Source organism: Carettochelys insculpta, chromosome 2 (genome assembly GCF_033958435.1).
Source record: "Carettochelys insculpta isolate YL-2023 chromosome 2, ASM3395843v1, whole genome shotgun sequence".
Taxonomy (NCBI): Eukaryota; Metazoa; Chordata; order Testudines; family Carettochelyidae; genus Carettochelys; species Carettochelys insculpta.
The window spans coordinates 220,334,344-220,478,522 of NC_134138.1; the positions used below are offsets into that span (position 1 = coordinate 220,334,344).

General features: G+C 45.9%; 2 protein-coding genes across 2 annotated transcripts; one reads left to right on the plus strand and one right to left on the minus strand.

Annotated features, from left to right (window-relative positions):
* The first annotated feature begins 28,764 nt into the window (after positions 1 to 28,764).
* Positions 28,765 to 30,974, plus strand: SP8 (Sp8 transcription factor). Its single transcript, XM_074986186.1, has 2 exons — positions 28,765 to 28,785; positions 29,535 to 30,974. Exons 1-2 carry the CDS (start codon positions 28,765 to 28,767, stop codon positions 30,972 to 30,974), a joined length of 1,461 nt encoding a protein of 486 aa, XP_074842287.1.
* A 21,986-nt stretch (positions 30,975 to 52,960) lies between these two features.
* Positions 52,961 to 120,190, minus strand: ABCB5 (ATP binding cassette subfamily B member 5). Its single transcript, XM_074986187.1, has 27 exons — positions 120,120 to 120,190; positions 114,016 to 114,076; positions 113,416 to 113,566; positions 105,760 to 105,814; positions 103,265 to 103,456; positions 99,876 to 100,047; positions 97,235 to 97,359; positions 96,967 to 97,144; positions 95,091 to 95,204; positions 94,569 to 94,679; positions 93,852 to 93,977; positions 90,752 to 90,955; positions 89,456 to 89,626; positions 86,849 to 87,010; positions 84,651 to 84,803; positions 82,137 to 82,280; positions 80,297 to 80,404; positions 79,850 to 79,927; positions 72,110 to 72,193; positions 71,412 to 71,615; positions 70,692 to 70,792; positions 69,328 to 69,468; positions 60,877 to 61,033; positions 59,225 to 59,422; positions 57,027 to 57,233; positions 56,484 to 56,630; positions 52,961 to 53,158 (listed from the first exon to the last, which is right to left on the minus strand). The coding sequence occupies exons 1-27, from the start codon at positions 120,188 to 120,190 to the stop codon at positions 52,961 to 52,963; spliced, it is 3,813 nt and encodes a 1,270-aa protein (XP_074842288.1).
* Positions 120,191 to 144,179: the final 23,989 nt, after the last annotated feature.

The window sequence follows — 144,179 nt, forward strand, 5'->3', positions numbered from 1 at the left end:
CTGTCTTCCCCCAGCAGTCCCTTGGGGCCAGAGCTAGATTCCACTAGCTGCCCCTGAGGCTGGGGCCGAAGCCAGAACTGCAGAAGGCTGGAGCTGCATTTCCAGGGCAGGCCAGAGCCAGTTTTCCTTGGAAGTCCGGGGAGAGTGGGGGGCATGGCAGCACAGGCAGTAGCCTGGAATCAAAGGCAGGCTGGGGCCCCAGGCAACAGTAGCAGGTCAGTGAGCAGCCCAGTGGGTTGTAGATGGTGGCTTGGGGGCTGGTGACAGAGGACCTGCCTTGGTCTGGCAAATTATCTTGTTTGGGACCAGTCAGGTCCCAACCATGCCAGGCCAGGGAGGTGCAACCATGCTGCGGGTTTGAGAACTCACTTTGGGTGGAGTCTATAGCACTATATGAATATTACACACAAATAAACTGTCTTTAAACAAATATGGCTAAGATTATGGCATTGACCACTCAAAATATAGGACATGTCATAAATCAGCCCTGTTGGGGATAGTCATTATGATGCATTTTTAATTAAACGATCACATCCCATTTCAAATGTAGCTTACGTATGTAATCAACCTGTGTGTGCGTATGTGTGTGTGTGTTTTAAAGCAAGTTGTAAAATCCAGACTTTCCATTATTTGGCATCATACTGACACCCATATAGTTCTTCAGCAGGACTGGAAGTTTTAGAGTCACCACCACTTGAGCTGACAGAATAACTAATGGAAGCAGCAGAGCATCACCCTTTTTGTGAACCAGAATGAGAAGGGGATGGGATACACATTGCCAGTGGGTTGCCCTGGTATTTGTTGATGATAGAAGAGCCGAAACTCAGGAATCTTGGGCTCCATTACAGGCTCTGGAGCAGAATGTTTTTCACTTCTAGTATTTTTTCGTTCTAGAATCACCTGCCTGTTCCCTCCAAGTACACCCCCTTCTATCCTGTCCATTCCAACCTGTTGCTGACCCAGTCCTATCTTTTGACCACCTCTGGTTCCTTGTTCCAGTCGCAGTTGCCAGTCCTGAGGCATCTCATCCCAGGCTCCTTAGCCAGTCAGTCTTAGTGTCCCTCTCCAGGCTGGTTGTCTGATGTAAATCTACCTCCCCCACCCCTCAACTTCCATTACCCAAATCCCCACTTGGTCCCAGTTTCCACTATTCTACTCTGTCTGCCTCCACCCCCTGGTTCCCTGTTGAAGTCTTCCTGATTAATCAGTCCACAACCTTGTCCAGAAGCCCATGTCCTTGCCCAGTTTGTTCTCCTCACATCCAGTCCCAGGCTCATCAAGCACCTGCTCCAAATAAACTTCTTTGTTTTTCCACCATGAGTCTGGCTATTGTCCCCTCTGTTTTTGAATGTACACTGCCTGGGTACCAGCAAGTTGGTCTTCTCTCCATGCTCATGTCTGGCTGCACCCTGGCCTTCAGCATTCAGTCCTGGAAAGCTTTGAGTTCAACCCTTGTAGCTCTGGGCTGGAGGAAGTATGATCAGGTACCCTGTGGGGATGCTACATGTCCAGACTGGTTAAGACTAGGAGCTATGAGAGACCTGAGTGTGTGCAGGCTGGTGTGTTTGAGGCAAAAATCTCTTGAGGGGTATTCACTGTTTGGGTCCCCTCTTAGAATCCCAAGCAGCTGCTGATAGAAGTAGCATGTTTTTAGAGATGACACAGAAAATCCATTTGCTTCCTTTGTTTTCTAGTACACCTGCCTGAGCGGCTTTATTTTCATGTGACCCTGCTGAGCATCCCTGACATATCTGTTTTCCACCATGCCCTGTGAGATCTTAGCATAGATGTCTGCATTCCTCTTGCTGCTTTGCAGTTCTGCCAGAACAGCTTCACACCCCACAACTCCTCATGCACACACAGCAATAAGAACCACGGTCTCCTGCACACTCCACGCTGGTGCTCATCTGCTACCCTCAGCATTCATTGCCAGGTGTGCTGCTGAGGTGTGCTACCTGCTCTGTTTGCCACACTGGCCGAACAGTGAATGAAATTCAAACTTTCCTAGGCCATTTGCCTGCACACCTAGGCTGTCTCTCCACTAGCAAATTCTTTCAAAAGATTTTTCAGAAGAAGGTGGCTCTTTCGAAAGAGCCCATGGACCATCTACACACAAAAAGTGGTCTTTTGAAAGTAAGTTGAAAGAATGTGGTGTTTCTCATTTCAGGAAGATCACCCCCTTCCAAAAGCTTCTTTAGAAAAAGCAAATGTGTAGACGCTCCACAGGACGCTTCTTTCGAAAGAACAGTCTTCATTTTTGATCCCTGGCTCGATCTTTTGAAAGAACAGGGGCTGTGTGGATGCTCTCTTTCAAAAGACCAGATCTCTCTTTTGACCCCCTTTTTTGTGTGGACACACTCTTGTGAAAGAAGTTCTTTCAGAAAATCTCTGTCGTGTAGACATAGCTCGGTAGAGCAGCAGAGCTGAAAATGCTGTCCAGATGGTCACACTGGGGCACTGTGGGATGCCTCCAGGAACACTCTGTCTGCACTACCCTAAAGTTGACTATGCAAGGTCAATTTTTGTCTTACCCCTTGTGAAAAGCAGTAGTAGAAAAATCGACCTTAGGAGCCCTTAAAGTTGGCAGAAGAAAATCTTGTAGTGTGGACTGATTGCTTAGAAAAATCAATCCCAGTCATTTAAGTTTGACCTAATCACCTACTATAGACCAGGTTGTAGTCTGCAACATGTTTTGCATGGCTGTGGATTTGGAAGGGACCTTTTGATGACAAGCTTGTCTGGATTCTTTGATCTTTGCTCTGCACTGCAGCTTGTCCCTCTCATATCCCTTTTCACACAAGGCTCAAGAAATGTGTCACAGCTCCTATGGGTCATTTGCAGCTAGGACTGGACAGACTCCTCTCCAATGCACTAAACATATTCAGTAGCTCTGTGGCAGTCCAAGCAGCAGGGAGTTTGGTGCAATGGCTAAATAGGGGCACCTGAGAAGACTGTCAGGAGACCACTGCACACTGACCCACCATGGGTGGGGTGTTTTCAGGAGCTGACGCAGCAGGAAAGGGGATTTAAACTTTGTGGGGCTTGCAAAAGGACAGGGTAGGTAGCTGGTTACCTGGATGCAGGGCAATAGAGTACAAATTGCTGACTAGAGCAACTGATTGGGAATTGTGGAACACTTCCTGAAGACCACACTCAGTGAAAGAATTCCTTGAGGTGTCCATACTGCCTGTTTGTTGACAACACAGGAAGGGAAAAATATAGAAGTCACTCATGGAAGTGGAAGCTTTTTCAACAAAAATGGCCATTTTTGTGACAAAAAACGTATGTCACAGTGTGAATGCTCACACACTTGTGTCAACAAAAGGCACTTTTCCTCAGCAAAACTTACCAGTGTAGACAAGCCCTCAGAGTTGCTGTTTCTAAACTGAAACTATGTTCTGGACAGCTCTCTAGCCTACCAGCAAGCCAGCAGCCTCACACAGAAAATGGACACATGGTTCCAAGAAGATAGGAAAACTCGTCCAGTCCCTGAGGGGTACTTTAACAATTTTGCAGTCTGACCTCTAAAGTTTTACCAGTGGTGGTACTGGTACTATTTTTAGGATGGATGTGCTCAGCTGTGCCACCCTCAACCTGTTTGCAGCCCTCATCCCTCAGCCTGGGGTTATACCTAGGGTTGCCAACTCTCCCAGACCAGATGAACCAGACACCATTGCACAAACGGGGTCCAGTATGTCCAGTTTGGCTTAGTAGGCCTCCAGCTGTGGTTAGGTTGCATCTGTGGAGCCCCAGGCTGGTGACAGGACACAGTGGCAGTGTAGCCTCCAGGGCCGGTGGCCAGGATCCCAGGGATGGTAGGCTGCAAAGCTTCCAGGGACAGCGGGTAGCAGATGACTAGGGGCTGTGCCAAAGCTGGTGGGGCCTGTGTGACCCTGAAGAGGCCACCCAGAGGCTGGGGCTCCATGCACGAGAAAGCCATTTGGAAAACCTGGTGTGTGTGGGGGTGCTGCATCACTCCCTGCACCCCTATTTCCCACATAGGTGTTTCTCTGTGATATTGAAGAGGTACATGGATGCAAACTCCCCAGTGAACTCCACATGGTCTATCCTATCCTAGCCTCTTTCATAATCCTCTCTAATGCCTAGAGGTACTACCTCCTAATCCGAGTTAGGCAAGTGACAAACTATGACTGTCCTTCTCTTCCCTTCCTTTTTCTTCTCTTACTTTCAGTAGTCATTCTGGCACTCCCTGAACCCTACCTCTAAACCCAAATTAAAAATTAAACCAATGTGTGTTACTAAGAGAACTGTGCCAATTCATTGCCATGTTCATTTGCTTGTACGTTATATCTCCATACCGTCCTTCTGTTTATCTTTAGGCAACAGCAAGTTAGGAATATGCTCAACTTGAAGCAAAAGTTTTGTGTTAAGTTAAGCATGGCAAAGTTTTGTAAGACTGGGACCCTAAATCCCAGTCCTGACAACACTGCAGTCAGATACACTTCTGTACCCACATATCATCTCAGCGCACCACAGTCTACTTTCATGCAACAAACTGCAGAACTGGGCCCTTATACTATAAGCATCCTGGAGCAGTGAATGTCGCTTGATCTGTGTTTCTACAACAGCCAACATAGTGGAGCTTCTCTCCTGTCTGAAGCCTTTAGGTGATACCATTATCTCAGGTATTTATCAGGAACAATAAATAAATTTGACTGTGCAGGTTGAATGTCTCTAATCCAGAACCCTCAGGGCCGAACCACCAGAAGTCAATATTGTCTAGCACCATTGCCAACACTTCCACCATATACTAAGCTTTTAAAAGCCATTTAGGGGTAAATTAGAGCTAAATAACAGCACAGAACACTGAGGCTGTGCCTACACTAGAAGCATCTGTCTACAGAAGTTAGTGTTGGAAGAGACGTCCGTACAAAACTCCATTGGCAGATTGTGTCTACACATAAAAGCAGATCAGGCTTTTGATCTGCTCTGTTGACGAAAGGGCCCCCAGAGCATCTACACAGCTTTTTTGCTGACATTTCCGTTGACAAAATGAATTTTGTGTGTAGACCCGCCACAAGTTTTGTCTACAGAATCCCAGTTTTGTCTGCAAAATTCTCTATTGTATATGTAGCCTGAGAGCCAGGACTAGTGGCCGTAAAGCAACTTTTTGAGACATGTAAAACTTGGTGACACCTATGATAAGTGGACAGCCAGCTAACTAAAATCATGTCAGATTACAGATGTTTCCAGAGAAGAGAGTGCTGGACTAGAGAGGTTCAACCTGTTTTGCCCAGGGTTACATAAATAAGGTCTTTCATTCTGCTGGGCAAACAAGGAAATTTGTGCATGAGAGAGGGCACACATTTCCTAGTTTGTTAAAAAATAAAATCCCTGTGTCACTGTGACTTTGGTTCACCATTAACAGAGATTGCTGATTGGCTGATTGCTGAGTGAAGGCAGGGCTAAGGAGCTGTGTTCCTCTGGGAAAATGGATCCTAAATGTGTGTGTGGAAGGGTGGGTAAAGGCATCATTACCTGTGGCACGGAAAAAAAAATAGTGAGAAAAAGTTATTGCTGCAGTCAGTTATGTTGGCTTCCACTGGTGTTTGCCCAGACACAAGGCTTCCTGCTGTTAATTCCTTCAGAAAGGGAATTTGCAGTGCCAGTGAGTGGTCACTATGGCTTCTCTTCCATGTTGGGGAAAAGCCTGGAGACAACTTTTGCAGCCATAAAATTGCTGGCTGAAGAGAGGCATGACCACGTGCATATGCTTGTGCCGACTCAGTGAGAGGGGAGTCAGAGACCTGGCTACCCCAGAGAGCTGTGTATCTCCAAGAGCTTGTGTGTGTGCATTTATCCACAAGGGCACACTTAGCCCTTGTGAAAGTTAGTTTCTCACCACTGACTTCCACATGATTTTACTCACTTACTGAAAGGCTGAATTTGACCCTTAATGTTGGTAATTACTAAGAAGGTGGCCAGGCTATTTGCTTTGTCATATTAATGAGAGTGTTAGATTTGCTCACATACATACACCAAAGATATGAAGTGTTCTGTTAGTAGTAGATAAAAAGATGTTTGGAAAAAGAAAACATTAACTTTTACAACAGAGCTGAGAACCGCATTTACGCTGAATGTATTAGTGTTACTAGAAACCTTTGGAAGCATCAGCAGTATAAGTGTTAACTAGATGGTTATATAAAATTCTAATTCAGAAGAGAGGGGAGAAAGAGATGATTACCTTAAAAATGTGAAACAAGAAGTTATCTATTTAGGTATGCTAGCACTGCATATCCTATTACCAGTCAAATGTCATTGACTAACTGGACTATTAAGGCAAACTATTCCCCCAAAATGTAAACAGAATCAGCAATCCAGTCAACAGATGCAAATTACTATGTCATTTATGCAAACAGATGTGTGGAATAGCTTTTTACAGGAGACATTTAAAGAGAGAAATGTCTTAAACTGAAATTACTTAAATCAATCTGGTTCCTGTGTCTTGAAGATTAGGTGTTTTGATGACTAAAACATTGATAATATTACACATGTATATATTACAGGTCCCCAGAAAAACTAAACCTCAAGGTGATTTCAAGATTGTGAAATCAAGATGCTCCTGCTCAAATTAAGGTATATGCACATAGATAGCTGGATGCTGATGGGAGCTTCACTATTGATTCCAGCTGGAACAAGATCAAGCCCTCAATATTTCATACAAATCTACCACTACTGAGTATCGGGCAAGCAGGGAGGGATTATAATAGTCTAAACTGAAGTTCAGCCTGAACTTCTATTCCCACAAGTGATGCTACTCTTCAGAAATGGCAATGTTTAATGTTTGGGGACGGTAAAACGCAAAAGATGTAAGACTCTAAATAACCTGAAATTAACACATGAAGCCTAAAGATTCCTTTTCAAATACAGCTGAATACCACTAAAAACTGTGCAGTATTCAAGACCCCAGACAACCTACCTAACCCTTTAATTAGTTCCTAATAGCCACCAGGAAAGTCACATGCCAATGACAGAGATGAGAAAGGAATCTTGCTTTCCAGCCTTCTTCTCTAAGCCTCAGAACACAATAGATGTTAAACTAAGAGACTCACTTCTGTCAGGAGTTTGTTGTGAGCCTAGATTAGCATATGTGACAACTTAGCGTATTAGATGATGTAGTATTTTGGTACGGTTTTTACAGTTGTACACATTTTAAATGTTTGATGTCCCATTTCTTTAATGGTGCATCTGTCTGAAAGAGTATTGGGAGAGTTTTTGAAAGACAAGATAATATTGTAGAAGGTTTATATTTCAGATGCTAATCTTACAAACAAAATATGAATGTACATGAGTGATTACACAAAACCCTTATGTTAAAAAGACATTCATGTTGCAAAGTCATCATTTTCTCTGCCTAAAATCAACAATTATTCAAATTCTACTGTGGAGACCCCAATGTGAATTCAGTGAAATCCAAGAATTAACTTCAACCTAATGGGAATCCAGTGAAATCAATGCAGTTGCTTCAACATAATGTAAATCCAGTGAAATCAATACAGTTGTTCAACATAACTGAGTACAATGATACTGAAAACATTATAATGCCTTTGGACCTCAGCTGCTTCTAAAATATACAAATATCCAAGCTATTCCACATCTTTAACTGGATAAAAATAACTATTTTTACCTAATTGAAAAAATAGTTATAATGACCAAATTAATAAGATCCAGTTTATTTTGCATATTTTAGTTTCTGATATCTAGTAAATATTCTGAATTGAACCCAAAATATACTTTGTTCCAATCACACTCAAATCAAGTTACTTATTATTCCCATGAAAATAATGAAATACAGTCAGCAAAGATTTATTGTATCTCTTTAAAGGATAAATAATTCATTGAATGCATTAGATGGAATATTATAGACTTTTTTAAAAAAAATCAAGAGGATAGCTATTTCTTCCAGATGATGTAGTTTGGAATACTTTTAATCTTGTAGTAGATAGATAATAAGTTACGTCTCGGGGGTGGGGGAGGGAGAGAGAAACAAAAAGGAAGATTATGTAAAAAACAGTAAGATCTCTCTTCAGGAAAGTATCCATATTCAGAAAGTATGTAAGTTCATGCATAAAATTAAATACATACTTAAATCAACAGGATTTAATGTTCAAATTATGTTCTGATTAAGGATGCTCTTACACATGCTTTCCCTGAATTGGGGCCTAAGCAGATGCCTATAGCATATAAACAAAATCATATCAGAGACAGGACTATCTTGAATATCAAATCAACTCTGTTAATAATTCCATTTAATTTATTCTATAATTGGGATAAGGAGAATTTGCAGAATGGGAAAAGTAAATATTTTAACTGTATTATTTTCAGTCAAAACTTAGTTTAAAAATGCATTTTCCTCTTTTCTGGAACTTAAAGCATTCTACCAGATGGAGACACATTGCTCCTTCCCAGTTGAAATGACAATGTTGTGATTAATGAAAGACCGCAATGGTCATTGACTGCTGTAGGTCACTATAAAAATCCAAAGTATTGATCTTATGATCTAAAGATAGATGACATACTAAAAATAGAGCTACTTTCCCTGTATGACACAGGACAGGCAGCAATTTTATTCTCTCATGTAAAAGTCCGATAAATTATTTGTCTGGGATTGAGCAGTCATATCTAGAATCTGGCAGAAGTTCAAAATAGGTTTAGTAGGAATTATCCATTTGGATCAGGTAGAATCTGAATGATTATTTTTGGATCCAAAGATATGCTCAGTCAGTTTAATCTAACATCTGTGTCTTAGAACTTGATTGTTGTGGATGGTGCCATTTCATTAAAAATGAGAAAGGTATTCAGTCATGCTGAATGGGGATATTTATATGTAAATCCAGGAATATTTGCTTTGGTAATACTTTCATTTCTGGGACTGTAGTTTCTCTGATTCTCCAAATGCTATACTAACCAACAAAAAACACATAGAAAATAAAGTCAAGTCAAAAGACAGGTCTGTTATTCCCTAGATCATGTTTTTGGTCCACTCCTACACTGCAGGTACTAAAAATACATAATGAGGCTAAAATGGTCTGAACCAAATTCATCCATAGCATAACTCCTTTGAAATCAATGGAGTTGTAGCAACGGTGAACCTGTGAATGGTCCCTGGGTCTAAGGGCACACTCCACCACTTCTCTTACTCACAAAGTGTCAATGAACATTAGTGATTACACAAAACCCTTATATTAAAAAGGCATTCATGTTGCAAAGTTAGGCATTCTATGGCCATGTTATTTCAAAATATCTTATTTCGGAATAGCGCTGCTGTGGAGACATAGCCATAGTGAGCCCCTCTCACAGTTTAACACCTGGTTTGGGACCTCAGATTTATAGCCCAGATCATTAACACTTTAGATAACAGTGACAGTAGCAGTTAATAGGCTGTTAACCTTTATGTGTACCAGCCACTGAAGGTGGAGGAGGCACCCATTTTGCTGGTGAGTTTCACAGCAGCTTATTAGACAGCAGAAGAATGTTGAGACTCAGGAATGTTGAGTTCTGTTCCAGTTCTGGAGGGGAGTGTGCTCTAGTGTAGGGGTGGGCAAACTTTTCATGTAGGGGCCCCACTTTTTGTCCCTGCAATTAGCAGGGACCTCCATCTGCACGGTATAATCCAAACCAATGGAAATTTCACTTATGTTCATATGAAAAAAACAAAACAAAACACTTTTTTGGCATGTGTAAGAAAATAAATCTGTAGAAGATAAAAACTTTATTAATCAGTATATAAATGTGAATACAGATATATAAAACAGTGACATATTTCAACATTTTAAAGAGATGGATGAGCCTGAGACCCGGCAGCCAATTATGCTGCGCCCCACCACTTTGGAAATTCACCCCCCCCAGGGAGCCTGCCCCCCATTTTGTGCATCCCTCCTCTAATGTTCTATCTATTCTACCATCTCACCTCCTCCGCCATGCACAAGCCTGCTCTTATCTGCACTGCTTTTCTGGCATGTCTCCCATCCAGGTTTTGCCTCAGATCTTGTTGCCCAGCCCACTCCCCATTCTTGTCCACTCTTTGCTCCCACTGCCTTCTTTAGCCTGCCTTCTTCTCCCCTCTGCTCCTCATTCCTTTTTATTTGAGTCAGACAGCTTCCACCTTCTCGTGCACATTATCCAAGGACCAGCAGAAGGAGCAAGGGGAGAGCAGGACAGACAGCTGCCCTGCTCTCAGTACAAGAGCCAATTTTAGAAATACTTCCTCTCAACACAGGTTGAATCTACCAGCCTCTCACAAGCTGCTGATGAGCATGCATAAGCAGCTTTTTTCAAATGCCTATAGCTTAGAAAATGCGGATGGGTTTCATGGGAAGAGCAAAAGGCACTTCTCTGACCCCTCCCACTCAACCCCCTGGGAAATACCCCTGCAAAATGTTGAGTCCCCTTTTCCAAAACTAGATGGTTCAAAAAAAAAGGTACAGTTTTTGTAAGCTTGGCTGAACAAGGTGTTGGTCCCTAATGTCACTGTCAGAATTGGCCTAATCATTTTTGCTGAAACTACAAGCATGATCTGCCTTTGGCCAAGATACAGCATGAAAAATGTGCCTGAACAAAAGAAGTTTGACATTATTTATAAACATCTGAAAACATGATCTTATAATGGAACATGTTAGACAACCTTCATTGTAGGCAGCGGAACCAGCTCTTATCTGACTATTCTGATTACCCATCCACATGTTATAACTGCTACCCTTCTATTATTTTTATTTTCGCTGCTACCATTATCTGCTTGATTGCCAAGAACTGATCTTTTTGGGTAAGATGATTTATTTAATGGCTATTAGCTCTACTTTGGGGCAGATTTTTCACACAGTCTGTGTCTGACCATATATTATATTTGAACAGTGGGCAATTTTTAGTCCATTTTAGTTTTTGTATTCGAATACTTTGTTGGGGTTTTTTTGTGTGTGCTTTATGGCACTTTCAGGTCTTACAATAAACACCTTATACTAGACTTGTAGCACTTTAAAGACTAACAAAATGATTTATTCGGTGATGAGCTTTCGTGAGACAGACCCACTTCTTCAGGTCTATCCCACGAAAGCTCATCACCGAGTAAATCATTCCGTTAGTCTTTAAAGTGCTACATTTCTGCTGCTTTGTTTTGCTGGCATACAGACTAACACGGCTACCTCTGTTACCTTATACTAGGATTAAATAAAATTATTTATTTCTTCAGAGATCCCATCTTTGGTCAGGCAGATATTTGCCAGCTGCACTGCCTATACATTGCTCCTTAGCAGCCTGTTGAAACTCTAATGACTGATCTAATAAACCAGAAGTATTAGAAGGTCAGAGCGAACAACTTTGCTCAGTTTGACCTTCCATTATTTATGCTTTGTTGGATCAGCCATCAAAGCTTCAAGCCAGTAGCTGATAAGAAGCAGAATCAGCAGCACAATCATGATACTGCAAATTTCTCACATAGCATGAATGGTGCCCCCTGTTTTTTGGTGACCTGTGCAGCCACCCATGTCACATGCTCCTAAAGCTGGCCCCTGCCCATTCACCATTTCATATTTAAATGGCTTTTGTAAGAATCAGAATTAAAAATACAGTTGCAAAATTGGTTCTTATTCAGCTAACAACTCCTCTTCCTTAAAGGGATAAAGTCCACAAAAGTTCTTCATACTGTCTTGTAAAAGAAATGAACTTATTTTACACTTGCAAAGGTGCAATTGAACTGATGTGGTGGAGCTGGTCTTGAGTGCATGATCTTGCAGCATGAAGCTGAAGCCTTCCTGTGAGCAGAGGTGTAGAGCACAATGCGCAAAGTGTGGGCCAAAATGGGCCAGACAGACAAGGAGAATTCACGGAGTGAATTTCCCAGTTCCCAAGTTCTCCTGCCACAGGGTTACATTAAGCTTATGAATGGCTGATTCAGCCACTGAAATAGTCTCTGGGGAATGGCTCTGCAGCTGTTTTGTGACATGGGAGTAAGGGTATCTTCCGACAAAACTTCTGTTGACAGATTGCAGCCAAACTGCCAAGCAAATTGCAAGAGCAATCCACTCTGCCAACAGAGCGCGGCCGGACTGCCTGGCTGCGCTATTGGCAAGCCAACTGGAAGCACAGCAGACAGGGCTGCCCAGTGTCCTGGAAGCACTGTCTGTTGACAGAGGACTCCCTGGAACATCCAGACCAGCTTTCTGTCAACAGAGGCATTCTTCCTCATGGGGAGCGGGGTACAGCCGTCTACAAAAGTGCTTACTGTTGACATGACACCTTGGAAATCTGGATGCTCTGGTGGGTCAAAACCCTCAGTGTAGACATAGCCTATGTCTCAGTGACTGTGGAGTTATCACTCCAAGTCTCATATAACTTAGATTCATTACAGTAAAGCTTTGACACAACCCGCCCATCAGAAATTATATGGAACCTAACTGTGATCATTTTGTAAGACAAACAACTACTCCGATAAACTGGAGCCCTTATACTTAGGTTGAAGAAAAACCCTAACTCCACCTAGACTCATTTTCCCCAGCCACATCTAGCACATCTTCCAGGTCTTCCTCTGAAGACAGCCCCAGAAGCAGCCCCTATCTTATCCAGACAATTTTCAGAAGGATAAGCAGGCCCTGCCTTTTATTCCTGCTTTGGGCTCAAGCTGATGAATCACACGGTTAAATTATGACATCCCCGCCCACTTTAAGCATGTCATTTCCTCCCACCTCTGCCTCTAGACCACATCCCCTACGACTCCTGACTTTAAAGCAATGAGACCGCATCCTATGGCTTGTTAGGTTAGAGTGGTTCATGTAGTGGCCACCATTGGAAGAACTCAATGCTTGGAGTGTCTAATATGCGTGTTTAACTGTAAACTGTGATGCTTTTTTTGTTTCATTTCCCATCTCCCTCAAGGAAAGAAGGGAGAAAATTGCAGCATGTGAAGGACTTCATACTAATAATCCTTTCATAGGCACTTAGCATGAATTTCACACCTGGGAAGAGAGCCCACACAAACACACTAATTGCGGTCCACTTAACCTTATTTCAGAAGGCCTTCTACCCAGGGGGGAATTTCACTTCAGGTATTGCAATGATTAAATTAGTATAGATTAGATCAAGTGTAGCCTGATCCTCTTCTGATAGGTGTTAATGATGAGTTAAACCACATTGAAGTCAAAGGTCTCTGGACCTCAAGACAGATTTTTAAAGATATTTAGAGGCCTCCGACTGCAGATAGGTACCTAGTGGAATATTCAAAAGTACCTGGGAACTTAGCTCCCCTTGAGTTCAAGTAAGTGAGAGGAGCTGTTCCCAACATTAGTCACCTTGCTGGGGATATTCAATGTAAAAAGTAGTTCCTATATTTAAAAACAAATAATTTTCAACCTGATTTTAAAAATATCATTACAATTGAAAAAAGGTTCATTTAAAAATGCAAGATGTTTACAGTGATTGTTAAATAAGATTTATGCAAAAGTTTATTGTTTCAGGTCTGGGAAAATGGTATAACTCGGTCAGGCAGTCCCTTTTTTAAGCTTTATACCGGCCATCCCTACTTTTTTGGCAAAAGTCGGCATTTGTCTGGTTTGCTCTTGGCAAGAACAAACAGGACAAAAGCCCATGTTTGCCAAAAAGTTGCATGTGGACAGGCCCACTGATGGCAGGAGCAAAGGGACAAGTGCCCCAGAGCTGGTGATTCAAAGGGACCTGGGGCTCCGGTTGCTGCTGCTGAAGCAGTGTCGGCACCCTGAACACCAAGCCCTTTCAATTGCCATCAGAGCACCATGCAACACACTCAGAGGGCTCTTAGGGATGCCATGTGGCATTTTCCAGACATTACTCAGCAGAGTGGGGGCATGGCAGTCTGCGTACCACTGAAGGCTGGCTGCCCTCCACCCGATCCCCTTCTGTTTGAGGCCACGCTCTTTCTGGGAGCACACAGATGGGCCCTCCTCACCCAGGGGCCCAGAATGACAGTCTACTCCCCGGCAGGTGGAGGAATGCCAGGTGGGAGAAGTGGCAATGCCAGCCCTGCACAAGGGGGCAGGCAGGATTGGGGTGGGGGTCAGGGAGAGCTTGAATGAGCAGCAATGCTAGCTCCAGCTTAGTCTGGGGGCCAGCTCCGCACAGTGGGGAAAGGCGTGTCTTAGAAAGATGGCTGCGTTCTGTCCCACGTGGAATAAGGCCCTCAAGTTAGCCCCACACTGTCTTGTTTTCCCTTTGGGAAATATGGTCACCTTAGATATAATTTGTATTGGAAGGTCCGATCAGACACACACTCATGCATCATTATACTGTGGTAAGCACTGCTAAACTTGCAGTGCTCCCCTGAGAAAGGAGGCGGGCACCACTTAGCCCCAGTGGCCAGCAGTCAGTGGAGGGGCAATTCCTGATTATTTGGGTACTTGCAAATACCTCCACCACCCTGGGCTTTTTAGGCTATGACCATAATAAACACAATTAGTAATAAAGACAATAGTTGCTATCATGTGATAGGACAAGATATGCTACAGATACTCTCAACTGTCATAACAGTTACAGCCCAGAACTTACACCATCCAGCATGGGCTGTTTGACTGCTATGCGTTGATAACATCAGAGCTAACTGTAAGCAGCAGCTTCATTTTCCATACTCTTGAATTCTGAGAAGGATGTCTTCATTTATAAAATTACAGATTCCTTTGAAGTTTCAGATATCTTTTAAGTGGCAACTGATGTTGTGTGGGGCTAGGGGGAAGATAGACGGAGGGGATTAAAAGTTAAGTTTTGGTTTCTATTTGCCTTGAATGAGCTAACATTAAAAGTCACATATTTCTCCTCTTTAATCCAAGCCTGTAAGAATAAATAACATTTTCTGTTTTATATGCACGGTATAAGTCTATCATTTATATGCACATGTATACCTGCGTATATGTAAATTATTGCTAACAATTTCACAGCCACTAAAATGTGTTTTATTAACAAATGCAAGTTCAGGCTAAACCAGTTAGAAACACACAGTAGAATCAACATTCCAAAGACCTTTTAAACTGCACATTCTCCTATTCAAGTAGTGAGCAAACAATACAATTACATGGAAGGACTTGTAGTGGCTTGCTTAATGCATGATGAACATGCTGACCAAATACTCAATCCTCCTACCTCTCTATCCCAGAAGTATCTGAAAGGAAGAGGACAGCTGTAGCGTCCCTGATTCTGGGCCACACTAGTGAATGGGATGACAGATGTAGAGCTACTCTTTCAAAGAAGGAAGAAACTCCTCTCTGTCAAACAAAGAAGATTGACACTCACAGAGCCCAATTTATGTGGTTAAAAAGCCAGCTGCTTCTTTAACAGTTGTAGGCAGTGTTCCTAGTGTAGCAGAAAGTAGATGAATAAATTAATAACTACTGACATTATATCCACTGAATGACTTTAAGCAGAGTACACCCACAAGAAACTATACAAAACGTAATGGCTGTTCCCCCATAGAATAAAAAAGGTGCCCATTTGAACTACTAACCAAATTCGGTTCCTAAACCGGGATTTAAAGCTGTCTACAATTTATGAATTATACCTAACTAGCAATCATCACCAGTACAGCTCTCTTCTGATTAGAGGCTGCATCCTGCATGAAAATTTATTTGAAACACATGACCAAAAGGACAAGGTTTTATGTGGAAACATGCTTTTAATTTACCAAATTTTCAACAAATAAATTTGGACCATTTTAATTAACATTTTGTATATCTATTTTATTGACTTTAAATGTATACGAAAATATATATTTAAAGAGTACTTCTTTCTCAGTATCTTTAAAATTTTCATCATGCACAGATTCTGGGGAAAATAAACTAATATTTTGCTGTTGATTATTTAACTAGCGAGATACTCTTGCAAATTTTTATTTCATGTTGAAAAATAAGATTTAGAAAATTTGGGGTTTGAAATTAAGTATAAAGTTATGCTTTAAAACTTTGCTAGTTGTTAAGTTAAATTTAATTAAGACACCAGGAAGTAGCTGATTTACTAAATTTATTTTTTCCACAAGTCCACACTTAAGTCAATAGGAGATTTTTAATTGAGCCCACAAAACCAAAAGGTAAAAACTAGCAAATTATAAATAGTCCTCTAGATTTACAATTGTGTTTATCTCTAAGCATTTTTGACAATTAGAAGTTGCAGTACTGTACATAAGAAACAATCATTTATTGGAGGATGATGAATTTTAAGGGCAAGACACTAGAATTCTCTCCTTTAAATATGTACCACTCTATTTAACTAAACGAAATGTGTAATTCTATAGTGTACAAAAGAAAGTGGAATGCATCAGGGCTAGATTAAATTGTAATAGAGCAAGGCATCAGACCAAGATTAAGGCTCCTAAACTCACAGAATTACTATCGTAGAACTATGATAAAGGGGACATATGTAGTTGTAGTTAAGACTATTAAAATAGCAATTAAATCCCCACACTTGGGGTTGTTGGGTTTTTCTTGGCTCATGAAGTCCCCCAAAGATGCGAGTGACAGCTGCCACTCACTGGAGTGCAAGCTGGGATATTCTTCCACTGAGCAGTCTTTTATTCCACACAGTGCTTAGTATTTCAAGGGAACAAAAACCAAGCAGCCCTGTAGCACCTTAAAGACTACGGATGTTATATATTAGGTAATGAATGTTTGTGGGTAGGACCCTGTTCCTCAGATTCACTGATCTGTTTGAGTGGGACCACTCCCAGGGTAAAGCGCTACTCAGCCTGAGTCAGGGAGTCAGCTTGGCCCTTAGGAGGAGTTTGAGGTTATGCCACCATGTGCTGGAGTGCTTGGGTGACATTTAACCCCCGCAGCGGCATTCCAGAGCTAGCAATGGCTTCAGTCGGGGCTCTGGGGCGGAGGCAGGAGGAGCAGAAGGGCCGGTCCTCTCCACCCCGCGCTTTTCATTGTTATTTCCCCAGTGCCCGGCCGCTGGGCTCTGATTAGGCAGACACACGCAATCCCCTGGAAACCAAAGGGTGCAGCCAGCCGGGCTATTGTAAAGGTGGGAAGTCACTGCCCCTCCTCCCTGCTAATCAGAGACAAAGCCCCTCCAGTGCTCGCCGCCGACCACCCCTGGCCGGGGCTCGGCCGGTCAGTGGCCGCGATCGCCGTCGCCAGACACCCCGGGGCTTGCTGCCTGCGCCCCGAGGAAGAGATAAGTGCGTGGGAGGGGTAGTTACCACCCCTCCATCCGCGCCCCTCTCACGAGCGGGCAGAGCCCCTCGCGGCTCGCACCTGCCGGCCGAACAAGCGGCGACCACATGTGCGCCGCGTTCCAATCTCTCCCTCGCCCCAGCGTGGAAACGAGCCGCAAAGGGGCGTGGAGAGGCGAGCCGGAGCGAGCGAGCAGCGCCGCGCCGCGCCGCGCCACCCGGCCCCTCTTCGCGCTCGCCGCCAAGGACGCGGCTCAGACCGAGAGGGCGGAGCGGGGGAAGGGGTGGGATCCGAGGGGCGGAGGGCGGCTGGGGAGGGTGGGATCCGTCGCGCGGAGCTGGGATTTGCCTTTTGTCCTGTACCCTCCCCGCCTGTCAGGGCTGAGGCAGGCTGATTGAGAGGGAGTGTGTTAGCCCGTGTGGGGCTGTGTGTGGCACATTCGGTGTGGGGGGGGGGAGGGTGCAGGGGGACGACTCAGATCGCTGCTGCCCTCACACAACAAGGGTACCAAAGCGGCCCGAGAACAGAAATGCAGCGCGCAGAAGCCGCTCCTCGGTCGTCAGCTTACCTAGTTGTTAGCGTCCTACACAGGGCAGCGCAGGGCCGGGCCCGGCTGCGCGGCAATACACAGGTGCTGTCTCGTCAGGGCCCCGCTCGGCCCCTTCTGCGAGTGTCTGTGAAACGCGAGCCCTCCGTGCGATCAGACTGTGGTTGCACCCGCCCGGGGAAACACTGTCCTTGCTGCGCGAGCGGGAGTGCTGGCCCTGCCTGCCCTTTCTGCGCGCTCGCCCGTCCGCCCGCCCGCCCGGCGCTCCCCGGCCTTTGATCTTGCAACACTCCAATGAGAGCCGCGTTAGGTAATTAGCTAAGCCGCTGGGCCGCGGCTTCTCCTGGTGCGGGCCTCAAAGCTGAGAATCGCCCTCATGTAAAGGGCCAGGCAGCGGCTGTCTGATATTCTGGCACTGGAGTCAAGCACGCAAAGCCCCTCTGCCGCGGCCGTCCTGCCAATACGAATCATAAAAGAGCGGGGGGTGAAGTGCCCCTGTTGCACGGCACACACCGTTGCCTGTTTCAAGCGCTTGGTTTTTGTGAGTCATTTCCTTTCACTTTCATCGCGGCAGAAAAACTCATCCAGGGCCTGATCCAAAAGTACCTGGGACTCTCCCCACTGTTTCCAGCAGGCTTTCGCTCAGGCCCTGTCCATGCGCCTTTAAGAGCGCCCATTAGACACACCCTGGGCAGTCCCACCCAGTTGAATGGGGCAGTCTGAGGAGAATGCGGAGGAAGGCGGGACTGGAGTCCCACAATGTTTTACTGGAAACACGCAGTCGAATGGAAACAATCAGGGAACGCGCAATAGCTAGCCGCGGAGGAGGTGGGGGAGCAGGCCTGCCTTGTGTTTGATGTGGGGCCGTCCGCTTTGCACATCAAAGTGTGTAACAAAGAGAGTGCCTCGGGGAAAGCCCCGCTCCCCGGTAAGATCTCTGCCCACCTCAGCTCAGCAGGACCGATCCACAGATTTTGCATTGTATCCCATTGGTTAGCAGAGCTCCATCGCCAGCGCGTTTGGCTCCTGCTACGCTGCCCTCTCCAAATCAGTTCCTTCCCTACTTGCCTGCTCGTTTAAACGGTCTTTCACTTTATAGCCTGTGGGGGTTTTAATCAGGCTTGGCAAGATTAGTGCTCTGCTCGGGGCTCCCGCGTGTCAGGCACCGTGGTCTGCTTCTGGTCAGAAAGGGGCAAATCAGTAGAGGTGTCTACACGAGAGAGCTTTGTAGACAAAACTCCGGGTGGCTCTACACACAAAATGCGTTTTGTCTACAGAAACTGTCAACAAAAATACTGGGTAGATGCGCGGGGAGGGCAGGGTAGCAGGAGCCCAACACGCTGGGGGTGGAGCTCTACTTACCAATGGGATACAATGTCAATATTGTACATTTTGTCAACAGAGCAGATTAAAAGCTGGATCCACTTTTATGTGTAGACAGAATCGGTTGACAGAAGTTTTGTGGGAACATCTGACAAGCATCAGAGAGGTAGCAAGTTAGTCTGTATCTTCAAAAACAACAAGAAGTCCTGTGGCACTGATAGATTAACAGATATTTTGGAGCATAAATTTTCCTGGACAAAGACCCACTGCCTCAAAGGCATCTGACAAAGCGGGTCTTTGCCCACGAAAGCTGATGCTCCAAAATAGGTTAGTCTATAAGGTGCCACAGGACTTCTTGTTCTGTTCTGACAGTAACTTCTTCAGCCAGATGCTTCTAGTATAAACATAGCCTAAGGGATTAGGCATCAACAATTCACCAATACCTGTTGCTGCATCTCAGGCCACGGGGCAGGCTATTGGGTAGGTATCGCCCCGAGAGACGCAGGCAGAAAACTACAAAAATAAATGTAACTCTTTCTCAGCAGCACCACTAATACTGCAGACAGGAGTCAAATCCCGGAGCCCAGCTCTCTGGTTCCCCGCCCCATTGCAAAAGGAAGGAAGGGACCTGTTGATTAAAAAGCTGCCTCTTTCCGACATTCCTCTTCTTGTTTTCCCTCCCTCCAGGTCAGCTCATCCGCACTGGGCCAGTGTTACAGAAGCAGGCAGAATATTAACCAACCCAGATCCCCTCCGCAGAGGCGCGGAAGCGGCAGGGATTCCCAGGCCACACTCTATGCTAGCCAGATACATTTGGCCCCGAGCTGCCTTGCCTAAATTCAGCTCGCCCGGCTTCTCTGGGTAGGCGGGATGTGACAGGGCTGGGGTGGAGTGTGGCCATGCCAATGGATTGGCGAATGGCACAGTCCTGTAACGGGAGCCCTAGCGAGTTTCTGAAGGTTGAAGGATCCGGCGCAATTTCAACCCAGCGAGCGAGGGGGCCTCGGGTGGGGGAGGGGAGTTGCAGCTCCCGGAATCTCCTGCCGCGTTTGATGCAGAACTCGTGGGGGGATGGGGGGGCGGTATTTCCAGCTGGCGTCTGCAGGAAAGCTCCAGAAGCCTTTACTGATCTCGCCCATTAGTTCCGTTGGCCATTTGCCTTTAAAGTCAATGTATAACTTGACTCTTTAGACTCCCCTTCGAGCAGATTTCCCCAAACGGGCGTTCATGGAGCCGCCTTCTATTGTCGCCTAACACAGTACGTGGGGGCGACGAGGGGGTTAATTATCGCGGCTGATAGACAACGGAAACGCAAACGTCTGACCTCCGATTTGTACAATTAATTATACCAGCAGAACCCCCCACCCCCAACTGAGCGATATGCGCAGCTTCCTGGAGGATCAGCTCAGCATCGCCCTAAAAGTCCTTTGGCCAAAGCTCTGGCGTGTCCGGAGAAGAAGGGGCGATCGGTGTTGTATTATTGTTTTGCAAGGGCAGAAGAACAATGGGCGTTTGCATAGAAGTGCCTGAAGCAACTCAGCCGCGTTCTCCTCGTCTAAGACAAACCCTCAGCCATCATGTCCCGTTTTCAATGCTGCTCTGTACGTGTAGCTGGGCAGTCCCATTTCAGTAACAACCATTGGCTACATTCTAGTGGCTTCAAACTGGTGCCTTGAATCTTTGGCGGTCAAATCCCATTAACAAGAGTAGGTGGCCATGGTTTCAAACGGGTTTCCCAAGTGTGATATCAGGAGCCAAGGGACGTACTGTGCATGGAATTGAGGGTCCCGTGCAATGGTCTCGGTATCCCACCACGAATTTGGAAACTAAGGCGAGGGCGGAGAAGGGGGAGTGGAAGCTTCCCAGTATGACAGCAAGGGTGCCATCGTTCTGTCTACACGGGGCGACACGAACCAGGCTGACACCACACCTGGTCTCTGCCTTGGCTTGGGCTTTACGTGGGAGCCCAGGAGGGGCCAAATTCTGCTCTCCCGAACAACGCCACATGCCCACCGAAATCTAACGGGGGTTGAAGTCGGTGGGAGTTTTTCCTCCATGGAAAAGCGTCGCTTTGTACAGCTCATGGTCATTAGAAACACAGTATTTAGAGACGCATACTGCCCCTCCCCCTTCCAGCTGAGCGAAGCCTGCGGGCGCTAGAGCAGGGCAGGCAGGAGTCGGCGCTTTAAGTGTAAACCCGCGGAAGAGAATTTCAGGGCCAAGTGCTTCTCTGAGTTACTCCCTTTGTGAATCCGGAGCAGCCCCACAGAAGTCAATCGCGTTATAACGGAAAGCAGAATCTGGCCCTATTTTTTCACATCTTATTAATATCGGTGTGTGAGCTCTCAGTCACCGCGGGACACATTCTGTGGTCCTTAATGGAGCAAAATGACCATTGACTTCTAGCCCATTGACTTCGTTGGGAGTTTCGCTCCATTAAGGACTATAGAATTTATCCTAAAGTGACCACAATAATTTTGTTGGCGGTAATGGAGCTTCAAAGGCGTCTCTAAATAGCAGCCAAGTAAGAATCCTGGGACATTTGTTCGTTCTGTACAAATTCAGTGCATGCTAATGGAGACGGTGAACCAGTCTAAGGCTCCCCATTCAGATAGCAGGCATGATAGTAATCAGAGAGACTTTTAATAAGTGATTTCAGATTTGGTAACTGAGCTGATAGGATCACAGCAGGGGAACACAAATTACTGGAAAGTTATGGGAAGTATTACCAGCAACGGAGGTTTTGTTTTTGTTTTTGTTTTTTTAATCAGAGAGAACTTTCAAAAAATAATGACTTTTAGGTATTTCTATCTTTTAGAGACACGCCTCATCTATTGTGTTTGCAGATGACTCCAAATAAAGTGTGTTCATTCAGGAATCAGGCCGTCCAGTGAGTAGTCAGCAGACTGAGCTTTGATCACTTTCACTTTGTATTGCCACTTTGCTTGTAGTTTTCTGACTAGGGGCTTTCTGATGACGAGGGGAGGGGGGAACATGTCGGAAAGGAAAATGCAGAACTCGGTCAACTTTAGCAAAAAAAAGTCACTAACGAAATTAAACTGTCGATGAACTCACCATTGCATTATGTAACATATTCACGAAGTTAGAAGGAAAACGTCCTTACTGTATTCCAGATCTGAAGTTCCAATGGTATAGACCAAGTAGCAGTATATTTTAAATTGTGCCATTGCTTAGACTCCTAAATTAATAATCCCCCCCCTCCGAAGAGTGCGGTTTAATTTCTGCCAAATCAGCTTCCAGAATCAAGTTTCACTTGGGGATAGAACACTGATTCTGGTAGTCTGTATCTTCCTAGGCAATATTACTAGGATAAGTGAATGTAAAGACTGAGTGACATAAACTTTTAAAGAGACAATAGTATGGCAAAACTATACACAACCTGCTTAGAAAAGAGCCTGTGTTAGACTAAGAAGCAGAAATGGCCCCCAAAGTGAGGGCATTCCCACCCTTCCCAATTTCTCTGCTCCTGCATTTTGGTCACCATTCTAGGGAAAATACGCTCAACAGATGATAGTAGAGATGCAGCCAGAAAACAACTCCAGCTATTTAAACTGCCAAATGAGACATAAAGCCGCATTGTAAAAATCATCTGGAAAACAGGTTTTCCTATTGAAGTCTCTACGTGTTAATTACTGTGATCTGGAAGAGCTCTCTCTCGAACCGCCTGGAAGCCGACTTTCACCCCGCATATGTAAATGAAGCAAGCTCTGAATCCAAGCCAGAGGGTTCATGTTCGGATTCATTTCCCTGCATGCCTAGACATTAATATGTGCTCACGTAGGGTTCGTACAGGACGAGGTGTTATTTCCTTATAAAGAAACACCAGGTCTCGCTTTCCATTCTCCTTACCAAATTATTCGCATTATTTATGCTACATTGAGCGATCTAATTTCTTCGTGATAGTCAGCTAATTGCTCTGGCAGGTAATTAGAAGCGGTTTACACCGCGGAGGGCTTCTGCAGTGCCCCTCGGATTATTAAATTGCTCTGTAAATTATACCATATTTGCGGGGGGGGGGAGGGACATAACCCTCTTTGGAGCAAGTTCTCCTGCGAGCAGAGCTCTCCAAATGTTTTTTGCGGGTTTGCACCTCCCACCCCCACCCCGGGCCCGGCTTTTCCCCGGACTCGAGTGATAGCAACGCACGCGATCTGGAGCCGGTTTTGTTCATGCTCACTGGTCCAGAATAACGTGGCCATTCTGCCCGGGAACGGGACAGGTTTGAAGCGCGCGTCCTGGGCGATGGCTGTATCCCTCAGCAGGCGTGTGGGAAAAGAATGGCTCCAATGGGGACATCTGTTCAGGGTTGCTCATCTTACTCGCCCAGCCAGGTCAGGAACCTGTTCGCTAACCCGCTGCCCCCCCGCCCCCGGTTAAGACGACTTGCGTGGGGGAGGGGGCGCTAGTTGCTCTGTTGTGCAAAGGGGGGCAGCGAGGCTGGAAGCGGGACAGGCGCTGGCTCTGCACCGGGCTCTGGCAAGGGGACGCGCGGGAGGCTGGCTCGCCAAGGGGAGCCACAGACGTGCCCCAGCGCGCTGCGCGGGAACCCGGGCGGCCCCTTCGCAGCTGCAGCCGAGAGGTGTTTTGCGGGTCCTGCGATGGGCAGAATGTGGGACCCCCGGGGAGATGTTTCGTTTGTCTGCCCGTGTGTGCTCCAGAGCCCCGGCTCCTCTCGCCTGCTGGCCGGTGTCTGCGAGCATGGGAGCTGGGGGGGGACGGGGGGGAATCTGGGGAACACGCATTGTCTCGGGGCAGAACCTGGCGGTAGACAGTCACTGTCGGAGGGACCGTCCGATCTTCCGCCGCGCCACCTCCCACGTTCACCGATCCGTGTCGCCCGGTTGCAAAGGCTCTACGACGCGATCCGACCCCGCGGGGTTACCCCCGCGCCCCCGGCGCAGCGCCCAGGTTATTTGCAATTAAACAGAACTCCCCCGGTCACACTTGGCTTTCCGCAGCGGCGGTTGCAAGCGCCAGCCGCCTGCAGGAGACGCTGGGAGCGGGGAAGCGCTACCTCCTCTGCTAAGGGCGCAGGGGGAAAAAAACGCTAGTGGCCAGGGTGCGAATTTAGTCCTTTTTATCTGCACGTGGGAGCGGGGCGGGAGGGAGATGGAACAGAGAAGCGGAAAGCAGCTCCGGCAAATCTAGTCTAGGAAAAAGCAAAGCGACCTACTGTGCTGCAGGGAGCGGGTCTAGCTCGCGCACTCTGGCTGTCCCTTTCTCTCTGCACAGCGGACAGACGCGCAGGCAGGAATAGGAAACGCCCGCGCGCAGATTAGAAGCTCGCCTCCTCTCCCCAGCGTGTCTCCCGTGCGTACACGGTCACCTGGGGGCGCCGCTGGTGAACAGTTACACCACAGTGGTGAAAACGTTGCTCAGCTGTATTTGCCCGGGTCTCCCCATCTGTAAATATGGTACTGTGCGTGCGCAGCCCCCCCCCCACATAAGCACCATATAACGCGTGCCTACTTCTATTCATAGGCTACGGTAATCTAATTGCACAGGACTAGGTATCTCTGAGACGCGTAACTTCCTCGCGACAAAGCAAACCCCATTTTCTCCCCAAGCAGCTGCAAACAGAGGATCAAGGAAGTGAACCAGGCTCCGAAGCGGCGGGGTGGTGAGAGGAGGCAGCCGCAGCGTTCAGGCTTGGAAAAGTTATAAAAGTCGTTTTGAGTGGCTGGGGAGGGGGGGGAAGCAACCCGGGTCGCGCACAGGAAGAGGAGGAATATTGTGCTTGCAGGTATAACAGTAGCCCCCGGTTAGGTTCCTTGTGTTGGGAAAGAAATACCGCCAGAAAAAGGGTTCCCGGCTTCCCTCTGTCTGCCTCTCATCAGCCCGAGATACCCCGCTGCACAGCTGCAATCAACGAATTCGCCCAATTATGTCAGGAGAGAAACGTCCAAAATCAGCCGTAGCGATGCACAGGTGTGGCTGCTAATCAAATACAAACATTAATCATTAGTATTGGTACATGATAATCGGTAATGACAGGACGGTCCTTTCGGGGAGGGGTCTGTGGGTTTTTTCCTTCTACTTTTTTTTCCCAACCCGAGCTCTGGCAGCCTGGAGAGTTTGTTACCCCCGCTCAATAAACCATTAGACCACCTGCAAGTGAAGGTGGCTTTAGAACAGGACTGTAAAAGGGGGTGCCTGTGTGAATCCACAGGTACCTGCTACAGGCTGCCCGGGTTTTTTCTGCTGCAGGAATGCAAGGACTGAAGAGACTTTGGCCAGAAACCCGAGCGATTCAAAACGGTGCAAATACAGAATCCTGCGGGACCTCCTTCTCCCCCCACCACCTCCGGGACGGTCATCCGCACCCCAGTCCAAAACAGGAGTTTCCAATGCAAGGACCCCCAGTCAACGGCAGCCTTCCTAAGGCACAGGTCAAACGCTGGTTTTAAACCAGTTACAGTTAAGCAGGCAGGGTTAGCACTAATATCTATGCCCCAGCAATTAGGTTAGCCTATGAATAAAAGTATGCACACACTATAGTGTTGAGAGGGAGAGAGAGATGCATTCATATCACCATAGCTGCAGATGGGGGGGTGTATAAAATATAATTGTGCAGTTTACGCTAATGGAGACGCCAATGTACATGAGTAAAGACTAAGCCATTTAACTGTAATTATATAACATGCAAGATATACCCTGATAAACATATAAATATATCACAGCCACCACGGGCATGCTGTGCCCAAAGCACGCACGCACAGAGTACAAACCCTTGCAATATCACCCTATAACCCTTGGTTATATCACCCAATATAACCCTTGCAATATCATTTTGTATATTTACCGTCAAGGTGTGATTTATTTACTGTTTAGATTAAATCCTTTCCGGCTATGTCCTTTTGAAACAGCCGGAGAGGAGCTGTATTTCCATCGTATCAAACGAAAGGAGCCCCCTTCTCGGGCGCAGTGTGTACAGGGAAGGAGCCCTTAGGGGCACGGATTTCTTTGATTCTTTGGGTTCTGGGTGTCACCCGGGGCCAAGGAAGGGGTGACCGCCTGCTATCCTTCCGGGTAAACTTCGGTGGTTGCTCCTGTATACCGCAGCCGCAAGGAGTTCGGTCCACCTGAGCAAGTTGTTCCCAGGATGTAAATTAGGTCCCCAAAGCTGTTGTCCAAATCGAAGAAACAGAGAAATTAATCTGGGAGACCATCCATCATCGCCTGTAATAAAGGGAGCGACACGGATGAGACAGATGATATGATTAAGGAGCTGTGGTCGTTTTAATTAACTTTTTGCTGTCCTGTAATGATCAAACTGGTCAACAGACCCGGTCAATAAGCATGTTAATATCAAACAAATAAAACCAGGGATGATTAAAAACCTCCTGGTTTATTAAATTTGAAATTCAAATGAAATTTATGCCGCAGATGCATACAGCATGCTAATAGATTTTCGCTTTATTGAGAGTGGATCCCACAGGTTTTCAAGAAAGAGCACGAACATTTATCTACCCCGTACATTAAACTTCCAATGGGGGGGGGGAAGTTTTAATTAATTTCGGGAAAGCCTTTACTCGCTAGCTTTTTTCTCCCCTCCTCCCCGGAAACCTGAATAGGAGCGTGATGCAAGACACCCTTAAGTGCAGTGGTCAATAACGCAAATGCAAACACAATTGTCAGTTTCCCGAAAGGCTCTGCCCAGCAGGCAATGTATACAAAAGGGGCAGGTTACAGATGCTCCTGCGGCGGATTCGGAAATGATCAGGCCCCCTTCTCTCAAAGTTCACAGCTGCTGTTATCCCAGTTTCTGTGAACGAGCAGACCGGCGGACCATTTGGTGGTTTGTGCTTAGTTCTGGTTTAGGTCTTTGCCATCGTTTACTTGTCAAGCTCCCGTACAGCGCCTCTAGGCTTTTTTGCAAGAGGTTCATGATTCCCAGCGCCAAAGCCGGCTTTATACCGACAGAGGAATACTTAAACTGAAACATAAAAACGGCCCGAACGCATTTGTACAACAGAAAACGCAGTGAAAGTGGAGCCCCGAACTTCCCCGAGAAGGCTCCTTTCACGCGAAGTGCAGCCAGATGCGGAATCGATCTAATTACCAGATTTAACTACAAGTTATTTGAAAAAAAAAAAAAGAAATCTTACTGAAGCCTTCTCCTTTGCTCGTGTATCGTAACATACATAGAGCAACTTTATCGGGCAGACGACAAGGTCTTCATGCAGCCTGTACACCACAAAATGCCAGCTTCTCTTCCTCTTCAAAAGCATATTACTAACAATGCGTGTTTTGCTCTTAAGCTTTCCGAGCTTCGTCTTAAGAGTTACAGCCCGGCTCCAGCAGATAAAGGCAGTAGAGATAAAAGTTAATAAGCATTTATACCAGGGAGTTTCTCACCAAAACGCGCCCCCCCCCCCGCTTTTGCGGATGATGGTATTGATTAGAATTAAACCAGAAATTTAAACAAGCGCGCATTAGGTCTGTAAAATGAATATCATTACAGAAGGAGACCAAAGCAATGAAGTTAATTCTTTTTTATTTGTTAAACGGAGTTCCCTCCTTCCTCCACCCCTTCCTCCTCCTGGGCTGGCCTGTCACGCCTTCTCAACAGGCGAAAATCATTCAGAGCCGCTCGCAGAGAGAAACACGACATTTATGGTAACCGTCAGCCTTCAGAGAAAGAAAGCAGTTCATTAATTTACTTCGCTCTTACTTCAAAGTATGAGCGCGCACGTTACCCCCGGAATCAATAGATATGATGTACGGTCAATATCCCCGCACCAGTAAAACAAATCAACCCCCCAACCAAACGGCAGATTTTGCTGCGGGAAGGTCCGACACCGACACCACCTCCCCCGAGACAGCTGCGTGTGCTGGGGATTTCGGAGGCGCTGGGGGTCGGTGAGGAAACGGAGGACCCCGAGCGCAGCCCGAAGGCGCTAGGCCCGCGCTCTTGCGGGCGCACGGCGGTCCTAACTTCCCCTCCAACTTTCCGCTTGTGGACCGCGCAGGTCCCGCCGCGATCTCTCAACACCCAAAGAAGTGCCCTGGGGAGCGGCCGTGCTCCGGGCCCGCTGGGAACCCGGAGCACAGGTGACCCCCGGGGCCGATAACCTGGGGCGCGGGGACTGTCCCCACGTGGCGGGGGCAGGGCTCACACGGGCTCGCGCGAAGCCGCGGCGCCGGAGGAGCAAGGCGGGCTGCACGCCAGCCACCCGTGCGGAGGCAGCGGCTGGGCGTGGAGACGGGGAGCCCCAAAGCACATGCAGCTGCCCCGCGACGCGCCCGAGCTGCGTGGGAGCCGCGCCCCGTTAGGAGCCAACCGGCCGCACAAGTCCCGCCGCAGGCAGGGGCCGCGCCCGCTAGCCCCAAGCACCCGCCCGCGTGGGCTCCGCTCAGGGGCCAGGCGGGGCGGCCACGCGCTCCCCCCAGGAGCGAACGTGGCGGGGGAGCAGCGCCGCGCGCGGGGCCGCGCGTGACTTGGGGCCGCCGCGCCCCCGCCCCGGCGTTCGGGAGCGCTCGGCGCGTCTTCCGTGCGGGAGCGCGTTCGGGGGCTGCTGATGACCTCACGCAGCGACGTCTCCGCCAGGCCCGGCGAGGCTGGAGATTGGCTGGCGGGGACTCAGCGGCACTTCAAAGCCGGCGAGGGAGCTACAATTGGGGTGGAAGGGGCGGAACTGATCATTGTATTGCACACCTCGAAAAAAACCCCGGCCCCGGCTTTATCGATATAAAACCGATCCTCGGCGAGGAGGGCGCTGGCGTGGGATGGCAACTTCACTTCTGGGGGTGAGTCTGAGCCGCCTCTCCCCGGCTGCTCCCCTCCCGTGCTGCCCCCCGGCCCTCGCAGGCGGGGAGAGGCGCCCCTGGCTGGAGCGGGGCGACCCGTCTCCTCCGGGCAGGTTTTCTTCTGAAGTCCAAGTGAGTCCGAGGCGGCGGCGGGGAGGGGTGGGGGGGGGTGGGAAGGGGCCGGAGCCGCGCGGCGGGAGAAGGTTTAAGGGCAGTGGGAGCTGCGTCCCCGCAGCAGCGGCGGCTTTGCCTTTCCATGTGACCGCCGGGCCCGGGGGGCGGGGAGGCGCGCGGGAGGGGGGGGAGCGGCGTTTTCGCCTTCCGCGCGCGCCTGCTGAGCCGCAGCGGCCCGGGGTTGTCCTGGCCCCGCCGGGAGGCTGCACGGGTGGTTTCCCGCCCGGCGCCGGGCGCTGCAGCCGCTCGTTGCAACCTGGGTTTCGGTGTCCTGGGGCCCCGGGGGAAGCCAGCCTGGTAGGTCCCGGGGCAAAGGAGGACGCGCTGCGCCGGAGCTGCCCGCGGGCCGGGGTCGCGTTTGAGCCGGGCGGGGATCACTGCCCGCCCCGCTGCCCGTGCCCGGCCGGCCCGAGGCGGTGTAACCCGGGCCGCCCGGCGGGGCGAGCGACGCTTCCCCCCCCGCCTCCGCCCGCCGCCCGCGAGGGAGCGGAGCCGCAGCCCGGCTGGCGGCGGGCGCCCGGGGGAGCTAGTCAGTGGCTGTGCGGCTGATGCCCGTCTCGTCCCCTTCTCCGCAGGAAGAACCGAGGTTAGGCTCCACTCCCTTGGCCATGCTCGCCGCCACCTGCAATAAGATCGGCAGCCCCAGCCCGTCGCCCTCGGCCCTGTCGGACAGCGCGTCCTCCTTCGGCAAAGGCTTCCACCCCTGGAAACGCTCCTCCTCCTCCTCCTCCTCCTCGGGCAGCTGCAACGTGGTGGGCTCCGGCCTGCCGGGCTTCGGGGTGGCGGGCGCGGCTCGGAACGGCTCCTCTGCGGCGGCGGCGGCGGCCGCGCTGGTCTCGGACTCCTTCAGCTGCGGCGGCTCGCCGGGCTCCAGCGCCTTCTCGCTGACCTCCAGCGGGGCGGCCGCCGCCGGCGCGCCCTTCGCCAACGACTACTCCGTCTTCCAGGCGGCCGGCGGCGGCGGCGGCGGGGGCGGGGGCGGCGGCGGCGGCGGGGGCTCGGCGCAGGAGGCGGCCGCGCACCAGCCCGTCTTCCTCTCCAAGGTGCACGCCTCGGTGGACGGGCTGCAGGGCATCTACCCGCGCGTGGGCATGGCGCACCCCTACGAGTCCTGGTTCAAGCCCTCGCACCCGGGCCTGGCCGCCGGCGACGTGGGCTCGGCCGGCGCCTCCAGCTGGTGGGACGTGGGCGCCGGCTGGCTGGACGTGCAGAGCCCCAACGGGGCGGCCGCGCTGCAGGGCTCCCTGCACCCGGCCGCCGCCGGGGGGCTGCACTCGCCGCTGGGCGGCTACAACTCGGATTACTCCGGCCTGGGCCACTCGGCCTTCGGCAGCGGCGCCTCCTCGCACCTGCTCAGCCCCGCCGGGCAGCACCTCATGGACGGATTTAAGCCGGTGCTGCCCGGCTCCTACCCGGACTCGGCCCCCTCGCCGCTGGCCGGCGCCGGGGGCTCCATGCTGAGCGGGGGCCCGGCCGCGCCGCTCGGGGGCTCGCCCCGCTCCTCCGCCCGCCGCTACTCCGGCCGGGCCACCTGCGATTGCCCCAACTGCCAGGAGGCGGAGCGGCTGGGGCCGGCCGGGGCCAGCCTGCGGCGCAAGGGGCTGCACAGCTGCCACATCCCGGGCTGCGGCAAGGTCTACGGCAAGACCTCGCACCTGAAGGCGCACCTGCGCTGGCACACGGGCGAGCGGCCCTTCGTCTGCAACTGGCTCTTCTGCGGCAAGCGCTTCACGCGCTCGGACGAGCTGCAGCGGCACCTGCGGACCCACACGGGCGAGAAGCGCTTCGCCTGCCCCGTCTGCAACAAGCGCTTCATGCGCAGCGACCACCTCAGCAAGCACGTCAAGACCCACAGCGGCGGGGGCGGCGGGGGCGGAGGCGGCGGCGGCGGCGGCGGCGGGGGCAAGAAGGGCAGCGACACAGACAGCGAGCCCAGCGCGGCGGGCAGCCCGCCCTGCCACTCGCCGGAGCTGCTGCAGCCGGCGGAGCCCGGCCACCGGAACGGGCTGGAGTGACGGCTCGCCCTGCGCGGGGGGGCGGGGGAGACGCCGGGGCCGGGCGCCCGCTCCCGCCGGGGAGTGAGTGCGCGGAGGGCGCCCGGCCGGGGCAGCGACGCGCGCTGGTTTCACCGGCGCGCTCCCCGCAGCCGCAGGGCCAGGCCCCCAGCGGCCTCCCCCCGGCGCTCGGGGCAGGCCCAGGACAGCCGCGGGGGAGGAGAGCTGCCCGGCGGCGGGGAGATCGGGACGCCAGAGCTCCGGCGAGTCCGAGCGGGGGGAGCCAAAGGAGCGTCTCCCTGAGAGAGTCGGGGCCGTGGCCGGCGGCGGATCTGCCCGGAGACTTTTCGTGCGGAAAAATCCCCTTCGGTGGTGGGGGGAAACCCACGTGCTCGGCAGCAGGGAAAAGCCGGCCGCAGCCGCCTGGCCGCAGGCCGAGAGCTTTGCACACTTCCCAGCAGCATGAACCCCCCAGCAGCAAGCGGCCGGGGGCCCCAGGAGATGCACCCCTGGGTAGCTTCTGTTCTGCACAGGCAGGAACGTTGCTGCAGCGTGGTGACAACGCCAGAGTTTTTCTAACCACCTCCTGCGGTAGCGGCTTTGGGAACACAACGCCAGTGTTGAATTTAAAAGGATCCCCGTCCAATAGATATGTATTTAAAACCCCGCTTTCCAGTGAGGCCGCGGTGGCTGTGGCTTGGTCCTTTTCAAAGGTAGGTTCCCACCCCGCTTTCCAAACAGGATGTCCTTTGGTGCAGTTCCCGGTTTCTGTACCTTCACACGGTACGCCGAAAATCATTCGCAGCCCATTTAGTTTTGGTCCTTTACATTCAAATCAGAGGAAGGAGCACCGGGGGTTTCAAGAGACGCTGTAATTCCGATGCCAAAAAGAGGGCGGTGGGGAGAAATAGAAAAATAAAATATCTGCGAATTACATCTGAATCTAATGATTTGTACCACTGGGGAATCGTTCTAGATTAGCTAACAATTAAATATAACTCCACCAATGTATGGGTGTGAGGTGCAGTTGTCCAGGAGACGATTTTGTATAGTATTTTTCTTGTACATTACTTCTAGTAAATATTTGAAAATATATTGAAGTACACTTGAGCTTTTTTTTTCCTTTTGTCACGATAAAATATTAAGCTTTATTGTTGCAGTCCTAGTTTTTTTTTTCCTGGACTTGTTCTCGAAGCGAACCTTCAGCTGGCACTTCAGGATATAGTTTTTGCTTGAATATTAATTTAGATAGGCATAAAGCTGTAAGCAAACAATATTTGATAAATGTTGAATGACATTTAATTTAATGGAGCATGTACTTATTTGCATTTGCTGGCAGTTCAGGTATAGTAAAGTGAGAGTTCTCCTATATTTCATAAAAGTGGGTTTGCAAAAACCCATGTATTAAATAAACTGTCCAAGTGAAACTGAACTAATGTTGGCCTATGTGTATTTCCTGAAAATAATATTGATAAATGTTAATAAACACTCCTGACACCACATTAGGGGTTTGCAAATACTGCAAACTATTTGTCTCATTGTAATGTTGAAATAATTTGGATATTTCACATTGAAATGGAAAGCCTTTCGCTGGAACATTTTAGATTTGCATTTTAAATGCATGGAAAATGTAATTGATTTTTATCTGTAATATTTTAAATGGTATTAATAAACTCCAGATAAAAACATTTCATTAGGTCAGTTAATCGTTTTTGGTTTTTTTAATGCACTGTAGGAGGTTCTTTATTTACTTGCAATTCCTACAGCTTGAATAATTCTCTAGATTTTAATGCCAACAAGGGAATACAAGGAATCCAGTCAATTTTTCATCCCTAGTATCTCATTCAAACTGCACTTGAGACATTAAAAATAATAAGTCAGTCAGTGTGGAAATTACAGAAATAACTGAAATTAAAGGACATGCCTTAGCCCCTACTGCACCATTGACTGATGTGTTAATCTTATGAAAATCCTGTGTATGAATTAACTTGGCTGCATGTAATTCTTTACTTTCCCCCCTAATTTTTAGATTGTATACAGTCAATTTATATTAAAAGGACAATCATTTCTTTAAAATCTGAAGTAAAGAAATTTTCTGGGGATGTTTTTTCAGATAGCATAAACCCACCACCTCTACTTACAAAACATTTAAATTAATTTGGGGTACTCCAACTTTGTACAGGCGTTATAGGAGCGGTGGGTAAATCTTACCTAACAGTTGTGAATGGAGAATTATCTGTCTTGATCCAAAGGCCTTCTCCTATTGGGCCCAGAATCTGTTAATTTCAAGGACTGTCCTTTATTAACAAGAGCTCATAAATCTCAGGGGGACTAAAACTGTTGATATATCAATTGGCTATTATCCGTAGGTGTCAGTAAACATCACTTTAAAAATACTGCTCAGGGTGCGGGTTTTGTAGAAGGGAGTGTCTCAGTGGTAGAAAAGGAAAAGGAAGAGTTACAGGAATGCATACAATTTTTAAACTTTGGTGAAAAGTCCTAGCTCACTCTTCTTGCTTTAGAACTTGTTTCTTTTTAACTGCCAAACCTATTCTATAAAATATAGGCCTCACATTCTTCCAGGTTGTTGAACCCCTGCAAAAATTTAGTGAGTAAAATACATACACAGGAGGGAGAGTCCCACAGTTGCGGCACCCTGTGCATGTACCTGAAATTTGTAACTATCTATAGTATCTCCTAGCAATTGGAAAGGAGTGATAAACTGAAGAACTTGATCCTATAAATTTACAGGCATTGTAATGGGCATTTAAAATAAACTGGAAACAGGAATTATTCTAAAGAAGCTAAAATTCTAAGCAGCCTTTTTACAAATGTGACTGTTAGAGGCCCGTTTTCCATTGAAACACAACAACAGTTTGTGGCGCTTCTATTTTATGATGTTTAAACAGGATCAACTTATTTAAATGTAGCTCTATGTAGATGTAAACTTAAGTAGTTTGTATTTAAATAAAAGTTTGGGTCCCCAGGGAATATAAGAATCCTCCAAAAGGAAAGTTAAATGTTAAAGGCAAGCGGAATGTTTCTTCTGGTAACTCATAATAATGCTGCTGCAGTCTGTCACTTAAAAGGAAAGGAGGCTAACCTGACAATAAATAGTAGAGGGCTGCTGAATTTATGGAGCCAGCTTTGGGGAGTTGGGGCAGTTTTACAACAGGATCTGTAAATGACAAATCCCTCCCCACCTCCCCCAAAGGTGTGTGAGCTTTTCCCCTTGCTTAAGAGTAGACATCCCCCCTCCTTACTTTAGGTCTTTGAGAACAAAATTCCACTCTCTTTTCTTTCTCTAGCTTGATTTCCTTTTACTAAACCCATCTAGCTAAGGGCATTGAGTTGTTAGGTACAAACTGCAAATTATCCTGCGTTTAAACCGAGCGCTGAGTAGATCAAGGTAGAATTAAACTGGTTACTGACCTTCGGGTCAAACCGATGTCCATCAACTCACCTTCCAAGAGCCTTGGAATTATCACGACCGTTCTCCTTTGCTCTTTGACCTTTGAAGTCTTTTTTTTCCAGCGGCTTGTAACGACGCCTGTCAGTTCGGCCCCGCTTTCTCCTTATTCCTCCAGCTTTTCATTTTTCAGAGGAACTTTTCCGAAGGGGCGAGAGGGGAAAGCGCATGCAGCTGAGTTGGTTGGACAATGCTAGTGATTTCTGACTCTGCTTAAATGTGCTTTTTCTCTCTCCTCCCGCCAACCCCCAGGAGCCTAATACCTGAAGATAATAAATAAAGGCTTTCTGGCGCGTCTGAAGCCCGGCCTTTTTCCCCCAGTGAATGGAAAAGGGAAAATGAATGCTGGACGTTTCCTGCCATGCCTTCAAGAAGCCAGCGCTGTGAGGATGGGGATGGTGGATCTACTCAGAAATCATTCGCTAGATTTGCATGTCTATAAAACCCCTGTGTAGCTAGGTAGGTGCCCGCTGGCCTACAACTGGTGTGATCAGTTGTGTTGGGTGAGGAGGCCTTTAATGGGGCGTTGGGAAGAAATAGAGAGGACAACGTTTAGACGTGGTAACAGTGTGATGGCAGAAGATGTACTGCCGCCAGCTGAATCAGAGCCGATGAAATGCGGAAACATTTTCACTCTAACTGAAGTGGTTTGGTGTTTCCTAACACGCCTAAGAGAGCTGCATAATCAGCTGCTGTTATTGTACTCTGCCCTGTTAAAGGGACTCTTTAGGAATCAGGCCTTGTGAAATACCTACTTTGTATCTGATTGTTTTTAACTTTCTTTCTCTCTTTCTTGTTTCTTGTTTCAGGAAAGGGGTCTGTTAGCGATCCGGAAAAAATGTATTTTTAGGGAGAAACTGGTGACATTTTAGTTCTGTGACTTTTAAATGCTGTTAGGAACTATTCACTTTGCTACTTTTAAAAATTCCTTTGGATGCAGGATTGTATTTTAATAGCACATTATGTCTCGCGTCCCCCTCGGCTCAGCTGAAAAAAGAGCCCGGGAGCTCAACTGAGTGTTTTAAATGGAGTTAGGGAGTGTTTACAGCTGGGTTATGGGAACCAGAGTCTGACCCATGTAGGGAGCTCCCCAAGAGGCATAGTTGTGTTACAGGCGGGTGTTCGAAAGGTTCCTTCATGGAACCAGCCCTGGAGCAACAACTTTGTTTCTCGCCTTTATGGATGTTTAGTTCTCAGTACAGAGCAGGACGTGTCTGGCCGGAGAATCTCGGACGTGAGTGTGTGTCCGCACGTGTGTTCCTCATCCCCGCCAGAGGGCAGCCACCCGGCCTCTTCCCACTCGCCGCTGGAGCTGCCTGGGGGCGGGGGGAGACAGGCAGGGAGCAGAGAAATGTTCCAGCTCATGGCTCGGCCCCGCTCAGCATTTCAGTCAAGAGCTTTTCCCATGGAGTCTTCCCCCCTGCTCAGGACACGTGCTCGAAGCCAGCTCCCGAGGATTTCCAGCCGCTCCTACTCGACTTAAACCCTGCTACTGGGAGTGGAGCCTGGGTCGTGTGGGAGTCTCCTCTTCGCTCTGTCAGGGGTGACCCCGGGAGTACCCCAGTCCTTGTCCTTCAGTCGCAGTCGATCTTCCCCACGTTGGTCTTCCTCAGTTGCCTCTTCCTTGCAGTTCCCTTGGCGAGCTGGACGGCCGATGCTGGAGCGTGGCCTAGACCTTAAACGGGAATTCAATCCTGGTGGCTCTTTCGTGCCCCGCGTCCCCACTGGACCGCTCTGAGGCCGGCACAGGGCAAGGAGCGGACACACAGCAGCCCCTCAGTCTGGACTACCAGCCCCGGGATTTCAGACCCTTTAAGCGTCACCGGCCCCAGCTCAGCCCGGGCGCCTTAGTCTAGCCTGGCGTGGAGGAGGCGGAGGGATTCCCGGAGCGGCGGGGCTGGTCTCACCTGTCCCGCTGTGTCGCACGGCAGCGGCGCAGGGCTCGGTGGCATGTCCTCCCCCCCCAGCGCTGAGCCTTAGCCTTAGCCTCGCGCGCGGCACAAGCACTTCGCGCCCCAGGCTGGTGGAGACCGCCCGCCTTCCCCTGAGCGGGCTCCGAGCGCCCCCCTGCGCTCTCCCCTGCGCCTTGGCCGGCCCCGCTGTGCGCAGGAAGCGGCCGGGGATCTGAGGACTCTAAGCCCCGGAGTTTATTTTCCCAGCGCCTGCAGGCAGAGGAGGGTCAGGCCCGGCTCAGGCTGCGGGGGTTTCGCCCCAGCGGGGCGGCCGGAGGCAGGGCCCGCTGCTGTGCGCACCCAGGGCGCTGCGTGCACGCTGGGGGTGGGGTGGCGGGTTAGGCCCAGCGGAGAGAGTCGGTCGGCCAGGACCGGCCAGGCAGGGGCGGGCTGTGTCCTCGCGCTGGCCGCCTTCGCCCTTGACACGGCAGTAGCGGCTCGCGGACTGCCCCGCCTGAGCCTCCCTGGCCGGCCCCCTGCGCCCGGCGGGCCCACGGTGGCCTCTGCTCCTGGCTGCCCCTCGCCGCCTAGGTGAGTCGTGGGCAGCCAGCTCGCTGCCCCTGCGGAGCGGCTCCGAAGTCACCTCGCCTTTGCCAGCCCCGATCGCCCCTGGCTGGGGCAGGGGGCTGCGGGGCATCGCCCCTCCTGGCTGGCCTGCCTTCGCCGGGCCTCAGCGCCTCTGCAGCAACCGGGCGAGCGCAGCAAACAACCGCAGAGTGGTGGCCTGGAACAGCCGGGAGCCCGGGTCTCGGGTCCAGGGTCACGTCGGCTCCCAACCCTCTCCAGCGCCGGACGGGCCCGCCGGGGTGGGCAAGGGACGGCTCCCTCCAGCTGTTTCTCAGCCCGGCGTCCCCGCCCTCTGGGCGCTGGTTTGTGCGTGCGCGCGGGGCAGGCCGGGGACCAGCGCGTGTCAGCGGCGACCACGGGGCGAGCTGCTCCGATGCAGGGCGCTTTGCGGGTGGCAGTGTTGCTGGGGCAAGGTGGGGCCCAGGGGGCTGGAGGCAGGCCAGGCGGGCGAGGGATTGGTAGGGGCAGAGACGGGCTTTGGCGTCCCACGCAGATCTGGGCTGCGGGACCCCCTGGGATGACACACTTCCTGGTGGACTGTAATATTGGATCGTCCCCAGATTCAAGCCCCGTACCCAGCGTGTGTTGGGGGGTCGCGCACGCTGCAGCCTCTCTGTATGCGAGCAAAGAAGTTATCAGCAGCCCCCCAACACCCCTCCTCCACCGCCTCCGGGTTCAAGTCCCGGCAAGAATGGGTCGGACCTAGGCTTCCTCCAGGAGCCAGCCCTCCCTCCGGGCCCAGGCGCGGCCGCACGCTCTAGGCAGCCCCGGAGCCTTGCAGGGCTGCCGGCTGCAAGTGGAGGAGCTGAAATTGACACGCGCTCTCCGCTGACACCTTCTAATGGGCCCCCCGGGGACTTCAGCTGAGCGACGCTCCAGGGGCTGTGGGACCGGCGGTTCCCACCGCCCTGCCGCCAGCGGCCCCTGGCTGGGCTCGCTGCTCCGTGAGGCTGCCCAGGCAGCAGCCACAGGTGGCTTTCGCCTCTCGGTGCCTGGCGAGCCCAGCCCCTTCCCTCCCTTCCCCGCGCCGCGCCGAGGTTTCACGAGCCACTCCCCGGAGAGGAGCCAATGCTAGCGGCCGGGCGGCTCCGACCCGTCAGGCAAGGGCGAGCCAGTGGCCCACGCCTGCCCGCTGCAAGGCGGAGCGCCGGGCTGGCGGCGAAGCGAGCAGCTGCTAATGCTCATGTAGCGAGTTTTGCCCCGCCGTTGGGCAAGCGGGGGGCGGGGGGGGGGGCGAAGGAGATTTCCCTGCATCCCGGGAGGGCGGTTCGGGCTCAGCGGCTAGCGGATTGCTTTTATTTATCCTATTTATTTATTTATTCTCTGTCAAAGCTGCGGAGGAGAGAAGGGGCAAAACCAAGAAGTTCTGCGGCACCTTATAGACCAACAGCTATTTCGGAGCATAAGCTTTCGTGGGCTTGCCCACGAAAGCTTATGCTCCGAAATAGCTGTTGGTCTATAAGGTGCCGCAGAACTTCTTGTTGCTTTTAACACCGCATCTCTTCAACCCCGCACCTGGGAGGTTTAAATCCCAGCGGCACCCTGCAACCCACGGTGCCGCTGGTTATTAAACAAGTTTCTTTTGACACGAGAAGGGAAGATTATTGTCTCGAGCTAGGGATGGGCGTACTATTTTTGCTGCCTGCAATTATGCCGCACGGAATGCAGCTCGCTGTCCTCCTGGCTGCAGAAAGCGTTCTTACGTCAATGGCATAGTAGAGCTCCTTATTAAAGTCTTCCAATTCCACCAGCAACTGCTTTGAAAGATGGGGAACAATGAGGTAGTCCACATGGCTTTGATTTCTCCCAAGGTTCGAACAATGCTACTTGTTAGGCCTGTTTACATTGTGTGGGAAATTAAATCGCTCAGAGATCAACGGGGCAGCCCAGAATTTTCACACTTCACAGAGTTAACTTATTGTTGGTGGAGCAACGACTGTAGGGTTGGGCCTAGAGGGAAGAAGGAACAGCCCGCAAAGAAACTGTCTTTAGACTGCGGTTGGGTCGAGTTATCCTGAAGGATTTTGCGACCTGCTTTAGTCCATTCATGTCGAACAGTAACAGAGAGGTAGCCGTGGTAGTCTGTATTCCAACAGAACAGGAAGTGGGTCTGCCCCAGGAAAGCTCATCACTCAATAAATTATTGTTTGTCTTTGAAGTGCTACCTGACGGCAGTTTTGTTTTGTTGGTCCGTTCAGTTACACATAACCAACTCTCAGATTTTGAACTACTTCCAGGAAGATGCTTTTTTGTCCGCAGTTGCCCCCATATTCCATATTCTCCCTCTGCCTTTAACAGCCTCAGAGCTCTCAATCTCAGGTGCAACCAGTATTACTATTAGCAGTAAGTGATTTTTTAAAATAATACTGAAACCAGAGTATTTAACCAGCTGTTTTTAACCAACCCTCCTGCCTCAGAAATTAACTATAATTGCCATATCATTGTAACACCACCTCCTCCCAGACAGTGAAATATACCCTGCTTTTTCCTGTATAAACGTATTGGAAGGATAATCTCCCCTTCTTCCTTATTATTAATACACATATCAGGAGATTTTTGGAATATATATAGACAGATTTTATTGCTTTCCCCTAGTGGTTATGGCTACACTAGTGAGTTTTTTTTGACGAAAGCCGAGTTTGTCAGTGAAATGTGCCCTATGTCCACACCCCAAAGGTGTTTTGTTGACAGTCTGCTGACAAAACTCGGCACTTCTTCTGACAACCTTCTGCCTCTCCCAGATGAGGAAGAGTGCCTTTGTTCTCAGATTATCTCAACAAATATCTGTGTGGATACTCTGAGGGGCCTTCTGTCGACAGACAGGGCACCCAGGACACTAGGCAGGCCTGTCTGCTGTGCGTCTGGTTGGCTGTTCTGTTGAGAGAGTGGTTGGGCAGTCGGGCTGCTCTGTCAGCTGGTTGGATTGCTCTTTCAATCTGCTTTTGCGTTTGGCCACACTCTATTGACATAGCCATCAAGTGCAACAGTTCAAGGGGATTTGTCTTTTAGGCTATGTCTACACTAGAGTGATCTGTCGACAGAAGTTTCTGTGGAACGATATCTTCTGATAAAATTTCTGTCAACAGATTGTGGCCAGACTGCAAGTGGATCAAAGGAGCAGTCCAATCTGTCGACAGAGAGTGGCTGGACTTCCTGGCTGCTCTCTTGACAGACTGACCAACTGGAAGCACAGCAGACAGGGCTGCCGGGAGTCCTGGAAGCCCTGTCTGTCGACAGAGGACCCCTGGAAGTGTGTCCAGACACACTTTCTGCCTACAGATCTCTGTTAACAGAGGTGTTCTGCCTCATGGGGGAGTGGCAGAATGCTGTTGACAGAAGTTCTGTATTCTGTTGAGTTACAGAACGCCTTGGGAATGTGGATGATCTGTGGGTTTTGTCAATAAAATGCCAATTTTGTTGACAAAACTTGCTTGTGTAGACATAGCCTTAGGATAAATTGTTACCTAAATATGTAGTACTACATGAGAAATCACTAAGGCTACGTCTACACGATAGCCTAACCTTATTTCGAGTCAAGTTTGAAATAGGCTATTTTGGCATGTAGTAGGCTACATCGGCCGCGTCTACACGTGCACACTACTTCGAAGTAGCGGCGCCAACTTCGAAATAGCGCCCGTCATGGCTACACGTGTTGGGCACTATTTCGAAGTTGAAATCGACGTTAGGTGGCGAGACGTTGAAGTTGCTAACCCCATGAGGAGATGGGAATAGCGCCCTACTTCGAAGTTGAACGTTGAAGTAGGGCACGTGTAGATGATCCACGTCCCGCAACATCGAAATAGCAGGGTCCGCCATGGCGGCCATCAGCTGAGGGGTTGAGAGACGCTCTCTCTCGAGCCCCTGCGGGGCTCTATGGTCACCATGTGCAGCAGCCCTTAGCCCAGGGCTTCTGGCTGCTGCTGCGGCAGCTGGGGATCCATGCTGCATGCACAGGGTCTGCAACCAGTTGTCAGCTCTATTGATCTTGTGTTGTTTAGTGCAACTGTGTCTGGGAGGGGCCCTTTAAGGGAGCGGCTTGCTGTTGAGTCTGCCCTGTGACCCCATCTGCAGCTGTTCCTGGCACCCTTATTTTGATGTGTGCTACTTTGACATGTAGACGTTCCCTCGCAGCGCCTATTTCGATGTGGTGCTGCCCAATGTCAAAGTTGAACATCGACGTTGCCAGCCCTGGAGGACGTGTAGACGTTATTCATCAAAATAGACTGTTTCGATGTCGTTATATCGAAATAAGCTATTTCGATGTAGCGTGCACATGTAGACGTAGCCATCTACACTAGCCCCAAACTTCGAAATGGCCACGCAAATGGCCATTTCGAAGTTTACTAATGAAGTGCTGAAATACATATTCAGCGCTTCATTAGCATGTGGGTGGCCACGGCACTTCGAAATTGATGTTCCTCGCTGCCGCGCGGCTCGTCCAGACGGGGCTCCGTTTTGAAAGGACCCCTCCTACTTCAAAGTCCCCTTATTCCCATCTGCTCATAGGAATAAGGGGACTTTGAAGAAGGCGGGGTCATTTCGAAAAGGAGCCCAGTCTGGACGCGCTGCGCGGCAGCAAGGCGCGTCAATTTTGAAGCGCCGCAGCAGCCCGCATGCTAATGAAGCGCTGAATATGCATTTCAGTGCTTCATTTGTAAACTTCGAAATGGCCATTTGCGTGGCCATTTCGAAGTTTGGGGCACGTGTAGACACGGCCTAGGAGTGCTAGATTAACTGTTCACTAGATATGCTTACTTTGTTTCTGTAATAAGTGTATTTCCCACTGCCCCCAGTGCTTAGAGCCTTGCCTTGCACCTCTTCGTCTGTTTACATATATTGCGAGGGGCTGCATTTTTATGGCTAACTTCCTTACAGTGACAGGCAGAAAGCTTAACAGTACATACTTTCTAAATAGATTTAAAAAAATAACTAGTTTTTAGTTACGTTGAAGGCAATGGATTTATTTATGGTCACCTGTATGACTATCTCTCATGCTCTGTGCGAACACTTTTTCTTTTAGGATTCCAGAGGAATGCATGGTTGGAGGGGACATTAATAATGCAAACTTTCATTGCTTGTGCTACACCAGTTGCTCTCAATGATTCCAGATTACTGCACCCCTTTCAGGAATCTGATTTGTCTCATGTACTCCCAAGTTACATCTCTCTCAAAAATATCTTGCTTACAAAATCATACCTACAAATACAAAAAAGTCACAGCACACTACAGTGCACAAACTCTTTTATATCTAGCATTCTATCATCTGGAACTCTCAGATAACCGACATTTGAACCATAAGTAAATTTTAGTTACCTTTTCCCGTATGTACATTATAGTGAAAGTAAATAAGTAAGTAAAATAAACACAAATAAATACAGCAAATACAGTACAAGTTTACAGTGTACTGCGCTACTGTTGGTGGTAAATAAAGTACTCTGCATACATTTTTGTTTGTTTTTTAATATCTATTCTTGTTTTTCTTTGGTGTTATGTACTGCTAGCTATACATTATTATCCAGAATATTTGAATATCTGGCAGCCTCCTGGTCCCGGGGCTACCAGATATGAAAGCATTTACTGTATTTCTGAAAAATGGCTCACTTTATCATCTTTACCATAAAATTATAAATCAACTGAAATATGAGTATTGCACTTTCATTTCAATGTATACTATACAGAGCAATATGAGCAAGTCTTTGTATGAAATTTTAGTTTGCACTGACTTTGCTAGTGTTCTTTGTGGAGTTGGTTGTAAAATCAGGTAAATATCTAGATGAAGAACTGCCCCATCATGGGATGGTCCTGAACAGCTACCCTGCATCCTGTGGGCCCAGAATGACTTGAGGGATTATAGGTATGGGAGCCAGGCTTGCAGGACCAGCCACTCCACTTTCCTCTGCTATGGTGTGGGGTGTAGACGTGGGGTGTAGACTTGACATTTTCTGCTGGTGCCAGGTCCCCTGATAATCCCCCAGGTTGCATTGCTTTGGAGGAGGGAGCTTGGAGGATTGCAATAGTGGCAGGAGCAGAGGCAGGAAGTGGCCGGGAGGGGCAGGGTATGGGAGGGGCTTGAGGCAGAGTGGGGAGTTGTCCCAGACCCCGCAGTTACCTAGTGATGGAACTGTCTAGATGAGATGATGTACCCCTGGCTGAGAACCACTGCTTTGCACATCTTCAAGTGTCTTCTAAACTGCATTCTTTGGAAAGCAGTCAATGTAACCTACAGCCTCTCACAGAAGCAAGTCTAATAGGTCCAGTGCCCCCCAGTCCAGGATTGAAAGCAAGGCACTCCTATATTCTAATCCTCACCTCTGATGTTGTGTCTAATACACAGCCCATTAAAGTGAACTCAGTCTTAGTTTTCCCATCTTCAAAACCAGGGCAATATTTAGCTACTAACTTCACTTACACAGAAGTGATTAGTTAATGTTTGTGAAGTACTCTCTAGCAACATTAAAGAATCCGCCAGGAAGCACATTGGACATTTGCCAAAGGTACAAAAGCCCTGAAAATATTTTTGGAGCTTGTAAAACTTTTTTGGATGTTGGCAGCAGTCCACAGATCCAATACAAACAACTTGCCCACTCTCCTGCACACAAGTTACCTCAAAAATGCTCCTACTACACTGAACTTGATCCATAGGGCAGCTGTCAGGTATGAAATGTTTCCTGAGGTAACTTGGAGAGGCTATGTGATCTGTTAGGCATAACACCAAGGCTACGTCTACACTAGCCAAAAACTTTGAAATAGCCATGCAAATGGCCATTTCTTAGTTTACTAATGAAGTGCTGAAATACATATTCAGCGCCTCATTAGCATGCGGGCAGCCACAGCACTTCAAAATTGATGCGGCTCGCCGCCACGTGGCTCATCCAGACGGGGCTCCTTTTCAAAAGGACCCCGCCTACTTCGAAGTCCCCTTATTCCCATCTGCTCATAAGATGGGGTTTACTTTAGAAAAAGCAGCATCTACACTGGCTTTCTTCTTTCGAAAAAAGCTCTTTTGAAATTAGACTATGCAAATGAGGTACTGAATATGCAAATTCATACCTCATTTGCATTTTCGGTTTACCTCATTTGCATACCTCTTTCAAAAGAGGAATGAAAGTGTAGACACACCCTAAGGCTAGGTCTACACGTGCCCCTTCCTTTCGAAAGAGGCATGTTAATGAGAAGGTTCAAATATGCTAATGAGGCACTGCAATGAATATGCAGCACCTCATTAGCATAATGGGGGCCGCGGCGATTCGAAAGTGCGGCTTTTCGAATTGCGTGCCGCCTGTGGAGATGGGACCTTCTGAAAGGACCCCCCTCAGTTTTCGAAAGCCCTTCTTCCTAGCGGGTGATCAGAAGAAGGGCTTTCGAAAACTGGGGAGGGTCCTTTCGGAAGGTTCCATCTCCACGGGCGGTGCGTGATTCGAAAAGCTGCACTTTCGAATAGCCATGGCTGCCATTATGCTAATGAGGTGCTGCATATTCATTGCAGTGCCTCATTAGCATATTTTGAACCTGCTCGTTAACATGCCCCTCTTGAAAGGAGGGGGCACGTGTAGACCCAGCCTAAATGTACAGAGTTCTTTACTGCCTCTTTCAACGAGATTTTGGACAAATTTAAAGGCTAAAGGGTTTAGATTTACCTCAGAACTGACATTGTCTTATTTCCTCGTAGTATTCCATTTTGATTCCATTATATGGTAGGTAGAAAAATTAATTTGTTTATAATGTAACTGATGGTGTTTCACCTAAGGGGTAATGGGACAATTAAGAGAGGGTGTTAAAAAGGGAAATCTAGAAAATACTGAAGTTGGTACGTCAGCAGGTGGAGTTACTTGCAGCAGTGATATGTTTGGTGACTTTCTTTTCCTGCTTCTACAGGCTTTACTTTGTGCAGTGTTTACTTTACACTGTATATAAATTAAGCAGTATAGTTCCTGCAGGGAAAGCTGTGTGTTAAAGGCCTCAAGCAAGAAAGCAATATAACCAATTCCTTCTCATTAGTTTATTATGTTTGTACTTTTTCAGGAAGGACCTGAAAGTAGTATTGGTAACTCATGGATATATTTGCACTGCAAAAATTTAGCCACATGTTGATAGAAATGATGAGATGGGTAAATCCCTGTGCTGATATCTTACCCTAAAGACTCTTTTTAGAGCCTCCCTATAAAGTTAATCTTAACTTCCACCTAACACAAATCCAATAATTTAAATGACAAAACTGATTTCTGCTCATTTAGTGCCCTTTATAAAGGCAAACTCTGACTTCACTGGGAATTTGCTTTAGAAAAGATCAGGATGAAAATGGAGCACAAACTCATTAATTGTTTAAGTCCCGCAGCTCACAAGAGATCCAAGCTGCCAAAATGAGCAAGATGCTTGTCCGCTTCCTCCAAAGCAGTGGTTCCCAACCTTTTCACTAGTGTGGACCCCCCAGTCATCCTCCCAAACGATTTGCAGACCCACCCCAATGGGTCTGTGGACCTCAGGTTGGGAACCACTGCTCTAAAGGAAACAATTAATTTAGAAAGTGTCTGATAAATCTAGCACTCCTAGGCTACGTCTACACGTGCACGCTACATTGAAATAGTCTGTTTCGATGAATAACGTCTACACGTCCTCCAGGGCTGGCAACGTCGACATTCAACTTCGACGTTGGGCAGCACCACATCGAAATAGGCGCTGCAAGGGAACGTCTACACGCCAAAGTAGCACACATCAAAATAAGGGTGCCAGGAACAGCTGCAGACAGGGTCACAGGGCAGATTCAATAGCAAGCCGCTCCCTTAAAGGGCCCCTCCCAGACACAGTTGCACTAAACAATGCAAGATCCACAGAGCTGACAACTGGTTGCAGACCCTGTGCACGCAGCATGGATCTCCAACTGCCGCAGCAGCAGCCAGAAGCCCTGGGCTAAGGGCTGCTGCACACGATGACCATAGAGCCCCGCAGGGGCTCGAGAGAGAGCGTCTCTCAACCCCTCAGCTGATGGCCGCCATGGCGGACCCCCGCTATTTTGATGGTGTGGGACGCAGATCATCTACACGTGCCCTACTTCGACGTTCAACTTCGAAGTAGGGCGCTATTCCCATCCCCTCATGGGGTTAGCGACTTCGACGTCTCACCACCTAACGTCGATTTCAACTTCGAAATAGCGCCCAACACGTGTAGTCGTGACTGGCGCTATTTTGAAGTTGGCGCCGCTACTTCGAAGTAGCGTGCACGTGTAGACACAGCCCTAATGGAAGTTATGTATGCACTCTGAGAGGGAATATATGAAAAGCATAGCTCTCAAACTGAGGGCTACAGAAAGAACAGCAGCATCTATGGACATCTTTTGGCAAGACAGCTATACGATTATGGTCTGAACTAGGTATGCCCACCAGGATTTTTTTTTTCAAATGAACAATTTTGGGTACCCTACTTGAAACATCTGAATAGACCCTGACTTTCAGAAAGTGCAGACCACCCACGGGATGGAAGAAAAATGAAGCATTTAAATGCATCTCAAGTCAAATACATAAACACTGAGGCAACAAAATAATCAGTCTCCTCTGAAGACCTGGGGCACAGAGTGATAGCTGTGGAGCTAATATTAATGTGATACAATTGGTTAAAAGCATTGTATATTGGTTTGAAAGTACTGAGACACCTCAAATGCATTAAGACAAATTTACTTCATGTTTATAGTTAAAATATAATAGTGACCAAATTCTAACACGTACACATATAAAATTAAACAGAGGTTAATATTTGGAACCAAAAAAACTTTATAAGTATTCAATTAACTATTTTAAAATGCACATACAAACATTTTTATTGGTATATTTTCATTACAGAAATAACAAAAAGTATGCTTCTAAAAATAAAGACATCAATTTGATTCCACAGACAACTCTCACTGGTAGGTAGAATTTAATGAATTTCATCTCCAGAGATCTTTAAATATTATGAATAGTGTGAAAATACTTGCTTGGCTGGCACTTTCCCACTGGTTGTAGATTATATATATAACTAAATATGTATCTAGAAACTGCCCACATAAAAGTAACCAGGTGTTTCTTGTGATCACACCTGTATTCTGAAGATATCCAGAACTACAAACAGACCAACCAACCCCCTTCTCTTGTGCCAAGTTAGAGCACGCACGGATAACTTAACAAGTCCTGCTATGACTCTTATTGGGTTCCTCAGTCTCCCATCATTTAAATTAATTTCAGTTTAAACATTCTGCTTATTTACAAAACAGAAAAGATATAATAAATATGATTAAGAATATACAGCAACAGCGTATATGTTCACGGCATTTTTACTGCTCTTAACTGATACGTGGCAAAGTACATTTTTCGTTCCTACGTACAGACTGCTAATAGGACACATGTTTACACAGATCCTGTTTGTACACACTTTGTAATTTTATTTCTGGTAAAATTAGAAATATTCCCCAATAGTATGTAATAGCTTGGGAGTAAAATGCCATAGCTATATACCAATGGCGGCTACATACCACATCTTTCTTGCTCTGTTAAATGCCCTGCTAATCTAATATCACAATTAGAGGATTTATACAGAAACTTCTTAAACTGGTTAAACTCAGACAACTCCAGTCTACTGTTCTGTAAGTTTTAAAAGGCTTATGAGGACACAAATTCACTTTTTAAGGATGATAGATCCTAGGTGTTTATAATTGTGCATGTTATTTAAGTACAAGTATGAAGCATAAAAGTTACACAATTGGATAAAATATTGTTAGGCCCCATTCTCGACAATGGGCATAAATAGTACTAGATCGACCCTTCTTCTTTGGTTAGTAAGGGAGCTGCGTAAAGTAATTGTAACAATAATCCATAAAGAAAAGAAATACAACTCTAGTACTACCAATGCAAATAGAAAGAGTGGACAAGAAACCTGCTTTGTGGAATAGCTCTTCAGGTCATTTTCGCTGTCTGGACAAGGCCTTACATACCTTAAAATATTTTATCCTGTTTCTGGGGAATTATCTAGCACATTTGTGAGTGTGGCTGTCCATATAAGAAACCAAGGTATTAAGTTGGCCTTGTGTTGATGTTCTGCAGTGGGAATACTGTAAAGACAGAAGGCTCACGTAGGTTATTTTGGCATCTCTGTACACCTTGTTGCAGGATGAATAAGGGGCGCCTTGAAATAGTGCAGTATTTCAACATTTGGCACAGCGTAGGCAGTGCCAAATGCCACAATAGCCTATTTCGAGATTCACGTAGCCTTACCGAGGAGGAAACTCAGACACCTTCAAGCTGAATAAAGAGCAGGGCTGACTTGTGAGCATGTCAAATTTATGAAGCTGCCCCCAGCTAAAAAAAGGAGGGCTTGTGGAAATCTACATGTTTCTAATGGAAATTTGTCCAGGAAGAACTAAATTAGAAAAGCAGCAATGAAACCAAATAGATGCTTAAAGAAAAACAACATCTTTGTCCATTGCGCAAGGTCCAGCTATCGATGACTGGTACAAAGACACAGTCAATTATGGTAATAATGCCTATGTATTAGCTAAACCAGGGTACTTTTATGGCCATACAGATCTTAAAATTGTGTTGTATTTCTGAAACGAATGCGAAAATACTTTGCATTTCTCCAGTAGCTTCCTGATAAGGTTTTCAAAGCTCACTGAGTTCTGTTTTCCAAATGGGGAAACTAAGATCAAGTTCACACTAGAAAGATTTTGCTGAGACAGATCCTCCTGTCTGAACTAATACAAGTTGATAGATTCCTGGGAAGTTATTAGGACACTGAAAGTACACAGAGACTTGCTAACTTGCCAAAAGCCTCCTTGGCCAGCATAGCTGCCTCTACCTGTGTGAGTGGGAAGTACCAGCATAGCTATGCTGGTCCGGGTTGTGGATTTTTTTCTGGCTGATATAGCTATGGCCTCTAAAATTTTGCAAGGTAGTCCCTGCCTAAGGCAAAGAGGCTGAGTAATTTGCCTAAGGTCACACAGGGTGTTTGTTGGATTACCAGTATTCTGTCTCCTTCCTTTGCTCTGATCAAAGGCACATTCCCTACCTCCTCCGTAATTCCCAGACTATGGTTTTGTCTGTTTTTAACACCAAGGTAGTGCTTAAGGACCTCAGTCAGCACTGAGGTTCCCTTGTGGTTGGTACTCAGGTACACAGAGGCCCTGTCTACACTAGGGAAAAAAAAAGATGTATTTTAATGACATGATACCAGGACCACCAATTGGAGGGTGCAGAGGTGGCATCTGCTCTTGGGCCTGGCAATTCAAAAGGACCCAGGCCTCTCTGCTGTATCTGCTGCCACAATAGCAGAGGTGGTATCTGGAAGCCTTGACCCTTTAAATTGCTGCTGGAGCACACCATGCTGCAGGCAGCACTGAGGGAAGGGTGGCAGGGAAGCCATGTTCCATATGGTGCAATGGGCTGACTCTCCCCAGCCCTGCCCCTTCTGTCTGAGGTCCCTCCCCTTCTGGGAGCAAGGAGCTGCCTCCTACACCTTGCCCAAGGGCCTGGCTCTTGCGCATGATAGCAAACATTGTAAAGTTCTAGACAGGGCAAGTTGCAATTTTTTTCTCAATATCTCTGGTGGAGAGGAACACTTGGCTCATCTTGACTAGTTACATGAAAATAAAATACAACTTGCTGTGTCTACACAAAGATTTTGTAATACCCTCAATATCTCATACAAACCCTACCCTGCAGATCCTATTAACACTGCACTTTTCTTAGGGCTGACCTATTTGTGGCCCTCACTCTGAAGACTATGAAATGAGACCTGTAGGGCTGTGACAAGACAGAGAAGGGTTAGAGGTAATGAAAATATAACTCCATTTTAGGTTAGTTATTGCACAATCTAAGGCTTCCACGTCACTGAAAGTTTGTCTGCTGGGCTTTTAAGAATAAATAAAATCCATGAAGTATTTTCAATGTTTGGGCCACCACTTTACTCATTGTCTGACATGCTGGACCTAACCAGGTTACTCACAGAATCACGGGCACTTTCTCATGCTCCTCTGCTAACATCATATATGCCATCATGTGCCAACAATGCCCAGATGCTTTGTATATTGGACAGACTTCTAACTCCCTTAGACAAATGGTCAATGGGCACAAAACAGACATCAAAACACTCCAGATCCACAAACCAGTTAGTCAACATTTTAATGGAATGGGGCATTCTGTCAATGACCTCAAGGTATGTGTGTTACTGAAGAGACATTATCACACTGTTTTAGAGAGAGAAGTGGACGAGCTGACTTTTATATTCAAATTCGGCACATTAACACATGGTTTAAATCGTGATGGGAACTTCTGAGTCACTATAGGGGCTCGTCTGCATACTTGGCTCAATCTAATTCTTGATCTTCCCCCCCAACCCTCCACTCTCTGATTTGCTCAGCTTGATTCTCTTTTTCTGATTTGTCCTCCTTGCTTACTGTTTTTGGTTCTCTGTGTCTTAAATATTGAGTCTGTTCTGGTCTGGCTATGGTCTGAAGAAGTGGGTCTGTCCCACGAAAGCTCACCTGATAAACTATTTCGCTAGTCTTTAAAGTGCTACTTGACTGCTTTTTGTTTTGATAGTGTATAGACTAGCACGGCTTACTCTCTGTTACTATTGTCTGATATGATGTGATTATCACAGTATGAGAGGATCTATCTATTTATCTATGAGGAGAATGTAACAACTTTATGGCTCAGTTCAGAAAAATGCTCCATGCATGTGAAGCAGTGTGGAAAGGACTATGGCAATGCTTATGGCGGAAGCAGAAAAATGAGCATTCGATGGTGAAATAATTGATGGAGGGAAGAAGTCATAAGATAAAAGGTAAGGACTTGTCATGGATGCAGATGATTATAAATGAGTTTCCATAGTTCAGAGCTACTGCACAAATAAATAAAAAGCTATGTGTGTCTCTCTCATTACAGTTCTAATTTGTGTTGTAGATACCTCTTTGAAAACTTGTAAACTGCAATATTTAAGCCCATTACTAAATTCACAGTTTGACACTGGACAAGGATTTATCCATGAAGCAATAATTGAAGGAATTATGTTATGGGAACAAAAAAGGTAGAAGGATGCAGCCATGTCAGGCTGCCACTGGGTTATGATTAATGCTGAGGAAACTAAGAGAGATAATTCATCAACAAAGCTTTCTCCAGCCACCGTTTGTAAAGACCTAGGATAGGGGTGGGGAACTTTTTGGGTCAGGGGCCACTGACCCATAGACAAATCAGGGAGGGCACAGGAGTGGGCTGGGGACAGGTGTTCTGGGCAGGAGTAGGGTGCAGGAGCGGGTTGCAGGTGGAGGAGCTGGGCAGGAGAGGTATAGGAGATTGGGATGGGGGCTCTGGGTGTGAGGAAGGGTGCAGGAGGGTGCAGGAGTGCCGGGTCTGGAAGGGAAGGGTCTGAGTGGGGGGGTGAGGGGTCTGGGAGGGAGAGGGCAGGAGCAGGGTGGGGGTGGGGAGTCAGAGTGGGAGGGAGGGTGCAGGAGGAGTGGGAGTTTACCAATGGTTGTACTGAATTCTCTGAGGAAAATTTAAAAATCAGGGTGGATTTTTGTCTAGAAGTTATGCCCTGCTTCAAACAGAAAGTGATGCAGGGAAGTCTATGGCCTGCGTTATGATTAGCTGACAGACTCGCCAGGCCCCTGGACAAGGTATGGCGGGGGCTCTGCACTCCCGGAAGGAGGGGGGCCTTGAGTGGAAGGGGCAGTTGGCCCCCCCCATCACCCAGACAGTGTCCCCTGCGGCCTCAGTGTCATCTGTGGTGTGCTGCCTGGGGCTCTGCAGCCCTATGCTGAGCTCTGGTAGCAATTGAAATGGCCTAAGGCTCTGGCTGCTGCTACCACTACTGCAGCAGTGGTGGTATCTGGAGCCTGGGACCCATTAAATTGCCAGGCCCTGGGGCAGTTGCCTCCTTTCCCCAGCCACTGCTCCATTGTTAGGCATGATCATTGTCATGGCCCCTTCTTTCTTTCCCATCTGGGAAGATTGACAACGGTCACACAGTTATTCTTCATTACAAGAGTAGCATTACAAAATGATTTGTTATCTTGAATCAAAAAGGCCGAACTTCTAATGTACTGCTCCAAGTAAGTTGGAAATGGGCTGGTTTTGGGTGCGTCCCTCAAAATGCAAATATCTGTTGATACTAATGAAGTTTAAATTTTAATCCAAATATTTAGACTTATTTTTTGATGAAAACCTGAAAAATGTAAGAAACTGATTGTGTGTAAATTTGGTTCGGCTGAAAAGCCCCTTTTAATCAAACATGGTAAAAGATCAGATCCTTTGAGAAACAGATGTATAGACTAGCGTAAGGCTGTGTCTTCTCTGTGCTGTAGGTAAGACCATGAAGGTGTGAAGCAGAGAGCTCTCTTCCAGCGCTCTATTAACATGAAGTAGGAAATATGTAGTTCGCACCAACAATGGTCACATCAGACAGGTAGCGCCAAGTATTTCAGTGTCCTGTGCAGTTCACCCCTTCATAACCCAACCTGCAGGTCAGTGCAGAGAAACTGTGTCTTACTATCCCATCTCATTTCTGAACAGGGAAACTCATACAATAATATTTCCCTCTATGCAGGATGAAATATGTGAGTGGGATTTGCAGCTTCTTAAACTGTCTGAATATTTGTAGATTTATGGAATGGAATATTCTGTGAAGTGTCCTTCAGCCAGATTGTTTTCGAATGTTAGTATTTATATTTTACAGTATATATACAATACATGGGCTATCAGTACTGCTCTGCATTCTACAACATTCGGACAAAGGACATTTGATTATGTTAAGTCATAAGCTAGCATAGGTGGTGTGTCCATGGGTGCTCTGTGGCTGGAGCATCCACAGGGAAAAAAATATCAAAAGGCAGGAACGCTGAGCAAGTTAAACTGCTCCAAGTCCTGAGGAGCAGCTGTGTGTCTGCAGAAGAGTTGCTGGTAAATCCATAAGGTTAGGTCACGCATCCTCTGGATGCTACCTACTCTTTTTCTGACAGCTCATTTCTAAAGGAGGCCGGAGAGGCCATCTTTGTTTTACACCTGGGTTTGTGCATTTACTAAGTTAAAATATGCTTCACGCTTTGCCATTAGTTGCTGATGAGTTCCTTGCTCTATTATTTTTCCACTGTTAATAACGACAATGACATCTGCATTCTGTACTGTGGACAGCCTGTGAGCAATCACAATACAGGTCCTTCCTTTCCGGGCCTGGTCCAAGGCCTGTTGCACCACCTAGGGAAAAATATAGAAGACATGATGGTCTTTATTTTAGCACCTTTCTCAGATCTGTTGCCTCTCTAATGGCAACCTTTGGACTTGTAATTGACCACCAATGCACTTCCACCAGTGGAAGATGTAGTGTGCATAGGTCACAGTGTTTTTAGTCAATTTTAGCCAAATCTGATCTCAACAAGATGAAAGAGTGGTAGGAAAGCTGCCAATGTCTCTATGTTATACTCCAACAGTTATGGCCACAATGGGGAATTCCAGCTTTGAATTTGCCTACTGTGCCCCCATCCTTAAAGACTTGGCTATATAGGGATAGACAAGCCTGGACGTTTCAGTAAGCTAAAAAATTAATTTTTCTTGGGAGGAGAATCAGAATATAAACAGTTGTCCACCTGTGGCACAACAATTGAGGCTATGCCTACTTACACGAAGTCCCACTTAAAACATAAGCTTGGTGTAAACTTAGCACCCATATCAGCATAGAGGGAAAAAAAACCCACCCCTGTTAGAACTGTAGCTCTGCAGACAAAACCTCATGTGTAGACACAACAAGGAGGACAGAAGATGACTTTTGTCAGCCTAGCTAACCTGGGGAGGTGGTGTTCCTTCATCAGCAGAAAAACTACTTCCATTGGTATATGGTGCATCTATATGAGAGGCCTATGCTGCAGAGGGTCTGCAGTGTAGAGATAGCCATAGCTGTCAAGAAGTTTTATAGGGTGACCATAACAGTAACTTGTTTTTGTCTTACTTTTGAGGTTGGAAAACACCCCAAAACATATTAGGGACTGTGCTTCAACTGTGTTAAATGGGCAGGATAAAATACAGCTCCATAACCTAGGGAAAATGCATATTTTCACTCCACCCTGCCACTAACCAGGCAAGTGAGCACAGTTTCTCAATAGTACTTCAACATGGTTAATTCTGTGGCATAGACAGGGCCTTGGCAAAACACATGTGGAATTTCCTCCAAAAGTCAGTATGGGCAGCATGGTGTTGTTCCAAAAGTGGAAGAAGATTTTAACTATTTTCTTTCCTATTTGCCCACTAAGGCATTTAGGGCAATATTCTGTCATGACTGATCTCAATGACACTAACTGTGGAGTAAGGTGCTTTCCAGTGTGAGTCAGGGTATGCACACCTGGCCTTTACAGCATTAGCTTTTTTGGGGACCTGCTATGACTGTGCCAAGGTTGAGGGAGAATCCACAAAATGCCATGATGTTCTGGAGGATCTCACAGGATTCAGGTGGATTTCCAATGGCTTTGTGTCACACACTCTAATCTCTCTTTTCAAGCTCATTTGGAGGAGTATTGTACCCAGCTCAGTTCAAATACGTGAAATAAAGCAAGTTCAGCTGGCTACTGATGCAGAATGTACAGTCTTATTTGTATAGTTATTCTTCTAGAACAGTGTTTCTCAACCACTTTTTTAATAAAGTACCCTTTTCAAAAAAATTATAAGTACTCCCACGCGCCTCTTGTGTGCCCCTAAAGGTACGCAAGCCACCGGTCGAGAAACATGGCGCTAGGGTAATCTGAGGTCTTGAAACAAGCGCCATTCAGCCTTTCCAGATTAGTGTACCATTTTCAGGAGTCAGATTTGTTTTGCACACCACCAAGTTACACCTCACTTGAAAAGTATTTACTTACAAACCCATGCAAAAATATCACAGAAGACTACTACTGTAAACTTGCTGATTTTCTACCATCTTACTATCAAATAAATTAATTGGAAGAGAAATATTGTACTTACTTTTCAGAGTAAGGCATATGGAGCAGTAGAAACAAGTCATTGTCAGAATGAACTTTTAGATTGTACTGACTTTACTACCCTTGGTTGAGAAGCACTGTTCTAGAACGCTACTTCAAATATGCATGGTATTCGCAGACATGGCCCATAAACTACAGAAGAGCTTGACATGCTACTGTGGCCTTAAACAGTGAAATGCTGTGTTAAGTGGTAGTTAGCAGGCTTCAGCAAGCTCTATATAACAGTCTTATACCATTTCTGAGTGGCAATTCATTAGTTCATAAAATAATCTTTGGCATTGCACAGTCTGTACAAACGCAGCTGCAATTCTCTCCCTTCAAGGGAGATACTAAATAAGTGGAAAAAATTAAAAAGAATGGAGACCAGTGTGCAATAATGGCTGCGTCTACACGTGCACGCTACTTCGAAGTAGCGGCAGTAACTTCAAAATAGCGCCCGTCACGTCTACACGTGTTGGGCGCTATTTCGAAGTTGAAATCGACGTTAGGCGGCGAGACGTCGAAGTCACTAACCCCATGAGCGGATGGGAATAGCGCCCTACTTCGACGTTCAACATCGAAGTAGGGACGTGTAGACGATCCGCGTCCCGCAACATCGAAATAGCGGGGTCCTCCATGGCGGCCATCAGCTGGGGGGTTGAGAGATACTCTCTCTCCAGCCCTTGCGGGGCTCTGTGGTCACCGTGGGCAGCAGCCCTTAGCCCAGGGCTTCTGGCTGCTGCTGCTGCAGCTGGGGGTCCGTGCTGCATATACAGGGTCTGCAACTAGTTGTTGGCTCTGTGTATCTTGCACTGTTTAATGAAAGTGTGTCTGGGAGGGGCCCTTTAAGGGAGCGACTTGCTGTTGAGTCCGCCCCGTGACCCTGTCTGCAGCTGTGCCTGGCTCCCTTATTTCGATGTGTGCTACTTTGCCGTGTAGACGTTCCCTCGCTGTGCCTATTTCGATGTTGGGCTGAGCAACGTCGAAGTTGAACATCGACGTTGCCGGCCCTGGAGGATGTGTAGACGTTATTCATCGAAATAGCCTATTTCGATGTCGCAACATCGAAATAAGCTATTTCGAAGTTGGGTGCACGTGTAGACGTAGCCAATGTGAATTAGCAAGTTGGTGACCCCTGCCTGCCTGCAGTAGCCAGGTGAGAAGTTAGTTAAAAGGTGGAAGCACAAAACAGAATGTGACAGAGTGTGTGGGTGTGGGGAGAATGTAAAATTGCTAAACTCAAATGTTCAAAAACCGGAAGTCGAAACCCACAGCTTGCCTCTAGTACATGCAACCCCTTTGTATATGATTCAGTACCACAGCAACCAACATTGTGTCACAAAAAGAAAAGGAAACTACCCGAGAGGACAATGCATGCTGTGATCCCAGCTAGCCATCAGAAAGCTGGCCAAGTCTGATATTAGGTGACCCAGCCCATTGCAAGCTCTAAACCAAATGCTTCATGAAAACAAATGGGATGTTGTCTTTTCCTTAGTACTATTGTTGGCTTCCGCAGTGCTGCCTCCAGCCCACAGATACACATTCCTGCAGATTATTATCAAACGCAGACATGTTACCTTTTCACTCTCATTATCAAGAGCAGACGTGGCCTCATCTAACAACAAAATTTTTGGTTGCCGGAGAAGAGCCCTTGCAATAGCTATTCGTTGTTTCTGGCCACCAGAGAGCTGTGTTCCTTTATCTCCAACCCGGGTACTGTACTTCTGTTATAACAATATACAGGTGGTGAAGCAAGAGGTTAATGTTTACATTACATTACAGCTGTAGGTGGAATTAAAAATAATCTACAAATTTCCTTTTGCCAATCCCCACTCTAAATTTTGTGATGGAGAAAGCGTAGAAAACCTAGTCCTGAGCATTACTAGATTTCCTATTGTGGCTCAGAGCAAGGGCCAAAGTTGGGAGCAATGCACCGACACGCCCTCTCTTGCTACTGATCTTGTGCATTCACTGGGCCTCAGCTGTTGACCTACCCGTGATGGGGGAAATCCTATGGAACAGAAGCTACATAGTGACACTAGTACTTTGACATTAAAAAGAAAAAAAATCACCAGGCCTTGAGATGCTGATATATTCTAAGACTTCAGTCACTTGATTACCTCTGGAAGTTCTTCTATAAAAGAATGAATATTTGCTGCTTTTGCCACTTCTTGTATCTCATCCAATGGCACATTCCGACTGTTATCCCCGTAGGCAATATTCTCCGCTATGCTGCAGTCAAAGAGCACTGGTTCTTGGGAGACTATTCCGATTTGAGAGCGTAGCCACTGGATATTCAAATGTTTTGCATCGATGCCATCAAATAGCTGCCACCAACAATGAATGTCAAAGCAAGATTAGGCATCCCTTTTTTTTTAGTCAGACATTATTTACAGACATTACAATTTCGATGTCCTTTGCTATGATCATTTTTGCCCTCACCCAGCAAAACGCGAGCAAGAGTTATCAGCAGTGAATACTGATCCCCTCTGGAAACTCCGCCAGACTCAGCAACAGGTGAAAGGCCTTCACAGCACCAACAATCTCCTGATGCCAGCTAAATTATTGAGTGCCGAGCTCCCTATATCTTGACTTAATTGTGTTGATTAAGTCATTGGTTTTTCAGGTGTTCTGATCTGAGCCAAGAAAAACTTTAATTTCCAACTTGTGGGATATTCCAATGTTTTGACATTTGTTTTCATCCCAAATCAGAATGAAAAGTCAAAAATATACTTTTTTCCCTGTGAAACGAAATAAGTCTGACACATGTTCACCATAGGGGAGACCACAATATTTAGAGTAAGCCCATTGGGAACAGGTTACAGCTAAACCACAAAAAGTCAATCTTAAAATTAAAGGAGTTCGTGCAAGGGTCTGTATTGTCTTAACTATGTTGATTAGAAACTAAATGTATGTTTAACTGCTGCAGATTTCTTTTGTAGGCATGTAAGGACAAAATGTAGAATATATTAAGTGCAAAGTTTGATCATCTTGAGAGGGCCATTTAGGGATTTGTGGCAAATAGATTAAAAAAGAAACCCGCCTCTGTCAGGGATGGTGCTTGGTCCTGCTGTGAGGACAGGGAACTGGACTCAATGACCTGTCAAGGTCCCTTCCAGTTCTATGACATAGGTATATCATCATATCACAATTGATTATCTGCAAGTAAACTGGGGCTGCATAATAAATCTCAGAGCCACATGTTTTACATTTATGTATTTCCAAAAGGGTGGAGTCACAAAATTTGGGGATCCTGCTGGAGCATCACGCATGGATAAGCGGATTCGTATTGCCCATCTCTCAAGTGGAGTAGAAGTACAAAAGCCACTGATTTGTGATTCCCTTTCTCTGACAACTCAGAGAGGCCTCCTCTAGCTCACTAGTCATTCTCCATGAGATTAAATTTACATAGTTTCTGAAAAGTAACATTTCCTTTGGGGAAGTTCCCACTTAAGTTATATGCAAATGTTTCTTCAGGAGCATGATTTATTTTGGTGAATTGATTGAGGGCAGTGCTCCCTCTAATCTTTTCTAACCATGTGCAGAATACATTTTTTACATGCACTGAGCCATGCGTGAATATGTACCACCAGTAGAAACACAAAACATAGCTACGGTTGCTCTGCTAACCAGGTGGATGGCACTTGAATGCCTCCTGAGTGGCTGCAGAAGTACACAGCTTAAAAGGAACATGGCTTCTGAGTCAGATTCTTATTTTACATAAATCGATGAAGCTCTATTGAGTTTAATGGGGCTATGCTGATTTATATTTTGGGGCTCTAAAGAGTACAGGAGGTACTTCACAACTCTCTTTTTAAAAACATGGTTCACTGGAACACGTTTTGAACTATAAAAGGGAAAAACTGAATTAATTTCTCCCTTCAGACCAGCAATATTGAAGCTCACCTAGTCAGTGATAAGATGACAGAGTTTTCATTATGACTAAAACTGAGATTTTTTTTTTTATGTACAGTTGATGTTTGTAGGCCTAGCACTGGCAAAAAGAGGTTATGTGGGATACTGTCAGTGAGAAAGCCCAGTGGAAGCAGCAGTAAATCAAATTTCTAATCCACTCACTCACTCCAGCTATAATTTATACAATATGGCAGAATTTGACCTAATGACCACAAAACTTGCATTACATGCTGTGCTCAGTAGTCACTGAATCAATATAAGAGCAAATGTCCCTACTGGCCTCAGTTCACTGCAGCTTTGTCACTGGGGCTTTTAAAATACCAATAAAGCTTAAGTAGGACCAAGTGGTTAGAAAAATGACAATAAAATCACCAGTGCAATTATTATCAAAATTTAATCTTACCACTTGCCCAGTGAGAGGGTCATAGAATCTCTGTAAAAGCTGTACAGAAGTGCTTTTCCCGCATCCACTGCTGCCAACAAATGCCACGGTTTGTCCTCTTTCAATCTGAAGGGATAAGCCTTGCAGGATGGGAACATCTGGGCGGGAGGGGTAAGTGAAAGACACTTCATGGAACTCTAAACTTCCTCTGAATGTGGCCTGCGAGGTGAGATTGGCAACGCTGTCACGTCACATGTTCTACAACTTACATGGAAGATCTCTTTAAACATTTGCCTTGAAAAAGTGACTGAGGTTAAATACTGATTACAAATGTATTCCAAAAAGCCCTGGCTGTACTCAGATGCCCTCTTTTCAACAAAAAGATTTCTAAACTCTCCTGACAATGCTGGTCTGGGTGTGATGGTGAGTGGCTGACTGAATAACATTTAACTGTTCATCATTTTTATTCTTTTATACTCAATCTTTAGTTTTAGGTCATGGACTACACGTTTACCTTTCCAGGAATTGTTACTGCTCAGTCTCAGCATGGAAGACAACGATACCAGATGATTTTGTCTCCAGATATGATAATGTCCTAACAGGACTAAGTAATGTAAAACCAGCTGAACCATATTACAGACATACACCTATCCACAAAGAATGCTGCAAGTCTTGTGATTTGAAAAAAAAAATTGTTCATTCACGGTCTGTTTCTGTCACTGTGTCTGAAGAGGGTGTTTCCATTTGTACTTTGGTACAACTTCGTGAGGGCCATCCATCTTCAAAGAACAGAGAAATGATTTAATCTAGTGGCACCTGTCCTATGTGCACAACCTGGACCAGAGAATGAGGGAGGGGCTCAGCGTCAGGCAAGTGTCCTACCTTGACAACTGGGTCATCCGTGTTCTGATTCTTGTCTTTTTAGATTATGACATGTGCTTGATGCATCTTTAATGTCACTGTAGCAACCAGTCACCACCATTGGGATCAGGACCCTGTTATGTTGGTAGTGTACAAACATGAGACAAAAGCCAGTCCTTCTCCCAAAAGAGCTTTCAGGGTAATCCCTGTTACTGCAGTTTGCCCAGTCCTGAAGGCTCACTGCCCATTGAGGGAAGGGCCATGTCAGAGGCCTGCCTGTGTGGAATATATTGCAGGAGAAGAGCCTATCTAGAAGACATGACAGTTGGAGTGGCTGTAGACCATGACAGAGGCTAAGAAAACAAGGGTGAGTATGAGAAGCACAAGGTTTCATATATTTGCTACAGTGCACAACTTGCCAGGGATACAATCAATCGCAAACAAGCTATTTGTGAATAGGCGTTGGTGCTTTTTTTTTGTATATAAAAAAAAAGAGGAGCTGGGACTTAGCCAGCTCCTTGCCCCAACCCCCCAGCCATTCCCATGGTTGGGGCTGCTGAGGTGCCAATACTCGGTGCTGACATGTACCAGCACAAAAAAAGCACTGGTGTTAGTACATTTTGAGCACAGCTGTAATATAAATAACAATAACACTAAGATGATGAGCGGATAAAAGACTTGTCATCCCACCATAGCCCGAGATACCCACCCTTCCAGCCTTTCTTTCCTCACTCCAAACCGAAGCTGCAGTGAGGGGAGATAATTGCTAAGAAGGACACATGGAATACACTTAGAACTGAAGTTGCACTCACTGGCTTAGCTCCTTCTTGGCTGTAGTTATCGATGGCAGGTGTCCTTTCAAACAGAGCAAACAAGTGTGCGGCCCCCAATTTGGCTTTAGCGTATTCAGGTGCAAAGGTTAATGTCTCACCAAGTGCCACAGCGCCATATGTAATTGCACAAAAAACCCTATAGGAAGGAAAATGTTTCAAAACATGGTAACTTCTGGTTAGATATCAGCTTCATTCTGTGAAGCGAAAAAGCAACAGAGGCACTAGCGTCTCAAAGGGCGTGGCATGTAGCAGGCTGTTAGGTAGTAAAGGAAATTAGTGCAAGACATCTCTTTTCTTTCTATCAACCGGCAATAAGCAAATGACCACTGAAGATTGTCCGGGTGAGTAAAATAGGGAAGCATAAGGATAACACCGGGCTTTGCCTTGTGACACATGAGCTTCCCCCCCCACCTTTGCATAGGACAGCAACTGCAGTAGTCCTATCAGGATCCAGAACATACAGGATTAACCCATGAAGGTCCTGTGAATTCTTTAGTCCCCCCAACATCAATCTCTGGGGAGCAAGCATGTCGGAGGCACCACCAGAACTCAAGGCAGGAAGACCTAGAGAGAAGGATCTTGCTAGGGCTCAGGAACTCTTCATCTCTGGTTCTTCTCACTGTGCTGGAGAGCAGCACTGGCAAAAGCAGAGAAGCTGAGGGGTGCAGGAGGGGAGATGGGATGGGACAGGTTGGAAGTGAGGAGAGAGGTTGTGGGGTGGAGGTGGGGAGAGGTCACAGGACTAGGGAGGAGGGCAGAGGCAGGATGAGGGTCCAGGGTGGAGTAGAGGTGGGGAGCGGGGCTGGAGTGGGGTGGCCCTGGAAAGGCTGGCCTTCCAGGAGGGGCTGAGTAGCTGCGTGGCCTGCCCCCGCCTTCTTGGAGGGTGGGGTTGGGGAGCCATGCGGCCAACTCCAGTCTTCCTACAGCCTCTGCCACCCTCTGTCCTGGCCCCTCACCTGCCCTTCACCCCATGGGCAGCAGACTGATATGATGATGTCATTTTATCACCCAGGAGAAATATATATATATATATATACACACACACACACACACACACACACACACAGAGAGAGAGAGAGAAAGAGAGAGAGAGAGAGAGGATCAGGTTTAAGCTCTGTTTTTAAGGCCAGTTAGCCATACCTCATGTTTTATGTTACAAAGAGCAGTGGTTATCATCATTTAATAATAAATCTACTGAAAGATTAAAAAAAAATTTAATTGATCCATGAAGACCTTGATTCTTTGATCTTGTTAATTGGGTTCTGGATCACAATCATTTTATATTATTAATCACCATCTCAAAGATAAGTACCTAAGATAAGCATATGCAGCTGAAAGCCAGGCGCCATTAATGTATCTCAGGTTGGGCACCAAACGCCTTTTTGAATATGTAAGGCCTTATGCTCCTGAATAGCTTAGGCTCATTAATTGTTAGTTTCAAGAACAACAAAAAGGAGCATTTTAAAATGTGGATTATTTGTCTTTTATTCCTCTTATCTTCACTCAAACCTGAGCCATTATTTTCCCCAAACAGAATCTTAATTTAATAGCAAAGATTACGTGTAATCCCAGCAAGACCTTTATTGTTCCTGACCTATAGCTTCAAAGACCTTGTTCAGCCACTATTTCAATGACGTGGGGCTCTGATTCTTTTATAAGTTAAAGAGAACTGCACAATGCATCTCTTATGTAATGCAGGCAAACACAGTATTCCATCATGAGGATTATCAAACTCAGTTTAGGTCAGGTTACAGTTGGGCAAGAGGGTACACATCCAATACAAAGAAAGACAGAGAATTGGGGCAGTCTACCAACATGTGCAGTTTCTGACTGGGCACCAATACTTTGTCTCTTTCAGGAGCACTTATCTGCAAAGTCTGGCTCCTGTCAGCATACATGTGCTCTGCACAATCTTTCCTGTACTTCCTACGTCATGTGTGTCACACAAGCGAATAGTAGCAAGGAAGAGGGATTGATTGATGAGCCATGCACAGTTCCTGAGAGACTAGCTTCTATGGCTGTCTGGAGAATGACAATTCTGTTCCACAGCAACTTTAGAGGCTTAAAATTTTTTCATTCTGCATTGGAATAAAAATAAAAACCTTTCGTGAAAGTGAGTGTATGTCACTCTGCTGCTTGGGGTTTAGGTCACTGTTGTGGGATGTGGGAGACCAACATTTAAATTCCTGCTCTGCTTGATGCAGAGCAGAGCTCTTCACTCTCTGTGTCTATACTAGCAAGTTCCTTCAAAAAAACTGGCCTTTTTCCGAAAGAACCCACGCAGCATCTGCACACAAAATGCACTCTTTTGACCTGAAATTGAAAGAACACAGGACTTTTTCCAGCAGCCCTTTTCCTCTCCAGAGAAGGAACAGCACCTTTTTTCCAAAAGATTCTGTGCAAAACAAGCCTGTGTAGACACTCCGTGGGCCCTTCTTTCAAAAGATCAGTCCTCATGGTGCCAGATTTTTCAATCCCTGACCCGTTCTTTCAACAGAGCAGGGGCTGCGTCGATGCTCTCTGTTGAAAGAGTGGATCAATCTTTCGGTCTGTTTCTTTGTGTGTCAATGTGCTCTTTTGAAAGAAGTTTTTTCAGAGGAGATCTTCCTGAAAATCTTCTTTCAAAAGATTGCTGTAGTGTAGCCATAGCCTCTGTCTGGTTTGACGTGACCTGGGATGAAAATATGAAACTTGATTTCAGATAGCTCAGGTGAACGGCTTACCCACGTCACTATTCTCTCTCCTTCTCTCTCTCGGAGCCCCCAAAGCCTCCCCGATGAAAGTTTTGTAGCAATAAATGCCTTTTGACATCACATATTGCAGTGAAAATACTCCAGCTAACTCCACCAATTTCTAGTAGACAGCAATGCTACAAAACTTAATCTTCCCTGATTGCTTTGTATGAAAAGAAAAGTGAAAATTCTCTGTAAAAAACTAGAAAACTACCAGTGGCTCTCCCTAAGGAATTGCTAGGTTTGCTACACCATCAACCACCATGTTGGAAGCTGGCAATGAATGTGTCTGAACAGAAGGAGATCAGAAGTGCATTGTACTCTCTGTGTTCTCATGGGAGCCTGATAAGGGCAGTTTTAAAAGTTCTGCCTAGCTTTGTAGGTGCCCTGTCATACAAAGTCTATCAAAGGAATGTTCTGAATCAGCACACGGCTTTGATTTCACCATCTCTCCAGCAAGCATTTGGGGGATAAATATACTGTCAGTCTCTCTTGTACAGGAGAAATATGTGCATTATAGAGTTGCCATATGTCACTGGGCATATTTTAGCTGACAGAAACCTCATGCCTTCCAGGTTTCTGGAAATTAACCTGACCCAATACTGTGAAAGCCATTGTAGATGGGCTATCACCTCTTAGCATGCTTTATTGCCTCCTTGTTCAGGTAGCTATGACTCTTTCAGGTTTCTGATTGTCTACTGAAAAACACAGCTGATATTACCAAGAAAATCCCTCTTCTTCTCAAGTACAGATCTGTGTCAGAGCAATGACCGTTTTCGGAGTAAAATAAACCTGCCCCTTCCTGTGACTGTGTCAGGAGGTGCCATTCAGAGAGTCCTCAGCTTTCTATATGTCACTGTGCCTGCTGAAACCCAATAGGACAACACAAGGCTAGTGATTGGAGCAGGTGGTTAATAAAAAGGGCTGGTTTTTAACTTGAACTAATGCCACATATTTTGAAACATCACCTCCATGATATGAATTTCCTCACATACTTTCTTTTCCATGGTGTGTCATCTGCTCACTCCTTTGTCATATTACTTAGCACCAGTCCCAGTTATTAAACCTCAGGGCATCCCACCAGTAAAAATCTTTTCAGGTTGATTATTTATTCTTACTCTTATCACTTCTTGGCCTTATGGCTATGGGGTGAACACATTATCTAATTTCTGTATCTTAACCAGTTTCTAATCCATGATAGACTAGCTCTCACCTGAAGGCTACTTCATTTCTTTAACAGCCTCTTGTGAGGAGAATTGTGAGATAGTTCTTGAAAGCCTTTATAGAATATTCACCCTGTTGGACCCTTAACCATTGCTCAGTTGCCTAGAGGTCTCACAGGGATAAAAAAAACCATCATCATCATGAATGGAATTTTAAAACTTCATGACACATCTTTCTTATTACTGTTACCCTTTTCATCAAGATCAAGTTTTTTTCTGTCAGCACAACATTGTGGCCAACTTCTCTTTTCTCTGAAAAGCTTGTGCACAAATTCGTTGAAGATTTTTCTATCAGTTGCTGAGCATCCTGGTGATGGGATGGACTTAAAATGTAGCTCTCAGGATTATCATGGTAGGCAGGTATCTTCTGGAAATACTGGTCAGAGTTATCAATGACTCCTGCAATTATTGGACCGATAGGACTACTTTACCTGAACACTCCACTTGCTAATGTATGGGGACTGTTGGCGTAGGCCTAGCCAAACAATGTGTGGGGCCCATGATAGCAAGCTGAGAGCAGGACCCGGCTGGGGCCCGGAAGGTATATGACCCAAGGTAACTGTCTAGCTCACCTTGCCCTAAGGCCTGACCTGTGGCCGTCCACTACTAAAACTCAGTGGGATTTTTTTTTTGGCTGGCTAGCTCCAGTACCAGAAGGAAAGGGAGGGTCAACGAGATAACAGGATCCTAACAGTGCCTAGAAACAATGGGAAGAGGCCAACACTTCAGTTCAGCCTGATTGACAGGGTGGATAGGATAAGAGGGAGTCAGCAGGCCGGGGAGGCCTGTCCTTTGCATATGAGCTGGATTTGCCTGGCTCTGATTGCATGAGACCAAGCTAAGGAGAGAACAGGGCCCCAAGCTGAGTTGATAAGGACAGCCATACCAGCCAGAGACGCAGCCCAGAGGCAGATCCATGCTGGGAGGTGGGCTGCAGCCAGGGAGCAAGAAGGGCCAGAGAAGCCACTTGGATCCAGAGGCAATGCAGCAGAGATGACAGCTACAGCTGGAGCATGCTGGAGCTGGGAGCAGTGAGCAGGAGGGGAGGGGAGGGGCAGATTCTGGGTAGATGCCCAGCATAGGGCGACTTCACCAGCCAAGAGGCTTGGCAGGCCATATTGGTGATGGTGGTGATGCGCTGATATCAGGAGAAGGATCCTGCCATCTACAGCAAGTGCCTGACCTGTGGCAACACTGAAGTGCAGCTAGGACCTGAGGAGGAGGCCTGGGACCCACAAGGAACAGACTGAACTGTTGTTACAGCCCAGGGGCACTGTTTGTGAGGTGTCCATGCCCTAGAGCAGAGCAATGTGTTTTTGTTAACTGTCTCAGTTTCAAACTTCTGTATGTAATCGTCAGTGTGTTGGGGAGATGTTCCATGTAAAGAGAACACCTTGGAGTGGGGGCACCCTTCCCCCCCTCCTTGGTGACCACAACAAGGCTAGGGTTTGGGTCCCACAGGAATCCTGAGCCCAGTCTTGCTGGGATTACAAGGACTCTGCCACACAGGGGAGTAGAAGGGAGCCCTCAGGGTCAGGGAGGTCTCTGGTTAGAGGAAGTGGGGACTCAGATCCTTTTGCTAGCCCACTTCACTGAGGTAGTGCAGAAGCCAGGAAAGCTCCCATCGACAGTGGGATCATTCCCCTGCTTACAGTAAGGTGTTATTAGACTGTTTCAGATTTTTTTCTGTACCAATAGATTACACAACATCTCTTAGCCTGAAAATGTGAATTGGCATCATTTAGTCAAAATACATTGTAATGTTTCCAAAGGAAAGTTTAAAGTAGATTGAAAAGGGAAGATATATTTGGATATATAATAACATGTTGTGGCAAAACTCAACCAGATTCAAATGGCATAAAATGCCTAGAATTTTGCTTTGAAGTGAATGATACCAGTTCAGATAATTCCATTACTAAATAATGTGTCAGCAGTTGCCACACAGTGATGCTGTCTGGTGGTTTATGCTTATAAGTATTGGAGACGCTATAATTTCCCAGCATCTGTGTCAGCCCTTGTGTCCGTCAAAAAACTTTATATTTAAAAAAGTTCCCATTGGGGTGGGGGAGAAGATGTGGCTAGATACAGATATTCCATTTTAAGTGTGAAAGCCGCTATGATTTAGGCAAACAGCTAGAGAACATTTGGGCTTCTTTGCCCCGTGGTTATAAGTGCTTTCCTGTGTGCTTCATCAGCATTTTGGGTTGTTGAGAGCGAGGCAGGTGTGAAAAGCAGCACGCTGTCTCTCTCTCCATGTTCTTCTCACCAGTGACACTAATACTCAGGCTAGCTAGCAGCAGCTTGTGCCTTTGCCAGACTGCATCGTTTGCAGATGTAAAAAGAAGCAGCACCAGTGACATTGAGCCAGATTCTGATTTCGACACACTACCGACTGCAACAAGAGTACTCCTGATTGGCACCAGTGGCAGCATGTAGACACTCTCTATTTTCATTAATTTTAATGGTTCAGGGATCGATCTGTGGCTCACCAGTGAGAAGTACTCTTTCTTTCCTGTGTGTTGTACTCTGTCTATCAATAAAACTCTCCTTTGTCTCATGAGCAGCCCCCTCCACTACCACATCTCTGTCATGCTCAATACTTAACCATCTTCATTACTGCAATTTCTCTGTCTGCCTCTCCCCCTCCTGGGTGGCTGTTTTAAATTCTTGATCATCTGCCACGGAGCTCTGTCTGATCTACGTTGCCAATAACTCCCCGAACGCTATTAACATATGTGATTAGGCACAGCAAGAATAAATAAGACATGCAGCCAGACGGTGATACCAGATCTAGGCAGGCTCCAAAAATGTGTCATTAAATGGATGACTCTGCTCCCAAAATGGAATGTCCCTAAGTCTTGTTTCCCAGTAAAAACAATCCCCCCCGATTTTCCTGCCCAGGACCACAAAATGCAGTGGGGTAACCGGACAGAAGGAAGCACTGTTCTGAAGCAGTAAAAGCCTAATACAGGGATAAATACTGCCATCACCTGTGAATCTGTTATCAAGTGGTTTTAATTTTAAACAGAAAGGATTTTACAAGCCCTCCACACATTTTAATCTCTTTTTTTTTCAGTAAGATCCCAAACCTCAAATCCAAGTGCAATATAGAGAAGTCCTTAGGCATATGGTTTGTTTGCTGTATTAGACCTCCAATGCACAGTATGAATGCTGTGCATTAACAGTTGCTGGAACTAAGGTGTTGAGGGTGCAGCTGCACCTCCTGGTTTGAAGTGATTTCCATCATATACAGGCTTTAGAGTTTGGTTCTATGACTCTCAGGATGACCACTGTACAAATTGCTCCAGCACTCCTGTGCATCGGCTACATATGAATGTAGGCAGTAACTTCAGCCATGATGCTGAAATCTGATGGTCTCTGCGGTTCTTACAGGCCCCCTCTGCTGATGGCTGAGGGCATGCTCCAGTCATTCCCTGGCCCATGGCTGCTCTGCCCCCAGGTACCCCACTGCACAAGGACGTGTTGTGAAGTGAGCAGTATGCAGTGAGAATGTAGTCCCCAAATGCTGTCTCTTTCATTTCTTGTTGTGCAGCTAAACTATCCTGGTCCTCTCGACTGGTATTAGGATTTGCCCCAGTGGACTAGTACATATGCTATAATATCAGAATTTGGATATCCTTTGGGTCAATGACAAAACCTCAATTTAGCAGTACACTAAGCTCTATGTATTTGCACCACCAGAAATAGGCTGCAAACAGTGCTTCACAAAATAACTGTTTAGGGCCTCCATCCTGCAGAGAGGTCCACATGGATGGAATCCTGAGCAGAGTGTTACTGACTTCAATGGGAACAACAAGAAGTCCTGTGACTCCTTATAGAATAACAGACATTTGGTTAGTCTATAAGGTGCCACAGGACTTCTTGTTGTTCTCGAAGATATAGACTAACATGGCTATCTCTGCGTTGGCTTCAGTGGAACCCTCTGCAGGCAAACCTAGTGCCCAAGTTTGTTTCTTCAAACCAGCGTGAGTGGAAAAAATTAAACCCTATTTTACATGCTGAATTTACAGAAATCAACAAAACCTCTAAGGCTTGGGGCAGATATTGGTACTAAAGTGCTCCAGTGGGGCTGTAGTTCACATTCTCTCTAATTTTTTTTAATCTATGGGCAGAATAAATTTTGTTATGTGCACCAAAGCATGTGCAAATGTGCCCCACCAATAGAAACACACACAATGTGCCCACTGTGACTGGCTGTAAGCACTCTGCTAATCAGCTGGGTGGTACCTGAAGCTCTTCTGAGGCTGAAGCCCAAGTGCTCAGCTTACAGGGAGCACAGGCTGTCCTGGTATATAAATAACGAATACAGAAAACAAACTCATCTTCCAATGTAACAAGTTATCCCCAAGACAGCATAGTGAGATGAAGAGAGTAGGTGTTAGGGGATTTCCTCAGAGATCTAGAGGAGGTGTGAAATGGCACACATGAAATGTTCATTAATATATATGACTTACATGAAAACACCCTCTGGGGTCATTCTTCCAACTGTAATTAAGTACGCCCCAAATCGAAAGCTTGCCGCGTAGGTGAAATACATGAAAGCCTGGCTGAATGCATAACAGGAACCGTAGATCTGAGCTTTCTTCTGAGCATTTCTGCAACATACAGTATTTACAAAACCCTGACCCAACTGTAAAAATATGAGGGATATTGTTCTTGTTCAGAGAAAAACTGGGCTCATGTGTGCTGTAGCTAGTACAGCTTTGCTCCTGGGGTGCTACACAGGCCACACAAAGGAGACACATCAGAATTTCTCTCAAGATGAAAGCATGCGTAGATGTGGGAAATGCAAGAATGGTGAAGAACTGGGGGGATGCAGTTATGGGTAAATGAAACTATTTAAAACAATAACTATACACCTTAGGGATGTAGCCAAGGATCTGATCCTGGACACACTTACATATGACTTTGTTTCCATGAATAAGATCAAACTACGGAGGCAAAGGCTTCCTGGGGACGAAAGAGAAGAACTGACTCCAAAGGTGGTCTGAGCCTGTGTTGACTGATAATATCTATCTCCACACCTATCTCTGTGCCAGGTCTACGCAATGTAAATTTACCAATATGATCACATCAGTTCTAACAGCAGTTCAGCTGAGATGCACCCTTGCTCATGCTAGCCAGGATTTCCTGATGTCCAACCAGTTCTGAAGCAGTATCCACTACAGCAAGTACTATGCCACTATTGCAAACTAGCCACATTATTCTGAAAATATATTTATTGTTCAAGCCAACTAGCCAACTCAACTAGCCAAATAGCCACACTTGGCTAGAGGGTAGCATGTTGGCCACCACAGATTTAGACTAACAGATCAACAGGATTAAGGACCTGTGCTTAACCTACTATTGCTTGGGTTTCAAAAGAATTCCCTGCAGAACCACATACCAATTTAAGCCTGAAGTTATAAGTGCTTGCATGACTGGAACCTAGACCTGCACATTTATACTGCATATGTAACTACCCCAGTCTTTCCACTCAAGCATCTTTTCAGTGAGTTTAACGGAAATTATGCTGAGATACAAAGACAGGAATTTGTTTAGATTACATCGCTAACATTCAATGCCTTATGGACCATCTAGATTCAGGTGCAAACTGATACCTTCTGTACCAAAACCAGCCTTCTGATGTATTAATATGGCTGTTTGCTTTTATCCTCTGCAGACTATTAATTTAATGTAATATTTTAAATGGATAAATAAGATGGAAAAAGAGCCAAAAGGGACAACTGCAATAGAGGAAAGGGCAATGCATGTGGTCTCCGCATGACTGATAACCCGTGGGATCGCCTGTCTTAATATGACATGAATCATTTCTGACCTGTACGGCTTCTGCAGGTTTTCTTCATACATTTGTTCAAAAGTGCTCTCTCTAGTTAATGAAGCAACTGTTCTAATGTTCTCCACAGCTTCAGTTGCTACCTTCATTTAAAACAGGAAAAACAAAGACAAATGGGGATGGAAAAAAATCACCACTGGTCCTTCTCAACATAGTCAGGGATTGGTAAGTATCTTCTTATAGAGCAATGCAATTATTTATACTGCTGGTGGTAATATATTGAGTGACTCAATATAAAATCCCTGTATTTTTGTTCCTGCAAAAGTTTAATAAAAGAAATACATGAAGGTGCTTTTATTTCAATGTCCTTAATTCCGGATATACACCCAGGACCTAAATGTGCAAAGTTAGACAGAGATTCACTGGTGAGGCTGAGTTGGTGCTTCACCTGAGTCCTAGAATGGTAAGTAAGAGTGAATCCTTGTTGATTTGCATACGTGAGTATTGGTTTATTCTTTCTTGGAAAATAATCAAATTGGGGTATTAACGTATTTCCCTCCCCAACAATATCAATTGAAACAGTAAGTACCACAACAGCAACTGAGGACCCTCATCATAGAGTGAGACCCCACTGTACTTGGCTCCATATAAGTGGCAGAGAACAGGGATGTACTGAAAACAACCCAGAAGGGGTCACATTACACATCAGATTAGCAATAGCCTCCATTAGATTAACTGTGTCATGAAGAAGCTGTATGTTACCTTTCCTGCTCGTTGCAGTTCCTTTTTATCTCGGTTGGCGAATCCCATCAGAGCATGCATCTCCAGCATCCCAGTCACAGCAAGTACAGGAGCCATCACTAGGTTCAGCAGAGTCATCTCCCAGCCATATATAAAAGAAAGGATGACCGACAAGCCCATGCTGGAGATGTTTTGTGCTATTACACCAAGCCTCAGACCTGTTGCCTGTAATCAGGGAATATGTGAGAACTGTCATTTGCTCATGGGCTGAACCACAACCCCAGCTCCAAATACTCATGAACTTTAGGAAAGCTTCCATCCAAATCCAAACTTGTAGTTCAGAACTACTGCCCCCATGTACTGCTCAACCCTGGCTTCACTCACTCTGCCTCTTCAATCACAGTTCCCTAGCATTCCCTTTCTCTCTTCATTCTAATTCTCCCCATTAAATGTCTGTCCCTTCTCCTCCACCTTTATAAACCACCTGGTTCCTCTTGCTTTCTTCCCTCTGAGTCTTGACCACCTTTCCCTAACAGTGCCTTCTTTCTGCTGCTAGTATTTTCATTGCTCATGGTCACCAGCCTCCTAGCAGCTGAAGAGTTGTGCTTGTTTCCAGCTTTACACAGTGTGGTGTTATCAGAAACCTGTCAGAAAGACCCGTCTTTAAATGTCAATGATACAAAGGTACAAAAATCTCACACCTACACACACTCACTTACTGTTTGAATTTGTGCTGCCTCTGTGGCTAATCTTGTTGTCAGAGCTCCCGTGTTGTTTTTCTTATCATCAAACCAAGAGATTTCCTATAGAAGAAACAGGGAAATGAGGTTACTCAGTGGCTATGTTTACACTAGTGCAACCTGTTGATAGAAATCTTCTGACAAAACTTCTGTTGAGAGATTGCAGCCAAACTGCCAAGCGGATCTAAAGAGCGATTGGCTCTCTTGACAAAGAGCCCAGCCGCTCTATCGGCAAAACAGCTAACTGGAAGCACAGTAGACAGAGCTGCCCAGGGTCCCAGAAGCCCTGTCCTGCCTCAATCTCCCCAGAATGTCCAGAATGACTTTCTGTTGATAGGAGCTGGCTGCAGAGGCATTCTTCCTCGCGGGGGAGCGGGTTAAGAGTGTTGACAAAAGTGCCACGTTCTGTCGACTTATTGTCAGCAGACCACTTTGGGAATCTGGATGTTCCCAGAGACATAGTCAGTGAGAGTAAGGTCTTTTCTCTCCTTCTTGCTTTAATAACAAAATTGTCAGTGTCCCTGTGAAAACACCAAATGTAGTTGTTCAAAGATGCGCTCTCTATTTAATGCGGATAGTTACATATGCAAATTGTGTTAATAACCTGTTTGTACATGCAATGACTTGATTTATGCATATAAATATCCATTTGCAACCAGATCATAACCTACTGTAGACTGGTGTAGCTTCCTCTACATTAAATCAAGAAATGTTGATTTGTATTGGTTGCAGGTATGTGGTCTGCACTCTTTCATGCATTTAAGCTTACGATAGTCCCTCGAGTTATGCGAGGGTTGTGTTACCATACAGCCTTGTGTAACTCAAATTTCAGGTAAGTCGGGGGCAGCTTTTTCCCTGGCAGAACGTGTGTTCTGCAGCTGGGGAAGCAGCAGAAGCACCTGAAGCTCCATTTGAAAGGTAAGTCCTGAGTTGTGGGGGGGTAGTTGCGGAGGGTTAAGCCTCCAGTGTGTTGGGGCCTTGGGAGGGGGAGGAGAGGGGTTAAGCCTTGGGGGTGGGTGGGGGGGTTTGGGCTTCAGGTGGGGAGTGGGGATGGAGGTGAGCTGGGGCCAGGTGGCCCTGTGAGGGGTTGAGCCAGATCTGCACGGAGTGGGAGTGAATCAGAGCCACAGGGGTTTGAACTGGGGCCAGGGGAGTCTGAATTGGGGAGGGGGGTGTTTGAATCGGGCCGTGCAGGGGGTGTTCAATCAGGGCTGCATGAGGCGTGGGGGGTGGATTTGAACTGGGCTGTGCAGGGCCAGGGGAGCTGAGTCAGGGCCGAGGGAGTGGGATTCTGAGTTGCGCTTCACTCACATTAATGTGAGTTAGGTACAACTTGAAATTGTGCATTTCGAGGGATTACTGTATTGCAAATATCACAGACAGGGTCATAAAGACTCTTTGAAATGTTGATCCTGTGCATTCTTAGCAAGGCAATAGTTGAACTCTGAAGATACAAAATCTAGGCTGTTTTCTTGAAGGTCTATGCTCTACGCTTTCACTCCTCTTGCAGACTCTGGGGCCTCTCCTATAAATCTTATGCCCAGCAACCTTCTTATGCTCAGCAGTCTGACAGCAAAGGATGGCAGCAATTAGCCTTTACAGAATGGATGTCATGCTAGTTTAGGAGCCTTGGGTGGCCCTATATATCAGATGGGCTTTTAGTTACTGATCAACTGAAGATCAGTTATGGGCTACAAAGGGAAACCAGCTGACCTGTCAGCATCAGTCTAGCTTCCGATTTCAAGGCTGAGGTTGAAGTAAGTTAATTGCGGAGCTTGATTTGTATACGTCCACACAGAGTAGAGTGAAGTACTCATCAGAGAGTTAGTTATTCAACTGTTTCCTTTTACCTGAACCCCGTGATAGCTGCAGGGATGCTCTTTTGATGCAGAGGGTGGAGTGGGTTTAGTTGGGGTACTTTCAGTCTGTTGCCACAGTTGTACTGGGAGAGTTTGCTCAAATGGATTTAAAAGACTTGAGGCTAGGCTAGAATGGTTTTAATGTGAGTTTAGATGGAGAGTGCTTTTAAAGCCAAAATTAAAACCATTGCAGAAAATAGGGTTTGGGGCTCGTAAGCCAAGAACTACCACTTGCTGGTCGGAGAAAATATGGACCTCACCCTAAAACCCACTGTGTCATGCCACTGACTTCAGTGGGCTGAGAATCAGGCCTTTGCTTGGAAGTTTTAGCCCGAAGCTCTGTCCCTAATACAAGTGTCTTGGTGGTCACTCAATGAGTAGGACGTCTTCATATCACCCTTCTATTTGTGAGTCCATTGATGGCTGACCAGGTCGATTCTGGAGACAGAGGTCTTATTACAGAAGGGGCAAGAGTTAGTAGCTGTCGGAGTGATGCGGGGCAGTTTTTACTGCTCTTTTCTTCTTCTCCCCCTCTCTTTGTCTACTCTGTGTCAGAAGTTCTCAAATTGTACCACACCCTCATGGATTGCCACATTTTTTCATCTGTGTCTTCAGCATGTCCTTATATCGCTTCCACTGCCTCTCAATGTTCCACCGTCCTCCCTCCAACTTGAAAACAGAATCTGTTTTGGGAGGTGCTGATCAGGCATCTGAACCACCTGACCAGTTCAACAAAATTGTTGGTGAATGACAATGACTTCAATGCTGGTCACATTCAACTCTTCCAGATGCCAGTACTTGTGCACCTATCCTCCCACAAGTAGAGACACATTTTTGAAATCCATTTGTCACATTCTTGCCCTGCCTCATTACAACACACAAAGTTGGGTTGTGTCCACACAAGAGCATTTCTTCCACAGCCCAGATAAATTTACTTTTGCTTAAAGTCAACCATATGTCTGAATCTACATCTAGCATATTGCCACTACGGTACTGCAAGCCTATATATGTTCTTATAAGTATCTTCACCATTGGTGGCAGGTCCTGTACCAGACACACCCCACACAGTTACAAAAAGCAATACTTAGGTAAATGATGGTTCTTCAGCCTCACAAAGATTACACAAAAAGGTTCTGCATCCTCAGGAAAAAATATCAGTTTAGGAAGGGCAGAGCAGCATGTTTCCAAAAGACAGAACAGAAAAAGCTTGGGAGGAGAGACAAATAGCAAATTACACAGAAACAGAGGGAGAGAGTCAGGAGGGAGAGTGATGGGCATGGTATAGCAGGTCACAGAAGCTGGGTACGTGACTTGGGGATCACACAGCATCCAGCAACATTCTGGGACAGAGAAACCTGCCCAGATGATGTTGAAGAGTTTGTACAATCCAAAGGACTCAAATTCCAGCCCAGAGAAGGCCATAGAGTGATAACGATACTAAAATAGGGGCACATGTTTAGTGTTTGGTTTGATCTGTGCTTTACATGATTAAGTAAGCATAAAAAAATTAAGTGTTAGCCAGAAACGTGTCTTTTGCATATGTGTATGTTAACTGTTTCAGAACTACTGCATGCCCCTGAGATAAGCTGAAAACCAGGAGTGAAGTTCAGGGGAAGTATGGTATCTTGGCAGTCACTGCCAGTGCTGGGGTGGGGGATGCTATGGAATGTAGGCTGAGGACCCCCATTCAGAGAAAGGGTGACAGACACCTTAAGGGGCCAAGAAAGGTACCACACGTTGGGGGAGAAGGAAGAAGCAAACAGTGCTGCAGCCTCTAGAAGCCTCCAGAACAGGCGCGTCCAACCCGCGGCCCATGGGCCGCATGCGGCCCTGGACAGCTAGTAATGCGGCCCCACAAGATCGTAAACTTTTAACATTATTATGTGATTTATTTAGATTAACTATATTATATATTTTATATGCCGCCCAAGACAATTCCTCTTCACTCAGTGTGGCCCAGGCAAGCCAAAAGGTTGGACACCCATGCTCTAGAAGCTTGAAACTCTCCACAGATCCTGAGCATCAGAGATTCCCCTCAGAGCAGCAGTCCTAGGGGGTGGCTAGTGTGGAGTGCTCTCTAGAATCATTGACCCCTAGGAAGCATGGCTGAAGGTCTGGGGTGTGCCTTATGGATGTGCACATAGGAACCATATTAATCTCAGGAAGAATCCCTGGATGTGCTACTGCAATGAAAGCTGGAAGGGAGGAGGCCCAACCAAGCTAGTGAAACAGGTATGCTGAGATTTGCAGAAGGGACACACAGTACTGGAAATAGCTGTCTCACCTGAAACAATCAATATCCAGGCATTTCTTTTGCATCCAAAAGAAGCCAAATACTCTTCTCTGCCATCAAATATTCAACTGTGATTTTTTTCCTGAGCTTTTTGTCTTGAAATTACTTAATCAACTGCCTTTAGGTTGCTTTAAATATTTGATTAATTATTTTCTCTTGTCAGGCTTAATTGTTATTGTTACTTTTGGGGAATAAAACATTGTGCACTACTCTCACTATAATGGAGGGACTGGCCAAAATGTAAGAGATTCCAGCAATGGAAAAAATATACACTATACATGGCAGGAAAGAAAAGACTATTATTCAAACAAAACCAAAACTATGGATAAAACAAACTTTTGTCATACCAAAGTTTTTACAAGTAACCACATAACTATTAGATAGATCTGTTTCACCTAGATTGTGATTCAGTTTCAAAAATGTCCTCAATACAGATACACATAGCAGGACATAGGTGGAGGATCACAGACTCACAGAACATTAGGGTTGGAAGAGACCAGATGAGGTCACCTAGTCCAGCTCCCCGCTCAAAGCAGAACCACACCAAACTAAATAATTTCAGCCAGGGCTTTGTTAAGCCTGGTCTTAAAAACGTTTAGGGATGGAGATTCTTCCAGCTCCCTAGGCAACCCATTCCAGTGCTTCACCATCCTCCTCATGAAGTAGTCTTTCCCAATATCCAACTTAGACCATTGTTCCTTGTTCTGTCATCTGCTGTCACTGATAATAGCCTGGCTCCATCCTCACTAGGTGAAGGCCGCTATCCAGTCTCCCTCATTCTTCAGTAGACGAGGCTAAATCCCTCACCCTCTCCCCATAAGGTATTTGCCCCAGAACCCTAATAATTTTTGTAGCTCTCTGATGGACTCTCTCCAATTTGTCGACATCCTTTCTGTGGTGGGAGCCCCAAAACTGGACACAGTACTTCAGATGTGACCTCACCAGTGCTGAATAAAGGGGAATAATCACTTCTCTTGATCTGCTGCCAATACTCCTACTAATGCAGCCCAATGTGCTATTAGCCTTCATGGCAACATGGGCACACTGTTGACTCCTATTCAGCTTCTCATCTACTGTCACCCCCAGGTTCTTTTCTTCAAAACTACTGCTTAGCCAGTTGGTTCCCACCCTATAGCAGTGTTTGGGATTCTTCCATCCTAATTGCAGGATTCTGCACTTCTCCTTTTTGAACCTCATAAGATTTATTTTGGACCAATCCTCCAATTTCTCTAAGTCACTCTGGATCCTATCCAGTGTATTTACCTCTGCTCCCATTATAGTATTACCTGTGGACTTGGTGAAGGTGCCAGCCAACGCATCATCCAGATCTTTAATGAAAAAGTGGAAGTAGGGAGGAAGTAACCTACCCCCAGGCTTTTCATAGGGTCTCTTCCTAAATAAGGTGGTAGTTTCCCATTCCTACTTCTCATAGGTCTCATCTATACTGAAATTCCAACTGCATGGGGAGACCATTACGAAATGCACTTCCAAAGACAGTGTTATAGTATGAGCTATGCAGAATCAAAGCATGAACCACAGAAATATGTGTCTACTGTGGTTGTGAATGACAGATTTGCAAAAGGCAAAGAACAGAGAACCATTCAGGAAGATGGTTAAAATGAATTTTAGTTCCGTTTACGTGACAGAACATGTTTTAAACCACATCAGGAGACTACTGTATTATAAACTGAGTCACTCAGTACATCTAGGATATACAATGCAGCTGTGTCTTAAAATACTTATTTTAATCCTTCTTAGCATTGCTGTGCAAAACCCTTATTCTGAAGCCCAGTCCTTAGAAACAGAATCGTGCTAAACCACACTTAAACATGGTTGTAGCTAGCAGGGTTCTAGTATGGATTCCCTAGTCAAAAGAAAGGTCTCTTTTTCTGAAGACAGCCAAAACTCATGCTTTGAACAAGCCAGAGAGTTTACCATCTTTCAGTCAGTCAATCCTTCCCTCCTGATTCCAGGAATAAAAAAAGTTCCTAGCATCTCACATAAAACCATTATTCCTCAGATAAGCTACAAACACTGCCCATGTTACTATGACCAGGGTTCTCTGTTGCTCTGTTGGTGGGATGGTGCCTTTTTTTCCCTTTGAGCTCTACTAATGGCTGCTCCTGGAGTCCAGAAGTAGCAAATCTAGGCTGCTGGAGGACTCTTGGTCCTCTCCTCCTGGTATCTTTTCAAGATGCAGGAGCTCCAGGATACTGTTGTAGAACGTATTGCTGTTATTTTTCCCTCTAAATTTCTTACAGGTCAAACATTGCTAGTCCAGGAACCTCAGGATCTGACCGGTGCTGAATGAGAGAATTTGCCAGACGATGGAAAGCCCATATTGTCTAGTATTATTCCCAACACTTCCAGTGCTTACCGGGCTCTTAGAAGACATTTAGGGGTAAGTTACAGCTAAATAACTGCACAGAACACTGAGAGCCAGGACTGGTGGCTGTGAACAAACTTCATGGGACCATGGGAAACTTGGCCACACTCATGATAAGTGGTCATTTGACTAACTAAAATCATGCTGGATTACGGTTGTTGCCAGAGGAGAGAGTGCCGGACTAGAGAGGTTCAACCCATAGTAGTACTTGTGAGAGTCAGGTGGGCAGACCAAGAAAGGAGCAACCCTTTCTGCAGGGCAGACAGACACCCAGTTAGCTGTCAGCTCTAGCAGTCAGTAGCTATTTTCCTCTAAAGTGAAGCTCCTTTCTTTGTGGTTCTCAACACGTCTCCCTTTGAGTGCACTATCTTAGGCCAGCATCAGGTACTGAGCATCTTGTGTCAGGTGCTACTGTCAGCAAGGTTAAAATCCATACCAGGGTCTTCTGATTTGGTTGTGTCTCTGAACAAAGGAGAGAAGTTTGTGCTAACTGGCTGCTTACGTGGGGCTGACATAAGTACAAAGGATATTTAGGATGATAGTGGACATCTGGCAGCAGATCAAATAAAACCAGTTTCAGCAGATAAAAGCAGGAATTTGGTTTAAAATGAATCCAGTTTAAAACCAAGTAGGCGATAATTTCACGTCACATCCACACTTAACCTCCTCCTTCTGAGAACTGATTTTAACAGCTGCAGTTAAACTTGATTGCCACTCAACATGGGAGAGCTGAGATTGTGTAGATGGGACTGAATCAGATTATAATGGGATTCAGACCTCGTAGACCAGTCTTGAACAGCAACCAAGTTTAATGAATGTTTTAGGTGTGGTTGTTTTTAACCTGTAAATGGGCCCATAGCTTGGTAGCATGTAGCTTTCATTGTGAGGTTCTAGCTTGATTTCCAGGCAAACACAGCTCTATTTTGAATGGTCAAGCGAATGGAATTGAATGGAATTTGCAACAGTGGTGGTTAATCATTGATAGAATTAGCATAGTACTCTATGCAAAGTAGGAAAAGAAAGTGTACACATAATTAATACTTAAATCTTCATGTGAAAAGTGGTGCACTAAATCTGCATTGTGAATGAGGAAAGGGGGTGGATTAAACCATTTGTAATTAATTATAGGAAAGGAAAATGGGAAAATGGTGTATTTATAAAAAAAACCCTTTAACACTAACCTGCCGGAGCATGGCTTTAAATGCCATATGCCTTAATCTCATTGTTAGGATTTCTCCTGACCTTCCATAAAGGAGACCCTACAAGAGAAAAAAAAAACCAAAAACCAAAACCAAAACAACAACAAAACAACAGCAACAGCAACAACAATAACAAAACCCAGCATGCCTCATATCTTTGATTTTTAGTACTTTCAGTTGAAATGGCAGTCTGGTGCTATTTATACACCAAGTGCAGTCACTTATTACAAGCCTAGCACACAATGGCTAGAAGCGAACATAAAATTAACAAACGAGAGCTGAACAATACAGCTGAAGAACCAGACATTCCCCCACTCTGTCACATCACAATCCCTCGGCTGCCAGCTTTAAATCCACAGTTGATTAAAGCAATTACTGGAATGCAAACTGCTGTTTAAATGAATTGCTTTATTGATTGTGGGAATTTACCTGCAAAAACCAAGTGATAAAGCAAACAACACCTATAACAGCAAATACGATGGAGAAAATGTTAGCTTCATGCTGGATCATCTCCTTCTCATCTTTTATAGAAAATATCTGCAAAAATAGAAGGGAAAACATCCAAACCTTTTGTTAGCCAGCCAGGTAAAGGCTGCTGTGTAACCCCGTTCTAGCCCGTTTAGTTTCCAACATACTTGGGGAAAAACAGAGGAGAACATTTATATGAATATTTCAATGTTAAATTCAATGAGAACCAAGGGTTAAAGGTTTCTAAAGCTACATACTGACTTTTTTACCTCACACTGGCTCCCCATCCTGATAGTCCTGGTGCTGAACCTCTGCTCTCTGGCTACAGAATTACCTTTATTTAGACCTCTAGGCACGGCTGCATTAATTACTGTGCCCATTCTCTGGCTTTGGGACGCTTGCGCAACACTGATGTCAAAGAAGGCATAAAGGAAGCAATCTTGTTAGACGAACAGGAGTTAGGTTTTCTGATGGCATCAGAGACCTTTCTCCTTGAGATATTTCAGTAGGCATAATATTTCCGGAACAGGAGGGCTACAGTAGACCCAGCTTCACTCTATTCAGTGCAGAAAGAGCCCCATTCATGACAGAGAGAGAGAGAGGGAGAGGGAGAGAGAGAGAGAGGAAGAGGGAGGGAGAGTGAGAGGCGGAGAGAGAGAGAGAGAGAGAGGGAGAGAGAGAGAGAGAGAGAGAGAGAGAGGAAGAGAGAGGGAGAGTGAGAGGCGGAGAGAGAGAGAGAGAGAGAGAGGGAGAGAGAGAGAGAGAGAGAGAGAGGAAGAGAGAGGGAGAGTGAGAGGCGGAGAGAGAGAGAGAGAGGAAGAGAGAGGGAGAGTGAGAGGCGGAGAGAGAGAGAGAGGGAGAGAGAGAGAGAGAGAGGAAGAGAGAGGGAGAGGGAGAGGCAGAGAGAGAGAGAGAGAGAGAGAGAGAGAGAGAGAGAGAGGTGTGAACCAGTAATTAAAATCACAGGAATGGGAACTTTTGGGGTTTACAACATGCTCTAAAAATGGTATCCTGTGTGGCTTCAGACAGCTCACATCTTTCTGCCTGACTGTGTTTAAAATGGGGAAAATCCTTCTTTCACAGATATGTTGAGAGGACTCATTTGTTAATGTTTATAAAGTACTTCATAAATGGTAAAAAAGTGCAATATAAGTAATAAGAGTTATTATCCCACAGCAGGGCTGAGCAAACTTTTTACACCAGGCCCCACTTTTTGTCCCTGCAATTAGCAGCCCCCTCAACCCATCTAATGTAATCCAAACCAACAAAAATTTCAGTTATGTTCATGTGAAAAAAAATCATCTTTTTGGCACATGTAAGAAAATAAGCATGAAAAATGTAAAAACTTTATTACTGTATGAATGTGAATACACATACTGAAAAGCAGTAGCATGTGTCAACATTTTTAACGAGCTGGATGAGCCTGAGACCCAGCAGCTGATCATGCGGTGCCCCACTTATGAAATTTCATGTCCCCCAGCCCCCCACTTTGCAAACCCCGGTTCTACAGAAGACTATTTTAAGCAGAATCATTTGGAAATAGGAAGATTCAGACATGGTTTTCCTCTCTTATGAATGATTTTTACAACCACGTTTATAGACAGCTTATGCTCGGTGCTCAGTGACCCAAGAAGCAGCAGTGAAATTATGCTAGCATATTTTTGTGACGAACTTATGTATAAAAATGATTTTAACTACCCTGGGTTCATTGAAGAGTACAAATCACCAACTGCTGCAGACAGGTCATCTTAACTGTCACCCTTCTGTAATGACATTATGGAAAAGTCAGCACTCCACTTACTGTTACAATTTTAGCAAATATGATGCAAAAGGCAGGGTGACATGCTCCACTAACGACAGCAGCTAGTGTCCCCAGTGCAATGAAAGGCCACTCAGGCTTGTTTAATCTAAAAAGCTTGAGGAAAGAAACTTTGGGGAGGTGCTCCTGGAAAAGAAAAGACAGATGAAAATCAGATTTTACTTTTGCCAAATACAATTCATGACTGCATTTTAATAGAGAGCTATCTGCATTATGGTGCCTATACGAAGAGTTGAGTTTAAGAAACGTGGACTAATAGAGAACTAGGCAGGTAAATGGAACAACTACAGGTGTCAGGACTGGCCCTAATACTTTCTTAAACACTCTGAAAACTCTTAAAGCAAACTTTACATGGTGTGATATTACTGGATTTTTAAATTAGATATGAAAACTATTTCTGTAACCACTGTATTAAGTTTGCACCGAATCTTTTGACAAGTGAGGTATCTAACGAAAGCTGGCAATTCACCGAGTCTGTTTATGCTGCTTGCATATCTGTGCCATGTTGGTATGTACAGTTATAGATATTGGCTCTATACCTATGTTAGAAATGTTTTAGAGCTATGGATTCACAATGGGAAGGTGTGATCTGTGTGATTCCCTCCCCAGTCAGGTGACATTGGAGGAACAAAGGAACAGAGGCTCAAATTTTAAATCCACATTAACTGAAACATGCTGTCTAACCCAGGGGCCAATGGCAGAATGCTACAACAGGCAACCTGATCAGGTGATCCTCCAGTGTCTAAACAAAGAAGAAAGGGTTTTTACTTCCTCATGGCAAGTCTGTAACGGTAGCCCTGGCAGTGACCATTTTGTTCTTCAGTCCTCATGAACTAAAGCCTTCATGGACTATGCACCCATCCCTCAAGGAATGTCTTTTCAGAGATTCTCAAAAATAGCAGCTTGTACCATTGTTGTGGCATGCATCAATAGATTTAACCGATGTATGTAATTTATCACTTTAACAAATTTTCCTTCTCACTCTATTTTCTTTCTTCATTTCTCTTTCTTTCTTTCTTTCTTTCTTAATAAACCTTTAGAGCTGTGGCCATACTTGGCCAAAATTTCAAAATGACCAGGCTAATGACCAAATCGAAGAATACTAACGAGGCAGTGAAATAAATATTCAGCGCCTCATTAGCATGCTGCCGGTCGAGGCACTTTGAAAGTGCTGCATTTTGCTCACAAGCAGCTCAGCTACATGGGGATCCTTTTCAAAAGGACCCCACAGACTTCAAAATCCCCTTATACCTATCAGCTGAACAGCATGCTAATGAGGTGCTGAATATTCATTTTGGTGCCTCATTAGTACTCTCCGATTTGGCCAGTAGCATGACCATTTCAAAGTTTGTCTCAAGTGTAGATGTAGCCTAGATGGTAGATTCTAGAGGACTGGCACAGCATGCTGTTATGGGCAAGAGCTAAGTTTATATTGACTTGGGAATGTGGCTAAACCCTCTGGGGCCTGGAAGATACTGTGTGGATTTGGTGAAATAGGTTTCCATAAGCACTCACCTGAGTAAGGAGTGTTACTGGTTTGGGTATTAGGAACTGCTAGAGAATCTGTGGGTTTGCTTGTGTAGCTTCTGGTTAGCCAGAAGGACTGGCAGAGGTATTTGGCTGGCTGGCTTGGTTCGCTGGTTAAGAAGGAGACCCCAGTCTGGGCTGTAAGTAGCCCTGTTTTAAGCAATTTGCCCAGAGTAGGTTTTCTCAGGTAGGCCCAGAACACCCCTAAATATTACACCTGCCTAGGCATGCTTTGCACTTGCCTGCAGTAGTACTTTTTACTCAAGGATCTTGAAGAAGCTCTTCAAAGGAGGTTATGTATTACCTATGTTTTATAGATGAGGCAACAAGACACTGAGAAGCCCATGGAATCCATGATACAATTTTAGGAGGCGGACACAGTCTTTTTGACTTCCTCTAAAAGGCTGTGTCTACACTTGCATTCCTCTTTTAAAGAGGTACGCAAATGAGGTAAATTGAAAATGCAAACCAGGCACAGATTTGCATATATGACAACTCGTTTGCATATTCTTATTTCAAAATAGCTTCTTTCAAAAGAAGAAAACCAGTGTAGTCACTGCTCTTTTGAAAGTAAACCCCATCTTCGAAAGAATCCTTCTTCCCTTTTTTTATGGGAAGAAGGATTCTTTCAAAGATGGGATTTACTTTCGAAAGAGCAGCATCCACACTGCTTCTCTTCTTTCAAAAGAAGCTATTTTGAAATAAGAATATGCAAACGAGGTGTCATATATGCAAATCTGTGCCTGGTTTGCATTTTCAATTTACCTCATTTGCGTACCTCTTTTGAAAGAGGAACGTAAGTGTAGACACAGCCAAATAGTTTTCAGTGTACAATTCCTTTCAGAATAGATCTGATCTTTCTGGGAGATCTGTGCAGATTTACTGCTGAATGCTAAATCTTTTCAGGATTAAAACAAAGATCCACAAAACAAACCAACCAAAACACAAAGCTACAGTAAAAACCATTACCTCTTCAGGTGTGGCTTCTTCTTCGGTCTCTTTCTGTGAACCATGTTTTATGCTTGCTCTTTTGGAAATCAGCCCATTGATGGGGGATACTTCGTGTTTTTTTAACACAATAGTTTCTGTTGAGACTTCTTGGTCTTCTGTTGTTTTAATAGACTTTAACACAACACAAAGTAGGTCACAAATATTTCAAGAAGGTTGGTGTAGTTGCATTAGGTAGACTCCACTTCTATTTGAAGCATCATATAGGTCCTGTGAGACCGTGATTGCTAATTTTGATTTTAGCTCTCTGACTAAATTTGCGACTCAGGTTCTTACTTGGAAGAAACACAACAGAGCCTCACTCCTCCTGTCCTGAAATCCAGGTGCCTTCTCTGTGTTACCTACATGTTTATGCAAAAAGCTAACATCTTGTGCCAAGCACTAAGGAAGCCATGCTTCATTCCTAACAGTCTAACCCTGTGCAACTCTTCCTGTGAGCTTCCACTGACTTCCATGAGGCATGAGTTTGCTCAGCACCTTTCAGAAGTGGGCCCAAAAGACTGTAAGGAAGCAATGCATTCATGAATACTTTGACATATTATTTTTCACTCTGCTTTTTAAAAGGTTTGCAAAACTCCTAAGAAAGTAAGTTTGTTCTCTCACATTAGGCCAAAATCCCAGCACCACTGAAGTCAGTGGCAAAACTTATGAGGCCTTGATGGGGGCAGGATTTCATCCTTAGTATTTTAAAACTTTTTCCTGAGTTTTCTGCTCGTGTATCCTCACAGACAGAGTACGAAAGTGGGGTGGTTCTGAATTGCACAGATGAACAAATACATGACAGAACAACTGTTCTTAAGAACAGCATATAAGAAAATGTCCTACCAATATGGTTTAAAATATTATTTATTGCCAAGGTCAGAGCAGGCCATATGTGTCTTAAAAAGTGTTTTAAAAACATAATTTCAAAGTGTATTGAAGAACTTTTCTAGAATGCGGCTTAAAACAATCTGGTTGTATCTCCTGGATGTTTTTCAATGGTATTGTTAACAGGAGTAGTTTTAAACCATGGTAATATGAATGGTATGAAAAAAAACACCACACACACATTGCTTTAAAACTGTCATAGCCTTAATGTCAGCCAAAGCCTTGTCTTCATTAAACAAACTACTAGGACTTCTCTGACTATTGGGCTAGCAACTGCAACAGCCAGGAAGATCATCCTGTATGCTAGCCCAGATTAGATAGGATGGTAGTAAAAAAGCCTGTGCCCTGCCTGCAATAGCTCAGTGGTTTGAACATTAGCCTGCTAAACCTAGGGTTGTGAGCGCAATCCTTGAGGGGGCCATTTAGGGATCTGGGGCAAAGGGATTAAAAAAACCAAACAAACCCAAAACAAAAAAGGGATACACTTGGCCTTGCCAAAAGGGCAGGGGACTGGACTCAACAACCTCCAGAGGTCTCTTGCAGCTCTATGAGATGTGTATATCTCCATATGCTGTGATTGCTTCTACCATGGAAAACGTTGCACTGGTACTACAGCCACAAAGGTTGGGGAGGCTGAAAATTCCAAACATACTTGCCCCATACTTGCCGTCACACCAGCAACTGGGTTTTGACAGATTCTGTGTGTAATGTGGATCCAACAACAAAATTAGAAAAGAGAATTACACACTAGACTCTTCCCTTTTCTTTGGAACCACGTTAGGGTTGTGAAAGCTTTCATCCACCCTTTTAGGTGGGATTCGACACACAGCAGTTGCCAAAGGGCTGTATTACAAAGAAGGTGGAGGGTGGGGAAGGTGGCCTGATTTCAGCATATCCTGAGGTATCTGGGGATTTGGGGATCTGAGTCCTTGGCCTCCTTTTTCCGGGCATGGGGGTGGGGAGGAGAAGATTGGGAGGACGAGCAAACCCCAGTGAGACGTACAAACAGAACAACCTTGGGTTTTTCATTCAGAAGGTGATGATTTGGCATTTTGTTAACACCGTGCCTCATTTTTTGACAGAGTAACGAACTCAATGCATGTATTAGTCCATGTATGACCTGCTTATTACACAAGCTTTTACATGTACAAAGTTTCTATATCACACACAAGACTTTTACAGTAAACTTTAGTATCTTTGTAAAGCGCCCAAGAGCCTTGCTAAGGAGACAAAGCCACACATCTATGGTCTCATTTCTAGCTTTTATCTCTGAATTCACAATTCTAAGATACCTGTGCTGTTGCAAGTGTATAATATAATCCCTTTCGTGCCATCAGCTCTGCATGCGTTCCCACTTCAGCCACAGCACCATCCTCTATGGCCACAATCACATTTGCGGTCCGAATGGTGGAGAGCCGATGAGCTATTACAAGAGTGGTTCGACCTTTGCTGGCCTGTAAACAAAACAGCCACATAGTAATTTGTGTCCCCTGGGGCTTGGAGATTTAGTGTCATTTACTCTAATTCATCACACTGAGACTCTAGTTGCTTCCTATCGATTTCATTTGCTAAACATCCTGGCAATCTATGAGTTTTTCACAATGGACGCAACTCAAAACCTTGCATGTCCTGGTTGGTTCTGTGCTGGGCTACTTGCGAGCACTTGCACACTAAACAAAATCAGAAAAGCTTGTTTTGCTTCTCCCGCTTTTCTTGACTCTCCCCCTTTAATTATCCTACTTGAAATTAAAAAGCTAAACTGTGAGCTGCTCTAGGTTATCCATGTGGAGTGGTCTCATAGGGATGGATTCTGTGCAGAGGAGATGGAGCAATGTGTGCTCTGGCCCTGCCCAACATACTTCTCCACAGGGGCCCAGGTGGAAGGAATTTGGCTGTGCTAGCCTCATACCTCCTATGGATTTTCCTGAACCGGGGGAGCTCTGAGCTATGTTCCTGACGTTTGTGCCAGTGCTTCTTTGCAGCCAGAGTAGTATAAAGACACCCAGGATACTTCTGCACTGCCACATCTCTCTGAGTCTGCTGACTCAGAACCCATGGGGCTCAGGCTTTGCGTCCATAATCAAGATGTTGACTTTCAGTTTGGAATTTGGGCTCTGGGAACCCATGAGGGTGAAAGGCCCCAGAGCTCAGGAGCAAGCCCAATGCTAAATGTCTGCTCCTTATTTTTACATCCTGAGCCCCCAAAGCCCAAGAATGCTGAAACAGGCTCACTCACTCAGGGGTAATTGCAGTGTAGATATACCCTAAAAAGATACCCAGTTCACACTGATGTAGTACTGTTTCAAATGGGTCTATAGTAACATGAACTAAGTGACTTTTAATGGGCAGTTAGGGCACAAGATTTTACCATGCACTTCCCTTGGTGCATTTTTCCAGTGTCATGTAGACAAACCATTAGTCAGGTCTGAGGATCTGTTTTTTGACAGGGAGTAGCCATGAGTGACATGACATGAACTAATAATCCAACGCACACTTCTTGGCAGTGCATATCTCTGTGAAAAGCATCAGCTGGGAGGTATCAATATTTACACTCCCAAAAGATTGACACTATGGGAGCACTTCATACCCCATTTGGTGTTTCTGTTAGCATTGTTCTGATGGCCTGAAAGCACAGAAATATCCATTGTCCGAGTTCATTTATTTGTGTAATTGAAATGGATTTTCAAAAGACAGACGAGCTGTTGATTCCAAAAGCACTATATATTTGCTAAATGGCATGTGTTGTCCTCAGTGGCTGCACCCATTTACAATCTGGTTGTGGTTAATAAGTATGCATGTTCAACAGTGCGACTTTTTGGTACCATAACCACATAACAATGCATTTATTACAACTAGGGTCCTACCAAATTCCCAGTCCAATCTGGTCAATTTCATGGCCATCAGATTTTAAAAATAGTAAATTTCATGATTTCAGCTACTTAACTCTGAAGTTTCATGGTGTTGTAATTATACAGGTCCTGACCCAAAAAGTAGTTGCAGGGGGGGGTTGAAAAATTATTGTGTGTATTAGTGTGCTGGGGAAGATGTAGTGCTACCCTTATTTCTGCACTTCTGCTAGCAGTGGCACTGCACTGAGAACTGGGCAGTTGGAGAGCAGCAGCTGCTGGCTGGGAACCATGCTCCAAGGCAGAGCCACTGCCAGCAACAACGCAGAACTTAGAATGGTATGGGTTGGTAGTGTCACCCTTGCTTCTGCACTGCTGCCTTCAGAGCTGGTCAGCCAGCCAACAGACACTGCTCTCTAGCTGCCGAGCTCTGAAGGCAGCACAGATGTAAGGGTGGCAATGCCACAACCTCTCTAAAATAACCTTGTGACCCTCCCTCCCGCAACTCTTTACAATAGGGCCCCCAGATTTGATAAACACCAGTCTCCCCTGGAATCTGTATAGCATAGGGTAAAGAGGTAAGCCTGGGGATGGGGTGCAGGTTTGCAGGATGGGGGATAAAGCTTGGGGATATGGGGCAGGTCTGGGGGCTGAGGGGATAAAGCCTGGAGATGGGGGGCAAGTATGGGGGCCAAGGGGGGAGAGTCTCGGAAGGGGTTCTGCAAAATTCTTTCAAGTTTAAAGGGGTTCCATGGCCAAATAAACTAGGGACACACTGCCTTAGTGATTTGGGCCCCAGTCTTGTCATAAGGGCTCACCCATGCGGAACCTCACTGCAGGAATGGCCACAGTGAGAGTTACCAGGTGGTTGCTGTTGCTCCCATTGGGGTTACAGCATTGTTATTGCTGAACAGAGGGTGGCATTTGGCAGTAAGTGAATAAATAACCTGCCATAGCAGTACAGTCATAACTCTGTACACCTGTTCCTTGCATGGCAATATATTTAATCCAAGAAGATGAAACTAGAGGCTGTGTCAATAACCTAGCACTTACCTTTTCCAGTGCAGCTTGGACTACGGACTCACTTTCTGTATCCAAGGCAGATGTGGCCTCATCTAATAAGAGAATTTTAGGGTTGCGCACCAAAGCCCGAGCTATGGCTATTCTCTGCTTCTGGCCACCACTCATCTGGGCTCCTCTTTCTCCGACAAAGGTATTAAATTTCTAAAAAAATAGCAAAGACACCATCAGTTTTGCAGTATAAACAATGAACTTCTAAAGAGAGCTCGATCCACAATCCCTTGTAGTCAATGAAAAGTCCCTGCCACCCTCCCAGCCACTGATCTCAATAGACTTTGGATCAGGCCCAAAGCAAGACTACTACAGTTCTGTATTGTGGGAGTGCCCTATGGAAATGAAAGCTAAGGTTACACTGTCTGGTCCACAGAGTGCAGGACAGATTTCCCACTTTAAATGAAATCTACACAAGTCACTTTCAGTAGCAAAAATGTTCCTACAAGCAGGAGGTCATGGATTTTCTTCAGATGGGGACCCAAAGAGCAGAGGGCAGCCCAAAGCGACAGAGGAAGTTTCTGCTAGAGCTGGTACTGGAATACAGATTTCTGATGTGAAAAGCAAAAAATCTACTCTGCTCAGCCACAGCACCCCTTGCCTCACTAAAAACAAATTACCTCCCCTGCACCTCAAAAAACAACAGCCCTCTCACACACACACACACACACACACACACACACTTGTTCCCTCATTCAGCCAGGCCCTGAAGCACCTGCATACCTTGCAGCAGGCTAGTACTTCTATTGACAATGAGGTTAGTCACATGCCTGAAGCCACACACAGGCTCAAGTACCTTGCTGAGTCAGGACCTTTGTGCCAGAAGTACTACTGTGATCACTGCTTAAAAATACAAAATTTGAGTGCCACTGCAGTTTCCACTCTTCGCCACAAGGTGGAGGCAAAAATCAATCTTTCCCTGATAACATTTATTAGCTGTTGAGTTTCTGGCACTCGGAGCGATTTTGAAGAGGGGCAGCCATCACTCAAATTGGGGCTGAGACTGAAGGAAAGATGACCATGTAGTTCTTACTTTTAAGATGAATTTATATGCAAGTCATCCATACTTCCAATTTCTGGAGTCACTGTTAGCCTTCCTCAGCCCCAGTCCCGAATTATTTCCATTTCCTTTGTTTCAGAGATTTTAGAGAAACACAGCAATTGCTGTAAATTCCTTCTGTCTCACACGTGAAAACATGGTTTCTTTATGGTTATATCCCAATATCTCACTTTATTTTGGTTCATTTCTAAAAGTGCAAGTTATTGCACCATACTTACATCAGGAAACTCCATGATAAAATCATAAGCATTTGCTTCCTTTGCTGCATTTTCAATTTCTTCATCACTTACATCCTCTCGACCATATCTTATATTGTTTCTAATTGTTGTCCCAAACAGAACAGGTTCCTGACTGACCACACCAATGAATTCTCGGTAATGTCTCACATTAAGGGACTTTATGTTATGTCCATCCACTGTGATCTAAGGAAAGAAACAAAGGCAGAGTTTGAGGTTGTATATTAATTTTTCTCATTATTTAGTATGATCATAGCACCTAAGAAGCCCCAGTCATGGACCACAACCCCCGCATGGTAGACACTGTACAAACACAGAGGAAGAAAACCTCCTACTTTTTAATCTTTCTAAACCTACAAACATTTAAGACAAAATCTTCCCATTCAGTTTGGCAGGGCAGATTCAGGATTTGTGTGAGAGGTTAGGATTTATTTATTTTAGTTTCAGAGAAGAACTAGTCCAAGGAGAGATGTTTCCATGCAACAATCAGAGATTTGCCTCTGCTGTGCACATATCCACTGTTGGGCCAAAGTAAATGGAAAAAGAAAGGAACTCTCAATCTGATTTTACCTTATCCAATGTTGGCTGAAAACATTTTTCATTCTTCCAGAAAAGGAAAACTTTAAGCCCGCAGAGGCATTTCTGTTTATCAAGCTTATGTTAGGATGAATTGCCATATAAAGCCTGCGTGAAGCATGCTGCAAAGAGCATAGATGAGGAAACAGAACAATTATCATGAATCTTAAATGGGACTAGCAGTCCTAAGCAGGCGATCAATATGGCGGAGGAGGAAACATGAGGTTTAGCACTTTACACTTATGTGCTCACATGCCCATGAAAATTCTTTGTCTGGATAATAGAAAGAAGAGAACAGATATAAGCATCAGGCAGACATTGAGCTGAACACTGGTCTTATACATGCACTCCCATGGACTGTGCAAAGCGGGAGCCTGGGTGGAGTGCACTGAGCTGTATTTTATAATGGTTCTGCTTTCTTCCCTTTCGCACATGAACTATACAGCAGCTTGGAGGATGGAGTTGTGAGAAGGCTGAGTATAGACTGTACTAGCAAGACCTGGACCCACTTCTCCAAAACTGACTTGTGTAAGTAGTATCCCAGTTCACAGTACCACGCCAAGGAGTTCAGGTTCTGAAGTAAGCAGCAAGGATGAAGTCACTTAAGCATCAATAATAAATGGCTTCACCTTCCCCTATAGTCGCGTTACCTCAATTTGGCCGTTTCTACACAGGCCACTTTCTTTGAAAGTGGCATGGTAATACATGGCCCAAAATATGCTAATGAGGTGCAGATGCACATTCCCCATGCCTCATTAGCATATGGTCACGTCATTTGGAGTCTGGAAGACCCTTCTTCTGGACTCCAAAACGCAGTGTAGAAGCGGGGTCCCCGGGGAGCTTCCAGAAGGAAATCCTTCTTCTGGAGACCCCTTCTTCCTGAAAATTTTTGGGAAGAAGGGGCCTCCAGAAGAAGGACTTCCTTCCAGAAAGCCCCCCGGGAGCCGTGCTTCTAAACAGCATTTTGGAGTCTGGAAGAAGGGTCTTCCAGACTCCAAATGACGTGACTGTATGCTAATGAGGCATGGGAAATTTGCATCCATGCCTCATTAGCATATTTTGGGCCATGTATTACCATGCCACTTTCAAAGAAAGTGGCCTATGTAGAAACGGCCCTTATGTAGTTTACATATATGGCCCATATCACCATAGCATATGAGAACCTTTAAAGTAGATAAAAACAATGCCCCCTCTTCCTCTCAGCATATTCTCTATTCAATACCACAAACCCCCAGGCACCTCTGAGGAGTGTAGATTTTCTTAGCTAGATCCACTGGAGGAGATGGTTCAAGCCGAGATCTGGGGCTAGACTCACTGACAGAGATCTGTTATGGTCCCTCCTACATAATATTTAAATAAAATGTGACGGACCCAGGCCAGAGGACTACACAAGAGTGATTAAGGGGAGATATATTAGCCCTGGATTGAATAAGTCCCCATTCCCAGAATAAACTAGTGAGGGCTGATCCAGAACCAGCAGGAACCTGCTAGAAGCAATCAGGGCAATTGGACCAGTTAAAACACCTGGGGGCCCATTAAGAGGCTTGTAGACTCAAGGGAGCCAGGTTAAGCAGGACAGCTGGAGCCAATGGGGAGCCAGCTGATACTGCCTATAAAAGGGCTTCTCTTCTACTGGCTCCGTGCTGGATGAAAAGTGGAGAAGCAGCTGAAACTTGAGACATTGTTGGCAGCTGCTTTCACAGGGTCCCTGGGCTGGAGCCCAGAGTAGAGGGTAGGCCTGGGCTCTCCCCATTCCCTCCCATCCTCCATAAAGCAGAGAGAAGGCCTGATCTGGTGGAGAGGTTTGTTTTATCTCAGTAACTTGGAGGGGCAGCAGAGATGAAGGAGTCTGGTCTTCTCTCTGTTCCCTGTGCTGGTCAGTGATGAGAGTAGCTCACCAAAACAGCAAACTGATGTCTAACCTGAGGGCTGCTGTGAACCTCTGAGGCAAAGAATCCACCAAAAAGCATGGGACCCACCAAGCCACAGGAAGAGCTTTGTCACAAAACACTAGCTTAACCTGAAATAAATACAGTATCTCCCCTACATGGAAACACTATAAACAACACCGTTACGTGAGTAGGTTGCTGAATATGCCAGGTACTGCCCAGGTGTGTTGTTGGGTGTGCTAAATCCAAGTCCAGCATCTGCAAGAAATTCCTACTGTGGAAGAGTGAGGCTGGTCAGGACAGAAAACGTAACACAGGGTTTAAAAAGCTTGCCAGTTATTTATATAACTTCCAAGTAATCCACTATCTGAGAGCTGTAAGGCTCACATTTGTTAAATCTCCCAGCATCAGATGGGAGAACAGTGCATGATTGTCCAGAAATATTATGTCTTAGAGTTGCGTGCAATATCCCAAACGTTGGGCTCCACTTGTCTTCTTTTTCCCAGAGGATCTATACAGCTATAATTATTTGCACACTATTTTACTAAGGTTAATTTGCTTTTTTTCCTTTAACTGCCAATGTAAACAGTACTATGCTTTAAAATAGCCGTACTCACCACCCCTCCTTGGGGATCGTAAAACCTCTGCAGCAACTGGACTGTTGTGCTCTTACCACATCCGCTGCTTCCAACCAGTGCCACCATTTGTCCACAGTCAATTTTCAGAGTGAAACCTTTCAAAACCTTGTGGTAGTATAAAAAAAAAGGAGAATGGAATATCAGAGATTCCATAACTAACTCCTGCCACAATTTCAAAGTGTTGTAAGTCTCTGGTTCATCTCATTCCTGAACCACTGGAATTCACCTTTTCTGATACCCCCATCTCACATATTCTAATTTGTCCAGTGTTCTGCAGCAAAAAGTCATCAACTGTCATGGTTCTGACCACTTCAGTCCTTCCTGAACTCCTTCCATTGGCTACCACCTGCCTCCTGCAGCACCCATGTGCTCAGCCTCAGGACCTTGCATAACTTGGCTCCTTCCAATCTCTCTTTTGTCCTTTTGAGAGGCCACACCTTTCCTTCCTCACTCAGCTTAACCCTTCCATTGGCTAACAACCTCCTTTTTACATTTTTCTCCAACACTCCTTCCCATGCCACCTTTTACATTTCCCCTCTATGCCAAGAGCTCAAGTCAACTTCCTGACTCCAATTTGCCATAATTCCATCCTGTCCTTGGAAGCAGAGGACACTTAGCAGAATACACAAGTCACATGCCATATTTCATGTTATTCGCAATGACTGTGACACAGCCCAGAGTAGAACTTTTTCCTACCTGGACATCTGGTCTGGAAGGATAACTGAACTGTACATTATTAAATTCAAGTGTTCCCTTTATGTGATCCAGTTTGTGTCCATCTGAAGAAAAACTGTTGATAGTGGGTTTCTGGGGAATGGAAAAAAATTCAAGCAAAAGTATTCATAAATACACAATAAAAGGAGGGAGATGTAAGATACTGAATATTTCATTTATTCTGTAATTTAAAACATCTTCTACACTGCACCTGTTTTAGCATTGTGCAGTTTGCAATCTAAGGCTGGCTGCCACAATTATTTGCTTTGATAACTGCATTCTATTGTTTGTAATTTCCTTTAAAAAGCTTGAACATAATAATGTTTCTTTCTAGATCAGTTTGGTCTCTTTCCATTTGGCAAACACTATTTATTTCCTCCTTTATTTTTCTGTGGAAATTACCATGGCTTTTTGTTTAGTACTACCTAGTTTTTTATTGGCATCATTAGCGCTCTCAGGCAGGATAATAGCCCAGTTGTGAGTGCATAGTGGAAGAAGTCATACCTGATCAATTATCTTGAAAACTTTAAAGGCAGCTCCTCTAGCAATAGAGAAGGTTTCAAAGTGTGGTGCGGCAGTGCCCAGGCAATAACTACTAAAAGTCACACTGAAGAAAACCTGGGGGAGGAAGAAGATGAAAGCCACACTGAAAACAACAAACTTCACATTAAAGACTGGTCCTGTAGTCTTGATATAGACAATACTCTTGTTTATGACTGTGGTTAGCCATGCCTCAGAGAAAACTGCAGGATCAGTCTCTCCCTCTCCCCAACATAGGAATGTGTTGTGAATGACACAAAGTCTCATGAGAATCAAGTTTAAACCTTGGAATGCCAGCAAAATACCATATAGTCAGGAATAACAGAAACTGAAAAGGATTTTTGGCAAAATTCTATGGAATTTCTACATAAGACGGAAAGAAAGGGACTATTTTTGTTTTACATTCTAATTGGCTCTGTAGTATATTTTAACACCAAATATTAACAAAAAACAAAAAATATGTCATTCAAAATATGTATTGGCTTATTGAAGCAAATGGCCTTTATTGATGCTGTATCAAGTTTTACGTAAAACCAGCAAAATACTTTGTAAACATCTAACTCATCTTTAGCTGAACACATCATAAACTTCACTGTTACTGAGTTTTAAGGCAAGCAATAGCTAGAACTTCAAATTTTCCAAACAATTGAAAACTCCACTTAGTCAAAACTTCAACATTATTCAACAGAGTAAACTTCTAAATATATAGGAACACATGTGAGGAGTACATTCAGCTGTGCTACATGACCGTTGATCACAATCTGGGAGGAAGAATCTACCAGGCAAATTTCACTTCTTTCTGTTTGTGGAGTATCTATGAGCAGATTGTGACTTTCCCTAAATTGTTAGTCATCTTAAATCATCTGATTAAGTTTTCAATCAATTTAATTTACTGCTACTTAGGTGCAGAGGTGGAAAAAGTATCTAAAAAGTTACTGGAATAAAAGCACAGCTGCTTCACTTCTGGATACTCGAGTACCATCAAGATGTGATGTGTGTGTGTGTGTGTGGGCATGTACGTGTACTTTTACTCAAGCAGTTTTCTGCACCTCGCCTTCCCTGGTGACTTGTACTTAAGAACCCCCCTCCCCATGCAGCTATACTTTTGCTCAAGTAACTTTTTGGGTGCTCTTCCCCACCTCTGCTTAGTTGTGATCTAGGGTATAGTCACAAGGTATTGTTTCTATTCTCTGACTGATTCTTATAATCCTTGTGTCTGTTAAATTTACTTTCCAGATGTATTCATGCCATTCACCTTCTATGCATATTTGGGCTGGTAAAACAAACTGCATGGATGTAGAAATGTAGAAGAGACACAAAAATGTAGAAGAGACACAAATGTGTCTGAGTCAGAGTTTATATAAATTCAGACTAATATTGTGAAGGAAATCACTGTGTGACTCACTCAAATAAGCATGTGAGCTGAAACAACTATGCCTGAATTGCAGAACCAGCTGGATTTAAATGATCTTTACTTGACTTCGGAGTGAACTCTTCACTGAGAAGAATAGAGTGAAACTTAATATCTACTTCGTTGTTACATTAACAAGACAGCAACAAGCCAGTTACAATTGAAGGTTTGCTTCTGCTTATTATTTAGATACTAGCGCTCCTTACCCTTGTATCAGAACACAACTTCACAACCATAAGGGCAAGGAACTATATTTTACAAAACACATCAGCTCTGCAGGAAGTTATAGAAAGAACCCAGCTCCGGAACAGCTGTAGATTCTTCATACATAGGGTATTTCTTGTCCCTGCTTATGGTCAATATATCACATACCCAACATCACCTTCACAATCAAGTTAGAAAAAAGTGATATTAAAATATGACACTTACAGCTAGAACAGTCCCAATGGTATAGCCACTATTTTCATCAAGAATTAAGGTAGTTCCATACCAAAACCCAAGGCCATAGCATCCATTTATAATTAAGTACAAAACCCCCAGAGACAGCTTAGAAGCAATCGCCTTTTTTATACCAAGGTTTTTTGCTTCTCCTAGTTTACTCGTATATCTGTTAAACAGGAAAAAACATATTGATTAGCTATTGTGGCTGCAGACAAAGTCATAAATTAAAAAAAAAAAAGACTATTGAGAGTCAGACCTATCAATTTCCTTCTCTTGTCCGCCAAAGGCTACAACCGTTTGCACTGATGACAGGACTTCTTCTGCTACTGCACCTGCTTTGGCATAGGCCGTTAACTCCTTACTGGTTAGCATGATGATCATCTACAGTCAACAGGAACAGAATGAAGTGAACTTCATGAACAAATCTGAGGTAGCTCTATACCTTATATTCATCATATTACTTCAGGAGGTCAAAAGTGTCAGATATCACTGAGCTCAGGACTGCCAGATTTACAGTGATATTTCAAAGTGCTGCCCAGGTCATTAATCTGTTTCTGATCAAGTATCCAATATTTCAAATACTTATATCTGCATGGCAGTGAGCACTATCGCAGTAATGTTGACATGAATGGGTATCTAGGAAGCATTTTAAATGCTGATTCATATGTACAGGATTTATTATGTGACAGATCTTACAGGCATAAAGATCTGAGATCTTATGAACTCTAATCTGCCAGTCTACTAGACCTGCCTAAACAGGATGCGGGCAGGGAGGTTCATTCATTGGGATTTCCAACCCCACACCTGGAGACCTTGCTGTTGCGGATGGTTCAATGAGAAAGCAAGGCCAGGAGAAAAATGGTAGACCCAGAGGGGGTTTTATTGGCTACTGAATGTTCTCAGCATTATGTATACATTTTAAGATGCAGGTTGCACCTCCCTAGTCCAGAACTCTCTAGTGTGTCAACATTTGTGGTTCAGCATTGTTAGGGAACCTGTGCATGCTCTGGGGTTGGATCACTTACAGGAAAAAAATGGCTCAGCAGGGTCACAGATGTGGCTGAACCAGAGAGCTGGGTGATCTGGGACTGGAGTCAAAGGGCTGGGGGCTGGACACAGAGCTCAGCAGCTATGGACAGGGAACGGAAGGAGTGTGTGTGTGTGTGGGGGGGGGCATCAGAGCCCCTCCAGGGGGACCAGGTGCAGAAGAGCATTAGAACCTGTCTTAGGAGCAGAGCAGCAGAGCCCAACTAGTGGGGACCAAGGGCAGGGCAGGAAACCCTAGCAGCTAGGAGGAGAAGGGCCAGCACAGGCCTCCTTTGGTTCAGCAAACTCTCTGCTTTGGGACTGATCAGGTCCTGAGGGTGCCAGACCAGGGAAGTCAATCTGTATCAAAAGGACTATGTTCAAACCATAAAGATATGAGTTTAGGAAAACCACTACATGTTACAAATAAACCGTTACTGAGATTGTGAAGTCTCTGGGACATGGACTGCCTTTGTTCCATGTGTGCACACACTCTCACACACAACCTCTAGTAGTGCTGCTGATTGTGGCCTCTAGGTGCTGCTGCAAATCTACTAACAATAATACAGGACAATTGATATGAAGAAATATATTTAATGGCCATAAAATGTCCTTTCCGGGCTTTTTTTTTCTTTTAACTTCAGCTTCAAACTGGAGATGCTGAGAAATTTTTCATCAGAAAACAGATTTATTGAAGCAGGACCTTTCATGGAAACTTGTTAGCTTCAATCAAACTTTCATCCAGAAGGTTTTGCTTGTCCAGAATGGAAATTCTGGTGAAAATGAGCACCCAGAATAGCCAGCTTTTAGGTCACAAAGCTGGGATGAGGGAAATCCATGTCCAAATCCCTTCTCTGAATTAGAACAAGGACCTGAGCCCAGAAGTCCTTCATCTCAGATGAGTACCTTAACCACCTAGCTATTGGATGTTCTGAGATAGATTGCTCATGCTCTATTTCTGGAAAAAAAAATCAAAACATCTCAGTTTTGTCCTGATGCAGAATAAAAATAAATGTTGAAACCTCAAAATGGAATTCTGATTCAATTTAATTGGGTTTAAGCACATTAAACCTGCTATAGCACAATCAGAATTCACATCATACATGATGAGCACTGTACACATGATCAATAGCTATCTTTTGTTTGTGTCTCTTGTCTGAGAAATTAAACTAAAATTAAATCTGACCTTGTTACCTGTACTGTCTGTATTTAAAGCCATCCAAAGTAGGACAGGCATTGAAAGTGAACAAATGGCACTGAAGATGCCTTAACTGCTTATTGCCTCAGAGTTTTCATTTATCATTCGACCAAATGAATAAAGCCTACTAGGTTCGTGTTTGAGATATAGTGAAAGTCAGATCTTTGTTAGAATAAGTATTTAATCCAAATGCAGTAATCATTGCTAGGAGAATACTTCTCTTACCTATAGTCTTATGATGAACCTAATGACAGTTTTTTATGTTAATAAATACAATCACATTTATCTGGATAATTTGCTTGTTAAAATGAAGGCAACTTTCAAATATTAGAAAGTTTTCCCTACTTTTAAAGAAAACATTTGAATTGGCCTAAATGTACCTATGTATCTGTCTATCTGAAAAAAGAAACTCATAAAAAGAAAAATTCATAATTTAAAAAGAATCGTATCCTGAGCAATTGTGAGCAGCTTGTAAACTCCAACTTAGAGTGTAATTTGGTAATTTAGAGATCATGATTACATTTATTCATGCATTAAAATAATTCACAGATTTCACCAGTGAAAGTTTGAGGTTATGGTCATGGTAGTTTTGGCAAGTATATAGCAAGAACAGTTGCCATGCAATTCCCTTTCCAAGAAATTTGTTACATGTTAATCTTGAAATCTTGCCTACCTTAGAACAAAATGCTGCTGATATTACTACGAGGGGGCTTGCAGACAGAATCACAAGTGTAAGTTTCCATCCCTTCACAAAACCAATCACTATGCCTACTATGAAAGTTGACATGTTTTGAAACAGCTGAGCGACTTTGTCTCCAATGCCATCACTGATTTTATTAATGTCTCTAAGGAACAAAGAGCAACTTTTTCAGTTGAAGATAAACAGCTATTCCTACAAATTCTGTCTTTCTCTCATGTTTTTGCTGTAATGGCTATCAAGCTGTTAATTTTTTAAAAATTACTCTGCTAATCAATAACAGACTATTATTTAAATATTTTGGGTGATTTCTACATTTCAAATGTATTGTTTTCAGATTACACACAGAACACAAAAAGTACAGTGCTCATTTTGTTTTTGTTATAAATATTTGCACTGTAAAATAGTACTGTTCAATATCTTTATTATGAAGGTTAAACTTACAAATGTGGAATTACATACAAAAACCTGCATCAAAAACACAGTCAAACTTTATAATCTTCAGATTCACTCAGTCCTACTTCTTGTTCAGCCAACTGCTCAGAGAAACAAGGTTTTTTACATTTGCAGGAGATACCGCTGCCTGCTTCTTGTTTACAATGTCACCTGAAAGTCAGAACAGATGTTTGCATGGCACTGTCACAGCCAGTATCTCCAAATATTTACATGCCAGATGTATTAAAGATTAATGTATCTCTTTATGCTTGAGCACCATTACACAGGACATGTGTCCATGTTGTTAACTGGTTCTGCTCAATAACAATCCAAAAGAGTAAGGAGCAGCGGACGTTCAATTTCATTATCTGAGTGAGCTGCCACCAGCGGAAGGTTGATTTGCTTTCTTTAGTGATTCAGGCTTTGTAGTTTCTGCTGTGCAGTGTTGCCCTTAAGACATTTTGAAAGCTTGCTCCACCTCTTGTCCCGCCCAGATTTTGGAAGGCACTTCAGATTCTTAAACCTTGGGTCTAGTGCTTTAGCTGTTTTTAGAAATATCATTGGTATCTTCTTTGTGTATTGTCAAATCTGCAGGGGAAGTGTTTTTTAAAAATGAGCAACACATGCTGGCTCATCTTCCTCAACAGCTACAACATGAAACATTTGCCAAAATGTGGATAAAACAGAGTAGAAAGCATAGAATTATTCCCCACAAAATTGTTTATTTATTTATTTATTTATTTATTTAATGGTCATCATCAGGATGGAAGCATGTCCTCTAGAATGCTGGCCGAAGCGTGAAGAGGAATACAAATGTTTAGCATACCTGGCATGTAAATACCTTGTATCCAGCATTGCAAAAATGCCATGTGAATGCGTTTTCACTTTCAAGTGGCTTTGTAAATAAGTGGGCAGCATTATCTCCTATAAATGTAAACACACTTGTCTGTCTTAGTGATTGGCTGAACAAGAAGTAGGGCTGAGTGGACTTGCACGTTTTAAAGTTTTACGTTGGTTTGTTTTTGAGTACAGTTATGTAACAAAAAATAAAAGGTATATTTGTAATGGTGTGAGTTAACTGTGATTAGCCAACAACCCTAATGTATTTTTACACACACACATATCACAATACTTATTACTTTTATTCCTTTTGCTCCAAGAAGCTAACCAAAAATTTCAGGTCTTGCAAATTGTCAATTTGCCCTCATAACTGGAACAACAGAGTAAAGTACCTTTGATGTATTCTTGTTTCCTTACAAGGAATGTACAAAGTAATCCTCCACAAAGCTTTTGCACATGCTTAAATTTTAAATATGTGAGTAATCCCATTAACTTCAACAGAGCCACTCATATTTTTTGCACTTAAGCATGAGTGTCTGCACACTCAGAGGCTAAATCTGGTAGGTATATATTAGTTATCTTTATGTATCACTTTACATCAGTGCACTTTACATAAAGTAAATTGTGTTGGCTCATCTTTCTCTGTAATATGCCGGCGGGAGGGGAACCTCCACAATAGAGCCCATTTAGGGCAGTGGCTCCCAACCAATCTTTTCACTTGTGTGGACTCCCATTCACCCCCCTCAACTGTTCATGGATCCCACCCCCACAAAAAAAAAAAAACCTTCCCAACCATTTCTGGAACATCATCAAAGCCAATCTAGCCACTAAGTACACTTCATTAAATGAAAATGGAAATCCCAACATAGATCTTCGGACAGCAATTAATAACGTTATTGGAAGATACTTAATTTAAAAATGACAATTGATTGTAACTTTGCAATTTATTTAAAACTTATTTTCTATGATCACTTTTATTTAACTTTTTTTTTTCATGGACTCCCTGCACCCTCACAGACTCCTAGGGGTCCACTGACCCCAGGTTGGGAACCACTGTACTAAGATCTTTGTCTTTAAAGCTGTACACAAGTTTAGATCTCAGACGTGGTCTACACCTAAAAGCCCAGCTTCATCTCTCAGAGCTGTGAAAAATTTCACACTTCTGGGAGAGAAAGCAAAGCAGGACTATGCCCTGTTGTAGACACTGCTAGGATGACGGAATCTTTTATTATCCTAGTAACCACCTTGAAGGGGTGAATTTACTACAGTAATGGAAAAATCTTTGCTGCTGCTGCTGCAAGGGTTTGCGCTAAACTAAGGAGAACTTCAGTACTGCAGACATTAATTCAGTTACATTAATATGAGTTTTGAGTAGCTCAGCTGAAGGCAGGAGTTATTCCTGATTTGCAGTGGTGAAACTGATGTCAGAATTAGCCCGCAGAATACCAGTATAAAGACCCACTTTACACAGGTACAGTCCATTTGTCTCCCTTCAGCCCCATGCGTTACCACAAAACAGTTACACCAGCGCAAAAGGTTCTTAACGGAAACGAGGCCTAACCCAGAATTAGAGCTGGATGATTTTTTTTCTGCTTGAATGAATTTATTTAGAGATTCAGGTTGAATTTGGTGAATACCAACTTAGAAAAAGTGAACAGGTTTGTAAAATGTTTCAGCTTTTCATTTTGAAATATTGTTTAGTTTAGAACTGTATAACTAGAGTGGTTAAACCATGTTTTTGTTTTTAGTTGAAGAAAAAGGTTTCATTTTACTAGAAATGATTTTGCTCCTTTCTCCTTCATTTTGGCAACAAAAACAATTTCAGTTTTTCTTTGACATGAAAATATTTTTCTCCTCAGATTTTTTGGTTTGGCCACCAAATTGGAAAACAGGAACAAAACAACTCCATTCACTCAGTTCTATCCAGAATTTCACATTCAGTGGGAATACATAAGGCATAGGCAAAAAAACAAAAACAAAAAATGCTCCCAGAAGGCTTAAAAACTTCCTGAGGATATGGTTCTGCAATCTTTATTCACTGGGACTACTTCAGTGCTGCAGAAACAAACACAAAATACAAAGGTTCTTACTCAGTCAGCCGGGCATTAAGTTCTCCACTATTGGTGGTATCAAACCAGGCAAGTTCCTGTCCCAAAATTGCATGGAAGAAAGTTCTTCTTATCTTCTTTGTCTGCCTTGCTGCTGCCCAAGCCCAAAATGAGATCTGCAGGTAGCCAAACACTAAGGCAGTTGCTCCAATGCCTACATAATATAAAGCAAACCTTAAAAAAAAAGATAATTTACATTATTACAACTTGAAGAAGGAGGACTTGGTTATGATAAATAAACAGAATCTAATTTCGTTTCAAAGGCTGTATCTGTTCTACTGCCTATGTCAGCAAAACTTGTGTCACTCAGGGGTGTGAATATCCCACACCCCTGCAAATGACAGTTACTTGGACCTAAGCACTAACGTGCACAGTGCTATATCAGTGGTAGAGCTTCTCCCATGGACACATCTCATGCCACTTGTAGGAGTGGGGTTATTATGCTGTGGGAGGGATTAGCTCTCCTGTCAGTATAAAGGTCGGTACAGTGCATCTTCACCACGCACTGTGCAGTGGCACCACTGTACCAAGTGTACTACGCAGCTCCAGCACTGCACATGTAGACATGACCTAGGAGTTCCACTGCAAATTCCTGTAGTGAGGTTAACCACAGATATGAAACTTACAAAATCTCTGAGGCCAGAATCAGGCCTCTGAAATGCAGATAATATTGCTGTCCAGTGGTTGATTTTGTGGATTTGCCATTGGCCTGTTTCTATTGCTGGAGAGAAGTTGATAGATGAGAGGAGTGGTTCTTAGACAGAGGCACACACAACAAGCTCTGGAAACCTCAGCTCAAGTCACCACATCTGCTGTCAGCCACGGGGAACAACTGCTTCTTTTGATTTTCTTTGAGGTCCTATCCTCCCCATCCCACAGCTACACAGACACGTCCCCTCTGCGCTGTCCTATGCATCCTTCAATTAGGACAGCAATAGAGTCACCTTCATCCGGTTTACCACATGATCTCTCACTGCTCAGCTGACTCTGCACAGTACACATAGGCTACATCTACACTAGAAGCATCTGCTTACAGGAGTTAATGTCAGAAGAGATGATCTGGCTAAACTTCTGTTGACAGATTGACATAAAAGCAGATCAATCTTCTGACCCGCTCTGTCGACAAAAGAGCCCCTCCTGCCCTCGGAGCATCTACATGGCTATTTTGTTGACAGTTTCTGTCAACAAAACACATTTTGCATGTAGATGCTCCACGAGTTTTGTTGACAAAACCCCAGTTTTGTCTACAAACTCTGTAGTGTAGTTATAGCATTGTGAATCTAAGGCTACGTCTACACGTGCAGCCAACATCGAAATAGCTTATTTCGATGTAGCGACATCGAAATAGTCTATTTCGATGAATAACGTCTACACGTCCTCCAGGGCCAGCAACGTCGATGTTCAACTTCGACGTTGCTCAGCCCAACATCGAAATAGGCACAGCGAGGGAACATCTACACGTCAAAGTAGCACACATCGAAATAGGGATGCCAGGCACAGCTGCAGACAGGGTCACAGGGCGGACTCAACAGCAAGCCGCTCCCTTAAAGGGCCCCTCCCAGACACAGTTGCACTAAACAACACAAGATACACAGAGCTGACAACTGGTTGCAGACCCTGTGCCTGCAGCATAGATCCCCAGCTGCTGCAGAAGCAGCCAGAAGCCCTGGGCTAAGGGCTGCTGCCCATGGTGACCATAGAGCCCCGCAGGGGCTGGAGAGAGAGCATCTCTCAACCCCCCAGCTGATGGCCACCATGGAGGACCCGGCAATTTCAACGTTGCGGGACGCGGATCGTCTACACGGTCCCTACTTCGACGTTGAACGTCGAAGTAGGGCGCTATTCCTATCTCCTCATGAGGTTAGCGACTTCGACGTCTCGCCACCTAACGTCGAAGTTGGTGCCACTACTTCGAAGTAGCGTGCACGTGTAGACGCAGCTTAAGAGAGTCAGAATCCCTTTCCTTACCTGCATTCAAGATTAAAACCTTTTTGTCATGTTATTGAAAAGGCTAATAAAAACACTACATCTTTGGAGGCTAATGAGTTTAAAGGGCAATTCATTACTGCACAATTATACATGAAGCTCCTGGAGTCCCATTATTTTCTCTCCACCATATACAGCCATTTCTTCCCATTCTGTCATTTCCACCAGTTTTACTCCAGAGTCAGTCCAATCAATGCGGCTGGAGTTACTCCTGATTTTCTTTTTTTTACAACAATGCATATGACTGGAGAATGAGGTTCACTCTCTTGGCTTAATTCATGAGGTAAAATGTTTGGGACAGAAATGAAAGTCATAGGCACATGATTCAATGCAGCACATAAGTTCTGTTCTCTCAGCAAAGGCAAAGGTGATGAATAACAACTTCTGTCTGATGCTATTAATGCTCTCCATTGAGAGTTTACTCAGGCTGTATAAGTTGTGTACTTAACAGCTGCTAGCCAACCCGAAGTTAACAATTACTTTGAACGTACTCTGTCATTTGGTCTTCAAAGGGTACTTGTGACTGATTGCAGCTCAGTGAACTTGCTGAAAGGAAAAAAAAAAGAGATTTAAGAGCTATGCACAATAAGCTCTTTCACATCAGGCAGCCTCAGGACCAGGAGGTTGCTGGATGTTCAAATACTTTGGATAAAACAGAGGTATACCTAGCAATTTATAACACTAAAAAAACAAAACAAAGCAAAATAAAACAAAACAAAAACCCCCCAAAACAAAAAAAATTAGATATTAAGAAACAAAAATGTGTGCAAAGTACTTTATCAACAACAGTAGTATTGCACACTGCAGACATATTGTATTTGCTGTATTTGTTTGTATTTACTTTCACTGGCCGCGTCTAATGTGCACGCTACTTCGAAGTAGTGGCGCCAACTTCGAAATAGCGCCCGTCATGGCTACATGTGTTGGGCGCTATTTCGAAGTTGAAATCGACGTTAGGTGGTGAGACGTTGAAGTCGCTAACCCCATGAGGGGATGGGAATAGCGCCCTACTTTGAAGTTGAATGTCGAAGTAGGGCACGTGTAGACGATCTGTGTCCCGCAACATCGAAATAGCGGGGTCCGCCATGGTGGCCATCAGCTGAGGGGTTGAGAGATGCTCTCTCTCCAGCCCCTGCGGGGCTCTATGGTCACAGTGTGCAGCAGCCCTTAGCCCAGGGCTTCTGGCTGCTGCTGCGGCAGCTGGGGATCCATGCTGCATGCACAGGGTCTGCAACCAGTTGTCGGCTCTGTGTATCTTGTGTTGTTTAGTGCAACTGTGTCTGGGAGGGGCCCTTTAAGGGAGCAGCTTGCTGTTGAGTCTGCCCTGTGACCCTGTCTGCAGCTGTTCCTGGCACCCTCATTTCGATGTGTTCTACTTTGGCATGTAGATGTTCCCTCGCAGCGCCTATTTCGATGTGGTGCTGCCCAACGTCGAAGTTGAACGTCGACGTTGCCAGCCCTGGAGGACGTGTAGACATTACTCATTGAAATAAGCTATTTCGATGTAGCGTGCACGTGTAGACGTAGCCACTATGCTGTATTTATGGAAAACACTAAAATTTAACTGATATTTAACTTAAACAATACTGTATACTGTATATTTTAAACTTTCATTATACAAGTACTGTGCTTATATGAAACAACTAAAATTTATGTTATCTTTAACTTAAACTAAAAGATAAAGTGGTCACACAAAGTTAACTACAAAGCTGGTTATTTACGAATTCTAGATAATAGAATGCCAGTTAAAACAGAGTTTACTGTATGGTGTTAGAGAGATAAAGTGGATGAGGTAAGGCATTTATTGGACCAGCTTTTATTGGTGAGAGAAAGCTTTCAAGCTCGCACAGACCAGGCCTCAAAAAAAGAGCTCTGGCTCAAAAGCTTGTTTCTCTGATCAACTGAAGCTTGTTTGATACAAGATATTACTGCCACTTTGCCTTTCTAATGCCTTGACACCAAAGCCTGGTGTCTAATTTTTAGCTGATACAGCAAACCCAGAGGCACTAGGGCTATTAAGTGCCAAGCCTAGAGATACTAGGTTTTCTTACACTAAGAGGAAGATCAAAGCTGCCTTGATTTTTCAGGGTTTGATTTAGCATGCCTCGTAGAAATTCACTAAATCAAACCCTGAGAGAGACCTTGTTGACCACTGTACTCCTTGCTGTTGTAATTAGACCTCCTGTGGTGGGGCTGTGCCACAAATTCGACCTAAGGTATGTTGATTCCAGCTACGCAGTTCTCATTGCGATTGTTGTGTATCTTAGGTTGAATTTCTTTTCTAGTGTAGACCTGGCCTGGGGCTCAGCCCCAATAAGCCCAGGCACAAATTAAGCACTGCCAACATGGCTACAACAACATTGCCCCCAACAACATATGCTGTTAATTTTTTGTGTCATCTGCCTTCAAACTCTTCATTGCTGGTTCCCCGCACCCAGTCTGTGTTGTGACAACATGCAGCATCATTCTATTTGTTACAATATTCACTGAATTTGAAAACTGTGATGTATCTGTAATTTATTTTGTGCCTGGCATGCAGGCCTGGTGTGTTGATCAGCAGTAAAGTGGTTATACTAGGTAATTGTCACATTAGCATATCACTAATAAAATTATATGCCCGTGTTCCACTTGTACATGGGATTTCCCTCCCTGCCATACTGACAAGCAACATTGAATAGCTAAAAAATAATCACACAAACATATTAATTAAAAACACTTATGCTAGGCAAGGCAATACTTTTTAGCCAAGATTTAGCCCAGTTTACACTCACTTTTGCTTACATAAATCAAGGCAATGGTTGTTTATAAGGTAAAACACAAGGGCTATGGCTACACTAGTGAGTTTTGTTGACAAAACTGGTGGAACATCCGCACACAAAATGCTTTTTGTCAATAGTATATCAACAAAAGCCAGCACTTCCGCCAACAAACTTCTGCCTCTCTCAGAGGAGGAAAAGTACCTTTGTTGACAGGTTCTGTTGACAAAAATCTGTGTGGATGCTTGGGGGTGGGGGGCGTCTCTTGACAGAGAGGGCATCCAGAACAATGGACAACCCTGTCTGTCTTCCTTCTGGGTGCCTGTTTTGTCAAGAGAGCAGCCTGGCAGTCTGGCCGCTCTGTCAATAGAGCAGGGTGTTCTTTCGATTGTTTTTTGTGTGTGGCTGCACTCTGTCGACAGAAGTTTTGTTGGGAAATCTCTTTGATAATGACTTCTGTTGACAGATTGCTGTACTGTAACTGTAGCCAAGAAGTATCAAGTTTTGTCTTCTCTTTACTAGTAGAGAATACATTAGATAACCAGAGGACTAGGCAGAAGGCTGAAGATGGGGATCTCTCAGCCTCCAGTTGAAGATGCCCCTGTGATGAATCTCCTACAGAGACTTTTTCTTCCAACTGTTTCTGATTTTGAGTTACACAGGTATTTTTTTTGTTTATATTGGATTAAAATTGCTTCCCCCAGTTAGATGCTTTGGTTTTCGCAATTTAATAGTCCCACTAATTCTTTATGCATAATAGTGCCTTTCCAGCCTTCAGGGGTAAATACCAGCTGAGTTTCTAATTTAACACAGCCAATTAAAAATGCTATTTTTAAAAAACACAAAAGGAATGCTCAAGAAGGGGAAAACCTCTTGCCAGGTGTTGTATGTCACTGCTGACCTTCTGGTTTTGAGTACCATAAAAATAAGAGGTTAAGATTTATTATTCTTAGAGTTTACTGTGTGTAGAAAGCACAACCCAACAGCACACTAGCTAATCCAGGTATAGTTTTCACTGGCATTGTCAAGAGCAGTGGTTCCCAACCTTTTTACTCATGTGGATCCCCAATCACTTTCCCAAACCATTCGTGGACCCCCATCAAAGCCAATTCTAGCTGCTAGGCACATTTCATTAAATGAAAAAGGAAACCTTAACAGATTTTCTGACAGATTAATATTATTGGAAGATATTTAAAAATCATAATTGTAACATTGCAATTTATTTAAAACTTGTTTTCTAGGATCATTTTTATTTATCTTTTATTTTTTTCATGGACTCCCTGTAATACCTCAGGTTGGGAACTGCTGGTCAAGAGCTTTTAGAAGTCTTATTACCATAGGCTACATGTTCTGCCCTTCTCTTTGAGGGTGAAAGAAACACTGCTCTTTCCCACTTTCTTCTGCCTGCACAAATGAAGTGGGGAGAAAAGTTCTATAACCGGGGCTATAACATTATAGAGCACCATTAACATGAATAAAGAAGAGCAGAAGTCTTTATTTCCATAGGCAACACAGCTAGTGATTTCTTGATGACTGCTAATGGGTCATCACCTCTATCTGTATAGAACATCTAGGAGAGTAGTGGGGGGTAGGAATATATTAAAATTAGTAACTCTTCTACAACGCGCAGTGTCGTCATGAAGGCATCGCCCATTGTCAGAAGGTGGAATCCAGCCTTGTGCAGAGACCATCAACACTGCTTAATTTCTTTTAAGGATTATTTGGCCTTGTGTAAGTTTTATAGCAAGGGACGAATTTTCACTCATAAAATGAGTGGCCATGAGAAATATTTAACTACACAGGTTGACCCTCTCTCATCTGGCACCCTTGGGACATGACCAGTGCTGGATAAGAGAATTTGCCAGACCATAGGAGATTAGTATTATCTAGCACATTTGTCAGGGCTGCCTCCCCACTCTGACACTCCAAGTAAAGAAAGTGGGGGCCTGCAAAAAAAACAACTCAACATTCTGTAAAAATAACATTGCCTTTAAAAGCTCTGCTTAAAAAAAACTCCCCAAGGTCACAGATTCTCTGACCCTGGTGGGTAATCACTGCTAGCACCCAAGTGAGAATAACCCCATATAACCCAGGAAGATGCACTTGGGATGTCTCTCTGTGGGGTGAATCCCAAGATCTTAACGTTTCCTTAGGAGAGAACTTGGAAACAAAAAGCTGTAATCTGGTAGCTGACCTTTGAGTCTAAGGTGTGAATACACACAAATCCTTTTCTATAACACAGGAATCAAATCTTTGCCTTAAAAAAGTAATTTATTCATAAAATCAGAGAAAACCTTAAAAAGTTTCTGGATGCCACACACAGAATTACTTCCCTGGGATTCAGCTGAGCAGTTACAGAGTACAGGGGGAAAAAATCAATCCAGTCTGAAAGTTCACCATTTCCAAAATTTTGATAACCTGACTGTGGCTAACCAAATATTTCCTTTCTACTTACATATCTGTGTGCTCATTAGGAGACAGCCAGGAGGTTTACTGGATTCATTCAAACATTTTTGTTCTCTCTCTGCTCCAATTGCAGAGCCAGACAAAGACCCCACAGACTGCAATTGTTCTCAGTTTAAAAGAATCTCTCTTCCTCTTACCTGATCACTTCCTGCAGACAGCCCCCCCATTAACCCTTTACAAGCATTCATTCATGACTACATTACCAACACTTTCACTGCTTACTGGACTCTTAAGCTGTGTCGACACTACGAGATCATTTTCTAATTCTGTAATTTATAAGTTCGATTTTGGCCATCCTCACTTCACACTGTGCTCCCCACAAAGTCGAGTCATTGCTGCCACACACACACTGGCTAACATCTACTGTTGCAGTAGTGCATTGTGGGAAGCTATCCCACAGTTCCCTCATCCCCATTTCATTCTGGGTATGCTCGTTGGTCTTGATGTCATCTTCCCCCATTGCAGTTACTCATTCTCCACCCGATCCCTGAAAATATGCCGATCCCTGGAAATAATGCAGAAGACACTCAAAACTAGAAGAAAGAATTTTTGATTTCCCCAGACATCACCTTGCCAACATGGGTGAGTGACTGTATTCTCAACTGGACATACACTGATGATTGCATGATTGCATGCATGTGATCCCTGAAAATAATTCAGGGGCCCAGAAAGCTTTTTAATTTGAGAGGAACATAGGAAGAAAGAATTTTTGGTTTTCCCATACACTATACTGGTGCTGAGGAGAGTCTTAATGAGGGGTCCTGGACTGCACAGGAAAAAAAGGTGGGTCACTGGATGATCAGTTGAAGTGGTCCTCCCTCAGAAGCAACAAGTCCCTTAGCTGCCAGGAGAGACTTTTCCCTGGCAGCAGCAGCAGCAAGCCCAGTTATGGGCCAAGGGGGAGAGGGAATCGGTGGATGACCAGTTGAGCTGTTCCTTCCCTGGTGGCAGCAGCAAGCCCTTTAGCCACTGGGGGAGACTTCCCCATGGCCACAGCAAAGCTCAGACTTTCTTTCCCATGAGACTGGCAGTATTGTCAGCACTGAACCAGAGGCACATCCTTTTATTGATTAGTAACAGAGAGGAAGCCGTGCTCGTCTATATACTATCAAAACAGAAAAGCAGTAAAGTAGCACTTTAAAGACTAACAAAATAATTTATTAGGTGAGCTTTTGTGGGACAGACCCCGAGTTAGGGTGGGGGCTATCGATGTGGTGTGGTTGAGCTCAGGAAAGACCCAGACTGTGTGGCCCCTGTGGGGGAGGAGAAGCAGTTTGCACACACATGTAAACCGCTGAGAAGAAGTTTCTTGGCGTGTTATACAAGCACGACACCCAGTCCAGCCTTGTTGATATGTGGCATGGCATGTGAGGGGCTGGCGCCAGGCAGCGCAGAGAAAAATAGCAAGTGTACAGACAGAACCGTGAACTCCCTGCAGGGGCTATTTGAATGGGTAAATGCACACACCCTGTTAACAGCATAGCAAGAAAGAAGCCATTTCTCAGGCTGTCATACTAACCTGAACCCACAGCTAAAGGCTCGCTGCTCCCACTTGGCAATTCAGGCTCTTCCTGTTACTGGAGAGCAGTGGCCAGAGCAGAGCGCTGAGAGGGGCATTGTGGGTTACATAAGGGACACATCTGGAGGCTAATAAATTTGCTTTTAAGATGTGACGCTTCCGCACTTGCATTTAATTGAACTTCTGAATTCGAGCTTGACTCTATACCCGTCAGGTAACTGTGATTTTGTAATCTGGAGATTACTGCACCCAAAATCAAGCTAATGGTCTTTACAGTGAAGACAATCACGTGGTAAAATCGAGCTAACTGAATTAAATTTGATTTTATCTCATAGTGTAGATGCAGCCTTAGAAAACATTTGGGGTAAATTACAGCTAAATAGCAGCATAGAACACTTGAGAGCCAGGACTCGTGGCTGTAAACTAACTTTATGGGACCATGGAAAACTTGACCACATCCGTGATCAGTGGTCATCCAGCTAACTAAAATCATGTTGGATTACAAATGTTGCCAGATAAGAGAGTTCTGGATTAGAGAGGTTCAACCTGTATAAAAGAAACTGAAGAAATACCATGACAGAGAGAGAGCCGTCTTCTATCAAAAAAAAAACAAACAGTCAAGTTGCACTTTAAAGACTAACAAAATAATTCATTAGGTGATGAGCTTCCGTGGGACAGACCCACTTCTTCAGATCATAGCCAGACCAGAACAGACTCAATATATAAAGCACAGAGGTCCAACAATTGTTATGAAGGTTGCTAAATCAGAAGAGCAGAGGGGTGGCAGGAGCGGGGCGTGGGGTGGGGAAGTTAAGAGTTAGATAAAACAAAGTATGTAAAAGAGTCCTTATATGGGCCAGGTAATTGCTGTCCCATTTCAAACCATGTGTTAATGTGTCAAATTTGAATATAAATGACAGTTCTGAGCATTCCCACTGCAAACGATTGTTACAGTTCCTTTTTAGTAAAACACAGACTTTCAGGTCATTAACAGAATGGCCCACTTCATTAAAGTGCTGGCTGACAGGCTTGTGAGTTAGGGATTTTTTTATGCCTATTTTGTGTCTATTCATTCTTCCACAAAAGCTCATAATCTAATAAATTATTTTGTTAGTCTTTAAAGTGCTACTTGACTGCTTTTTTGTTTTGAAGAAATCTAAGTCTACATGAAGACTTACTACTTCCTAAACTTTTCTCCAAGGTAAGAATGATCTCTACTTACTTATGAAAATACCCATATATCCAAGCTCTGCTACAGGAAGACAAACACAGGCAAACAAGGGCTAAATGTAAGTCTAGTTTTCACAGGAAAAGTAAGGCGATCATAAGAAAACAAGTAGAGGAGGGCAGAGGAACATATCATCACCAAAATTAAAATAAATAAAGTCTATGAACAATTTCCTTACGTGAACTCTCCTGGGATATGCAGCCGCTCACAAAACCATTGCTCATTTCACCAAAAACGAGTGACATCAGAGGAAGGCAAACTCCATTTGCTACTGCTGCTATTGTTCCAAATATCATAAGAGTTATATCCAGCCAATCTGCATATCGAAACTGATGAGAATCAGTAAAAGAAGGTAAATATCAGATTATGTTAGTCAGTGAAAACCAGTATGACATCCTGATAGTTTGAATGTTAGTAAAATAGACAGCAGAAGTTAATGCTCTGATTTATTTGACATTAGAATAAAATTTTGGATTATGTCAAATCATCAACGAAAATATGAACTTTTCTATGAATGTTGTAAATGTCATCTGTCCTACATTACCCTGTGTGCTGAAATGCCTATGGATGGCATTGGGAGTGCTTTGTATGGATGGAAGGCAACATTTGTAATTAGCTGGTACAGATTTAGCTATAATTCAAAAGACGTAGACAGACAAAAATGAATGCAACAAGCCTGGAATATGATTTTGGAAGAAATGAAAAAAAAATCACATTTCACTTCATGTGTACTGAAGCAGCATATAATTACTATCATTGCAAGTGTATTCTTACTTACTATTGTGATTGGCCCAACGATTTCAGATGTTTTGCTTTTATCCTCTTTGTCTTTGTGTTTCCTGAAAGATATACGTTAAATATGGGACATTTCCACTTTCTTATGGTTGGCACAGATCTGCACATCATTTTACTTCTCAAATACCTATGTGCTTCTATAACCCCTTGCCACAGGATCTGAGTACATCACATATTTTAAGAGCACTTACAACACTCATATGCTTTCGCCCGTCTGGCCGAGGGCCTGGCTGCTCAGGGTCACCCTGCCCGCACTCCGGATCACTTCCGGAGCAAGGTGAAGGAGTTGCGGCAGGGATACGCCTGGGCCCGGGACTCGGCCAGCCAGTCTGGGGCCGTCCCCACTGCTTGCCCCTATTAAAGGGAGCTCAGGGCCATCCTGGGCCCCCGGGACACCTCCTCCCCCCCGGCCAACCTTGACAACACGTCCGATGAGACCCAGCAGGCCTTGGAGCTGGAGTCCAGCCCGGACGCCAGCCCCGCACCCCGGAGCCCACCCGAGGACCCCCTCTCGGGATGGCAGAGGAGGGGTCCAGCAGTGAGGAGGGGTGGCTCTTCATAGACCTCCCCACCTGGAGCACCATCTGGGCGTCTGCCCACTGGGGTTCCCCCGACCGCAGCAATGGATGCTCAGGTATGTACCCCACAGGGAACACACACCCAGGACACGGGGTGGGGGCACCAGACATGACCGGGAGCCTCACACACTCCCAGTGGACCCTGACCCACAACCGCCCAGCCACAGCACGGTCCCAAGACGGTGGCATGGCCATCAGCGCCCGTCAGCACCCGCACCCATGGACAGCACTGTGCCCTAACCCCAGGGTCGGGGGGACCATGCAATGGGGACACCCAACAGGGACATCACACCCACCGACAGGGACAGAGACCCACCACCCAAGGAGGATGGGGGAGTGGGCCATGGGCCAGGGCACAGTACTAACAGACATCCCCTCCCTCTCTCCCTTTCTGCAGCTGCACCATCCAATGCCCCAGGCAGCCAGGCAACCTCCATCGTCCCCAACAGCCCACCAGAGGTCAGCCACCGCCAGCACCCGGAGACAACCTCAAGGTCAACAGGACGGTCCTGCCACCGCTGGACCCTGGGGATGGCCCCCATGGACCCCCAGCTCCTGGCGGCTCTCCGGCAGCAGACGGAGATGGCCGAGGAGAGACTCAACTTCGACTGGGAGGAGTCCACCCAGCGCTGGGTGGCATGGGAGGATTTCAAGGGGGTCTTACGGGACATAGCCAGATCAATCTGGGAGGCCGTCGCTTGGCTCCTGCCCCCGCTGCCCCCCAGGCCGCCCTCCCCGCCACTCCACCCAATGTCCCCCCCGGCTGTGCTGCCTGCCGCCCCACCTGCCTCACCATCTGCTGCCCCACCTGCCAGCCCCCCAGGACCAGAGCCCACTGGGGCTGAAGACCAGCCAGTGGAGGCATCCCGGCTGTACTTGCTGGTCCTCCCAGCCCCCAGCCAGCTGCGCTGAGGACCACGGACAAGGGGCGGGTCACGAGCCGTACCTTCCGGGGGTTGTGCCCCTCTACCCCCACCCCAAACTGATGGGCCGACGGCCGAGCCATCTGCTGGGACCCCATTTGTCTATAGTTTTCCCCCTTGTATATAGCTGTCCTCCTTTGTATATTGGTTGTAGTTTTTGTTGTGAGCATAAGACAGTTAGCAGTTTTCCAAAAATCACAGTTTTATTTTCGAAAGAACCAGAGACATATGCTTGTTGCGGGGGTGGTGTGCGGGTGTTGGGGCCGGTGTGTGGGCAGTGCAGGCATTGTGTGTGGGGATCCTCCGGGGAAGGCCGGGGACGTGCTCAGGGGTCTTCCTGATCAAAACAGGCCCGCAGAGCCTCGTGCACCCGTACCCCCTTGTGGTGGGCCTGGTGGCTGGGTGTGGCAGCTGGCTGGGGGAAGCCCATGCCTGCATCAACCTCCCACCCCTGGATGTAGGTCCCTGCTTCCAGGTGGCGGGAGAGGCCTGAGTTCCTAAAAACATGGGCGTCGTGTGTGCAGCCGGGCCAGCCCACGTACATGTCCTGAAAGCAGCCCCGGCTGTCCACCATGGCCTGCAGGACCATGGAGTGGTAGCCCCTGCGGTTGATGTATCTTCCTCTGCTGTGGTCCGGGGCGTAGATGGGGATGTGGGTCCCGTCCAGGGCCCTGAAGTAGTTCCGGTACCCCATGGTGGCGAATCTGGCGACAGCTGCGTCCAGGTCACCGAGTTGGACGACCCTCTGGAGTAGCATGGCATTGAGCGCACGGACCACCTGTGGGGAGGAAATGCAGGTGCCAATGAGGGTGTGCAGGGTGCCCCAGGGCCCTCCCCCCCAGGTGACCCTCCCGGGCACTTCCCTAGGTGCACCCCCACCCAGCCCCTCCTTCCCTGGCACCTCTCCCTGCCCAGCCCCACACCCAGCCCCCCCTCGCCCCCCAGTGGGTGCATGCCTGGGCCTCCTTACCTCCATGATGATGGCCCCGACTGTGGCCTTTCCCACTCCAAACTGATGTCCCACAGAGCAGTAGCTGTCTGGAGTGGCCAGCTTCCAGATGGCCATTGAGAACCTCCTCTTGCGGGGAAGGGCGCACCGCATCCGGGTGTTGTGGTGCCTCAGTGAGGGGGTGAGCCACTGGCAGAGCTCCAGGAAGGTCTGCCGGCCCACGTGGAAGTTCTGCAGCCACTGGTCATCATCCCACTCCCACATGACCAGCTGCTCCCACCACTCTGAGCTGGTGGGGTAGCTCCAGAGGCAGAGGAGCACCCGGTGGGGGAGGAAGAGGGGATCCCGGTGGTCAGGGGCATCCCCGTCTGCCCCCAGGGAGGGCTCCTCTGGCAGGAACCACTGGGCAGCCTCCCGGGCAGCACCTAGCAGGGCACTTGCCCCCGGATGACTACCTGGAGGGCCTCCTCCTGCTGCTGCTGCTGGGGGTCCATAGCTTCTGTGACTTGGACTGCGAGAGTGTGGAGAGTACTCTGCGGACCTTGTGCTGTGCAGGCCGGGTGTGTCTGGGAGGGGCCCTTTAAAGGAGCGGCTTGCTGTTGACCCAGAAGGGCTAGTGCAGCCTGTGACCCAGTCTGTGGGCTTTCCTGGCCTCTTATTTCAACGGGGAGCGCTTGTGTGTGTGGACGCTCCACATTTCCTTCTGGGGTGGCTCCTTTTGACGTCCCCCATCGCTACTTCAACGTTGAACGTCGACAGCACCAGCCCTGGAGGATGTGTAGACGATACGTGTTGAAGTAGCCTATTTCAATGTGTTTACTTTGAAATGGGCTACTTCGACGTAGTGTGCTCGTGTAGACGTAGCCAAGATGTTCTTTTCTTCACCAAAACTGGATTAGTAACATGAAATAAAAATATAACTTGATTTGCTGGGAGCCCTATTAAAGACAAGCAATTTAGGCTCACATTTTAGTCATTGCTTCTGTTAAAGCAACAGTCATCCCAGTCTCTCTGGCAGTAGGTAAGGAGAGGGGAGCAGAGGTCCTTGAAGGGGTCAGTGACCAGAGTAAGCTGGAGCAGGTATGGGGGCCGCTCCTGGGACACCAGCCTATGCAGCCCCTGGGCCTAGCTCCTTGCTTCCCAGAACCTTATTTCCTCACTTTCCATCAGGAGTTAGTCTAGAAGTGGAAGAGGTTGAGGAAGGAGCGATGGTGTTTTGGGGATATACGTGTGCTCAAGAGCAGTGCAAAATGAGGGGGGCATATACACGCATGCCTCTCAGAACCCATCATATGCAAAGCCAGATCCTGCTGATGAGCCAATTGGCAATGCACCACATTCACAGAGTTGTGCAGCTCTTGATGAGCTACGGGTAGTCCCATAGGTCAGTCTAGAAAAAATGTGACATGTATAAAATTTATTAGCCTTGTAGCCCCATACTCTTTTTGTAGTGACCCTGGCCACTTGACCCCACCTTCGAAAGAGATTGATTGGGCTCCAGCTATGAGAAGGGCAGGTCAGAGGTCGAGCTGAAGTCTACAGTTCTCTGGGCAGCTAATTTAGACAGGGCCTCATAGCTAAGTTACTCCTGGGCCTCTCCACCTCACGAAGCAGCTCAGAATTGAAAGGGTACAAAAAGGTGACAATTCTGTGCTACTTCCCTTAGAGGCACAACAAAAAATCTCATTCTGTTATTGTCAGTGACCTTTAATTTTCAGAACTGTTTTTAAAAAAATACATATAGGAAAGACATAAGATACAGTCGTGGCCTAGTTTAGGGGAGGAGGGTAGCTCAGTGGTTTGAACATTAGCCTGCTAAACTACGGTTGTGAGGTCAATCCTTGAGGGGGCCACTTAGGGATCTGGGGCAAATAGCTTATTTAACATGGGGAAGGATGGCTCAGTGGCTTAAGCATTGGCCTGCTAAACTCAGGCTTGTGATTTCAATCCTTGAGGAGGCCATTTAGGGATTGGAGCCAACATTAGGGAAGGTGCCAAGAGGGCATGGGACTGGACTAGATGACCTCCTGTGGTCCCTTCCAGCTCTAAGAGATGTGTGTCTCCAATTAAGTCTCTTAAAAAAATCTAGCTTTGGCCCAACAGCTGGCACAGACAGTGATGCTACCAATCCTCGTCAGAATGCTACAACCCCCAGGAGACAGCTGGGTTCTGTCAGAAGTTGGGGGGAACTAACTGGCAGTGGAGTGTAGCCATGGTTGTCCAGGATGTGCTGATCCAACATATGTGGGGCTTTCATATCATTTTAAAGCTGACACCCTTTCAAGAAAACCAGCAGGAGGGTAGGTGGGGCCAATACCTACCTTCAAGGTGAACACTCCACTTGAGACTAGGGAGACACATGAGGACAGGGAGCTGTAATTCACATCACTCTGACCCACCTTATGACACTAGCCCTTTTCAGATGTTCTGCCAGATACGTGTCAAAAGCAGAGCAGCATATTGGATTTCTTCATGTATAAAAATATACCAATAGAAAGCATTCACAATTCCTCCGAGACAAGTATGGTGGAACACTCAGAAAAATCATTGCAGCAACAGCAGTCCCAAGGAGCTCTGATTAGCACAAGTTTACTTAAAGTAGAAACAAATACTCATGAAGAACATGAAATTCAACCCATCGCTGGGCACGTGACACAAAAATGTTGCGAATTAAAGGTGAAATCCCTCTGAAGCCAGGGGACCTGATCCGAGTCTCCCTCACACCTGATTTACATCAGTTTAATTCCAAGTCACTGAAAGTCAGTGGAGTTGCAACAGCATAAAATCACTGTGAGAAGACAATAAAGCTGGTTTCTATATGTGTATTACTCCTTTTGACCTGAAAGCTTAGCCAGAATCAGGGTGTTACAAGTTGTTCGTTAGGTGGGAACACTGATGGTAGAATCAAGTGTTTTCTTTGAAGCAAACTTATTTACAGAGAAGGTACTTTTTTTCCCTGAACATCAGTGGACTCAAACAGTAGCAGTTAGTGCTTTGTTTACATCTCTTTAGCCATCTTGTCCAGACACAGAAGGCCCTCTTCTTGGCTTCTCCCTGGATCACATACTGGAAACCCTGTGTTTGTCCAAGCTTTTTGTCTCTATGTGTCTGCGTGCTCATTTCTGGCTACGTCTCCACTTAAAATGCTACAGCAGTATACAACTGTGCTGCACATCACTTTAGCTAACCCACGTCTTCCATCAGAGGCAGTAGCTAGGTCAATGGAAGAAGTCTTCTGTCGATTTAGCACTAGTGTTTAGGTTGGTCTTTCAGGAATGTGGGTTTCATCTGCACTCCCCCGGTCCCCGAGAGGCATAGCTATGCTGATGTAAATGTTCAGCATAGAGCATACCTCTATTTCCTGCTTCCCTCTCATGCCTCCACCCTTTTAGCCAAAGGATGCCCAGCCTAGCATTCTGCCTACATCGCTCAAATGCTTGAGTGGTATAGGGTGAGCCCATCTTTTTAGACCAACCAATGTTCCTCACCCTGAATGAAGGGTGGCTGCTGCACTCAAGTGATGTCTTAAAGCCCATTAAAATAAAATATTTGCTTCATTCTGAAAGCTTTAACACAGTTAGAGACAGTTTGTCCCACTGAGCTCAACACAGACAAGAGGTGAGACTCAAACACTTACCTGCAATCTACATCCGCATTTGTAGAATTCTTTGGTGCCTGGCCAGCAATTTCTGTGTCAATGTCTTCCATGGTTATGTGTATAGGTGATTTATTCTAAAACAAAGTGCAGTGCTGTTAATATCATTACTTATTGGGAAAGCCAATACAGGACACACTTTAAGTGATACCAGTGAGAAATCTCCAATGTAGCCCAATGGGCCAGGTTACCTCTTTTATATTCACTGCTTTTCACTATATTCTGCTTTATTATATTCAGCAGTAAAGCAAGGAACCCACAGGGCTGTATCATGTAGGATGTTAGCTCCAGCAGTTAACATAAGGCTTGAAACCTGTAAACTTTGGCATAGATAAAATGAAGTAATTTATAAAATATGAAGAACTGGAAGTTGAATGCAAGGGGGAGTTTTGAGCATATGACATAAACTGACCACAGACAGGAGCTAAAACCTACTTCTGGAAGGTCATGGATGATAATGAACTGATGTATATGATGATGGGATAAAATCATAGATATACTAACCTATATAAGAAAAGACACCTTAGCATTGGTAAAGGGAGGAAATACAGATGAAGAAGGAGGGTAAATAACCCTACTGAATATGAATTAGGCATGGTAGCATCAGTGCAACATATTATAAAAGTAGCATCCCAGGGCAGTAGTATACATCTTGGAAGGAACCAGAAGGATGGCCACTGATGAGAATGAGAAAGGTGCAGTCATGAGGAAGGTAGTACTAATATCCAGGCTGTTCTGCAAGGGATGTCATGAGTATGGACGTTTCAATGTACTTTCTGTATTTTCTCTATTGTGTGTAACTTTGTTAAGTATATTGTTAATATAAAAAGTTCCTGTAATGTGAGTCTTGCACCCGAACATGTTGGGGTTCCCAGCCATAGAATAATTGCAATAATAAATTAACTAGGCCTGATCTTGGTACAAGGACCTGCCAACCCTCATATGGGAATCTTCGCATCAGGCTACAGATTTGCTGCCTGAACAGGGACTCCAAGTTGGGCAGAGGTGTAATGTCACTACTCAGGATAGGAAACTCACCTTCTGTAAAATCTAAATCAAAATCTGGGCAATCTCTCAGTCTTGAATTTGATGCCTGCCAAAAACACTCACCGTAACTCACTAGGGGACTTCCTTTTCCCCCCATCCCCCTCACCCCCAGCTGTGGGTCCTCTTTTCTGAATCTTTGTCGCTAATATACTTTTGCTTTTCTTATCTAGAGAAGGAACAGTGTGCTCTCCTGGAAGAGAAATTAGAAACATGATATCCTGCTTTGGAGATGCCCTTTGCTTTCTTCAGCAAAGGAAAAATATTAAACATGTAGTCCAATACCAGGTTCAGTTTTAAAAAAAACTTCATAGAATGGTTTATAAACAGAACAATACTTTTGCACTTATGCGCTAAAGAAATAAGAAATCCCACCATCAACTCACATACAGCAATGCTGTATGTAGCTTCAGAGGGTTTTACGGAGTAGCATCCAGAATAGTTCCAGGGTGTGTAGAAAATGAATATTGAATAGCAGAGGCAACTCATTTCAACAGAAATATTAGTTCAGCTGGGCCCAATTTCCTGTCCTTTATAACAGACTGCTTTAATGTACAATCCTATTTTTTCCTGGTTATCATTTTACTATTGTTCAGTGCGTCCATCAAGAATTTAGTATAACAAATGTAAATTAAGGGAAAATGGACTCACCATCAAGCAGGAATAAGGAATGTTAGGCAAAAAGGTAAGTAAACAGACAGGTATCTTACCATTCCCCAAGTTTAACAAACCCAGGCTGTTTTGAACAAATGGAGGAAGCATGTTTCAGAACTGAACATGTCTTTCTGAGGACAGCTCCTGAGCATTCAAATATAGGTCCTCTCAGAACCTAAGGTACAGCTACATTGCTAAGACAACCTTGCAGCAGAGAGTCTCAGAATTCAAGCCACCTGGTTCAGACTCTTACTAGAGGGCTACAAATAGCCCTGTAGCCTTCCCCGCTTGGGCTGGAGCCCAGGGTCTGAAACCCAGTCAATGCGTGTTGGGGGCAGAGGGTTTCCAGTCCTCTCAGTGGATTTTAGAGTTCCCGCACCCCAGCTGAAGCTTGAAGTCAACACTGTTGTTTGTAGTACCATAGCACTAGCCTGAGTGAATGGAGATTCACTGCCATAAGACTGGTTTTTTTCGGTGTACGTAGCCTAGGGTGACCATATTTCCATATGCTGAATGGGGGACACCTGGTACAATTATTCATAGTATGGGAAGTTCAACGGCAATCAATTCAAAGAACAAGTTGACTGAGCCTCTGTTTAAAAGAAATACTGCATAGTTGGATTCTTTTACTTTATATTCTCATCTTAAAGAGTTTAGGGTGCAAATGAGATGGGGTGACACATGCTCCTGTATACCTCTCTCACATGGGAATGTGTGTGACTGGCCCAACCCTTCCTGCCTGTCGTTCTCTGCCCTCCTCACCTGGCTGGACTCCCAGAGTATACCTATCTCTCCTGAAACCTGGCACAGCATCTTCCTGGGGCAACATGTAAGTAGAGGAATGCAGGGGCATTTTCCTGTCCTGAGGTGGAGGGATAGCACAATGATTTGCACGTTGCTGCTGTGAACCCAGGGTTATGAGCTCAGTCCTTGAAGGAAGCCTCCCAGTGGTCTGGGGAAGGTTAGATTAAAAAAAATCTATCAGGATGGTGATAGATCCTGCTATGAGCACAGGGGGCTGGACTCAATAATGTCTCAAGGTCCCCTCTGGATCTATGAGATATGTGTATCTGTAGATTTTTGCCAGGGTCTCACCAGAACGTGGCCAGGAGCAGCCTTTTGGCACTCTGAAGGAGGGAAGGGATGAGAGCTACTTTCAGCTGCTGGGGAGGAATGTATGTATGTGGGGAAGGGATGATCTGGCAGAGCTTGTATCTCTCCACCCCTCCTCCCATATGGCTGGAAGCTGCTTGTCCCTTCTTGTCTGCATAGTGTCAAAAGGCTGCTAGCATCTCTAGGCTGCTGCTGGCCACCGAGATAAACCATCCACCTCCTGTCCCCTGGCTACAATATGTGCAGGAAGGCGTTAAACTGTAAGGATGCACTCTGCACTCCATTCCACTGAACATGACTGCAGGGGCTTCAGTGAACCCAGACAGAGATGTGGCTCAGCAGAGAAGGGCACCCTAAGGGACAGAGCCAGACCCAGACCTAGACCCAGGGATTAGCATGGGTGAAGATGGTGCTAAGCCTCTGCTGTGGGGGTTGCTCTGGAGTGTGCCAGCTCAGGGTGTGAACAGGCTGGAAATTGCTCCTCCACTCCTGCTACTCCAGAGCTTAAATGGGGGCAGAGAGGCTTCCCTGTGCCAGTGCTGTGCAGTGATTGGCTCTTCCTCGCCAGTTCCCTGCCCAGAGGGTCTTTGGCTTGCCCAGGGCTCTGTCCCAGCCAGAGGCAGTTGGGGAAGGAAGGAGCCTGCCAGCCAGGCTGTTGGGGAACTCCAATCAGTGTCTGGTTCTTCATGCAGCAGTGGGAGTAGAATGTGCCTTGCTTGGGCAGTGGATAAGGGAGAGGACAGCAAGGACCAGCAAGGTTGGGAAGAGTAAGGGAGAGGAGAGCAAGAAAGGAAGCACATAAAGGGCTGATGGGTGGGCAGCAGAGGTAATATGGGACTGGATGCAGCCTGGCACCTGCCTGCACTCACCAACCACTGCAGCCAGTGCCGCTAGAAATGAGCTGAGGGACAGGGCCCTGCTGGCGGAGAGCTGCCACGCAAGAGGGTCTTTGCTGACAGACCAGCAGTGGGAGGAGTTGGCCCTGTATGCTGCATTTTCAACCCATCACCAGACGTGGTCACTTACCCTTATTGTCAGTCACTGGACCCCCCACTATATACACACTTACTGCTAGTGAGTAGGAGATGGGTGAGCAGGGATTCACCCTAGCAGCAGGATCTGATATACTGATGGGCTAGGTCAGGGTGTGTGTGTGTGTTGGGGGTGGGGGGAGACAGAAGACATGGGACAGTTTGCCAACTTTTAAGAGAAAGGTGGGACACCCGCAGGCCTTAAATATCAGACTGTCCCTTTAAAAATGGGACATTTGGTCATCCTAAGATTACCGCTTATAGCCAATGGGAAAGCAATGTCATGTATACAATGCTAGCATACTATGGTAATTGGAATCCCAGCTAGGCAATTGAGCCCCTTAGTCCTCCCTGTTGGAAGGGGTTTTAAATGTAGGCAAAAATCTTGCAAAGAACAATAGAAAAAGCTGGAGTTCAGAGACAGATCAATAGTCATAACACAATTGTTAGTTAATTATTAGCATCCAAATACTAAGTACTTATTTTTTCCCATCTAGGGCTCATTCCTTCTCTCACTGAAATGAATAGCACAACTCCCACTGATTTGGGTTTTCTAAAACAATTAATAAAATCATGCCTCCTCCAAAGTGGCCTTCACAAATTGGAGAATCATAGAAATGTGAGGCTGAAAGGGACCCTGAGAGGTCATCTATCCCATCTCCCTGTGCTGAGGCAGACCATATATTCGAGACCAGGACAGGGATTCCACTACCTTGCTAGATTTAGGAACAGTCTTGCTTTATGAGCAGATTATTCAATAAATATATCGGGGTCAAATCATTGTTTACAACACTGTAGCCATATTGGTCCCAGGATATTAGAGATGCTGATATTATTGGTTCAATAAATGACATTACCTCACTGCCTCGACTTGTCTCAAGTTCTTTGAAAAATAATTTCATGAACTGACATAAAAATGAAAACTACATAACATTTTGTATGAGAAGGAATTGGTGAGGGATTTAGATAATAATTGACTCAAGCCCTTTCCATCAGGTAATTTTAAGCTTATTTCACTTAATCATCAGTACCTGAACAGGTAGTACTTATAATTAACATCATGCACAGCATTATTTGACAGATGGTAATGGGTGCGTAAACTCTTCCGTACATCAGAAAGATCCAAATTCTGCACCAGGGAGGGAAAAATAAACAGAAGCTGTGACTCTATAATCAACCTTTCGTTATGCTGAAGTTCTTCCCTGCTGTAAATTCTGCTGCAGCCAATTTACCTGTGCCAGAGACAAATCTGGCTCACAAAAGACATAAAACAAGCATACTGACCTGATGGGACTGTAGCTAGCAGGGCTACATCCACCCGCATATTCCTCATTCACAAGTGCTTAGTGGCCAATTCTTCATAATGTGCAAGTTGAACTTAATAGTGAGAATTTTTCTTAAGCCTAATGACTCACGTCATTGTAATTGCCTACAGAGCAGAGTTCAAGTACAACAGTCAAAATTACACAATGAAATTGGCAAGTTTTTCTAAAAGAAAAGATTATTCTTGACGCTCTGCAGAAGGAGAAGCTTCACGTATGAAGAGAAGTAAGAAAAACTGATCATTAATCACAAAGAAGTCTTCAAAAATACCCTACCCCCTCCACCAGATCAACTCAATAAATTTACACTTGCCAATTTTTTTGTAACTAGATTATGCCTTAGTTAAGATCACTTGCGCTAAAACAACAGGTCTGATTCCAAACGATAAGTATCTTAAAGGATCTGTTTAACAAATTTAATTTAAATCAATTAACAGAATTACTTGTAAGTTCTCACCACATTCATGCTATACTGAAAGTGAGTGCTGAAGTTTTTGAGAAAGATGTTTTCTTCGTAGGTAGAGCAAGTACTCAGTCTGTTTAAGTATGAAACTCAGTTCGACCTTAACTATGGGGCTGTAAGCAATGCCTCCATACGATATGCACGCAGACATATAGACGCACAGACTCAAGTTTTATTTTTAACCCTTTTCCTTAAGATAACAGTTTTGCTTTTCTAGCAGTTCCTGCACCACATACAGAATCAGTACACTTGAATTCAACAGCTTTACAAGACACTGAAGCCTTGCCCATCAATACGCCTAATGGATTTACCTGCTAGCAGTAGCTTTCTGAGATATTTGGCCCCACAGTTTCTAGCCAACAGTCTGGCAGAGCACCAAGTTTGATAGACGTGGCTCTGGGTTTGCACGAAAGCTTTTTCACTCTTATTCTGAATGAGCCTAATCCCCGTGACAGTGATTTTACCATATTCTTAGATGGGAACACATTTCACTGAGGCTAAAAAGCTAATCTAAAGCCTGAGGTGTGCACTATCCAAATCAAATTTCCTGTTCAATGGTGACTTGAAGAGGATGGCTACAATGTGTCTCACTTGTGAATCTGGAAAAAGCGCTATGAAAACTGAGTTGGAGAATGATGTTTATCTGAAAATATATGCATATTCCTCCCCTCCACAGGTGAGGATCCTAAAATGTTGCCCTTCCCTGCTGGTGAAGGGATATTCAGATAATGGAATGGCCTTTTTCTTCAGGATATTTCAGGAGAAACAAAAGTATTATTGCAGTTTGCTAAGCAGGAGCATGCCACATAGTCTCTCTTGTCAAAGCACGCGCTCTCAGAGTAGTCTTGAAGGAATGATTTGGAAAAGAGAGGAGTCTTTTGAAGCTGTCCATTCCCGTCTCCCTTGTGATTGGTTTTTTACTTTAGCTTTGACCCTGCTTGCAAACACAAAGGCCAAATTGACTCTTCCAGGCTCACAATAGGGTCCCTATAATATCAGGTGAAATTGTATTCCAAGGGCATAAAAATGTGAATTGCCCACCCACCCGCTCCATGATTGGGCTCCATCATTTCCCATTTATCTTTGCCTTGCTTCAACACCAACTGCTCTTGGCCTTAATCTTTTAGCCCCTGCTCACTGGTATGCAGCTAGATGGCACACCCTAGGATGCTCTTGCAACCAGCTGCACCAGGAGAAGACGCACAGATCAAATGTTTTTGAAAGTCACCAACATCTTCCCTGTGCTGTAAGAGTAGCCATAGAAACTTAGGCCCATATGCTGAAAAATATTTAGACTCCAAAAAGCCATAGAAGTGTGGGCCTTACTGCAGCTGGCAGCTTTCCTTGCCTTCAGCTCTCCCCTGCTGTGAGGGTACATGCACTGGTTCTTTGAAACTGTAGCAGGAAGCAAGGCAGGAAAGGGCAGGGGAAGGTTCTAAGAACAGTGGGAGACCGAACAACTTCAAGGACACTGCTGTTTTTATGTCCAGTGTAGTTCCTCACTCATTGTTAGAACAAAGTGACTCTTCCTGCAATTCTTTATCATGTGCACGTGATGCCTCTCCTCACCCATTTGCAAGCAAATGAGAAAGAAGACAGGGGAGCAGGTCTTGGAGCTGTGGTTTTAACCCCACTTAAACTCAGCAACTGAAGCAGCTTCCATGGAGTTGTGGGTCTTACCCAGCTGGTGAAGCATTGCTGCTTTTGTGATATTCCATCGGGGTGTTGGCAATCTCTGATCATGTCTTAGGACTTCTCTGAGAGAGACCCACAAATAACCTTTCCCCCCAGAACATGAGCTTTGAAGACAGCAGAGACCCCTTGGAATGTGATCACACCCACATATTCCAACAGGAACAGGGGAAAAGGAGGAGAAAGTTATTTTCTACTAAGCCCTTGGAGGTCAGTTTCATACCTCCTGCTACCCAGAAATCCACCAACCCCTTGGCATTTCAGTGAGAACATCCTGCCTGTACTATGACAATCTGTAGCTTTAGCACAACAACAATTCAGTGAAGTTCCAGACTAATGAGGCTGGTGGGAAGAGATGGACAATTTTATGTGTGAATAATATTTCTAAAGATAAAACAAAAAAAATAGTATGTGGTGATATCACAAACCCAAAGCCCAAACTCCTATTCCGCCACCACTTCAAGCCATTAATTGTCAATGTTCTTTTCTTCCTGATGTTTGAGGCAGGAAAGTTATGAATCACTGAGAGCTCTGACACTGTGGTTGCTGGGAATCAGCTACCATTTGGAATACATTGCTATTAGGAGTCCCTGGCATATTATGAAGGCTTGAAGGCCAATATCACTGAGCTTAGCCACTGACACTCACTGAGATTCAGACATCTGTCCTAGGAATTGATTCAAACATTGGTACTTCCCTCAGACCAGTGCTGGGCAGACTGGAGTATTTATTGGCAATCTTAGCCCTTTTGGTGTTAATGACTTCTCTGCAGACAGACATGGATTTTTTTTTCATAGAAATAATTCGGTCTTCATAATTGTTGGACTACAACTCCATGCTATTACGTAGGTCATTCAAAACTGAGCCACTTTGACTCTGCCCTTGTTTCTCTGTTAGTCATTAATTGAGGTATGTGGCCCATCATTTAAGCTGCCTAGTGTCGTATCTGGCCTCTGCCTAGACAACAAAATTTACAGCCAGGAATTAATTGTGGCTTGAATAGTGAAGACCCTTATTTGCACATGCACAAGAACAGCTCACCGTTAGGTCTGCCTGACCAGTGCTGGTGCCCTACACAGCCCAGCACTGGTACCCTGGTAGCCTCCTCAGGGAGGAGTAGCTGCTCCACATCGGGGAGTGGGGGAAGGGAGGCTGAAGCTGTGGGGAGAAAGGGGTTGCCAAATCTCCCAGATCAGATGGACTAGCTTCCATTTGCTGCAGTGACATCCAGTTCATCCAGTCCAGAAGAGTTGGCAGCCTGGACCATGGACAGGAGGGTGGCATGGTCCGGAGGACTGTGGAGGATCAGAAGGCGACCACGCAGCTGGCCGGAGAGTAGCAACGATTTTAAGGGGAAAGTGCCACTTCTCTTCAGCTGCCTGCTGCACAGTTGATCCCTGCTCTGAGTCCTCCAGCTGGTGAAGGTCGCTAACCATTGCTTGGCGAGTGGGGGCTGGACAATGAGAGCTGGTGGGGGTGGGAGGTGCAAGCTGCCAGTGCAGTGCTGATGTGCGTGTGCATGTGTGGGAAGTGGAGGATGGAGGTTTCTGCACTGGTTCTGAGCCGGGGGAAGGAGGCTGGAGCTGGGAGTGGTTGGAGCCCAGATGCAGCACATTCCTAGGGCACAAGGAAATGTGGGGCAATTTGGTGCCAAAATTTTGAGATGCCTCATGAACCTGCATGTTTTGCACATAAGCAGGGGTGGTGCTAGTCACCATGGATAGGCATTGGCCAACCCTACCCCCCAAACAAATAGCGAAAATAACAAAAACTGTCTTCGAGCCAGCTCCACGCGAGCACTGTGGAAGGATCAATTTGTGCCTGCGTTTATGGAAAAGTGAGCAAAAAGGGATACAACCATGATTAATTCCCAAAGCCATTAAGATTTAGTGAAAGTGTTTTCAACACATCCTCCTCCCATCCCGGCCGTTTGCCTGACTCATCTGACACTGGTTCATTAACATGCAGCTTAGATCTGCTAACCTGCTGAAGACTTTGTCTCTGTGCGAGGAAGCCACAGAATGGAATAATTTACCTTCTTGGGTCATGCTGAGCCAGCACTATTCTGTTCTCTTCCTCCCCAGACAAGGGCCAATGACTCAGAGAGATTTTCTTCAGTCGCGTGGAAAAAGATCAGTCTCCTGCTCTCGAGTACCACATCCAGATGGGGCTTGGCTTCTGTAGCCACAGCTGACAAGAACATTAAGACTCTCCTCCTCCCTAGGCAGCAGCTAATAGAATAGGGGATGTGGTCACATCTAAGGTCCAGTCCCACAGGCAATCTTTCTCCTGTGCTTCTTATCTACACGCTTCCTCTCACCAGCCTCCACAACTGGAGATCGCCTTGCCCAGGCATTTCCCATTAGTCTCTATTTACATGTTTTCAAAATATTTCTGGTGTGTGATTTCCTTCTATTAATATAGGTACTTTTCTGTAGACTGATTTAAAGAAACACGGTCTTGATGAAATTATATATTAATACAGGTATTGCAGAGCTGTATTTTTTTGCTAGGGCAAAGATTGCTGATAGTGAAAGTTTTTTTTTAAATACTAACCTTAATGTTTACCATTTAAGTCATCTGTTTACTTTCCCTCACCCCCTTATACCGGGACAATGAAAGCAAACCAGTGGCTGCTCGTTTCAATTTCTAATCTTTTTAACTTGTTCTCATAAATTTATAGGATGCTGTAGTGTTTGGATTACAAAGTCCAAAGGAGATTATTATTGCTTAGAACAAGCTACTGCCATTCTGTTAAAGTCAGGCTTCGTAAAAAAATCCACAAAACCCAAAATCTGGGGCTTGTTTTGAACTGAGTGTGCCTAAAGTTGACCCCATGAATTTGTCAATATGCTAATTAGATTTTTTCAAGTACAAATTCAAATAAACTAGATTGGCAATAACACTTATCAAATTGGTTAACATTAGAATGGAATCTAATTAGGTTAACCTCTTTATTTTCAAATTCAGTCTATGGTGTGTTATCTTAATAATTTTCAGACTAGGTAAGGTAGGTAGACGTGGATAATAAAAATATGTTAAAATCAGGACACATACTGCTCTTAACAAATTAGCAATTGATTAATCACATAATGATATGACTAGGCATAGACTAGGCATAAAATAAAAGTTTTACAAGCAAAGATGAGATGAGGGCTGGTGTGCAGTGATTTTAACAATCCTACAAGTCACCCAATGTATTACATTAATGATTGATCTTGAACTCTTGAGTACGACTAACACATTTGCAATACTTTTCTAAGGAATAAGGAGAACTGATGTATGGGGTCCTGGCTCAAAGGCTGTTTGAAGATTGTGGTTCCTGCCATTTGAATGGATTTGTGTGAAAGTGACAAGTTTCAAAAAATACCAAAAAGCAATTGCTTAAAGTTATTGCTTTTAGTCTTTTGGGTTAGTTTGCTGCGTGGTCTTACAAAGGAAAGCATGAGAGTACTTAAAATCCAAAATGTGGCTACTTGAGGCCTCACTGAAGGCCTCATAAAATATTTTTCAGTACTTGATGTTCAAGTACGGAAAGCAACACAATCTCCAAAATGAAATCTGTCTTCTCCTTAGCCTGGCAACAGCGGAGGAAGGAGAGTTGTTCAATATAGCCTAGTGTCCAATGGCTGGAACTCCATGGAATTATTTTTTGATCTTTTTGCTGTCTCTTCCACATTTGGAGCTCAGATCCTATTTGGTCCCGGAAGGTTAAGGGTGGAATGGAAGCACCATGGTTCCCAGAGCAGGCCTTCCCATAACTACTCCTCACCTGTCAGCTCTGCATCTCCTGTCCTGCAAATCTGGGCCCAGCTCTGGACATTGCAACTGGGTGCACAAACTTATATGGGTGGCTGGGCCAGACCAGAGGGACGAGGCTAGGCAGGGGTATAGCAATACCCAGAGTGATGAACCTGGTGCCAACTTCACAGGGCAGGAGCCACAGATGTAGGGATTTTTGTTTTATTTGTATAGTTTTGCATTTTTGAGCAACATGGAGCTCCTCCAATAAGATTTCTGGCATCAGTGGGTTACCTGGAGATTGTCAAGCCTTCTGGTTGAGAGGCAAAGCCATCCGAAGGAATTCAGCAAAATTCTGAGGGCTACATGGGGACCAGAAATTTATATAATCTGTTTCAGAACCTGAGGGATGGTCACTCTCTTACTTTTCTTTTCAGTACTGTTCACCTAGCACACAGATTTCAGCAGCATTCTTTTTTTGCTGCTTCTGTTAATAGCCAGTAGATGGCAATGGTGTATAGCAAATTTCTTTTAGGTCTCTTGATTATGATTTTTAATATTGGCTTTATTTCAATCTTAACTGAGCCTATTTGGAATTTCCCCCTTTAAAATAATTTATTTCACCACTCCAGGAAGTTTTGCTTCATTTAAAATGTGGAAAGCTAAGAGCAACATTTTTTGTCTGGCACTATATATTTCTAGCTCTTCTTTGTAAGAGCTCCTTGCAATCTAGAAGTCTAAAAATCCCTTGTGGGTCCTCTAAATCTAACAGACTGCAGGAGACAAGCTTAAATGCTTTACCTTTTTGAGTGGGATCACTCAAGCCTGGTCTACAGTTGGAGATTAGATTGAATTTAGCTGACTTAGGTCAATTTTCTAAGCAATCAGACCCCACTATAGGGTCTGTTCCATTGACTTTAAGGTCTCCTTAGGTCAACTTTGTTACTGCTGCTTTTCACAAGGAATAATGCCAAATTTGATCTTGTGTGGTTGACTTTAGGGTAGTGCAGATGGAGTGCTGTGAAATTCAACATTCTAGGCCTCCTGGACGTGTCCCACAGTGCCCCAGTGTGACAACTCTGGCTGCCACTTTCAGCTCCACCACTCTCCAGGTGTTCAGGAAATAGCCAGGGAAAGTTTGAATTTCATTTTCTGTTTGGCCAGAGTTGTGAGCAGAGCACGTAGCACACCTTGGCAGCACATCTGGCCATGAATTCCCAGGGTCACAGATGAGCTCCAGCTTGGAGTTTGCTGGAGAGCCAAGACCTTATTGCTGTGAGGAGGATGAATCTGTGGTGGCAGAACTACAAAAGTCTTGTAGGACATGATGGACAAAGGATATACCAGGAACGGTCAGGGGTGTTGCATGAAAATAAAGTGTGTGTCAGAAGATAAAGGAAGCAAACGGAAGTTCTGCCTCATTGCTGCAAATATGCCACTTCTATGATCAGCTGCATGGAATTCCGGGAGGGGACCCAACCACTGTCCCCAAACAGTCAGTGGCTACCTTCCAAGAGATTCCTCAGGAAGCCTCTGGCAACAGCAGGAAAGACATGACGGATGATGATGAGGAGGAGGATGACAATGGTCAGCAGGTGAACAAAGCAGCTGATCTCACTGGCAACCGGGAACTTTTTAAAATTTTGGATCTCATCCCCTCCTTCCAGGATATTTTACAGCTAGACCCTGATGGTGGGGAGGGCACCTCTGGTGAGTTCTCATTTCTAATCATGATGCAAGTGGGTTGTGTCGGGAGCTGTATCTACGTTGCCGAGGCACTCCAGAACAACTTGTTAGGGATGGAGCAGCAATCCTTCCTGCACATCTCCGTAAATCTCCCAGACAGGTACGTTTTAATCCTGATCAGGAGGTTTCTGGGGAAGCCTGCCTTATTCCAACTTCTACAATAGGGTACCTTTCCATGCCATGCCAATAGTAAGTAATCTGGCATCATTGCACCACAGAGAAGCGTAGCCTTCTGCCCACACTCAATCAACATCCGTTCCTTATCAAAGTATGTTGTTCTGAGAAAGCCAATATCTCACTTTACAATCTAGATCAGGGGTCTGCAACCTGCGGCTCTGGAGGCATCTGGAACTCTTTAAGGACTCCTTTGTGGAAATTTTTTATTCACTTATGTTCTTATGCTCGTTCCCACTGCCCCTCCCTCCGAGAAACCTCCTTAGTCATAAAATAATGTAATTGACATTTCTACAACCAGCAGACGTCCCTTTAACAGCTTTCAACAACTCTTGCAAAATAGAAGTTCTTTGTATGAAGGAGACACTCCAGGATTCCTATAAGGAAAACAGGCCTTTGTTTGCGTGGTTTGGAGAATCCTGTGTGACATGGAACAATGTGCCTTGTCAGCTTTAGACATACATACTCATCTACTTCCCTCCCCTGTTCTTTGTCCATCTCACTAGCAAACTATTATGTTAACCATCCCCCTTTGCAGACCAGCCTCCCACATAGGTGCCATGTAGCAAAACATCAAATCCTACTGATAAGGAATGAGGGAAGAGTGTTTTCCTGCTTCACCCCCTTTAAAACACCCGAGTGGCACAAAAGAGGAAACATTCCCTAAATTCCCCTTTTAAAATACCTGAGTACAGTGCATAGCTCTGATGGGGGCCATACAGAGATGTGGAAACTAAACCTGCCTGCACAGGATGTGTCTAAGATGGCTATTAAAACCTGTGGTGGAGTCTGAGAACCCAAGCTTACAGACTCAGGCTCACAGCGTAGTGTTAAAGAACAACTCTGTAGGCATTATGGCTTGGGCTGGAACTTGGGCTCTGAAGTTCTCTTGTTGCTGTAGCTCCTGTTATAGATGCCTGGGTACTTCTAAAAATGGGAGCTGGGACCTCTGGAGTCATTGCAAGACCTCCATATGTTGGTTTGGGAGGTTGAACATCTCAGTGGAAGGACAGGGTTGTGCCTGACTGCTTGGTCACCTCTCCTTGGCTATTGGGAGCTTCAGATCCCACTTCTAGTACCAATTACTGTGGTGAAGGGGCTACCCCAGGGCATGTCTCCTCTTTGGGATACTCTCAGCACCTGCTCAGGGTCTTCCAATCAATGACTCTGGCCAATGATATTAAGCAAAATGTCCCCTTCTTGAGGTCTGATTTATTGGCTTTCTTAAAACTGAGTCCAAACCACTGATTTTTGTCTCAAGTTGATGTATGGACTGAGAGCATGTAAGACTCCTGGTTGCTTTTGTCCCTGTTCAGAAGGCCCAGGTATCTTCCTGAAGCTGGACAGGGCTTTGAACAGTCAGTTACTCTCTCCCCTGCAAGAGCCCGACACCCTCCTGGAGCTAGGTTGTATATCAAGCCATCTGCTGGGTATCAGCCAGATTCCCCAGCCCCTGTGAGTTTCTTTACCTTTCCACTTGGAATCTTCTTCAGTCAGAAGTTTCCATGCAAATATCTCCCTTGCTATGACAGAAGGGCAGAATATATGCTGGTCCTCTTTCCAGCACCAGCCTTGACTGGTTGGAAGTGAGGGTAACCTTTCCCCACCTACTTTGCAAGGCTCCTAACCCCAGGCCCTTAAAAAAACAGTAATGGAGTTTATCCCTAAAATACATCTTATTTCTGGAAATGCTTGCCTTCGCCAGTATCTTCTGCATCCTTGGCCCTTGCATCCATAAGACTCCTCTTCCCTACAAAAGAACCCCCTCAGAGCCTGGAGTCAGTCCAATCCTTAAGAGGTGGGGCTACACGGTGCCATTAGCCTTCTCTATGGCCTTGGAATACCATACAAGGTCCCAAAGAGATAAAGACAAATTATAAAATCTTTTCTTCTTTACTTCTCTTTGGTTAGCTCATTTCATAAAGAGCTTAAACAAACATACATGGGGAGCACAGAAGGGTCTAACCCACTTCTCCCAAACCCAATGAATTGCAAGAATATGAACTGCTTGTATTATATTAGTCCCCAAGCCATAGAGAAATAATTTCTAGGAAGTCTTTGTACAGTTTTATACAGGATGTCAGGCTAAATGATCACAGTGGTTCCTTCTGACCTTGGATCACTGAATTTGTACAGAAAATAGAGCTTGCATATTTAAGACCATAAGTTTAGCTCTTTCCTATAAGAGTTTTCAGACTGCTTGTACTTATGTCTGAATCTTGCTGGTCTACTGGGATTAGTTCCCAAGGTTTCATTCTTCTTTAAAATAGGTACAATTCTTAAACAAACCACTAGATAAAAAAGTTAGGTCTGAATACATTCATGCTGGTACACCTAAATTACTCTAGCCATCTGAAACAGAAAAAACAAGTAGCTGGGACATGCAGGGTACCCTCTAACACCGTTAGGGGTCACTGTTGGGTATGTAATGCCAGCTTACTTACATGCTTCTTGGGAACAATACAGAATGGCTGTGCTCAGAAAAGTGACGACATTAATGGCCCCAGTTTTACTCTACAGATTTGGCCTCTGTAGATCCTTCCATTTCTTTTACTGGTATGAATCTCCCCAGTACAATAGGAATTTGAGTTGTACTCTCTTCAGGCTTATGCACAACCTGCAGAATCATTCGCTGAGTCCCACATTTTAAATGGCACCGTAATAATATAGCTTGGTCCCTGATGTCAGTTTTGATTTGAGAAGCTAGTAGCTAGAAAAAACACCTGTAAACTGCTGGTTTCATATTACTGAAGGACAATACATATGGAGCCCCCACATCAATTTTAGAGTCATTTAACATACTGGCTACGGCTAAACTAGCATTCCTCTTTCGAAAGAGGCATGCAAATGAGGGAAACTGAAAATGCAAACGACGCACTGATTTACATATCAGGCATCTCATTTGCATATTCTCCCACAGACCGCACTGTGCCCTGCCCCCAGGAGGAGGAGTGAGGGGGTGGACCGCACAAAGGGGCTGTCCACAGGGCCACTGCACCCACAGATGGGGGATGGGGACAGGGACCTAGCACCCACAGGGGGATACGGGCCATGGGACAGGGGTTGGTACTCATGGCCTCTTCCCTCCTGTTTCTGCAGCTGCACCATCTGAGGGCTGGGAGAATGTCACCCCATCCGTCGTGGTCCTGGACAGCCTCCCTGGAGGCAAGAGACAGTGACCGGCCAGAGCCACTCCCAGTGCCAGGACAGGCCGGGTCACGGTGGAGCCAAAGGTGGCCAGTGGAAGACCCCCACCTTGCTATCTCCATCTGGCACCAGGTGGAGATGGCACAGTGCTGGCTCTGTTTTGAGGAGGGGGAGGCCGCCTGGAGCTGGGCAGCCTGGGAGGAGTTCCTCACTTCCAGGAGGTGGTGGCCACATACCAGGAGGTGCTGGCCTGGCTGCACCCTCCCACCACCCCCTCTGCTGCCCCCTTTGCTGTCCCTCCTGCCATATTTCCCCCACCAGCCCCCCTGGGAGAGGGTCCCACTGGCCCAGACTGACAGCTCAAGGCTGACCCATGGCCTTACTTCCCCTTACTCCCTGCTTGGGACCCCGGATGAGGGGGGTGGTGGTAGGACCCCGGTCACGCCCCTCCAACCCTGCCGTGGAGTGATGGCCCACCAGGAAGGCACCTAGATCCCCCTCCTCCTGCAAATAGTTAGCCCCCCCCCACTGTAAATAGTTGGATGTTCTGTTGTGCTTATCACACAAACTTACCCACATGTGCTTGTGCTTACCCCACAAAATTACCCACATGGTTTTTGTAGTTCACAATATGCCTGCTTATTTTTCCAAAATCCCTGTATGCTCAGTGGGAGGGTGGTGTACAGGAGGTGGTGTGTGGGGGGGGTGCAGCTGCAGGGTGTGCAGGGTGGGGGGAGTGTGTGGGAGGGCCTCCAAAGGACGACGGGGTGGAGCTCACTGCAGTCCCTGGTTGAAGTAATGGTGCAGTGCCTCCCAGATGCAAATCCCATCCTGGTGGGCCTAGCAGGTAGGGTCAGTGGCTGGCTGGGGTAGCCCTTCCTGGCCTTGACCACCCACCCCTGCATAAAGGTCTTCCCCTTACTCTCCACAGTGTTTTGGAGTGTGCAGCAGGCACCCACCACCTGCAGAACATTCAGGACACCCACATCCCGGCAGGCCAGGATGCAGTGCCACCAGCCCTTCAAGCAGCCAAAGGTGCGTTCAGCCACCTGGTGGGCGCGGTTGAGCTGGCCATTGAGGTGCTCCTGGCTGGGGGTGGGGTGGCCCAGTAGGTGCATGCCAGGGACACCTTACCTCCATCCCAAAGGCCCCAGCTGTGGACTTGCCCACTCCAAATTGGTGTCCCACAGAGTGGTAACTGTCTGGAGTGGCCAGCTTCCAGATAGCTATTACAGCCCTCTTCTCAACAGGGAGGGCGCACCGCATCCTTGTGTCCTGGTGTCTCAGAGTGAGGGTCAGCCACTGGCAGAGCTCCAGAAAGGTCTGCCACTGCATTCATCAGGGGTGATGAACAACTGGTCATCATCCCACTCCCACTTGACCAGTTGTTCACACCACTCGGAGCTGGTGCGGTAGCTTCAGAGCTGGCAGAGTGCCTGGGGGGGGGAGGGCTCAGAGGACCCCATGATCTGGGGTGTCCCTTTCTGTCCCTGGGGGTGGGGGAAGGCTGACAGGAGCTACAGAACGGCCAACAGTGCTTCAGCCAGCAGGACACCCACTCTGCTGGCAGCAGCCAGAAGGGTTTCCAGCTCATGCTGGTCCATGGCCTTTCCTGCAGGGACTGCATCTGTGGGGCTTGTGGCAGCACCACAGGCCTCATGCTGTGCAGGCCAAAGGTGTTGTGGGGGGCTTTAAAAAGAACTGCTTGCTGCGGCCTTGGAAGTGCTTGGCTGCCCCGTGACCCTGTCTGTGGCGTTTCCTGCCCCGTTCTTTTGAAAGAGGGCATGGCTCTGTTTGGACACTCTCTTCCGACGGCCTCCATGGCCCCTTTCGACATGGCACATGGCCCTTTCGATGGTGCTTGTCAACAGTGCCAGCCTGTGTGTAGACACTCGCCTTCGTAAGGGCACCCTTCGACTACTCTTTTTTGAAAGGCAGTCTTGAAAGAGCACTCTAGTGTAGATGTAGCTCCAGACCACATCATTTCCAAACACATGCTTTCCTCTGCCCTGGGCACAAGGCAGGGGTGTGTGGCAATAGAAAATGCTGCAGTTATGAACTTCTTGGTACTAATCTGGTCTTCCTTGTTCTCTCAGCATTTTCCAATAAGTCACCCACTTTTTGTTTCTGGAATGAAAATACATTCACGCATTTGTACCAACTTTTTTATTTTATTTTTGATGCTAAACATGCTCCCACTAAGGCAGTTATACTTAATGCATGGCAGATTTTGACCCCACCAGTTGTAGAACAGGATGGTGTGTTTCAAAGATCACAGAGATTTAAGGGGTACCTGAATTTCTTGGATCTTATTAAATTATTGTCCATCCCACAGCTGTAACAATCTGGATGCAAGACTGTCAGAAACAAACTAGTGGTGCATATTCACCACTTGTGTCAGGATGTGATGTTTCAGTAATCTTAGTGTCTAGAGCCACCTGCAGGTCTTTGGCATCCAGGTGAGGAGTATCTAAATCCAATACTTTGCAGGGCAACAAACACTTAGGCTGTGTCTACACTAGCAAGTACATTCAAAATTAGGATCAGAAGATCGAGCTCTTTCGAAAGAACCCGCAGAGTGTCCACACACGCCCCGTGCCCTTCGGAAAGTAACTCTGAAAGAACTCCTGTGTTCTATCGAAGACAGTCCTCTGTTCCCAGGATGGGAAGAGCACCCTCCTTTGAAAGATAATTTCGAAAGAGAGCAAGTATAGACGCTCTGTGGCCCGCTCATTTGAAAGAGGGAGTCCTCCATGGTAGAGATCAGCTGGCAGGCGGTGGCGCCGCTCACAGCACAGACGGAGCTCTATGGTTCTAGCGTCTGGCTGTGCTTAAGAGGACGCAGGCTGCCAGAAACCCTCAGGCAGGAAGCTGAGAGCATGCAGCCAGCAGTCAGGCCACACTGCACTCCAGCTCACCAGCCACCGTGACAGCCAGCCAGTCCCCACACCACCTGGACCCATGGCCAGCCGCCTGGAGCCCCATCCACCCCAGGGGCCCTCCAAAGACAGCAGGGAGTCATCCCAGGAGGCGGGCCAGGCCCCAAAGCATCAAGCCCCGCCCTGGACAGAGGCCAAGATGGACCTCCTCTCCCTCTGGTAGGCTGAGGAGGTCCTCCAACAAACAAGGGTCCATCGCCCCATCCAACTGTGCCTCACCTGCCTTCCCGGAGGGACCCCCTAGGTAGGTGGTGTGTACACCAGCCTCCCTAGTGCCCAGGGAAGGATTGTCAGGTCCCACCTGGGGTGGCCACAGGCATCCCACATGGCCACCAGCTCAGGTGCATGTGGACCCTGGATGGCTATGCTCCCCGGGCTGAGGGGGACGATGCATGGCACTCAGAACCACATAGATGGGACAGCATCAGGGGCTGCCCAGACTTGGAGGGAGCGGGGAACAGCATGGGGGGGCACGTTCCCAGTACCCCTGTGGGGCACCCAGGGACATGTACCCTGGGGAGGTGGGGGCAGGACACAGGGACCTGCACCTGGGACTAATGGCCCATTCCCCCCCACCTTCTGTCTCCACAGCTCCTGCAGCCAGTGGCTGGACCAGCCCCACCATGGAGGGTGAGGGGGAGCGGCCTGCATCCCGAGCAGGGACTGTGGGGGGTCGCCACCGGGCCATCTGCCAGTGCCACCAGGGCAGTGACAAGGAGCCCATACCGCAGCTTTGCAGGACCTTACTGGTGTGCTGCAGGAGTGGCTTGCCATGGAGCGGCAGGCCTGGGACTGGGTCATGGTGAACATGGACGCCCTGACCGGGGCCATGGTGGGTCACCTAGACCCAGCTGCCACCCCATTGCAAGCCACTCCCACACCCGCCCCCACCCCACCATCCCTCATCTCCCCGTCACCCAGCCGTCCCCCCACTTCCCCAGCCCCCCGGTCAGCCTCCCCACCCCCGACATCTCCTGCCCCCCCAGTCTCCCCCCCACCCCACCCCTGCAGCGAACCCCCACCTACGAGACTGACCTCTCTGCCCTTGTCCCAACCCACCTGCCCCCCGGCTGCCCTGATGCAGGTGGCCCATATGTTGATGGCCAGGGCTGGCCAAGGTGAGGCCATCCCCACTCCCCCCACTCCCCCCATGCCGACCCCAGGAAGCCCGCAGGGGCCCCTCCCCAGCAGTGCCCCTACCTCCCCATGCGACACGCCCCAGCCCAGCCACGATGGACCACCCGGACCTGGCGGGGGGGAAGGGGCAGACGTGAGTGATGGTGATCCCGTCCCTCGACTCCCATAAATGAATAAGGCCTTCCGCCCTTACCTTTGGCCCTCCCAGGGCCTGGAGGATGACCACCAGGGGCCGCAATGCCCTTGTATAGCGTTCCCGCCTGCCTTGCTTTTTGTGGTACCCCTCCCTGTACATAGGTGGCAAAGCAGTAGTAACAGTTAAGTAAAGTGTTTATTTCGTGGTTTCATCTGGGTCCCCTGTGCATGTGTGGGGGTGTTGGTGCATGGGGGCGGGGGTGTGCGTGCATGGGTTGGGGTGGTTACTGCGGTCCCTGCTCAAAGGCCTGGCCCAGGGCCTCCCGTACCCTCACCCCGTCCTGCTGGGCCTGGCGGCATGGGGCAGCAGGGGGCTGCTCATACCCGCACCCTGCCTCAGTGGCCCATCCATGCATGAATGGCTTGTTCTTTGCCTCCACAAGGTTGTGCAGGGCACAGCAGGCCACTGCTGGAACACTGGGGAGGCCCACCTCCAGCCTTGTGAGGAGGTATCTGAAGTGCCTTTTCAAGCGTCCAAATGCCGTCTCCACTGTGTTGCGGGCCCGGTTCAGCCTCTCATTAAAAACGCCCTGGCTGGGGGCTGTGTGTGTCCCGTGTATGGCCTCATGAGCCAGGCCTGCAGGGGGTAGGCCACATCTGCCACGGTGCAGGGTGGCATTGCAGTGTCCCCAGTCGGGAGCTCCCGCTGGGGGACGAAGTTCCCCTTGACCATGCGGCAGCCCAGCCCCGACTTCCGGAACACCCTGGCTTCATGGGCACAGCTGGATCAGTCCACATAGATGTCCTGAAACAGACCGTTGGCATCAACGAGTGCCTGCAGGACCACAGAGTGGCAGCCCTTACAGTTTATGAAAGCCACACCGCTGTGTTCTGAGGCCCGGATGGCAACGTGTGTGCCGTCCAGAGCCCCGAAGCAGTTTGGGAAGCCCAACTCCTCGAAGTTTCTTTGACCATGGGATCCTTTTCCGGGAAGGACTGCTAGGCAGAGATGGCGTTCACCTTTTGAGGAGGGGGAAGACCATATTCGGACACAGTCTGGCTAACCTAGTGAGGAGGGCTTTAAACTAGGTTCGAGGGGGCCAGAGGAGCAAAGCCTGCAGGTAAGTGGACAGCATGAATACATGGGGGATGAATCTGAAATGGGAGGGAGTATGGGCTACACTGGGAGAGTAAAAAGAGGGCCAGGGCAAAACTGGGAAGCAAGACCAAATCAATGTCTGAGATGCCTATATACAAATGCAAGAAGTATGGGAAATAAGCAAGAAGAATTGGAAGTACTAATAAATGAATACAACTATGATATCGTTGACATCACAGAAACTTGGTGGGCTAATACACATGATTGGAATGTTGGTATTGAAGGGTACAGCCTGCTTAGGAAGGACAGACAGGGAAAGAAGGGAGGAGGTGTTGCCTTGTATATTAAAAAGGTACACACTTGGACAGAGGTGGAGATGGACGTAGGAGATGGACGGGTTGAAAGTCTCTGGGTTAGACTCAGAGGAGTGAAAAACAAGGATGAGGTCCTACTAGGAGTCTACTACAGGCCCCCTAGCCAGGTGGAAGAGGTGGATGAGGCTTTCTTTAAACAGCTAACAAAATCATCCAGGGCCCAGAATTTGGTGGTGATGGGGGACTTCAACTATCCAAGTATATGTTGGGAAACTAATACAGCAGGGGACAGACTGTCCAATAAATTCTTGGATTGCATTGCAGACAACTTTTTATTCCAAAAGGTTGAAAAAGCTACCGGGGGGAAGCTGTTCTAGATTTAGTTTTAACAAATAGGGAGGGAATTATTGTGAATTTGAAAGTGGAAGGATGCTTGGGTGAAAGTGATCATGAAATCATAGAGTTCACAATTCTAAGGAAGGGTAGAAGGGAAAACAGTACAATAGAGATAAAGGATTTCAGGAAGGCAGATTTTGGTAAACTCAGACAGCTGGTAGGTAAGGTCCCATGGGAAGCTAAACTGAGGGGAAAAATGGCTGAGGAGAGTTGGCAGTTTTTCAAAGGGACATTATTAAGGGCCCAAAAGCAAGCTATCTCGCTGCATACGAAAGATAGAAAACATGGCAAAAGACTGCCTTGGCTTAACCAGGAGATCTTGCATGATCTCAAAATAAAAAAGGAATCGTATAAGAAATGGAAACTAGGACAAATTACAAAGGACGAATATAGGCAAACAACATGAGCATGCAGGAGCAAGATTAGAAAGGCTAAGGCACAAAATGAGCTCAAACTAGCTACAAGCATAAAGGGAAGCAAGAAGGATTTTTACAAATATATTGGTAACAAGAGGAAGACTAAGGAGAGGTAGGGCCATTGGTCAGTGAGGAGGGAGGAACAGTAACAGGGAATTTGGAAATGGCAGAGATGTTTAATGATTTCTTTGTTTCGGTCTTCACTGAGAAATCTGAAGGAATGCCTGACATAGAGAATGCTAGTGAAAAAGGGGTAGGCTTAGAAATTGAAATAAGAAAAGAACAAATTAAAATTTACTTAGAAAAATTAGATGTCTGCAAATCACCAGGGCGTGATGAAATGCATCCTAGAATCCTCAAGGAGCTGATAGAAGAGGTATCTGAGCCTTTAGCAATCATTTTTGGTAAATCGTGGGAGACAGGAGAGATTCCAGAAGACTGGAAAAGGGCAAATATAGTACCCATTTATAAAAAGGGGAACAAGAATAACCCGGGAAACTACAGGCCAGTCAGCTTAACTTCTGTGCCAGGAAAGATAATGAAGCAGGTAATTAAAGAAATCATCTGCAAGCATTTGGAAGGTGGTAAGGTGCTAGGGAACAGCCAGCATGGCTTTGTTAAAAACAGATCATGTCAAACCAATCTAATAGCTTTCTTTGATAGAATAACGAGTCTTGTGGATAAGGGAGAAGCAGTGGATGTGGTATACCTAGACTTCAGTAAAGCATTTGACACGGTCTCACATAATATACTTATCAATAAACTATGCAAATACAACTTATATGGGGCTACTATAAGGTGGTTGAACAACTGGCTGGATAACCATACCCAGAGGGTAGTTATTAATGGTTTTCAATCCGGCTGGAAAAGTAGAACTAGTGGGGTTTCGCAGGAGTCTGTTTTAGGACTGGTTCTGTTCAATATCTTCATTAACGATTTAGATATTGACATAGAAAGTACACTTATAAAGTTTGCAGATGATACCAAGCTGGGAGGGGTTGCAACTTCTTTGGAGGATAGGGTCATAATTCAAAAGGATCTGGATAAACTGGAGAAATGGGCTGAGGTAAACAGGATGAAGTTTAATAAGGACAAATGCAAAATGCTCCACTTAGGAAGAAACAATCAATGTCACACATAAGCTGCGTCTACACGTGCACGTTACTTCGAAGTAGAGGCACTAACTTCGAAATAGCGCCCGTCACGTCTACACGCGTCGGGCGCTATTTCGAAGTTGAAATCGACGTTAGGCGGCGAGACGTCGAAGTCGCTAACCCCATGAGGGGATGGGAATAGCGCCCTACTTCGACGTTCAACATCGAAGTAGGGACGTGTAGACGATCCGCGTCCCGCAACATCGAAATAGCGGGGTCCTCCATGGCGGCCATCAGCTGGGGGGTTGAGCGATACTCTCTCTCCAGCCCTTGCGGGGCTCTGTGGTCACCGTGGGCAGCAGCCCTTAGCCCAGGGCTTCTGGCT

Bases quoted from the DNA above. Each gene is read 5' to 3' on its own strand.
- SP8 (XM_074986186.1), top strand. From the start codon at position 28,765: ATGGCAACTTCACTTCTGGGG. The intron at 28,786-29,534 runs GTGAGTCTGAGC...CCTTCTCCGCAG, and splicing joins TGGCAACTTCACTTCTGGGG to GAAGAACCGAGGTTAGGCTC.
- ABCB5 (XM_074986187.1), bottom strand. From the start codon at position 120,190: ATGGAAGACATTGACACAGAAATTGCTGGCCAGGCACCAAAGAATTCT. The intron at 97,145-97,234 runs GTCTGACTCTCA...CCTGTTTAACAG, and splicing joins CAAGAGAAGGAAATTGATAG to ATATACGAGTAAACTAGGAG. The intron at 69,469-70,691 runs GTCAGAAATGAT...TGTATGTTGCAG, and splicing joins AACCTGCAGAAGCCGTACAG to AAATGCTCAGAAGAAAGCTC.